The 143,807-nt window shown below is 29.8% G+C and overlaps 16 protein-coding genes, 1 long non-coding RNA gene and 1 pseudogene across 29 annotated transcripts; 10 read left to right on the plus strand and 8 right to left on the minus strand.

The window, feature by feature from the left end:
* Positions 1-6,204: 6,204 nt before the first annotated feature.
* Positions 6,205-11,519, plus strand: LOC107605621 (uncharacterized). The gene is made up of 13 exons (XM_016307557.3): positions 6,205-6,629; positions 7,255-7,426; positions 7,807-7,887; positions 8,694-8,788; positions 8,867-8,982; positions 9,089-9,199; positions 9,317-9,426; positions 9,509-9,818; positions 9,924-10,001; positions 10,082-10,132; positions 10,256-10,345; positions 10,664-10,741; positions 11,185-11,519. The coding sequence occupies exons 1-13, from the start codon at positions 6,620-6,622 to the stop codon at positions 11,233-11,235; spliced, it is 1,353 nt and encodes a 450-aa protein (XP_016163043.1). The 5' UTR covers positions 6,205-6,619; the 3' UTR covers positions 11,236-11,519.
* Positions 11,520-20,131: 8,612 nt separating this feature from the next.
* LOC107605623 (protein NPGR1) lies at positions 20,132-26,093 on the plus strand. Of its 7 annotated transcripts, none has more exons than XM_088491851.1 (7): positions 21,003-21,257; positions 21,342-22,516; positions 22,649-22,959; positions 23,238-23,496; positions 23,709-24,949; positions 25,303-25,450; positions 25,641-26,093. In XM_088491851.1, the coding sequence occupies exons 3-7, from the start codon at positions 22,759-22,761 to the stop codon at positions 25,949-25,951; spliced, it is 2,160 nt and encodes a 719-aa protein (XP_088347977.1). In that variant the 5' UTR covers positions 21,003-21,257; positions 21,342-22,516; positions 22,649-22,758; the 3' UTR covers positions 25,952-26,093. The 7 variants fall into 7 exon arrangements, with proteins under 7 accessions (XP_088347980.1, XP_088347977.1, XP_020960970.1 ...); XM_021105311.2 differs by having other exon boundaries at positions 21,342-22,245; XM_088491852.1 differs by having other exon boundaries at positions 21,342-22,063.
* A 188-nt stretch (positions 26,094-26,281) lies between these two features.
* LOC110263647 (uncharacterized) lies at positions 26,282-28,522 on the minus strand. Its single transcript, XM_021105313.2, has 4 exons — positions 28,187-28,522; positions 27,433-27,538; positions 27,125-27,185; positions 26,282-26,561 (listed from the first exon to the last, which is right to left on the minus strand). Exons 1-3 carry the CDS (start codon positions 28,300-28,302, stop codon positions 27,171-27,173), a joined length of 237 nt encoding a protein of 78 aa, XP_020960972.1. The 5' UTR covers positions 28,303-28,522; the 3' UTR covers positions 26,282-26,561; positions 27,125-27,170.
* Positions 28,523-29,082: 560 nt separating this feature from the next.
* Positions 29,083-30,090, plus strand: LOC148563137 (uncharacterized). Its single transcript, XM_088491191.1, has one exon. The coding sequence runs from the start codon at positions 29,083-29,085 to the stop codon at positions 30,088-30,090; it is 1,008 nt and encodes a 335-aa protein (XP_088347317.1).
* Positions 30,091-38,672: 8,582 nt separating this feature from the next.
* On the plus strand, positions 38,673-40,379 carry LOC107648571 (uncharacterized). 2 transcript variants are annotated; one of them, XM_016352385.3, is made up of 4 exons: positions 38,673-38,961; positions 39,069-39,200; positions 39,323-39,506; positions 39,949-40,379. In XM_016352385.3, exons 2-4 carry the CDS (start codon positions 39,099-39,101, stop codon positions 39,972-39,974), a joined length of 312 nt encoding a protein of 103 aa, XP_016207871.2. In that variant the 5' UTR covers positions 38,673-38,961; positions 39,069-39,098; the 3' UTR covers positions 39,975-40,379. The 2 variants fall into 2 exon arrangements, with proteins under 2 accessions (XP_016207871.2, XP_020960974.1); XM_021105315.2 differs by having other exon boundaries at positions 39,073-39,200.
* Positions 40,380-41,691: 1,312 nt separating this feature from the next.
* LOC107647754 (mitogen-activated protein kinase kinase kinase 20-like) lies at positions 41,692-42,573 on the plus strand (annotated as a pseudogene).
* Positions 42,574-44,366: 1,793 nt separating this feature from the next.
* LOC107648572 (uncharacterized) lies at positions 44,367-46,464 on the minus strand. The gene is made up of 2 exons (XM_016352386.3): positions 45,905-46,464; positions 44,367-45,515 (listed from the first exon to the last, which is right to left on the minus strand). Exon 2 carries the CDS (start codon positions 45,508-45,510, stop codon positions 45,016-45,018), a length of 495 nt encoding a protein of 164 aa, XP_016207872.1. The 5' UTR covers positions 45,511-45,515; positions 45,905-46,464; the 3' UTR covers positions 44,367-45,015.
* Positions 46,465-55,352: 8,888 nt separating this feature from the next.
* Positions 55,353-56,589, minus strand: LOC148563138 (vacuolar-sorting protein BRO1-like). Of its 2 annotated transcripts, none has more exons than XM_088492083.1 (2): positions 55,723-56,589; positions 55,353-55,603 (listed from the first exon to the last, which is right to left on the minus strand). In XM_088492083.1, the coding sequence occupies exon 1, from the start codon at positions 56,321-56,323 to the stop codon at positions 55,754-55,756; it is 570 nt and encodes a 189-aa protein (XP_088348209.1). In that variant the 5' UTR covers positions 56,324-56,589; the 3' UTR covers positions 55,353-55,603; positions 55,723-55,753. The 2 variants fall into 2 exon arrangements, 1 of the variants encoding a protein (XP_088348209.1); XR_015886219.1 differs by having other exon boundaries at positions 55,368-55,603; positions 55,692-56,589.
* An 11,787-nt stretch (positions 56,590-68,376) lies between these two features.
* On the minus strand, positions 68,377-70,040 carry LOC148563139 (3-oxo-Delta(4,5)-steroid 5-beta-reductase-like). Its single transcript, XM_088491751.1, has 2 exons — positions 69,895-70,040; positions 68,377-69,747 (listed from the first exon to the last, which is right to left on the minus strand). Exons 1-2 carry the CDS (start codon positions 69,934-69,936, stop codon positions 68,614-68,616), a joined length of 1,176 nt encoding a protein of 391 aa, XP_088347877.1. The 5' UTR covers positions 69,937-70,040; the 3' UTR covers positions 68,377-68,613.
* Positions 70,041-75,384: 5,344 nt separating this feature from the next.
* Positions 75,385-100,444, minus strand: LOC107647759 ((S)-8-oxocitronellyl enol synthase CYC2-like). 2 transcript variants are annotated; one of them, XR_015886108.1, is made up of 4 exons: positions 100,274-100,444; positions 99,600-100,131; positions 75,662-76,414; positions 75,385-75,481 (listed from the first exon to the last, which is right to left on the minus strand). XR_015886108.1 is itself a non-coding variant. In XM_016351807.2 (2 exons), exons 1-2 carry the CDS (start codon positions 100,313-100,315, stop codon positions 99,592-99,594), a joined length of 582 nt encoding a protein of 193 aa, XP_016207293.1. In that variant the 5' UTR covers positions 100,316-100,403. The 2 variants fall into 2 exon arrangements, 1 of the variants encoding a protein (XP_016207293.1); XM_016351807.2 differs by lacking the exons at positions 75,385-75,481; positions 75,662-76,414 and having other exon boundaries at positions 99,592-100,131; positions 100,274-100,403.
* On the plus strand, positions 76,837-82,741 carry LOC107647757 (replication protein A 70 kDa DNA-binding subunit D). The gene is made up of 14 exons (XM_088491750.1): positions 76,837-77,146; positions 77,340-77,469; positions 78,552-78,638; positions 78,805-78,949; positions 79,043-79,310; positions 79,890-79,986; positions 80,086-80,213; positions 80,309-80,393; positions 80,497-80,629; positions 80,750-80,907; positions 81,670-81,793; positions 81,896-82,078; positions 82,181-82,246; positions 82,360-82,741. The coding sequence occupies exons 4-14, from the start codon at positions 78,911-78,913 to the stop codon at positions 82,507-82,509; spliced, it is 1,431 nt and encodes a 476-aa protein (XP_088347876.1). The 5' UTR covers positions 76,837-77,146; positions 77,340-77,469; positions 78,552-78,638; positions 78,805-78,910; the 3' UTR covers positions 82,510-82,741.
* Positions 83,416-89,193, plus strand: LOC107614946 (replication protein A 70 kDa DNA-binding subunit D-like). 2 transcript variants are annotated; one of them, XM_021111525.2, is made up of 10 exons: positions 83,416-83,718; positions 83,951-84,076; positions 84,895-85,051; positions 86,841-87,108; positions 87,220-87,316; positions 87,406-87,527; positions 88,101-88,185; positions 88,275-88,389; positions 88,466-88,620; positions 89,013-89,193. In XM_021111525.2, the coding sequence occupies exons 3-10, from the start codon at positions 84,902-84,904 to the stop codon at positions 89,191-89,193; spliced, it is 1,173 nt and encodes a 390-aa protein (XP_020967184.2). In that variant the 5' UTR covers positions 83,416-83,718; positions 83,951-84,076; positions 84,895-84,901. The 2 variants fall into 2 exon arrangements, with proteins under 2 accessions (XP_020967184.2, XP_088347878.1); XM_088491752.1 differs by lacking the exon at positions 83,416-83,718 and having other exon boundaries at positions 83,949-84,076; positions 84,897-85,051.
* Positions 89,224-89,697, plus strand: LOC148563140 (uncharacterized). Its single transcript, XR_015886109.1, has 2 exons — positions 89,224-89,439; positions 89,550-89,697. It is a non-coding gene; the product is annotated as an uncharacterized LOC148563140 (long non-coding RNA).
* Positions 92,617-99,370, plus strand: LOC148563141 (uncharacterized). The gene is made up of 12 exons (XM_088489692.1): positions 92,617-92,731; positions 93,409-93,498; positions 93,921-94,023; positions 94,115-94,287; positions 94,399-94,476; positions 94,580-95,018; positions 95,102-95,794; positions 95,837-96,030; positions 96,109-96,680; positions 96,765-96,999; positions 97,287-97,613; positions 97,704-99,370. The coding sequence occupies exons 1-12, from the start codon at positions 92,617-92,619 to the stop codon at positions 99,368-99,370; spliced, it is 4,686 nt and encodes a 1,561-aa protein (XP_088345818.1).
* An 8,155-nt stretch (positions 100,445-108,599) lies between the features above and the next one.
* Positions 108,600-111,290, minus strand: LOC107605624 (uncharacterized). The gene is made up of 3 exons (XM_016307563.3): positions 110,595-111,290; positions 109,830-110,177; positions 108,600-109,518 (listed from the first exon to the last, which is right to left on the minus strand). The coding sequence occupies exons 1-3, from the start codon at positions 111,042-111,044 to the stop codon at positions 108,898-108,900; spliced, it is 1,419 nt and encodes a 472-aa protein (XP_016163049.1). The 5' UTR covers positions 111,045-111,290; the 3' UTR covers positions 108,600-108,897.
* An 18,039-nt stretch (positions 111,291-129,329) lies between these two features.
* On the plus strand, positions 129,330-130,277 carry LOC148563142 (peamaclein-like). The gene is made up of 2 exons (XM_088489360.1): positions 129,330-129,582; positions 129,747-130,277. The coding sequence occupies exons 1-2, from the start codon at positions 129,501-129,503 to the stop codon at positions 129,929-129,931; spliced, it is 267 nt and encodes an 88-aa protein (XP_088345486.1). The 5' UTR covers positions 129,330-129,500; the 3' UTR covers positions 129,932-130,277.
* A 1,264-nt stretch (positions 130,278-131,541) lies between these two features.
* LOC110263648 (E3 ubiquitin-protein ligase APD1-like) lies at positions 131,542-135,115 on the minus strand. Of its 3 annotated transcripts, XM_021105318.2 has the most exons (8): positions 134,906-135,015; positions 134,532-134,755; positions 134,026-134,122; positions 133,837-133,914; positions 133,285-133,505; positions 133,114-133,201; positions 132,214-132,559; positions 131,542-131,678 (listed from the first exon to the last, which is right to left on the minus strand). In XM_021105318.2, exons 2-8 carry the CDS (start codon positions 134,682-134,684, stop codon positions 131,600-131,602), a joined length of 1,062 nt encoding a protein of 353 aa, XP_020960977.1. In that variant the 5' UTR covers positions 134,685-134,755; positions 134,906-135,015; the 3' UTR covers positions 131,542-131,599. The 3 variants fall into 3 exon arrangements, with proteins under 3 accessions (XP_020960977.1, XP_088345488.1, XP_088345487.1); XM_088489362.1 differs by having other exon boundaries at positions 133,837-134,122; positions 134,910-135,115; XM_088489361.1 differs by lacking the exon at positions 133,837-133,914.
* Positions 135,116-136,555: 1,440 nt separating this feature from the next.
* LOC110263649 (pumilio homolog 12-like) lies at positions 136,556-140,158 on the minus strand. The gene is made up of 5 exons (XM_021105319.2): positions 139,446-140,158; positions 138,660-138,822; positions 138,348-138,511; positions 137,199-137,457; positions 136,556-136,672 (listed from the first exon to the last, which is right to left on the minus strand). Exons 1-5 carry the CDS (start codon positions 140,156-140,158, stop codon positions 136,556-136,558), a joined length of 1,416 nt encoding a protein of 471 aa, XP_020960978.1.
* Positions 140,159-143,807: the final 3,649 nt, after the last annotated feature.

Raw genomic sequence — 143,807 nt, forward strand, 5'->3', positions numbered from 1 at the left:
ATTAAATATGTAAAAATCTAAAACCTATATTATCGACAAGGTAGCCGTCGATTTTATTAAAAGTTCATCGACAGCACAACAAGCCGTCAATTTTATTAGTTTTTTAAAAAATCGACACGCTTTAAAGCGACGGCAAAGCCGTCGATTTGGCTGTCGATTTTAACGGTATTTCTTGTAGTGTATAGGAATATCTTTCATTGAATATTTATAGTTTTATCGAATTTTCAATTAGGTTCCTGTACCTTTTTTTTCTTTTCAATTGAGTCCCTAAGGGTATACAAGTAATTTCACAATTTACTAACAGTTTTTTGTCGTTTGACGTTAACAAGGACTAAATTGAAAAAAAAAATAATATATAGGGATCCAATTGAAAAGAAAAAAAGTATAGGGACCTAATTGAAAATTCGGTAAAACTATAGGGACCTGCAGAGTAATTAAACCTAAAAGTAAAGTGGACGGGACTATTATGTCTGACAGATAAAAATATTGGGGATTGATTTGTATATTAATTTTTCTTGAGGACTAAAATGTTCGCTTTTAAATTTCTTGTGGACTGATTTAGATAATTACTCTGCCGAAAAATAAATTAAAAAATAATTTGTCTATCGAAATAAAACTTTAGGGATTGATCTGTGTATTAATTTTTTTTAGAGACTAAAATGTCCCCTTTTAAAATCTTTTAGGATTGATTTGAATAATTTTTATAAAGGGTTTCAATTTTTTCAGTTAAATAATTCACAGTCAACCCTAAATTAACTTTTTCTTTTCACTTTTGCAAAAATTATATATGAATAAATGAATTTAATTTTAATATATTATAAGTATAAAATAAGTTTATACGTACATCTAATCATATAATGTTACATCAATAAAAATAATTATTTTTTATATTGATTGTATAAATAATAATAAAAAAACAAGTGTAAATATATGATTGTGTAAAATATTTTACACTATAAATATATTAAATTAAACTCGATCTAAATAAATACCCAAAGAAATATAGAAAAAAACAAACAAATTTATGCACGTGCTATGGAAAGATTTTGTGGTGGGTCCTGACTCCTGAGCCTAGATAAACCTATGCCTTGTTACTGGGCCTGGGCCTCGTAAAGGACCATCTTCAATACCTGACGAGCTAAACCTAACTACATTATCACCATCATCCTTGATTCATTCTCTCCAAAAAAAAAGAAAAAAAGAAAAAAAAGAAACCTTGATTCATTGACTAATAAAAGTTTTATAATTCACAAATAATCTCCAAAGGGATGTTCCACTAGATTCAAAAATGGTGAGAAGTTGAAAAAGCAACTAAAAGACATTTAAGCCTAAATGGTTAAAAAACTCTCTTAAATTTTATTTATTGATGGAATTAGTTATCTAAATTTTTGTTATAAATATTTGCCAGCCTCAATTACTACTGTTTGATAAAATTATTTATTTTAAATAATCAAATTAAATATCGTATAGTAAGTTCATGTAATTATTTTTATTTACTACAATATCCATATAATTCAAGTCCTACTCTATATAAATAAGCATATTATATTAAGAGGGGTGTTAGAGAGCTAACAAATTTTATAATTTGTAACCATCAATTAGCTATTATTAATATTTTTAATAATATGAGATTACATATAATAATATAAAATTATTTGTTTTTTTTTTTTTGTTAGTTAAGTACTCACCAAATTTTAATAAAATTGTTGATTTTATAGACTTTTTCATATATCAATTACATTATTATTGTTGAAAGTTGTTGAAACGAGCAATGGTCCTAACCCCTATTCTTTTACATTATACTGCACTAAACTTTATAAAAAGAAGGCTAAGTTATTGTCCCCCTAAATGGTGGGGGCTTTGTTCATTTAACTACGAAACTTGTTAATTAGGTAACTCACAGTCTACTACTCTAGCAATTGTACTGTATTCTTATCAAGGTTATAAAAATCGAATCTGTTATCAAACCACTTTAACTATTGATTTATTGATTTACTAATTTAATCGCTTTAACTATGGTTTAATCAAAATAACCATTTTATATCTACCCATATTATTATTATTATAATTTATTACAACAAAGTGATGATAAGAAAAATAAAACTATAGCCAATGAGTAATAGTTCAAATGGCATAGTTTTTTCATACTCAATTAAGAAGTTGCGAGCTCGAGTCTCCTATCTTTAGTAAAAAATAAATAAATAAATAAAACTATATATGAACATTCACATGCATTTTGTTCCTAGGCCGCAAGCAATGCAAGACCAATTCAAATTAGGCTTTTTTTTTTCTTTTTCCAATTTATTTTCAGAAAGCTATTAGGTATAGATTGATCATTGATCATTGATGTATGTGTTACATACTCATAATGTGAATATTATAATTACCTAAAACAAAATAGCAGTGTGCATATTTAATTACCTAATTCCAATAGATGACAGGTTCTCCAAAGTTGAAAGAATGAAACCATAGAACAAGTTATTAGAAATATTAAGATATTGTAAATTTTGATCGTAGCGTATCCATTTTGAAATTGACTCATGAAAAATTTTATTGAAAATTGTTAGAGGAATGGATCACCAGTTCTTTTTTAGGTTTAATTATTCTGTTGGTCTTTATAGTTTTGTAAAATTTTTAATTAATTTTTTATATATTTTTTTTTAATTGGGTCCCTGCACCAATTTTTTTTCAATTAAGTCTCTTTCAATAGTAATTAGCTTAATTTTATAGGGACCCAACTAAAAAAAAATTGGTACAGGGACCTAAATAAAAGAAAAAAAAAGTGTATGGACCTAATTAAAAAAAATTTGGTGCAAGAATTCAATTAAAAAATATATATATAAGGACCTAATTAAAAATTTTGTAAAATTATAGAAACTAACAGAGTAATTAAACCTATTTTTTATTAGTTAATTAAACTTTAGGCAATATAGAAACAAGAATCAAACAAACCAACATGTAATTAGTCATGGTTTATACCTTAATACTCTCAGCATACAAGGTGGATTAACAAATTAAAAAACATTCGGTAAAATCCTTAAATTTGTTGTTATATAGTAGTGTAGACATCAAATTTTAGTGGTCGTTTTGTATGAAAATTCATAAGTTCAAGTTTATGTATAAAATAAATAATTAAGATCTGAAATTCTGAATCCATACTTTTTCTTTCTTTAAATTAAATATTATTTTTTGTTAGTGTTATGTTATCGATAAATTAATATATTAGAAATTAAAATAATAATCTACTCTTGAATTTTATTTTGAAACAATAAATAGAAGGATTGGCCATACGTTATATGCAAGCTTATTCAACATACATTTCATGATTTCTCATGGCACTTCTCAAGTGACGAAAATAGAATACAACTTACCTTAAAAGAAAAAAAAAAATACTTGTATTTGTAGAAAGATGATACAACAACGGGAAGATTCAAAGGGTAAAGAAAATATATACTTCGAGTCCAATGGAAATCCTTCTAGCTACAAATTCCGGGTCACAAATCACCATGGGTTGTTAGTTAGTAAAATACATATATAATAATGCATTATGAATATCGGTGATTACTCGTACAAAAATGTTTTCATATAATTAAAAATAATAGCAACAGTTAGATAATTTAAAATATAATATTAAAATTAATAACAAAAATTAGCCTTTAGCATAAAATATATTAAAAATAAATAAAAAATATATGTATTTGTACATAAATATATTAGTTGGTATTTTTTTTTTGTTTCAAAAGATAGAAATATTCGAATTTGAGAAATCATTGTAAGATAGGTTAAGATAGCCGAGAAAAGTCAAAAGATTCCTGTTTTGAGGAATTTCTCCATAAAACATATTGTTGGATAGATCAAGAGATTCCAACTTCTTCATACCCCGGTAAATTGATTATAAGATTGAATCTGAATTAGCCTAAATAAACAAGTTATTAGTTGAAAGATCAATGATTTTCGTGATTGTATTGACTCTGTAATCATAATCATGACCTTTTGTAAACGAATCAACTGTGTCATAATCAAACATTCCAATTCCTTCAAGGCCATAGTAATTTTCTGCAATCATTTTAGTGACATTGTAGGTAGATCTTGGCATTTATAAAGTAATTTTTGTGAGTTTTTTATTTATAAAAAATAGTAGTATTAATGATTGGTATAATTTTAAAATTAAATTACAGTTTTTTAAGAAACTATTTAAAAGTTTATAAAAAAGTTAAAAAAAAAATGATTTCTCTCGTAATATTACTATTTTTTTATCATATTTTTATAAAATAAATACTTTTAGAACTAAAAATTCAAATACAAAATAATTTATTTATAAACTATTTTTAATATAGCTATTTATTGTTTAAATTATTTTTTTAAAAGGAATTTAATTAAGTTTTTTATCCAAACTGAACCTAAATTATCTTATCTTGTAACTAGGGGTGGAAAAAGACCAGGCGGTCTATCAGGGGCCTGCAGCCTGGCCTGTTATAAAATAGGCACAGGCTCAGGCTGTTTTATAAAAGCTTTATTATATTAATAGGTCAGGCCCAGGCTCACTAATTAGCCTGGCCTGGCCTATCAGGCTTGTTTGGACTTTTTAATACATAATTACATATATAAATAATTTTTTTATTATTAACAAAATTATGAGATATTTTAAATTTATTATATTTAATTATAAATAGTTTTGTATATTTTAAATACTTTAAAGTTTAAAAATTCTTATAAATATTAAATATGACATTTTACATATAAATATGTTTATTAAAAAATATTTTTTTAAATAATATTTTTATTTTTGTAAAAAAAAATTAGCAAGCCTTTTAATAGGCTTCAGGCCAAGCCAAACTAAATAACAGGCTAGGCTTAATATTTTGAAAAAAGCCTATAGCAAGCTACAGGCCAAGCTCAGGCCAATCAACTACATGACAGACCAGACCTATTAAGAGCAAAGCCTGACCTGACCTGACCTGTTTTCACCCCTGAGTTCCTCAAGCTATCAATATTTTAGTGAACATATTACTAAATTCCTAAACATGTATTTCTCTCAAAATAATCTAAAAACTCTTGAGAGATAGACAACTAAAGAATAAAACCTAATGAATTTCAATGATAAGTTTTAATAAATCTTGCATAAATAATAAAAAATTCATATAACTTTTCATAGTCATTAACGAATCTTTTAATAACTTTTCACCGTAATTATTCACCCTATATTTTCTCCTTATATTTCTATATAAATTTTATTCTCTTGCTTGATCCTATTTTAGTACTACTTCTAGAAGTAGATAAGTTTTATGGTCAAATTACCTAAGTGATTTTTTCAAATTGAATATGGGCCTACTAATAATTTGTTAGGCCAATTACAGATAAAGGACATTGTTTACCGTGCATTGATAATTTGCCTCGCATTTTTTGTGTACTAACAATTCGTACCAATAAAAATTGATTTCGTTATCGGCAAATTCATTAAAATAATAAAAATAACGCAGAGTAAAAAAAAATCATAAAATTAAAAATAGAATAAATTACCATTTATACCAATAAAAGATACAGATGCTGATAAATGTACCCATATAAGAATAAAACGACAATTATAACTACAAAAATGGCTTCCGTGTGCTAAGAGTATCCGGATATTAGTTACAAAATTGGTCCATTAAGATATTTTTGGCACACGAAAATTATCTTCCATGGATACAATTATCGTTTTATTCTTATATAAATATATTTGACAGCGTTTATATCTTTCATAGATACAAATAGTAATTTATTCTTAAAAATAAAAAAGTAAATTGGTCCTTAACAATTCCTTTAAATATCTGTATTAAGAAAATCACGTCAAAAAATACGGACCACAAAATTATCCATCCTACCAAAAATTTCAGCCGAAATATATTCAATTAACATTATATTTTTAAATGTAAATTCAATTCAAATTCAATTGATTTTTACTCTTATTTCCACTGCACCTTACCGAATATCCAAAAGAATCTTAATCCAATCTACACCCGTGCAATCAAGATAACTGAATCAATTTATGACATGATTCTAAAATCTAAATAACTCCCACACACAAAGTCACAAACTTCAAAGGTGCCGACAAAAAAATAAAAAAGAAAAGAAAAGAAAAAAACCGAGGCTAGAATTCACCGAAAAATCAACGGTCTCAAATCTGCCACGTAAGTATTCACGGAATCAGCATCAGCATAATTTGCAATCACACACATTACCGAATATTCCACGCCAGCCACTTTCTTTGAACTACACTCTCTCTCTGCATTGCGATTTCTTCAAAATCCTGAATATATTTTTTCTTTCCTTCCCCTTATTTTCCGTGTGTTTCTCTTATTTCCCTTTCTTTCACGCACCCTCTCTATCGATTTTGAATTTTAATGGCTTGTTATTACTCATCGCAGCTCAACCTAGCTTCGAACTTCTTCTTGCTGCTGTTGTTTTCTGTTTTCTCCCCAAATTCTGCACAGTTGAATTCCATAGAAAACGAAATTCTCAAATCAGCTTCCTTTCAGATTCCGATTATCAAGCCTTGTACCTGCTTTTGACGAACATATCCCAAACACACACAGCTCAAAGTAGAGAAGAAAAGAGGGAAAAGCCGTTGACACGAAAAATGGGAAAGCGTACCTACTTTAACCTTATATCTTTTTTTTTTAAATTATTTTTTGGTTTTTCAGGGGATAAATAATCTTTTTCTATAAATAGATAGTTTTTTTTTTGGAATAAGGTGCTAACTTTTATAATTAATGATTTGAATTTTTAGTGTTTTACATTATCATCCAACAAAAGTGTAGAAGGATATCTGTTTATGATGAGTAACGACATGTGTTACGATAGCTTTTTAAGTCTTCATGATTTGTCAAATTCCTAAATTGGAAATTTTGATTAGCTGACGTAGAAGGTATTCTCAAATAGGGATAAAGAAAATATCTTCTAAACCAATCAAAACCTTAGATTTTTCTTTATTAATGAATAAATGTACGTGATTATTCATGTAGACTATCTTTTGAGTTTTGACCAATGAGAGAATTGCAAAATAAAATGTAAGGGACTAGGAACATAAATTTTGTAAAGATAACGACTATTATGACTGGTGCATGCAATTTAAGCTAGTAATGTGAAGGTTCATTGCTATGTTAATTGTAGTGAATTTAATGTGTTATGTTGAATGTTGCATATTGAGTTCTACCTAAAATGTTTGGTGGGAGAATTGAGTGCTGTTTGTTGTTTGGTTTTGTTTTGGGATAGGTAATTCTCAAAAGAAGAATGCTGCAATATTGTTGGACAGTGATGATGAGGGTAGTGTGAGTTCATCATCGAGTGCCCGAACTGACAAAATGTCGGTGACAGGGAACGAAGAGGTGCACGTTGATCAGGAGACTCTGCTCGAACAAGCTCTTGATGCATTAGATGAGAAAAGGTAGTTAGTTATTTCACTTGCAATCATAATTTAGAAGAGTTTTTAACATTGAAATTTGCAACCATAAATTATATGAATGTGTATGATAATAAGTCTAAATGCATGTTAGAAGAAAGAAGTGGTTTAGCATGAAAATTTGCAATGGTAAAGAACATGAACTAAGTTCATATTTGGTTATGCTTATCTTGGAGGAAAGTAGTTGTTTCAATTTTGTAGGTAGCTCTCTTAGTAAGGTTTTTAGTTTAAGCTGTTTTGAACCTGTAATAAGCTTCTATCGTATGCTAAATATATTCACAGTTTTAGCTTATTCTATTTAAACCACCTTCATTTTGAGCCTAAGGGTCTTCTATTTTATGTCTTCTCTTTTCTTCTTGATAAAGGGGTTCTACAAGAGAGAAAGCTTTGTCAGTGATCATTGAGACATTTAATAGCAATGTGCAGCATCAGTTTGTGGAGAAGAAGTAAGCATCTGTCTAACAGTTTTTCTCATTATACAATTATTTGATTATGTTTCCTTCTGTAATTTACCTAATATATGTTTCTAAAGGGACATAATGATAATCATTATAGCTATATCTGCTTTTTATCAGACATCTCTATATATAAGCCACGGTCTGCCCATGTTTGCTGCATGGTTCTTCTTTGTTTCTTAGTGTATAGATTTGAGTTGAATGTCTGTAGTTTGGTTGTGTTGAAAATGGAAATTATCTTAGGGCCCTCGCGATTGTATGTTCAAATTCCCCACTAGCTACTTGCAATTGTCCAAAATTTTCCATCGCCTAAATAATTCTTTTAGTTCAAGTAATTTCATATTACATAAGTTGCAGTTTATTTGAGGTAAAATTCAGAAATTGAAGTAAAATATAAATATTTCTCATATTTATATGAATCATTCAAACGATTTGAAGTCGATCCTTAATTTTTGTGTTCAGAACTTATCTGTTGTAATTGTGTTAGTACATACAATTGAACCAAGTTACCATTCAATTAAGTTACATATATATTTTTTTTGTCTTCCTAGCACTTATGCCTGCACTACTATGCTGTCTTGTTGACTCTGTTTCTAAAACCATGTCTACTCTTCCTGTTTATGCGATTTATCTTCTTTTGTATTTGTTATTTCTCTAAAAATGATGATTGCTATTTGAGGTATTAATGTCAGATATTATTCTTGTCAAATAATGAGATGATATATGTTACTCATATTTATTGATCTATCAAACTATGATAGTTAGGAGTATAATCTTGAAGTGCTTTCCTTTTTCAGATTTGCTACCTTATTACATTCTTGTCTTGCTTCAATAAAAAAAGGATCCAAAAAGGCATCTGCAAAGGAGATAGCATTGGCATCTCATGCAATCGGTAACAACTTGATTTAACTCACATATGCTTGATATATTACGTTTCATTTGATTAATATTTAATCTAATTCTTTTGTAGGCCTTTTGGCCATTACTGTTGGTTGTGGTGATAATGCACGAGAAATATTTGAGGAATCAGTTAATACTCTGGATGAGTATCTCACATCTAAGTCAAACGCTACAAAAATTCCGCCTGTAAGTAGGAGTTTGTATTTTTTGGAATGTCTTGTATTCAAAATTTTCCTCTGGTTCTTCAGAGGCTCTTATTCTCAATTTCCTCTGCTAAATGCTATATATGTAGTTTCTGGAATGTTTGGCTATAATCACCTTTGTTGGTGGGAATGATGAAGAGGAAACTCAGAGATCAATGGACATATTGTGGAGAGTGATTCATCCCAAATTAGGTTCCAATGTAAGCATCTGTTTCAAATGTACTAATCAAGCTCGAGTGTAATATTTTTCCGACAATAACCGTGTTATCTTGACATTTCCATGATAAATTCACTGTTTCTTCTATTTTATTATTTAGGTAGTTGCGGCCAAACCTTCTGCTCCATTAATAACTGCCGTGGTATCTGCATGGTCCTTTCTCCTCTCTACCTTGAGTGAATTGAAACTGAATTCAAAATTTTGGCAAAGGTAAGCAATCCTGTTTCTGTGTTTACTCTTTGATTTGTGGTATTGACTAGGATCTAATTAAATGTTTCTAATGTTGATGCAGTTCCATATCTTATTTATCTAGTCTTCTAGAAAAGGAAGATCGGTCGGTACGCATTGCTGCTGGCGAAGCACTGGCTCTAATTTTCGATATTGGCAGCATACAGAAATTTTCTGCTGCATCTAATAGCACAGGTGATATGATGCAAGAAGAGAGTAAAGTGCAGGAAAGTTACATACATTTACAAGGATTGAAAGGGAAGGTAAAAAATCAAGTCGAGAACCTTTCTGTTGAGGCTGGGGGAAAAGGTTCTGCTAAGAAAGATCTTAATACTCAAAGGAACTTGTTCCGAGATATCTTGGACTTTTTTGAGGTGCTTTATTTTTCTCTCAATATTTGTTTGAATAATTATTTTCTAAGAATGTAGATATTGACATAACTTCTTTATTGACATTACTTTAATACTTTGTGATACTAGTATGGTGACTCTCCTGAAATTTCAATGAAGATTGGCGGTGATTCACTGCAGACATCATCTTGGTCCCAAATGATACAGGTTTTTACTTGCATTCATCATTACTTTTCTTTGAAAAATTCTTTTTACGTATTAGCAAGCTGACATTCAGATATTTGCAGTTGAACTATCTCAAGCACTTTTTAGGGGGAGGATTCATCAAGCATATGCAGGTTGGTGTTTACTCATGGCAACTTTCTTTCTTTTGGCAAGTTCCTAATAGTTCCAAAAAGCTTACAACTCCAGAGGTTTACTTATCCCATCCCTTTTCTTTGTCTTCTACCTTGGAAATTTAGGAAAATGAGTTCCTTCATGATGTTTTTAATTTCACCCCGAAGAGAAGATATCTTGGTGGCAATGAACCCCGAATGTCCAGTGGTGAAAAGGTTAGTTTGTTTTTAATCCCAATGAGTTTTTGGGATTTGGATCATCGCATGTTTAAAAACAAAAATGTTTTTTTTTTCATGTTCATATCTCTACCATTGATTGTTTATCCTTTTTCACTTCTTATTTTCTTGAGTAATCAAATCATTAGTGGAAATGTGAATATGACAAGTTCTTGTTTATTTTGAACAATAATGGATCTAAATCCGAGGTTTTTTTTTTTTTTGTTATATCAAATGTCCTCTCTAATCTTTGGCTACTTCCGAGTTTGCGTCGTACTTACCATTATTCACTGATCTGCATCATTCTCCCACTTATAGAGAATGTTCAAGTCTCCAAATTCCGTTCAGAACAAAGCAAGGACTCAATTGCTTAATAAACAACGATTGTTATCTGAGGTAACCTTTCTTAACATAGAGATCATCAACTCTTACTTTCCTGTTTAAAATGCATGGTTACAAGTTGATTACTCTTAGGTTACCTTCCTCACAGGTTGGCTTATTTTTCGCCACCAATTCATCTCCATCTTCGTTTTTGTCCTCATTCCATTGTTCTTTTAAATTATATTGCAACAAAATCGTCACGATGGGGATCTCAATCTAAACATGTCAAACCAATATTCACTTTCTACCCTTTGTTAATAAAAATTGGTCATAGTTACAAAAGCTAGCTATTTGTGTTGGCAATGACTTAATGCACCAAGTTCAAGATGATCCAATGCTATAAGATTTGATTGCAGTTGGTGGTGTATACTTACATCATAATATAATCCTTGTTCACTTTATGATTATGTTGTCAAATTAAAATATTGTTGGGTTAATTCATTTTTTTTTATCAACAGGGTAGAAACTTAGGTCATTATGCAGCTAATGCAGGTGATGATGAAGCATGAGCTTTGGATTGGAGTGGAACTACTTATTTGCTGGGATGATGTTCACTTGAGAATTTGTTCACTAATCTTATACTTCATCATTTTCTGCTATTATTGTTATTTTGACTTAATGGCTAGGAATCTGATTTTTGCATGTTGTCCCAGCATGACAGAATATTTGCTTGTTATGTACATAGGTGGCCCCAAATATTTATGCCTTCTCTACATTGTGGTGGCCTATGTGATCAAGAATGCAACATTATATAGAAACTAGAAATTAATGTATAATTCTTGTTCTCATTTTATGTTTTCTCTTCATTTTCTCCATTTTCTCTTCCACTTTCTTTCTTTCTTTCTAGACCTATTTTCTCTTGAACCAAATAGGGGTGTACATGGGCCGGGCCACACCGGGTTTGACTTAACACAGACCCGACCCGAAATATGACCGGGCCTAATTTTTAGATCCTAACTCGATCCTAAACCCGATGAAACCTACGCACTTTCGGGCCGGGTAAAAACCAAGTCTTTATCATGTAAAAATCATCTAATCTCTAACCAATTATTTCACAATTCACATAGTAAAATTCACTTAAAAAATATAACAAGAACCAACCCTTCTCTAAAATTAAAGCATAACTATAATCAATACTAATATTGTTTATAACACCAAATATTTAAATCAATACAAATAACACAATATTATGCATTAGTCTAAAATTTTATGCATTTTAAACATAAAACATTAACTTATAATCTTATAATGACTAATAACACAAAATATTAAGGTTTACAATATTTAAATTTCACATAAGAATAGCCATCATCCATCACTAATAACACAAAATATTAATTGTGTATGATGACTGGGCTATTGGATCGAGTTCGGGTGACCCGAGCTATGACCCGAATCTAACTCGAAATAATGACCGAGTCTATTTTTGAGATCCCTACTTAACCCTAAACCCGATAAAATCACTAAATTAATCCCTAAAGTGTTCGGGGCTGGACCGGGTCTTCGGATCGGGCCAAATCATGTACACCCCTAAAACCAAAGATAGTATATAGAGAGAAGAAATTGTGTATCTACTAAGTATTAACACCAATTTAAAGTTTATATAGCTCTTCTTTAAGCATGTTTTCATGATAGAACCCACCTTTCCTTAATTTCATATTATACTAGACAAATTTCAATGTGCTGTTAAGTAAAACATTTTATATTGATAATTAACAACATACTTTAAACAATATATATCTACGCTAAACATTATTACGTACTGTGAAATAAGAGGAAATGGACTAGTATTATTTGAAATAATCCAAAGTGGAGAATGATTGATGTAAGTGGAGGGTGCGTGGAAGCTGTAAAAGGAAGATTAAAAGGATAGTGACATGAAATGAGAATAAGAGTACGTGAAAGTTACAATGGACTCAAAAATTAAGGTGGCGACAAAGTAAACTTACACACACTGCTACTTTCTAAGTACTTGTCATCCATCTCACTAGATTCTCCCTTGAAATCACTCATATCATCCTTGAAGGTGTTTTTATACTCATGAGTTTAACATATTATTTCTAAGAGTACTGCTACACATACAAGTTTTTTTTGGCATACAAGTCATATAAGTCACTTGGACATGCAAGTTATACAAGTCACTTGTATAATGTGCGTGTAAAATCACGTTGTTCCTCTTTGTATTCCGCGTTCTTCCTCTTCATTCTTTGCGTTTCTCCTTCTTTTTCTTTGCGTATTTTATTTTTATCGTCGTTTTTTTTATTACTGTTGTTATTGCTATATTTTTTCCCTCCTCCTCTTTCTATTGATTTTGCAATATTATGTATTTTTTTTCTTTATTTGATTTTTTTCTCGCAAGAAGAATTATGAGAATATGAAATAAGAAGATGAAGAAGAAGCAGCAGAAGATGAGGAAAAGGAAGAGTTTTGAATTATGCAGAATTTATTAGCACATATACACCGAAAATTTTTAAACAATACACTCGAATATCTTCGTGTTACACCCAAATATCTTTGTATTACACCCAAATTTGCTGCAAATACAGAAAAATGTTTTATTTAATACTGCATTTTTTTCTTTTTTTTATTTATTTCTTTTAGTTGAAGAATGTAAGTTCATCCTCTTTCAAATAATTTTGCAGTATTATGCGTTTCTTTTTCTTCTTTCTTTGATTTTTTTTGTTTTTATTGTTGTTAAAAGAGTAAAACAAGAAGAAATTTGAGAAGATAAAAAAAAAGATGAATAAGAAAAAAAAAGAAAATGATGATAATGATGATGAAAAAGAAGAAGAAGAAGCGGTAGAAGATGAGGAGGAGGGAGAAGAAGAGTCTTGAATTATGCAGAACTTATCAGTACACATACACCAAAAATTCTTAAACAATACACTCAAATATCTTCGTGTTATACCCAAATTTGCTGCAAATACAGACAAATATTTTCTTTAATGCATAACTTTTACATTACATTCAATTCAAACCATCAACGATAAAACATTATTCACCTACAAAATCATAAACTACCAACGAAAAAATTAGCTAGAATCGAACCACACCTCAGCCACTTAATTGGATTCAAAACAATAATCAATTTCGTTCTGATTCAATTGACAATCTGAACTTGAATTATTCATTATCTTTAACAACGAGATAATTGATGATGGAGGAGAAGGAGAAAAAGGAAGGAGGAGAAGAAATTTCAATAAAAAAGAGGAGGAGGAGGAGGAGGAAAAAGAGGTGTTGGTAACGACGATAACAAAAGAGAAGAAGAAGCGTGCAGTAACGGCACGAAAAAGAACGTGCGCACGTGAATATAAATTACTTGTATAATCTTGTATCAAAAAATGACTTATATGTGGAGAATAATTGTATTTTTAAAGTCAATTTTATGTTGTTTATTATTTGATATTTAATTTTTATAGTAAATTTTAAATATTTAAAAACTATTTATTTTTATATTTTTAAATTAAATACTAATTCTTAATTTTTTTGACAAGTTGTACACTCTTTTTTAGGCACACTATAGCAATCGTCTATTTTTAAACATATTTATATAAAAATGGTTATAGTTTTATCAAATTTATAATCAAATTTTCAGTTTAGAAGCTTTTAATTATTTTTTTTTACATCGTTTTGAATGTTATAATTAAATTTTTTTGTTTTAAAAATATTAAAATTAATAGAATACTTAAAAAATAAGAGGAAGTTTAATTTTAGAAATTTAACTCTCAAGTATAGTATCTTTAATTTAAGAATAAAATATTTAATTAATTTTAATAATTTTTTATATGATAATGACTTAATTACGATATTCACAATATTATAAGAACTTAATTAAATACTTTTAAAATATAAAAAAATTTAATTATAAATTTGATGAAACTATAAACACTATCGGAAAAAAATAATGTTGAGCTATATAAAGATTGGTAAGATCTATGAATAGATAGTGTATTTTGAAAAAACATGTGTAATTTACACTTATCTATTTGTAGCTAAAGTGCTAAACGTAATTCTTTTTATCCTTGACTTTACCATTACCTACATCATAGGCACCACTTTACAAAGTTATAAGGATCTCTGTGCATGGCATGTGCTCTTTTGAAAACTTTTTGGGCCATGATCGATGGTTTCTTTATCTCAGCCACTTCCTTTTGAAAATTGCTCTTCACTTAAAAATGATTAAAAAAATAAAACTCTTACGAGAAACAATTTTGAGATCCTAAACAAACTAAACTAGGTAATATGAGAGAAATTAGTATAAATAATAATTAAATATCCGAGATGAAAACAATAACATAAATGATACGATACACTATCAAAGAATAAGGCCATCCAATGTGTAGGGGAAAGAACAGGAAAATGTAATTGTTGATGAGACCGATGTGAAGGAAAGTAATTATCAAATCAATTTGGATTTGTCGAATAGTCAGCTCACTCGCGTGCTTAAGTTAGTGTCGAGAATTCGAATTTCGCCTTGTGTAAGCAGTAATTATTGGCCAGTGACAGACCCTTAAATGTAACTTAGATCCGCAACGAATTAATCTTTGATCTGTCGAATTAAAAATTATTGCAGACAATTAAAAAAAATAATTATTATCACAGGTATGACATAAGCCTTTCGTCACAGTTTTTAATGAAACTATTGACTTTAATTTTTGCCGTCCTTATTAATTTTCTGAAGGATTCAAAACTTCAAATACCATGCTGTTAAAAAAAATTGAATTTAAATTTTCTGAATTTTAAATTTTATTTTAAATAATAAAGTGTAATTTCTTATCATTTATTTTATAGGTGAGACTGAAAGAAAATATGAGAGAAAAATTATTCAAAAATGAGAGATCACATTTTATCTCTAAAGTAAAAAATCAAAATTTAGATAATCCAAATTTAAAAAAATTAATGAAAAGTAACAAAAAAATTTATACCATAAAAAATATAAAAAAGGTGTAAACATTATAAATATTTTTTCTTTTATATTAACAATCTCATTCGTTCAATTCTACAATGAAAAGAAAATCTTATTTTTTTAGAAACTAATATGTAAATTTTTATCAAATTTAAGAAATGTAGAAAGATTGTTCATGTCTTTGGAACAAATTTAAAGTCCGTTACCAACTTCAAAAATTAGCTTAGTGATTTCCTCCTCTTTATTTTTACCTTTGTAAGTAATGTAAAAGTTTTAGAAAATATTCTTAAATATTGTATGATGTATATGTTTTTTTTTTCATGTTGATATTTATCCCATAAAACATAAATAATATAATATAATATAATATTTATTCTGTGATTAAAAATTTAGTGATGTATAAATTTTTTCCATGAAAAACAATAAAGCTTCTCAAACTGTATTACTCGTATTTAAAATTTTAATATTCTTTCTTTAACTGTAAATTTCAACATTATTATTCTCTTCTAATTTTAGAGCAAGCATATTTAAATAAATAAACAATAAATTAAAAAATACTTGTGTTAAAAAATTGATTATTAAATTAATTACTATATATATTTATATATATTATTTAATTTATTTTTAATATATATATTTTATATAAATAATTAATTTAAAATTGATTTTTTATGTTCACATAACATGATCGCAGTAAATTACTAAATTGGGCCAGCTGTATTTATTTGACCAATATCCTTCGTTCTTCATTTCTTCTATATGAGTTGGGACCATATCTAACCATTCAACCACCATCTTTAAATATTAGGCCTATTTAAACTAAAATCTTAAATACCACGTGCTAAAACTTGATCAACGAAAATTTGTAAAAAATTGTATATGAATGTCATAGTTAAATCCATAAATGGTATATATGATAATGTAAGATTTTTTGACGTGGAATATTTCACAATGTAGGCTAAGAAAAGACACCTTAAAAAGAGCTCACATTCTAGATGGATGCTACAAAATATTTTACCCTATTTATAACATATCACAGTATAAAATTATGTAGGTTGCACTAGTGTAAAGATTCATTATATACAGATTTTGTACATATATATTTTATAATTAAAATTAGTGATACGTGTTCTTTTTTCTTCTATTAAACTAAATTCTAATGTAAATGCGAAGGCTGTAATTATAGTATAGTACAAATATTTGCACATTGTTAAATGTTAATTCCTAACTCCTTTTAAAAATAGTTGATGCCGTTAAAATTGTTACTAATTACACTTTCTTTTTCTTAATAGCTGGACGCACCAAATTTTTCAAGTAATACAACGATTATGACTTTCTTCGTTTGGACTATCGACTCAAGTTTATTTTCTTTTTTCTTTTCCTAATGTAATATACTATTAGATAAAACAATCTATAGCTATATGACGGTAAAATAATATATATATATATATATATATATATATATATATATATATATATATTCTCATTACAAAATGTTTTGTTTTAGTAAACCAATTATTTTTTCATTTAGTTAGTATGTTGTTTAGAAAACGGAAAGATAATTTAAATAGTAATTTTGGAATGTTGATTATATTATTTGTGGATAAATTTGTGATTATTACAAGATTTATCTATTATAGTAAACTTAGAATATTCGTAGATTTAGAATTTATTTGGGTGAGTTTATAAAAAAAATTAATTATCTTTATTCAAAAAATTATTTTAAAAAATAAAAATAATTTTATGTTTAAATATTTTATATAAAAAATATTTTTATTTATTAATTATATTTAAATATAATAATATAAAAATATTTTTTATATATTATTATGTGAAAAATATTTTTTAAAGTAAAGTAATTTTAAATTGTATAATTTTTTAGTTGAATAACGGAAGAAAAACACAAAAATATTGTTAAAAGGCACAAAAAAATTTAGTTCATTCCATAATACATAAATTATTTTTAATTATGCAGATTGTTTAGTTGAATAATACCAAAAAAAATCTATAAATTTTAATAAAAATACAAAATAATTAGTTAAAAAATATAAAAAAATTAGTTGAATAATACAAAAGTATAATTTAAGTAACACAAAAATTATAATCATAAGTTTTTAATTTAAGTTGTACATATGATATAAGACATTGTATAAGATATATTTTACATTATATTAAAGAATTATTATGACAACTACGATATTTTTTAGAAAGAACGGATAAAACCAACAAAATAAAAAATTATTATATTTATTGAAAATTTTAAATTTTTTCTATACTATGTATGTATATGTAATTTCAGATTTAACTCAATAAAATAAAATTTAAAAAAGACATTCTCGTTCCAATGTGTGTATTCTATAAGTGATTGTCGTTACAATTTAAATTTTGTACATATCTATGAAACTATTATTAAATTTAAATATAAAAAATATTTAATTATTATAAAATTTATTTAAAAGTCTTAATTAATTTAAATCTATATTTTTTAAAATTTAATTTAATTATCTTTAATAAAATAATTTTTAAAAATAAAATTAATTTTTATCCTCACAACTTTATTAAAACTGTGCATCAATTGTTACTGCTTCATATAAAGAGTATTAGATTGTTAATAATTAATGAGATCAAAAATTATTTATATATTTTATGATTTATAATTTCAGTTATGAATGATAGTATCAATAAAAAAAACACTTATTATTTAACTAATAACTTTTGTATTTGTACTTTAATAAGATCGTAAGATTTTTGTTGATGTAGTATTTTAAATTTGAATGACATTTTAAGATTTATATTAAACTATAATTATATTTTAGTATATTTATTTATATTTTATTAAATTATATAATTATAAAACAGTTATTTTAGTTTAATCATAGTTAAACCAATTAGTCTAATGAACTAATAAATCAATAATTAAAACGGTTTGATAATTGATATGATTTTCAGAAACTTTTTTTTAAGACTAGCTAATGTAATAGGTTAGTTGATTAATTAGGGTGTTAAAAACTTATAGTCCAATTTAATTCAATATGATCTAATTTAAATTTAATTATAAAATATATCAAAATTAAAAACAATTTGTATTGGACTTAAATTAAATTTTAGGTTTAACTTTTAAAATTTATTTAATCTAATTCAAATAAATTATTTTTTTTGTTTTTATAGTTAAATTTATATCTCACTTATAATATATTCTTGTTTTATGAAGTAATCCTATTAAATTTTTAAAAAAATTAAAAAAAAATATAAAAATAAAAGATAGATAACTATTATTTAAAAAAATATTTTTTATAAATTATATATATCCTAGATATAGTGCTAGAAATTTTATTATAATTATATTTCAGGTACAATGTACTCAATTTATACACGAACTTTTAAACTATATTTTAATTGTAGCATTTTAATAGTTGACTATTTTTGTTGTTTATATTTTTTATCTGTAATATTGAATATTCAAAATAAATATTTTCCATTAATATTATAAAAATTGAGTGCCTTAGTGTATTTTCATCATAGTTTAAATTAGTTATAAATTTTCTTACTAAAAATAATAGCTATTGCCTATGGGTATGATATTAAAATTCAAATTCAACTTGAAAAAAAAATATAAAGTATAAAGTATAAACTAAAGAAAGGTCAACAAACGGTGGTAGTACAATTCTGTTATTTATCTAGTGTAATTGTCTCTTATTTCTACCTTAATAAAATAACAAATCTGTTATATACATTGCAAAAAATTTAATTAACATTTTCTCTTTCTTATGTCATTCCTCTAGCAGACACAACACGCGTCAATAATTTTGTGACTCAAATGAAATATCTGTATATTTAAATCTGTACTCTATAATTTACCAATTATGTATTGTGCAAATAAATAAAAAAATAATAGTAATAATTCAAAAGTTACTATCTTTCGGTTGATCACAAAGAGTGCGAATTTTAATTTATTATACTTTATAGCTAAACTAGAGAGGTTTGTCATAATCATATCCGCTAATCTCGTTTAAAATATGGATTACTGAGTCCATATTCAAAAAGTAAGATTTACCACCTATTTAATTCGTGACTTTTTTGACAAAAAAAAATGTAAGGATCAGGGGATCATAAATACAAACTTTGCTAAGCTTAATTTGTGTTAGTATTTATTTTTTGTCTTCTTTATAATATCCAGTCATGATTACTGATTAAAGTACTCTTGTAAATGAATTTATTAAAATAAAAAATTTAAAATTTTTCTATTAATAGTAATTTTAGCCATATTAACTAAACCTATTACAAATTTGTTTGTTATTTCTTAATCAATGTCTAAGAATTTTTTTTTTTTTATTAAATCTTAACAAATACAGGCGAAGTTTTTCTGCTATAATAATTACTAATGATAGTACTATTCAACAACTATAAGGAAAAGGGATAAGATTTGATTAAGTTGGTAGTAAAGTCAGTGCTTCTGACAAAAGCTAGAAAAAGTAAGCAACATTTAAGGGGACAAAAATTAATGGAGACAAGTTGTTGATGAAGTCAGGTCTCTTCCTTCCTCTTCTGTTCTTCCCTTTCTCCATTCTTTTTTCTAACACCACACTACAGGATACACACATCCATTTCTTTGTTCTTTAGATTTTGATTTTTATTTTTAACAAAAATATGAGTAACTAATTAATTATCTTTGTAAAATTTGATTTTGTATTTGGTGGAAACTCAGGTGCAGTCGACTTCACATAAAGTTGATATCTGATAGCTGTTAGATGAAAATTTAATCACATCAATCAAATCATTTAATGGCTCTCAGGTATCAACTTCACGTGAAGTCGACTTCACTTAAATTTTTACCTTGTATTTTATTATGTATTAATTTAGAATTTTACCAAAATATGAATTATATTCTTGTTAGGATATATTTAAGATATTATACATCAATATATATCAAAATATATTTCATTAATTCTATGTCTATTTAATTTGATATTATTTTAATTTTGGCACTACGATTGAATTGTATCATTTACCTTAAAATAACTATTTTTTATTGTATACCCATACATATAATAGCATCTAAATATTGTATTACTTTTGAATTATTATCATGAATTCAAATAATTTTAGATGAAAACATTTCACAACTAACAAATTTCTTTTGGAGAGATATTTAAAATTGAAATGATGAAATTTCACTTTATTTAATATTTATAGATAAATTCCATTCCATGTGACAAAATCTAGCTTCATAAAAAATGAAAGTTTTTAGCTTTCAGTTTCACACACTGTTCAAACAAAGACACTTTCTAAAAATAAATAAATCACTCAAAATAATTATAAATTGTACCCCGTTTTTTCATTTTTGGAAGAATTGATAATTAAATATTTGTCACTCTATTTTTTATTTTTCACATTTTCCCCTCCCCTTTTAACGTATTACGGAATAGAAGAGAGTCACTGCTAGGGTTTCTCCTGCACTCAACATCATCACCGCCGCTACTACCGCCGCTACCACCGCACCACGCTTCCTTCGTCTAAACTCCGAGCCGCTGCTTCTCCGTCGCAACACGCTTTCGCTTCCGCCGCCGATTTCGGATCCACCACTTCGTTGTGTTTCGTCGTCGACGGTGTTCCACTTCCTTTAAGGTTTCATTTTATTTTTATTTTATTTTACTTTATTGCCTATTCTATGAACATTTTGTGTGACTTTGGATGCTTTTACTCTGGTAGGATTCCACAATAAATTTGAGAATCTATGCACAGTTTCTGAATGTTTCTAGACGTTTGGTCTGTTAATTTTTGGACTTGAAAGTGTGGTGCGGCGGCGGTAGAAGGAGCGGTGACGGTGATGAGTGTAGGTGGCGGCAGTAGCTGCTGGGGGTGAGATGGAAAACATCAATGGCAATTCTCTTCGAAAGGATGGTTAAAAGGGAAGGAGAAATTTTGTAAAACTAGAAAATATAAAGGGACAAATGTATAATTACAAATTCTCCCAAAAACAAAATAACGGGGTTCAATTTGTAATTATTTTTAGAGTGATTAACCTTTAATTTCCACTCTAAATCCTGTTTTGTAATTTTTTTATAAAAATTCTTAAATTTGTAATGCAAAAACATCACTACTCCAATGAATACAACAGATCAAGACAAAGAAAAAGAACAACTTTGTTTAAACTTGAATCCAACTCAAAAGAATCTACCAACATCTTTCATGACACACTACACCACATGACATTTGTCACTCATATTAACATATTCCATCACCAAACATTCTGCAACCCAAAAGAGAGTAGAGAAACTAAACCAATTTTTAAATCCAAAATTATTAGTGTCAGATCTCAGATACCAATTTTCATATACTAATTTTTTGTTGTCTACTTGGATCTCCTCATTATTAAGGCCAAAGTTTCCAACTTACTTTTTTCAAGGTGCTGGATCTTATGAACCAATAAGGTCTAAGAACTAATTTTCCATTTTTAAAATGTACCAACATTAGAAAAACAAGCACAAAGTTCAAAAATAGAAGAGTAGCTTTCATGGGTTAAAACTAGTAGCTGCAGTAGTAGTAGAACACTTACACAGTTACACTTACACTTCTGAAAAGAAAGTTTAAAGTCTTTGGAATCTGAGCTATGGTAAGTTCAAAGCTATGTTGTTCATTACTGCTTGTCTAGCCTTTTTTCATCACCCTCATCCACATGCAATTTCATGTTCTTTCATGTTATATCTGGAAACACCTTTTCTCATGACATTCATCATTGCCTTTGAAGAGTATCTGTCATATCTTTGTCCCTCCATCTTTTCACCTTCCCTTTTTCTTCCATTAATGGAACTTGGTTTGTTTGTTTTTTTCCAATGAATTTTTGTTGGGGTTTTGGTTTTATTATGCTTACATACACGAAGAAGGTACCCATCGTTCTTTGCGTCATGTGTGGTTTTGCTCATTGTGTACTATAATTTGTGGCATTCTTCATTATGCTAATTTAGTTTTGTATTGAAAAATTTGCAATAATTGTGGTGAATTGTGTTGATTTGAAGGTTTTGGAGTGCTTTCTCTGGAACTGAAACTGGTTTCTGTGAAGTCCAATATCAAGCAGAACATCTGCACTTTCTTTTTTCTATCATTTTAGTTTCTTTTTGGAAGGAAGATGTTGTGTGCTTGCTCAGGGGAGCAATTCAAATTCGAGGAGGCGCCGCCGCAGTCACCGGAGTCACTGGCAACAAGAGATTTCTCTGCCAGTGGACTTTCTTCATCAAGGACTGGGGGTGATTGGGATTCTAAATTTGATCAGAACCAAGTTGAAGAAGCTGAATCAACTCTTAAAGAAGCTCTTTCTTTGAACTATGAGGTATGAATCATTAATGTCTTTCTTTCTCTCTGAAATTATTTGGTGAATTAGAAAGTTAAGTGAGGTACCAAATTCCTAATTAAGTGATGAAACTTATATAGTTGAGAAAATAACCTTTAAAAAAAAATCACTCTGGAAAAGTGAGAATCTTCCCTTAATAATATTAACTTAGTGGAGTCGGTATTGTCTGATTCATGTAGCCAACCCTGTTTAATGTGACAACGCTCAGTTGTTTGCTTTTGTTGTTGTTGTTGTCATTGTTTTTCGATGAATTTCAGGAAGCTCGGGCTTTGCTGGGGAGGCTTGAATATCAAAGAGGGAACTTTGATGCTGCCCTTCAAGTTTTTCAGGGCATTGAAATCAAGGCCTTGACACCAAGGATGATAAGAGCCATTGCTGAAAGAACTAGGCCAAAAAAACAACGTTCTAGAGCTGATAATGTGGTCCCTAATGTGATGTCAATGCATTCAGTAAGCCTTCTTGTTGAGGCAATCTTGCTTAAATCCAAGTCCTTAGAGGAACTCGGGCGATACACCGGTACCGTTTACAACACTCATAATCATATCTTAGAGCTTTTGATTATGTACAAATATTTTCAATCAGATACTTATAGTTTAAACAATTATAATCCAGTTCTACAAATTAGCATAGATAAATTACGAGTTCCAAAATGCAATTCATTATGCATGAGTGTTTTGGCAGTTACAGGTATCAAATTTTAACACTACTGCTACTTTGTTATTCACCAGAGGCTGCAAACACGTGCAGCATAATTCTGGATACGGTTGAGTCTGCTCTTTCTAATGGAATGCCAGATGGCATCGCCGAAGAGTGTAAGTTGCAAGACATGTTCCACAGAGCAATTGAACTGCTTCCAACTCTATGGATCAAGGCAGGTAATTTAGACGAAGCTGTCACGGCTTATCGCCGTGCTTTGATCAAGCCGTGGAATATGGAGCCAGGAAAGTTGGCCAGTATGCAAAAAGATTTGGCCACCACACTACTCTATTGTGGTGCTGAAGTAGACCTGCCGCCGCAATTACAAGCGAGGTCTCCAGTGACACCAAAGAGTAACATCGAAGAAGCAATACTTTTGCTATTAGTACTGATGGCAAAGATGGTGGTTCAGGAAATACAATGGGACAGTGAAACAGCAGATCATCTTACATTCGCACTTTCTGTTACCGGAATGTTTGAATCATTGGCTGATTATGTGGAGCAGATCCTTCCTGGTATCTATGATCGAGCCGAGAGATGGTACTTTCTTGCTCTTTGTTACAGTGCAGCTGGTCAGGATGAAGTGGCCTTGAACTTATTGAGGAAGTCTTGTGGTAGTTCTGAAGCAAATTGCAGACCCCATTTCCCTTCATTTTTGTTTGGTGCTAAACTGTATTCCCGGTATCCAAACCATGCTCTTGAAGGCATTAAGTTTTCCCGCGAAGCTATCGATCTAGCAAGGCTTCAAAATAAGCATTTTTTGGGTCAGGGCAAAAAATTTCTGGGTGTTTGCTCCGGCACTGCGGCTAGAAGATCTGTGCTGGATTCTGAAAGAACTATATTTCAAAGAGAGTCTTTGAACTTTCTAAATGAGGCTGCTCTAAGTCAAAATGATGATCCTGAAGTGATATTCAACCTTGGACTTGAAAATGCAATTCAAAGGAATCTTGATGCAGCTTTCGACAATATAATGATGTACTCAGATATGACTGTTGGTAGCTCGAAAAGAGGTTGGCAACTGTTAGCGCTCATAGTATCTGCACAACAGCGGTTTAAGGATTCAGAAACAATAGTTGATTTTGCGTTAGAAGATACTGAAAAGATTGACCAGTTAGAACTTCTGAGATTGAAAGCAGTACTCCAAATTGCGCAGGAGAAACCGAAGCAGGCAGTAGAGACCTACAGAATCTTGCTAGCACTGATCCAGGCTAAAAAGGAGCCTTGGCATCAAGATAAGAACAACTTTGATCAAGCAGAAACATTCAAACATGAGGTGTGTAATAATTTTACTGAATGGAGCAACACTATAAGAACACTATAATATTTATCTTAAGATATGTCTTCCAAATTTTCAATTTCGATAGCGTCTCAGCCTGTATCTTAAGTTGTAAATATATCTTAATCGTTGGGATACTTGGTTGACACTAATCTTGAGAAGGTTTTAATAAATACAAGCTCATACAGAGATTAGTTAATGAAGTTTTAAAGCCATTAACGAATACCCCTCTATCTATTTTCCCGTAAAACTTTAATTTACCATCTTATGCTTATAGGGAAAGATTGTGAATTTATTTGAGGATTGCTTGTCTAATGTTATAGATTAAGATCTGAATTCATGCTTTGCAGGCACTTCAAGAAAGGAAGTTGGAAATGGAAGCATGGCAGGATTTGGCAACAATATATGCAGACTTTAGTTCATTTCTTGATGCAAAAGCTTGTCTTGACAAAGCTCAGTTAATAGAATTTTTCTCTCCCAGAAGTTGGCACATTACTGGTATGGAGAACTTGACACCTTTGTTCATGTTTTCAATGATCAATTATTGTGCATTTCGACGAATTTTTCAATGATTTGGCATTTTTCTAAATTTCTATTGGTTGACGGTGTAAAATTACTTTACATTATTAGTGCAGAGAAATTAAATCCATTAACTAATCACTAATCTGAAATTACATGGCTGTGACAGGAATGTTATTTGAAGCACAATCATTATACCAGGAGGCCTTTGTTTCATTCTCAATCTCATTGTCAATAGAACCTGATTACATTCCAAGTATTATTTCATCTGCGGAATTGATGATCAAACTTGGTATGCAATCACTTCCAATTGCAAGAAGCTTTTTGATGAATGCATTGAGAATAGAACCAACAAACCATGATGCTTGGTTCAACCTTGGATTGGTTTCTAAAATGGAAGGTTCATTACAACAAGCAGCAGATTTCTTTCAAGCTGCATATGAACTCAAGCTTTCAGCTCCAGTGCAAAAATTTGAGTAATATTAGAACTTTAGGTAACTGTATGATATATGATCAATGTTGCATTGTTAATCATTTGATTAGAGTTCAAATGTCTAGATAATCTAGCTAGTTATCTATAGAATTACTTCATTCTATTGCAAAATCCTCAAGTTAAAGCTCATCTGATAGCAAGTTCGAAGTAATGCCGATTTAAGTAAAATAACATCTCAAGGCTGCCCTTCACATAGTAACACTCATTTAAGTAAAATAACATTATTTGAAATTTTGAATAGTGAATGGATGATATCGACATTAAGTGCGATAATAGCTATATACAAGAACAATTATGTTATATGCACACACAAAAAATCTAAACTGGTTGAGTTGAACTCTCTCCCTTTTCCATTTTTCTTTTTCAAACATTGTTGAGTTGAACTACAGAGAGAAAATAAAGTTGCTACCAAATATCTAGCATTTTTTTAAAGGGTATCAAACTATTCTTAACTAATTAACAACATAATCTTTACAATCAAAGACTATTTAACAACAACTTGGCACTAATGATACGCTTGCAGCACACACAATTTGTTCATCTTCGCAGAAAGCGAAGCTCGTGCTGCATAGAACCTCGCTGGACCCATTGCTAATACTGCAACACAGTAAATAAAAAAAATAAGACACAAGATAACCTAAATAACAGACACAATTCCTTAGGAAAAGTCCTAAGACAACATGAAGAAACCATAAAAAGTAAATTTAATCTAACTTCATTGGTTTGTTTATGTAAATTTGTTGTCAGCCAAGGAAAAAAAAGTGCTTTTGTTTACCAATGAGTTATAACTCAAATGGTATAGTCTCTCCATACTTACTTAGAGGTCGCAAGTTTGAGCCTCACTCCTAACCTTGGAAAAAAAAGTGCTTTTGTTTGCTTTCTACAGGTCTCCTTTTTTTGTAATTGATTTACTCCAAGAGAACTTAGGCCAAAAGCTCAAAACAATCCAAGCCATGTATACCTTTGAACATCCTAACTGAGAATTTTTTTCTATATAACGGGAATAACTTATATCATCTACTGTGTATGCAGTCATACAAGTACATATATTGTCTCAAGACAAGTTCTTTCATTAGAAAATGAGTTCAATATCACAAAACTTGCCCTTAAAAAAGCATTAAAAAAGAAGGGGGCCCAAAATTATCTGATAGATCACTCACCTTACACACAATTGAAAGGTTGACTCTAATATCAAATTCCCTAACCTCAACCCATCTGCCACTGATCCACAAATGAAAGAGTCAAAACACAATATTAGTGAGGTTCTAAATTTTAATACAATGAGTATGGTATGATCAAAATTCAATTGCAGATTGCTAAACAAAAGGCAAGGGAAATAAAGCAGAATATCACAATATAACAATTTTGAAGACAAGAACAACATAAAAGTTGCATCAACTCTTAATCAAGAAGGGAATTTATCTCTGGAGTTGTACTGTAACTGTTTAGCAGATTGTAAAACTATTACCTTTAGGACTGGTTCGCCTTTGTTTGCGTTTGCTGCTTGCTTTGCCATTCCTTGTTGCTGTGCACGAGCAGCTCGTCCTGCTGCAGAATTCTCAAATTGCGCTTGCCTGCAATTCCGATCAATACATGAAGTTACTCCATAGTTTGTCGTACTATTATTAACTAATAAAAAACCACAACAACAGAATTGAAATTCCATTTTTTTTTATGCTTCATTTTGTTTACCAATTACTCCCTGCATTCCCTTTCCCTTTTCTCTGTCACTATTATGTTTTGGTACATCATTGGATCAATTTATCTCAATTCAAATCTTATCCAAGCATTCAAGATTGTACAAAGAAAAAAAGTGACAGAGAGAGATAACTTTTATCCATAATTCCCTACTAATATCCCATTTGTTTTGGCCATTTCATATTCTCCTATTTCATAACTTTTATCCCTAATTCCTATTTCAACAATAAAAGTGAATTTGTACTGGTTATTGTGAATTTGTGATAATGAAATGTATCTATGAAATCCAAGCATGAGAAGAAGTAATCAGCTCAACAAAACAACCAATCAATTGGGGTTTATCAAAACACAAAAAGGGGCAATTCCAAATGGATACGTATTTGATTCACAATTTCCACAGGAAATATATTAATAACCAAAAGACTCCAAATTAAACCTCAAATCCAATGAATTATTAAGATGATACCAATGAAATTGCAAAAGCATAACATAAAATAAATAAATTAATTAAATAAAAGGATGACCTTTTCTCAGCGGCTTCAGCAGCTTTGGCACGAGCTTCTTCAGACGCTAATCTCTCTTCTTCTTTTGTCATTCGTTTATCATTTCCACCATTGAAGCAACTACAGAACATACCCATCTCTTTTCTCTGTTTCCTTTTCTTTTTCTCTCCCTTTTTTCTTGTGTGAGCTGTGCTATGCTGTATTCTTCTTCTTCTTCTTCTTCGACCCTTTTTTGGTGGTTTTAAGTTTTAACAACTAACTAACCTTCAACCTTCAACCTTAGTTGTTGTGGAAGCAATGTCCTAAAACAAGGAAACGAGGATATACTTGTGTTTAACTGTTTATTCCGCGTTAAGATTGCGTCATCAGTTTTTATTTCATTCTGACACCTATTCATTTGTTTGTTTTGTTTGTTATTTACCTTATTCTTCTGCTTTTATCAATCGTGGTAGTTATAAAATTATTAATTACATATATTTATGAGTGAACTAACAACTTCATCCTTTTTTTTCTCATAATGACAAAATGATTCATTTTGGTTTCTGTTTTCTATTTTCAATTATTTAGGAATTTATTTGTTTTTATTTTTTAAATAATATTTTTTTAAATTATTTTTTTATTATATTAATTTTTTTTAATATTTTATTAAATATATAGTATAATAAGTACAAATTAATTAATAAATTATTTAAATTTAAAAATATTATTTATTATAAAATTAAATAAATATTTTTAAATATATAAATAATATATATTAAAATAGAGGTAATATATTAATAATAATAACGCTATGATATAATATTAATATTATGATCTAGATAATTTTATAATAAAATAAAAATTAATAAACACATTATTTGATATATAGTAGAAGAAACCCTAGCAGAGAAAGAGTACGTACTCCGTACTCAGAGAGAATGAGAGAAGGAGAGAGCGGGAACGAGTGTTTGAGGGCGAAACACAGTGAGCATGGCGGCCATGCCGTCGGAAGAGATAAGGGGGAGAGTGTGGGTGGGGGTGCATCCGGTGTCAAGGAGGGTTTTTCACGAGGGAGTTTTTCAAATCCTACAAAGATCTCCTTTAGAGATAAAGTTATTGGTCCAGAGAAATCGAAGGCGTTTGCACTTGCAGGATCTCTATCTGGGGATAGTATAGCCACGGTGGTGGGCAAGCAGGGCGATTCCCAACCTCCATGTGTAAACTTCACTGAAGAAGCCAAGCTTTGTTTGGCAGAGCCTTATCGAGAAGCTTTAGTGATTAAGGTTCTTGATAAAAATTATAGTTACACAGCTCTTTCACACAAGCTTCGGATGGTTTGGCGCATCAAAGGTGGCTTTGATCTGCTTGATGTGGGGTTTGGGTACTTCATGGTAAAATTCGATGCATGTGAAGATCGTGAGAAGGTCATGCTTGGTGGTCCGTGGTTGATTGAGGGGCACTATGTTGCTGTAAAACCGTGGGATATAGATTTTCGGCCATGTGAGCAATCCTTCGGGTCTACGCTTGTATGGGTTCGGATTTCGGGGCTCCCAATCTGGTGCTATCAGGAACAGGCCATGATGCGTATTGCTTCTGCAATAGGAGTTCCCATCAAAGTGGACTTAGCCACTAAATTGGCTGAGAGAGGACGATATGCCCGAGTATGTGTTCAAATAAATTTAGGACTGCCAGTGATCAAGCATATCATTGTGGAAGGCGTAACTCATGTAGTGGAGTATGAAAGTTTAAATTTAATTTGTAACTCTTGTGCACGTTATGGTCACGATATGGCACAGTGCTTGGGTAGAGACTCTAGGGAAGGAAAGAGTGTTGATTCCGATGCCACCAAGCCACGGGACGGTACAAAGGCAGTGCCACATCCTGAGACCAAAAGTCATAATTTAAATGAAGTAGAACCTAATGTGGTAGGTGGCGTTACTGGCTAGAATCCTGCATCGAATTTGCAAGAAGATTTGGAGGCTAATAATTTGGAAAGAAATAATGTTGAGGAGGCTTGCATGCATGATGAACCAGGCTGGGAGCAAGTTGTGAGGAAAGGTAAAACCAAGCTGGGTCAGAAGCAATCTAACAAGGTCCAAAGAGGCATTCAATCCAGAATCGATTCGGGTAGAGTAATCAGGCCCACCATTCACTTCTCTCACACGAATGGATCAAGCTCCTATCGTGCTAGGGTCGGGTCACGAGTCAAGGTCGGACACAGCGCTTCCCGTGTTGGTGAGACGTCGATCTCCTCAACCCGACACACCCCAGTGCCTTGCGGGTCCTCTCTCCGGAAACGACCAAGGCCGGGGTCCCTACAGAGCTCGCCAGTTGAGAAGAATGGAGGCACGGTGGTGGAAGCATCGTCATGTCTTCCTGCAACCGTGAAGGAGGGTGTTACCGTGGCGGTTCCATTGGAGAAGGAAGGCGCATTGCCGGCTGTTACTGCGTCGGTAGGCGGGATTAAGGAGATATTCCAGGGAGATCCGGCAAACCTGAAGGTCACGGGAGTCACTTCCGCTGGGCAAGCCTCGGTTTGAGGTTGGTGAAGCACTTTGATTTCCTTGTTTTATATTTTTATATTTTATATTATGGATAGTTTAAATATAATAGCTTGGAATATTAGGGGTGCTTCTAATAAGTTAGCCCGGGTGAATTGTAAAGAGCTGGTTAGGAAATTTAAACCTGTAATTTTTATTGTGGTTGAAACTCACTGTCCTTTTCAACACTTGAAAATGTTCTGGGAAAGACTTGGTTATCACCCTATTGGTATAGTGGAGGCGTCAGGACACAAGGGGGGTATTTGGTTCCTTTCTGCAATACAGGGTGTTCACTGCAAATGGGTTGATGCTTTCGATCAGTGTGTTACAGTTGAGGTTCAGGTAAATAATGTGATTTGGAGGTGCAGTGGTATCTATGGTAGTCCTCAATTTAATACCAGAGTTTTGCTATGGGATTATCTTGTTACTCAATCTTCGTCTTTCTGCGGGCCATGGATTGCTCTTGGTGATTTTAATGAAGTACTATTCTCTCATGAATCTAAGGGTTGCCTCTTCTCGAGTCATCATGCAGATCGGCTTGCTGCCTCTCTAGGGGATAGTAATCTGTTTGACTTGAAGACTATTGGAAGACAATTTTCTTGGTACAGAAGGGTTAAAAATGGTGTTGAGGTGGCGAAAAAACTTGACCGGGTTTGTATCAATAGTGGCTGGCTATCTCTATTTCCAGAGGCTTACGCAGAAATTTTAAATAGGCTTCAATCTGATCATTGTCCTATCCTAGTACGCTGTACAGGTCGTCCCCAACCGAAAAAGAATAGACCTTTTCGGTTTATCGCAGCTTGGGCAACTCATCCGGGGTACAGAAATATTGTGAACCAGTCATGGCAGGCTGGCTACAGAGAGATGCACGGCAAGCTTTCAGAAGTGCAGAAGAACTCTTTGGAGTTTAATTCTAAAGTGTTCGGCAATATTTTCGTTAGGAAATGCAAATTGGAGAGACAGATTAATTTCCTTCAGAAGCGACTTGAAGTAATGGAAGATTTGTCTATGCGGCAAAAAGAAAAACAGCTGATTGAGGAATTTAATAACACGCTTGTGCAGGAGGAACTTCTATGGTTTCAAAAATCCAGAGAGCAGTGGGTAAAATTTGGGGATAGAAATACCAAGTTCTTTCATGTCCAGACTCTTGTGCGGAGAAAGCATAATAAGATTCATGGTCTCTTTCTTCAAGATGGGGTGTGGGAAACGGACCCGGATGTCCTTAGAAGGGAAGCTGAATCCTTCTATAAACGCCTATTCTGCCAGTCGGAGGATGTAGACTTAGGTTGTCTTGGTGATGTGCCACTGCCTTCCCTGAATGATGAAGCCTGTTGTAGCCTCACAGCGCCAGTTACTCTAGAAGAAGTTAAGTCGGCTGTTTTCAGTATGCATTCTTTTAAGGCGCCGGGCCCTGATGGGTTTCAGGCTTTCTTCTTTAAAGAATACTGGAAGATTGTTGGTTTTGATGTTTGGACTATGGTTCGTCATGCGTTCTCTGGTTTGGATATGGATCCAAGGATGATGGAAACTCTTGTGGTTCTTATTCCGAAGGTAGAAAACCCGGTTTCCATGAAGGATTTCCGACCAATTAGTCTCTGTAATGTGGTTTACAAAGTTATAACGAAGGTCCTGGTCAATAGACTTCGTCCCCATCTCAAAGAGATTATTGGGCCCCTTCAAGGAGGGTTTATCCCGGGGAGAGGAACCCCTGACAACATCATTGTAGCACAAGAGGTTCTCCATTTCATGAAGAAGACAAAGTCAAAGAAAGGCACCCTGGCCTTTAAGATTGATTTGGAGAAAGCGTACGATAGAGTGGATTGGGGATTTCTGAAACAAACCCTGGTGAGTTTTGGCTTTCCTCCTCCGACAGTCAATCTGATTATGCGTTGTGTCACTGCTTCCTCACTGTCTATCCTCTGGAATGGGGATAGATTAAATAGCTTTACTCCGAGCAGGGGTCTTAGGCAAGGAGATCCTATATCACCGTATCTGTTTGTGTTGTGTATGGAGAGATTGTCCTGTTCTATTAATCAGCAAGTTGATAAGGGCGTGTGGAAGCCAGTTGCGGTTTCTAGAGGGGGTCCAAGAATTTCTCATTTGATGTTTGCCGATGATTTGCTTCTTTTCTGTAAAGCTGAAAAACAGCAAGTTCAAACTGTAATGGTAGCTTTGGAAAATTTCTGCAGAGCCTCTGGGATGAAGGTTAATGTGGAAAAATCTAAAGCGCTATGCTCCAAGAATGTTTCAGCGACAAGAAAAGAGATTTTCACTGGAGTCTCTTCCATCAGATTCGTTCAGAACTTGGGCAAGTATTTAGGGGTGAACCTTAATCACTCTCGGGTAACACGCGCAACTTTCAACGATGTTTTGGACAAGATTCGGGGAAGGCTAGCCAGCTGGAAAGGAAGATTGCTTAATAAGGCAGGCAGACTCTGTTTGCTCAACTCGGTAGTGACTGCGATTCCTACTTATCGCATGCAAGTATCTCTCTTCCCTAAAGGGGTAACTAATAAGATAGAATCCATGATGCGAAACTTTCTATGGAAGGGTCAAGCTGATGGTAGAGGCCTGAATCTAGTTAACTGGAAAGTGTTGGTCACTCCTAAGAAGTTTGGAGGTCTGGGAATTAGAGATCCCTTTTGTGCCAATATTGCTCTTCTTGGAAAACTAGTTTGGCAACTTTTTCACCATCCCAACAAGCTATGGGTTCAACTGTTGACGGAGAAATACCATTCTTCTAAGGATGATTGTTTTAGTCGGTCTCGAGGAAGTGGATCTTATGTTTGGAAGAGTATATGTCGAGCTTGGGATATCCTAAAGGAAGGTTTTAGTTGGTGCATTGGGGATTTGGAACAGAACTTTTGGTTTTCTAAATGGAGAAGAGAGGGGCGACTGTGTCAGGAGATGGATTATGTTCACATTTCTGATTCGGATCTCAGGATCTTGGACCTTTGGTCATCTGGACAGTGGAACCTTGAGAATATCTATTCTCCTCTGAATCAGTCTCTGCAGAGCAACATTAATTCTTACAACCCAGATGTTCAAGCTGGTTCAGAGGTCGGTTGGTGTTGGACTGGTGCGGCCTCAAAGGTTTATGATGCTCATAGTGGTTATTTATGGCTCAGTAAGAAGATGTTTAGTTGGGAGGATAGGGGTAATTGGCTTTGGCTTTGGCGTCAACATGTTCCGGAAAAGCACAAATTTTTGGCCTGGCTATGTCTTCGGGAGGCTCTTCCTACTGCTGCATTTCGTTTTAGAAGGGGCATTTCGCACACGGATAGCTGTCCACGATGTTTCTCAAGTCAGGAGTCGGTTTTACATTGTATTCGGGATTGTCCAAAAGCCCAACTTGTTTGGCAAGCTTTAGGGATCTCCGATCAACCAGTGGATTTGATGAGTTGGTTCTTACATAATAGCAAACAGCGCCCCTTTAGATTCTTTTCTGGTCTCTGGTGGATTTGGTGTTCGAGAAACAACGAGATCTTTCATCCTCACGAGCATTGGACCACAGATAAGGTGATTGGTATGGCTTTGTCCTTAGAAAAGGAGCTCCGAAATATTTTTGAGTTGCAACGACTATCTATCCCCTCAACCATTAGTGGCTCTTGGATTCCCCCCTCAGTGGGTACCTTTAAGATTAATTGTGATGCTAGCTATCCTGGCAGTGGTGCTCGAGTTGGTTTTGCTTGTGTTAGCAGAGATTGGAAGGGAAGGTGGCAACGAGGCTGTCTGGGAACAATTGAGAGTCGTAGCATTTTGCAAGGAGAGTTGTTTGCTATTTGGAGAGGCTTTCTTTTAGCATGGGACTCGGGACAAAGAGACATTATATGTGAGACAGACTGTGTGGAGGCTTTTACTATTGTCAATAATTTACAAGATTGCTCTGGGTTTACTGATCCTTTGGTGTTAAAAATCCGAGATATCATGTCTTGGAAATGGCGTGCTGATCTTCGGTTGATCTTGAGAGATGCAAATACAGTAGCAGACATCATGACAAAGACTGCAATGAGGACTATTTCTCCCCAAGTGGAGCTTCCATTGCCTTGGAAGGAGTTTGAGAGTAGTATTCAGCGGGACTGCCTTTCTTAAGCAGTTTCTTGTTTTTTTTTCTTTCTTAGTTTTTGTTTATTTTTCTTTTAAGTCACCAAAAAAAAAATTTGATATATAGTAAAAAAATTTGAGTAATAACAATTTTTTTAAATTAAATTAATAATTCTATTTGATATCTTTGCGTTAAAATATATTATTAATAGGCTACTAATACTAAATGAAATAATATATATATATATATATATATATATATATATATATTATGAAAACCATTTATAAACTCAACAAGCTCAAAATATTAATAATATTATTAATCTATTAATTTAGTTTAAAGTGATAAAAAAATTAAATTTGTTATTACTTAAAAAAATTTACTATATATCAAATAACGTGTTTATTAATTTTTATTTTATTATAAAAATTATCTAAATCATAATATTAATAATATATCATAGGTTATTATTATTAATGTATTAACTGAATTTTAATATTTATTATTTATATATATTTAAAAATTATATTTGAAAATTATAATATTCATAATAAATGATATTTTTAAATTTGAATAATTTATTAATTAATTTGTATTTATTAATTATTATACTATATATTCAATAATTTATTAAAAAATATTAATATAATGAATAAAAAAATTAAAAAGATATTGTTTAAAGAATAGGGACAAATAAATCACTAACCAATTTGAATTTAGAGAGAACTAGAATGAGACATAGTAAATTAATGATAGTATATAATAAATATTAAAAATGGCTATATTTTGTAGAATTAAATTAAATATGTGTAAACTAAAGTTAAATTTAAAAGGTGTTTTGTTTAAAATAATTTGTAGTACAAAAGATTTGGATGTTGGAGTTGTACAAAGTGATATTTTTATTTGGTTGTTTGATTTTTGTATTTGTTTTAGTTGATGGACTTAGTCTTCTTATGTGGCACTTGTCCTCCTTTTTCTGTATTGGTTATTGTTAGAGTTGTTGCTCTTTGATCCCAAACAATGTCTCAAGTGATGCAAATTCAAAAGTGTTGGAAAATGTTGAAAATTGAATCTTTAATTTCTTTCACAATAATTGTGAGTAAAAAATTTTCTTTCATTGTACTTTTAATTTGTCTATACAAATCATTTGCATCTTCTATTTTTAAATTTTTTATAGTGTAGACTTTTTCTTCTTATAACAAATGTTTGAATTTGTTCATCATATTTATCTTCACAATTACATGAAGAGATGTTTTCTGTAGTGTTAGTAAATCATAGTTAATAATTAATTAAAAAAATTGATTACATTTATTTTTTTTAAGTTATTAGAAAATGAACCATGAATAGCATATTGAAAAAAACATAATTTTAACGATATTAAAATACAATTATATATAAAGTATTATAAAATAATATAAAAAGAAGTAAAGTATCATTTTTGTTCCCAATGTTGGGAGTAAGTTTTAAAGTTGTTCCTAACATTTCAATCATCCTATTTAAGTCCCCAACGTTTCAAAATTGACTTAATGTTGTCTTATCGTTAGGGATCCATTAACAGAATTGACGGCAGGACAAAATTGAGACGATTTTGAAACGTTAGAAGTTTAAATAGGGCGAAAACGTTGGGGACAAAAATGATACATAGAAATCAATTTTAGTTTTATCCTTCAATAATATCAATTTTTTACTGTACATAATATTCAATTATTTTTTAATCACATCTAAGTAAATTATACCTAATCATATTACTTTCATTCTAAATAAATTTATTTTTTTTTATAATTTTACACTTAAAATTAAAATTATAAGTTAATATAAAAATATAAAAAAATTTATTCAAAATGAAAGTTATGTGATTAAGTGTAATTTACTTAGATGTAATTAAAACATAATTGAATATTATGTACAGTAAAAAATTGATATTATTGATGGATAAAATTAAAATTTATTTCTATGTATCATTTTTGTCCCCAACGTTTTCGTTCTAATTAAGTCCCTAACGTTTCAAAATCGTCTCAATTTTGTCTTGCTGTCAAGTCTGTTAACGGATTCCTAATTGTAGGACAACATTGAACCAAGAAAAAGTCTAGGGGGCCAGCAACTTTTGTATTTTGTGGCCAACACTTAACCATCAAAAGAAAAGTGAGTGATCTCTTACTATTAGATGTAATCTCACACCATTAAAAACACTATTGATGACCAACTGATGGTTACAAAACACAAAAATTGCTGGTCCCCTAACACTCCTCTTGAGCCAATTTTTAAAATGTTAGGGACTTAAATAGGACTATTAAAATTTTAGGACAACTTTGAGATTTATCCCAAACGTTGGAGACAAAAATGATACTTTACTCATATAAAAAGTATAAAAAGAAAAAATAATTAAAGTATTTTTTTCATAAATTCAATTTAAAAATACAATAAATATGTTTTGTTTCTACCTTTTCAACTAATATAATTCTTTCTAAGTAAAAGACTTTTCTTCATCTCTGGGTGTTAATGTTTTCCATAGACGAACTACGTAAACTTTGATAAACTTTGATAAACCAATTATCTGTTTGTTTGGTGATATTGTCCAAAGAATGATGCTCTATAGAGTAAGTTTGAGATGTTGTAGTGTGAAAATAATTTTTTTGTGCTAAATTTGATGTTATTTGAAGAAGCAGTGATAAGAGACTTATATAAGTAGTTCAAATAGTATGGAATTTGAATATTTGTAACGTAAGATTTATTATGATTGATAGATTATTATGACATTTGTAATATGTATGTTTATTACATTTAATGAGTTATTTATAGAAATTAATAAATTAATTATTGGGTTATAAATTTATTGAATTGTTTATAACGGTAAAATATAATAAATATAGGGATATAGATTCTTGTAAGTTACAAATTTGGTTAAACACTATTAATTTCTAATTATTGTTATTGGTAATTTTGCAGTCTAATTTACATATATTTTTATTACTTGTATATTTTTTTGTATATTTTATTTTTTTGCTGATTTGAAAATAATAATTGATTTGGCAAAAACTGAGTGGTTGATTCTAAAATTTTGTCAGTAAACAATGTTGCTAACATGGTATTAACAGGAGGAGAAAGATATCTTAAAAGTAATGAGTAAACTTACCTATCTACTTTTATATATTAAGAATAGATAGATTAAATTCCTTTTAATTTTTGAACCTGACATGTTAGAATTGACAAAAAAACACCTAAGAGACCACGTTGTGTCACGAAAGCAGAGCTGCGTTTGTTTTTGGAGATGTGACGGAAGAGCTGCGTTTGTTTTTGGAGATGTGACAGAACATGACAGTGAGGACAGAGACAATAGAATAGAGATATTAAAAATTATTCTTTGTATATTGTGTTTGGATATGTTGTACAAAGTGCAGTATTATGTTTGAATATATATAGACAAGATTAAAATATTATATAAAATGACTAAAATAGTTATACAATTCTAAATTTTTTACATCAAATACAAACTAATTTAATAGAAAATAAGAATATACAGAAAATTATAAGAAGAATTAGTCTATATAAAAATAGTATTGAAGTAATAATGATAACATAAAAAGGTTCTATAAAAAAGAGAAAGTATCTAAAAAAAAGAAAGTAGAAATAGAAAAAAAAAAGTGAGAAGAAGAGAGTACTTTTCTTAGAATAACAATGTAAAAAAAATTTAAATTAAGAAAAATAAGAAGGAATAATAATAAAATAATAAAAAATATATACCAACAAAAATAGAAAAAATTTTCATTTAAAAAAATAAAAAGCTCCTTATTCACCTTTTAAAATTCTGTATCTATTATTGTCTTGGAGATAATGTATTTAATGTCTATGTCTTTATTTTTGAACACTTTTTAAGTATTTGTTGTCTACATTGTTATTCTAAAAAATAGACAAAAAACTGAGTTGATAGTTCACTCTTTCATTTGTTGCTAAAAGAGTAAAAGGTTCTCCTTTTCTTTTATATTTTGTCCCTTCGTATTTCCCAATTTACCCTCTTTGTCTACCTTCCTCCAGCTTGTGTCATGTTGAATCCTAGCCTTGCATTGGAAATCATGGAGTTCGTGGGCGCCAAGGTCAGGAAAACTCCTTTTCATGCCAGATCTGCCTATTCTCCGCCTCATAGATTTGTTCGAGCATGGTGGCGATGACGATAGCTAGTGTTGATTCCTCGGCGCCTGGGTAACCGCTATTCAGTGCTAGTTCAGCCGCTTCGGGTGAGTTGTTTCTTTTCCCCTTTTATTTTTAGTTTTTTCTCCCTTTTTGTAAAAAATATTTTGGTCTATTGATTGGGCTCGTCTATTGTGTTGTCTTTATGCCTAAGGTAGCAAGTTTATCGGCATTTCTTAGTTGGATGGGATCCGTACCTGTGTTGAAGTGGCCTAGGAATGGTTATAGAAAGCTGAATCATAAAGAATCCGATAATGCACTACTTCCAATGGCCGAATTGAAAAAGGTTTGTTCTTAACCTGATCTTGCTGTTTTGCTGATATGGAAACATACTTCAGTAGCACTTTTATTTAAGAAAGAAAATTTATACATTAATACTCTAATTCCTTCTTTATCTAATTGAAAAAGGGCAACAAGGCATCCTTCGAAAAAAGTCAGAGTTGTCTTGAAAGTTCTGATGAATCTTATGACAAGCAACTTTATGGATGGTATGGTGCCATTCAGAGACAGATTCGAAGATCTCAATACCAAATGCGATACAGTCAACCAGTTCGAATAACAGTTTCCATTGTTGTTCTCCTTTGCTTGATTGGTAAGTTGTTTGTATCTCTGTGCAACCGTGTGTTCCACATTCATATAGACACAAGTGTACTTGCATGTCCTTCAATTTCTTAGTGATAAAAAGCTTCTTGCAACTTTGGAATTTAAGTAATTTGATAATTGAATGGCCTTCTTGCTTAGAAGTTGGGTTTACTATATAATCTCTAGGTTATAGTTGATTCCTTAGTTAGAAAAGGTTGCACATGTTGCCATCACTTCCTGCTTATTCTTTCCCTCTTTTGTTGAGTTGACTTTGTTGCTCATTATTGGGGAGTTTCCAAATATCATATAGTAAACCATGGCTCATGAGAATTTGAATTTGAATAACTTGTTACTTTTTAGCACCATGTTTGTTCAGCATCTCTTACCAATTACCATAGACTCTCTTGGTATTTTGTATGTAATGTAGCTTACACTTATCGTTATCTCTGCAGTTTTAATTGCGATTCGCGCTATGTAGAAGGAAGAAGGCTTAGACACACGTGATGATATCAGTTTGTAGCTGGCAAGAGCATGAGGAATGACAAGCTTTTGCTTCAAGCTAATTTAACATTTCAAATGCTTTGGGATTTAATATTTATAGCCAACCATAGCATTTACTCAGTTATTCATTTGTTGCTAAAAAGTTCTCCTTTTCTTCTTCTTCTTTTTTTTTCCCCTTCCTATTTTAAAATTGTTCATCAAGAGCTCTCTCTTGTAGTGGTATCACAAGTCATAAGATGCATGAGATGGAGATGAAAGAGGGAATGGACATGTTAGACCTTCTTGATGAGCTTTGGTTTTGTACCGACTCCTTTTATAACATGTACATATTCAAGATGATGTTTTATTACTCTTTTCACTCAATTGTAAATTTTGTATTAATCAAGAACTCTTTGCAAAATTAGCATCTAGAGCTAACATATTAACCCAGCATTGAAAGCAAGAGTTTCCAAATTATATGAGGTTGATCACAAAATTACATCTCTTCGTATTTTAAAAGAGAAAAATGATAGAACCAATATTCATTGCCATGTTAGGTGCTTGTTGATGTTAATGGAACCCAACCATAAACTTTAAACTCTCCTCAAATTCTGTGAGCATTTCAATGCAATCATCGGATAGAAACATTTAAACCAATATGTATCTCCTAGAATTCTTAATATTTGCAAAAAAAAATGGAAAAAAAACTATGATAGGCACCATTAATGAATACTTTTATATAAATAAAAAATCTTTATTTCTAAAAGCACAAAGGAGCATTATTTATCAAGATATTTTTTACGGATAATACATGCAGTTTGTCTAATAGTTTTTCAGTTATGTTTATTTGGTTTTAAAAATTAAAATATTAACCATAATTTTATGAGTATAATAAAACAAATACGTTTATTTTTATTAAATTAAATTAAATCGTTAATTTAAATTATATCTATTTAAATTTTTGAATAATTAATTAGACTTGATAAGTAGATGGATAAATAGATTTGAGAATGAAATATTGGAAATTAAAATACTAGTCATAATTAATCATATGGATATAGCAAAATGAGTATATTTATTTTTATTAAATTAAATTAAATCATTAATTTAAATTATATCTATTTGAATTTTTGGATAATTAAACTAGACTAGATATTTGGTTGACTTTTAAAATTTAAAAAAAAAATTATGGAGATCATAGTAGACATAAATATCATGAAACAGAGGCAAAGATTCGAAAATTAAATTTTCTCTATTTCATAACCTTTTTTACTAACAAAATCTGGGTTCAAAACTCTGATAAGATATATTTCACTTTTTATTTGGGTTTAAAATTAAAATTGATTAAAAACTGTTATAAGATAGAGATATTTCAAGTTTTTAATTTATTTTTTGATTTAAATTATTTCTACTGACACTGTCTTTATATTTTCTATTATATATGCAAATCAACTATTATCTTTCCTTTAATAAGATAAACGCGTAACTCAGTTCAAGTGCTACAAATAATTAATACAAATAGCCACAAGCTATAACGAACATAGTAATCCTTAATTATTGAAGACAAAGCTGAGTTGAGAATCCACAAAAAGAGCCAAAAAAACTAGCCAACTGCAGGTATGCAAAAAATTTGTATATTCATAAATAAAATTATTTGATCACTGTATGCATGTAACCTTTGATGTTGATTCAGGAGTAAGAAAAATCAATCCAAGATGAGTGATTTACAATGGAAGAAGCTGGAGGTCTTAGGAGCTGGTTCTTATGGCACTGTTTATCTTGCCATTCTTGTTGATGAACAAAAACGGTTTCACAGCTTCATTGCTGTAAAAAGCTCCATTCCCAGGTTGGCATTCTCACTGGAGAAAGAAGAACAGATTTTTAAATCACTTTGGGAAGGTGAGAACGGTGGTTGCCAAGAAATTATTGAATGCTTTGGAACTGAGACCACGGTAGAGCACAGACGTCAATTCTACAATCTTTTCTTGGAGTATGCTCTTTACGGTTCTTCTTTGGCTGACTTGATCCACAAGAAACCTCTCCCCTAGACCGAGGTGAGTGTCTATGCACGCATGATTGTTAAAGGGCTTTCACATATTCATCGCAAAGGAATCGTCCACTGTGACCTCAAGCCGGAGAGCATTCTTGTGTTTCCTTCATTGGATAAAGAAATTGCAAACTATCAATTGAAGATTGCAGATTTTGGATTATTGAAAACCAAAGAGGAGAAAGCAGATGTTGAGTTGTGGAAGTCCAAGCCGAGAGGTACGCCATCATACTTGTCGCCGGAAGCATTTTCCGGTCATATTGATGCTCCGATGGATATATGGGCACTTGGTTGCATAGTGATTGAAATGCTCACTGGATTGCCTGCCTGGGGTAAGAGCCCTTTGCTTATTGAGGAGTTGAGGTACTTGGTTGAGCATCATGAACTATCACCCAAGAAGCCGCAGGGAATCGGTTTTTTCTGTCATGATTTTCTGGAAAAGTGTTTTATGAAGGATCCTAGCAAGAGGTGGACTGTTGACAGGCTTTTTGATCATCCTTTCCTTTATATCACCCTGTTTCATTCATATTATCTTGCAACTTGGCTATGATTGTTTTTCTTTATTAGTTTAGAGCTATTATGATGACATTATAAGATTGAATGGTTTGGTTTATTGTGTCCCCTGTCCAAAGACCTGATGGCTATGCCGTAGGATTTCTTGGGTCAGGCCGTCTTCTTCTCCTTGATGGCTTTGCCCAAAAGGAGTTGGAGTCGGGCGGTGTTAAAAAATAGAAAAGCTGTACAAAATATTGGTACATAATGAGTCTGTTTCTTAACATTTATAGTTTGTAAGATTTAATAAACTATTTTAATAACAGTAATTTAGTTTGCTATTTGTGCTTCGAATGTTATCAGTTCTTTCAATTTTCTTTTTCTTTCTTTCTTTTATAATATGCTTTCTTTTATAATCTTGCTTTTCAGTATATGATCAAATAATTTAATTAGATAGAAAAATGTCAACCCGTGTTAGGATCAAATTTACTGGTCAAATTTCTTATTAATTGCACCAATTCGATATTGATTTCCTCAACCATGAAAATTTAGTTGGTTGATCTATTAAAGGTGCTTGATCCATTCATGGTTGCTGTTGGATGAAACATGTGTTAAGTTCAGTGGCAAAAGAACTCGAAGTTTATGCCTATTCGGGTATTCGGAATATAGCAGTTTATGTATGTTTGGAATTCATGGAACCCCTCTCACGGTTTACATAGTTTACTAAAAAGTTGTATTTTGGTATCCATTTTGTAAAAGTTGTATTTTAGTAAATTTTAAAACTCAATTATTTTATTTTGGTAAATTGCCCAATAATTTATTAACTAGAATCCAGATTTTAAGTAGTATTTTCTAATTGATTTTGAACCCATTCATCATAATCTTAAAGCATCTGCAGAAGTAGCAGTGGCACGAGTTTGTCCACCAAAGCTTGCATCATTCTGCACTCAACCACACTAATGTATCATAATTTATGAATAAAAGTTGTTGATTGAAACGGGTAGAATAATATATAATGACAAGAGGACAAAACTAACATTTTGTTGTTGGTTTTCAGAGAAAATAATCAAAATATTCACTTGATCTGTACAAAAATTTGATGAGTTTTGCATTGAATTAGTAGCAACATTGCCAAACCACTATCATAAGCAAGTATAATTTTCAAGGAGATATATAATCTTGAGAATTATTAATTCACAAGTTCGGTCGAAAGTTCAAACTATAGAAGTAACTTCTGTTTGACCTTGATATGTGAAGCCTAGCTCTTTCAACAAGAATTAATCTACAATCAATAAATGATAAAAACAAATTCTTGAAAGCAAATGAATAAATAAATCAAAGTCAGAAAGAAATGAGCAAATTTTGTTGGAAGAAATTAGCAATCTCTACCATTCTATGATTGACAAAAATAGAAATCGAGTTAATTTGGTTGGAATTGATTTTTGGGACCATCCGAAAGCATGACAAGAGAGTAACATATGGAAAATAACCTAAAGGGGTTAAACCAAGATTATTTGCTAAAGCCTAAAAACACTCATAAATTTCCATATGGCATATGCAATGTTTTGATCCTTAAGAACTAAACGTATGGCATATGCAATGTTTTGTGGCTAATTTCTTATTTACTGGAAGATAAATTGATAGATGTTAGGTGATTTATAGTTTTTTAACTAAAATTATTGACCGTTTAATATTTAAATAACGATTGGGTATACTGAAAATATCTCATATGAAGCAAAGATACATCTCTTTACCATTAAAATTTGGCGCAATGCATATTCACTAAGTTTAACAGTTGATTCAATAATTTAGTTTACATAAGTGGTACTTGTATTCCAGAGAGAACAAGACGCAAAATCTAACATAAAATTGCATTCCAACAGAATTGATGCATGGCCTCATGCATCTACTCATACAAGTCACTTTAATTTTACACCTTGCAGTGAGTGTCATATTTAAAATTTCAAAAATAAAGCTAATACATAATCAACGAAATTATCCTATTGTAGCGTGAAGTGTTTGCAGTTTGCCTATGCAATCAGCGTTGCACCTGAGTGCTTGCCAACAAAACAAACTTGGGGTTCACTACCATTCTTGTTCCATGATGTTACCATGTGATATCTCCTTTGCTTCATCGACGCAACATTGGATGTGTTGGACGTTTGCATCCAAATTCCATAGCATAGGTAACTTGTGGTACACTATCCTTCTTAGGATTTACAATGATACAAGCCCATTAACAACAGCTGCTACTTCCAGCCCAATACAAGAAGCTGAAAGCGATGAGAAAGCAATTGGGCCAGAGAAACCGTTAGCTGGGCAGAGAAATTAATGGGCTTGTATCATGCAATCTCTCCATTGACAACTCGATTATTAGGGTGAACAAGCAAAAAGTCAATACCCAGAAGACACACTTGCTCCATGATGTTCCTGTGTGCTCTCTCCTTTGCTTCAAGGATGGAACATCTCAGATGTTTGACCTCTGCCTCCAACGGCTCAATTATCCCCTTTGAGGCTTTGATGTTGTTTTCTCCTTCCTTAACTGAGCCTTCTCCTTATCAGCCTCCTTCAGCTTGTTTTTCAGATTACTAATCTTGGCGGTTAAAGTAACATTCAATTCCTCTAAGGCAGCTCTCTCGTTTTCCTTTGACTCAAGGCGGATCTCTAATTCCTTAACTCGGCCTTCTAGCACCATCTGAGATTTGGAGGTGATAGGTGGCTCCAAGTTGCGGCACATATCTTGGGCTTGAAAGGGTTTGGAGTACACATTGGACTCCTCAATGTCGGGGATCAGCACACCATTTTCAACTGGCTTCCCTTTGCCATCCATCATTTTTTGCATTTTTTTCGGAGGTGAAAGTCCTAGATCAGCACCCATGTCCACAAATGAAGATTTCTTTGAAGTTGGAGGTGGAAAGACACCGCAGGCACCTGCAATATTCCCAGTCTTGGGTGGAAGGCAGAGTTTGTCCACTGCAACACCTCTTGATGCCATGTTAGCTGCAATAAAGGAGAAAGAAACTCAAGTCAGAAAACAAAGTATATTTTATTGGCTACATTGTGCATAGTAATCAAAATTCTACAAGCAGGATAGTGGCCTTGGCAGATGATTAAGATTTAAGAGCATAACACTCTTCTTCAGCAGTCAGCACCAAAGAGGCAGAGTAAAAGAGGACATTATATATTTTATTTTATTTTTTTCTTAAAAAAAAGTAAATATTGGTAAATTGAAACATAAATTTGTCAATATTTTATTTAACTAGATTTCACTCCATTCTTGAGTTTTTCTTCCTAGATTTTTTTCCCCCTCTCTTACTAAGATATAGTATTATGGATGTGGTTTAGAAAATTGATATATGCAAAATTGACAAATCACAGAGAGAACTCACCTGGACTTGCACAAACATTGGTTCTTTTTCCATCAACTTTCACATTTTCAACACGGTTGGGGAACGCAAAACTTGGGGATGTTACTGGTGATTGTACTCTCTTTGGTCCTCTACCAAATACCAATATTGTCCGATTGAACAACTTGCGGATTGGCTTTCGAACTGGCTGAACTAATCATGTCTTCAACTTTAATGTACAACTCTATACCTCATAGCTCACGACTTGAGACATGGAAATCAAACATCAAGTGAATGTCTTGGTCAGAGGTGAGCCAAATAACCTAACTGTCAGATAATTGGGGGACTATTATACCATGCAACTTATATGCCATATGAGATATCTTCTTTCTTCCAAGTTCACCCATGTTCGCCAATATCAGATTCTTCAACTCAAGTAGAGACTCTTGATGATCAGTATCAACATTCATCAAAAAAGGATTCCAACTTTGAAAGGTTGCACCACCTACAGTGTCTTTTATATATCCGTTGGGTTGAACAACTACAAACGTGTCTGAACAAGCCATCTGTAACTCGAGATCTTTTCCAACTTTAGATGATTGAAATCTTTACTAGTAGCTAATCACATAAATGTTTCATTTTACAAATTAATCCAGCTATTATTGAAATCTTTACTAGTAGCTAATCACACAAGAATTTCTATGGGGGTGAGTAACTCGCAAAAGGTTTTTGGCATGAAATTATTTTTCACCTTAACAGGTGCTTAAACCTAGTGTCATTGTGTCATTGCTTAATGCTTGGCACACAAGTTCATAATATATTTGGTCCTAGTTATGGTATCTTTTGCTTGGTTTAGTAAGGTTTGCAATTTCCATGCATTAATTAAACAAATAAATCAGAAATAGACACAATAGATTGTGTTAATAAAGACAAGTATATAACATAGCGTGTGAAAGAGTAGTGACCACTTTTATATAAATTTTAGATAGAAAAGACCCACCGTGCAATTTGTACATTGAGGGCCATAAATATTGTTCTAAAATTTTTCCTCCATCAAGGGTTTATTCTGTCTAAGTCTATTTCTATATTGTTTTTCTTGTTCTATCATTCTCATATTGAAAATGACTAATAAATGAGTTAAAATATAGATCACTATTTACAAAGACATGCTTTTTAGATTTTGTGCATTTCAGTCGGAAAAAAAAATCTCAATCCTGGGAAAACTAAGAGCAGAATAATTGCCAATAGAATCATTTTACAAAATTTTTTAATAATTTAATTTTGATTGTCTAATAGTATGAATTAGTTATCAAAATCGAACCGAATAATTCGGTTCGACCGAAAAACTGGTGAATCAGATCTTTAATCGATTCGGGTTAAATATCTGACCGTTTTTGTTATTGATCACAGTATGCTAATAATTATATATATACTAAAAAGTAATACTTTTGTTTACCAAGCACTTATTATCCTAAAAAAACTAATAATTATATCATATTAAAGCAATTATATTGTAAAACATTATTTTTATTCTTCAATAATAATATTGTATTTATTTGTTTTTATAATTTAATTTTAATACATTGATATTATAAAATATTTTACACAGTTATTCTATTATATCTCTTCTTTTAAATAATTATTTATGCAATTAATATATAAGATAATTATTTTTATTGACGTATCGTTATTAATATACTTATGAAGACATATATTTTAAATTTTAATTTTGATCTTAATTTATTTTTATAATTTTATAATTTTATTTAATTATGACCGGGTCAACTGGATAAATCAGTGACCCATCGGTTGAACCAGTAATCCAGTGACTCAATCGTATGACCGGGTTAATTACTGGTTCAGTTCTAATAACTATGGTATGAAATATTTTTCACAAATCACAGTCATCTAATTTTATCTTTTTTTTTTAAGATTAAAATACTCTAAAGTGAGAAAATTAGTAAAGTTATAAAATGAAGAGTTAATCACTCTTAAATTAAGATAGTAGGATGTTCATTTCATGAAGTTACAAAATCAATGTCGATTAACTCCTTACTACTTTACCCCTTTATTAACTTCTTTACTTTAGAGAATTTAAATTTATTTTTTAATGACCATTTATGTAAAAAATAGTTATTTTTACTAAGGTAAATAGATAATATAAAAATCAAATCCTTTTAAAAATACTAAAGGAAGAAATAAATGCCCGTTTCAATATATAAAAAAAACTACTTCCTCTTTTGTTAGTGTCTAATTTTATTTTCTTAATATAATTTTTTTATATGTTAATTATTTTCTTTTAACAAAATATCATAAAATAATCTTATGGTTTAATTTATAAGATTTAAACCGGCTTACAAATGAGGTGGCGAAAAAACTTGACCGGGTTTGTATCAATAGTGGCTGGCTATCTCTATTTCCAGAGGCTTACGCAGAAATTTTAAATAGGCTTCAATCTGATCATTGTCCTATCCTAGTACGCTGTACAGGTCGTCCCCAACCGAAAAAGAATAGACCTTTTCGGTTTATCGCAGCTTGGGCAACTCATCCGGGGTACAGAAATATTGTGAACCAGTCATGGCAGGCTGGCTACAGAGAGATGCACGGCAAGCTTTCAGAAGTGCAGAAGAACTCTTTGGAGTTTAATTCTAAAGTGTTCGGCAATATTTTCGTTAGGAAATGCAAATTGGAGAGACAGATTAATTTCCTTCAGAAGCGACTTGAAGTAATGGAAGATTTGTCTATGCGGAAAAAAGAAAAACAGCTGATTGAGGAATTTAATAACACGCTTGTGCAGGAGGAACTTCTATGGTTTCAAAAATCCAGAGAGCAGTGGGTAAAATTTGGGGATAGAAATACCAAGTTCTTTCATGTCCAGACTCTTGTGCGGAGAAAGCATAATAAGATTCATGGTCTCTTTCTTCAAGATGGGGTGTGGGAAACGGACCCGGATGTCCTTAGAAGGGAAGCTGAATCCTTCTATAAACGCCTATTCTGCCAGTCGGAGGATGTAGACTTAGGTTGTCTTGGTGATGTGCCACTGCCTTCCCTGAATGATGAAGCCTGTTGTAGCCTCACAGCGCCAGTTACTCTGGAAGAAGTTAAGTCGGCTGTTTTCAGTATGCATTCTTTTAAGGCGCCGGGCCCTGATGGGTTTCAGGCTTTCTTCTTTAAAGAATACTGGAAGATTGTTGGTTTTGATGTTTGGACTATGGTTCGTCATGCGTTTTCTGGTTTGGATATGGATCCAAGGATGATGGAAACTCTTGTGGTTCTTATTCCGAAGGTAGAAAACCCGGTTTCCATGAAGGATTTCCGACCAATTAGTCTCTGTAATGTGGTTTACAAAGTTATAACGAAGGTCCTGGTCAATAGACTTCGTCCCCATCTCAAAGAGATTATTGGGCCCCTTCAAGGAGGGTTTATCCCGGGGAGAGGAACCCCTGACAACATCATGTAGCACAAGAGGTTCTCCATTTCATGAAGAAGACAAAGTCAAAGAAAGGCACCCTGGCCTTTAAGATTGATTTGGAGAAAGCGTACGATAGAGTGGATTGGGGATTTCTGAAACAAACCCTGGTGAGTTTTGGCTTTCCTCCTCCGACAGTCAATCTGATTATGCATTGTGTCACTGCTTCCTCACTGTCTATCCTCTGGAATGGGGATAGATTAAATAGCTTTACTCCGAGCAGGGGTCTTAGGCAAGGAGATCCTATATCACCGTATCTGTTTGTGTTGTGTATGGAGAGATTGTCCTGTTCTATTAATCAGCAAGTTGATAAGGGCGTGTGGAAGCCAGTTGCGGTTTCTAGAGGGGGTCCAAGAATTTCTCATTTGATGTTTGCCGATGATTTGCTTCTTTTCTGTAAAGCTGAAAAACAGCAAGTTCAAACTGTAATGGTAGCTTTGGAAAATTTCTGCAGAGCCTCTAGGATGAAGGTTAATGTGGAAAAATCTAAAGCGCTATGCTCCAAGAATGTTTCAGCGACAAGAAAAGAGATTTTCACTGGAGTCTCCTCCATCAGATTCGTTCAGAACTTGGGCAAGTATTTAGGGGTGAACCTTAATCACTCTCGGGTGACACGCGCAACTTTCAACGATGTTTTGGACAAGATTCGGGGAAGGCTAGCCAGCTGGAAAGGAAGATTGCTTAATAAGGCAGGCAGACTCTGTTTGCTCAACTCGGTAGTGACTGCGATTCCTACTTATCGCATGCAAGTATCTCTCTTCCCTAAAGGGGTAACTAATAAGATAGAATCCATGATGCGAAACTTTCTATGGAAGGGTCAAGCTGATGGTAGAGGCCTGAATCTAGTTAACTGGAAAGTGTTGGTCACTCCTAAGAAGTTTGGAGGTCTGGGAATTAGAGATCCCTTTTGTGCCAATATTGCTCTTCTTGGAAAACTAGTTTGGCAACTTTTTCACCATCCCAACAAGCTATGGGTTCAACTGTTGACGGAGAAATACCATTCTTCTAAGGATGATTGTTTTAGTCGGTCTCGAGGAAGTGGATCTTATGTTTGGAAGAGTATATGTCGAGCTTGGGATATCCTAAAGGAAGGTTTTAGTTGGTGCATTGGGGATTTGGAACAAAACTTTTGGTTTTCTAAATGGAGAAGAGAGGGGCGACTGTGTCAGGAGAAGGATTATGTTCACATTTCTGATTCGGATCTCAGGATCTTGGACCTTTGGTCATCTGGACAGTGGAACCTTGAGAATATCTATTCTCCTCTGAATCAGTCTCTGCAGAGCAACATTAATTCTTACAACCCAGATGTTCAAGCTGGTTCAGAGGTCGGTTGGTGTTGGACTGGTGCGGCCTCAAAGGTTTATGATGCTCATAGTGGTTATTTATGGCTCAGTAAGAAGATGTTTAGTTGGGAGGATAGGGGTAATTGGCTTTGGCTTTGGCGTCAACATGTTCTGGAAAAGCACAAATTTTTGGCCTGGCTATGTCTTCGGGAGGCTCTTCCTACTGCTGCATTTCGTTTTAAAAGGGGCATTTCGCACACGGATAGCTGTCCACGATGTTTCTCAAATCAGGAGTCGGTTTTACATTGTATTCGGGATTGTCCAAAAGCCCAACTTGTTTGGCAAGCTTTAGGGATCTCCGATCAACCAGTGGATTTGATGAGTTGGTTCTTACATAATAGCAAACAGCGCCCCTTTAGATTCTTTTCTGGTCTCTGGTGGATTTGGTGTTCGAGAAACAACGAGATCTTTCATCCTCACGAGCATTGGACCACAGATAAGGTGATTGGTATGGCTTTGTCCTTAGAAAAGGAGCTCCGAAATATTTTTGAGTTGCAACGACTATCTATCCCCTCAACCATTAGTGGCTCTTGGATTCCCCCCTCAGTGGGTACCTTTAAGATTAATTGTGATGCTAGCTATCCTGGCAGTGGTGCTCGAGTTGGTTTTGCTTGTGTTAGCAGAGATTGGAAGGGAAGGTGGCAACGAGGCTGTCTGGGAACAATTGAGAGTCGTAGCATTTTGCAAGGAGAGTTGTTTGCTATTTGGAGAGGCTTTCTTTTAGCATGGGACTCGGGACAAAGAGACATTATATGTGAGACAGACTGTGTGGAGGCTTTTACTATTGTCAATAATTTACAAGATTGCTCTGGGTTTACTGATCCTTTGGTGTTAAAAATCCGAGATATCATGTCTTGGAAATGGCGTGCTGATCTTCGGTTGATCTTGAGAGATGCAAATACAGTAGCAGACATCATGGCAAAGACTGCAATGAGGACTATTTCTCCCCAAGTGGAGCTTCCGTTGCCTTGGAAGGAGTTTGAGAGTAGTATTCAGCGGGACTGCCTTTCTTAAGCAGTTTCTTGTTTTTTTTTTCTTTCTTAGTTTTTATTTATTTTTCTTTTAAGTCACCAAAAAAAAAACCGGCTTACAAATTGGTATAAACTCCAACGCTTGAAGATAACATTAATAACAAAACTTTTCAATACAACTACTACAAAATCTAATAAACATATGAAAGTTAGAAAATGTAAAAAAAAAAGAAAAAAGAAAAAAAAAAGAAAAGTATAGAATCATTTGACTTTGTTAGATGGAGAATGACTATAAAAAAATTTTCTCCTATCAATTTTGGTGACTATTCAGTATTCACATATAATTATTTTTATATGAAGATAATAGTTAAAAATAATAAAATAATTTGATATGTTTTTACTAAACTATTATCTAATAATTTTTAACTATCATATTCATATAAAAATAAATGCACGTGATTTTTGCCATCAATTTTTCACTCTTTAATTTGAATGAATGAAGGTCTCGGTGTTTTGCCAAATTGGCTAATTTTTGTGAAACTTTCATGCATGATGCATATAAGGGAGAAGATTAATAATTTAAGGCCTCCACATAGTTTTCTGTGCACATAAGATACCCTCATTGTCTTGAGCAAAGGTCATTCTTATCTCCCATTGCATGCTTCTAAGTATTTCTTCCAATGGATTAAGAATTTCAACTTTGTCACGTATGATACTCCATCCTCCAGGCCTTGACACTCGGTCCATCTCAACAACAATAGATTGAGGTTGCTTGCACCTGCATCATTAGAATTCGCACAACTTTATCGACAAGTGCACTGAGTCGTTCAAGTAATATCTCAGGTAAATGATGATTGATTCCATGAAAATTGTTGGATTGAACAAGCAATCGTCATCTTACTGGACTTAATCAGGCAAAATAGAAAAAAAGTGGTTGTTGTAAGCGCATAAAACAAAGAAATAAAGAAAGCAGTAAAGAATCGGTATAAAACAGTAATGAGAAAACAGTTAAGACTTTGGAGATGCTTATCTTTTTGGATTAATATTTTTTGCTGACTATTGTCACAACGAATGATTCATTATTATGACAAAACCGTAAGTGATTAAACCCCAATTCCTTGGACCCTTTTAATCTCCTCTAATTCTCATCAAAAGCCAGGGTCAGTGGTCATTCGAATCGAACGAGGGTGAAACTCAACGCAATTCAATCTCTCTTGATCCTACTTAAAATGTCACAGACAAGGTCAGATCTTTCGGATCGGAGAATGAAGCTTAGTATTCTAGCCTTAGCGCCATAGTAACTTCAATCACCCAAAGCTAACCGGATTTTATGTCACTTATCTAATTAGCCCAGGCAATTTACAGTTTAGGAGATGTATTTTCAAGCTGTAGTTCAATGTTATCTGGTCAGGGACTCGCAAGAACTCATGCAAAAAAGGATTCATACTTCCGTTCCACTTCAGATTCATTTAGATGAAGAACAACAATACATTATAGAATGGAATCAAACATATATTATAATAGAAAAGTAATAGTATTAATTCATGGGAATAAGCAGAGCTCCTAACCTTAACCAGGAGGTTTAGTTACTCATATTTTATAGAGAAAACAAAGAAGATCTGAAAATAAAATTCAGTCTCTCTAAACCTTAGTGATATCCTCTTTAAATAGGAGATGCTAACCCTAAAAGATGTTAATTTAAATTTAAAAAGTACAAAGATAGGACTAGATAAGCTAAAGAGTGCTAAAATCCACTTTGGGTCTACTTTGGATGTGCTTTGTATGCCTGGCGTTTAACTTAGGTTTCTGGCGTGGAACGCCCATTAGGGGGTGAGCGTGCTGTTTCCTTGCTCCTCTTTGGGCGTTGAACTCCAGATGTGGACGTTCAACACCAATTTTGGACAGTGATTCTGGAAAAGAAGTATAAACTATTATATATTGCTAAAAAGTTCTGGAAGTTAACTTTCCAACGCCATTGAGACCGCGTCAATTGGACCTCTATAGCTCAAAATATGCTCGTTGAAATGTACGGAGGTTAGGATTGACAGCATCTGCTATCATTTCTTCGTCTCTAAACAAGATTCTGCCAAATTAAAAAAAGATGTGTATAATGTATACAATTTTAAAATTCAATCAACTTTTTGTATTTTGGTAAACGAATTTGGGTTTATCTCTTCTAATATAAATAGATAAATTTTATATAGAAAATAACCACTAGATTATAAATTTTTATTTATGAATTTTGAAAATAATTTAAAGATAATCAATCACATTTTTACTTCAGAGAAGTCAAATCAAACAAACTTAATCCCGTGTCTAAAAGAAAATTATATATAGAAAATAAAAAAGAGATAGAAATTCATGCTAAATATGTCCTGATATAAATTATTTTGCTTTATTAGTAACATGGTAATTTGCCTGATTTAATAATTAGTTTGAGTTTAACAACTACAATTACTTAAAAGTATTGTTGTACTTGCTTTGGAGGAAGTTGATGAGGCCTTTGAGTGCAATGTTTACATTGTCACTCTTCATCACCTCTCCTGCAACCTCAGCAGGTGTTGCATTAACGTTGTCCAACAAATTTTGTATGTCATCAAACATAGGATGATGATGATGATGATTCTGAATTCTTTGGTAGTTAGGTACAAAAAGTTATTTTGCAAATTCTGCTATTCTTTCACTTCTAAAGTTTTAACTGAAAAAAAAGTTTCACATCTTGCTCAAAAGATGGTGATTTTTTTATTTTTTAATCATTACTTAAAAAAAAATTTGTTGTGTAGGTATAATTGCTGAAATAATTGAATTTTGCCAATTATTTTACAAATCTAAGAAAAAAAAAAGATGGAGTTGTTAATGACCCTTAGTGCAAACCTTTTAATATTGAAGAATTTATTTTCTACTTCTGTTTATCAAATTTTTAATATTTGTTAGAGTACACTTTAAATAGAATAAGTTTGTTTCAATAAAATATAAATTGTTATATCCATATAAATTATTCAATTTAAAATATTCTAAAACAAAAATAAACAAACAGAAAGCTAATCATAATTTATTAAGTAGATAAATTTTCTTTTAATGTTAGATATGTTTATATATAATTGAATCTAACTCATCATTTAGTTTAGTTGTATAGGTTAATATTTTTCCATTTTTATTCTAGTGATCGATTTACATTCTAACAATTTATTCATCAAAAAATAAGAATGATTCTAAATAAAAATATTATTTGCTTGTTTAAAATTACTAGGCCTTTATGGAAATCGAAAACTCTGAATAATAAGAAGAATCAAGAAAAAGTATAGGTAACCAACAAGATTTTTAAACAATGTGTAAACAACGTGAATTAATAGGGTTAAAAGAGTAAATTTAATTAGTAGCATTAAATTAAGGTGTAGTGTATTTTTATTTGATTGGTGGTTGTTCATGTTGTTCAAAATTTTCATTGTTCCCCTAGTACTTCCCTAAGATCAATTTACCAGTAATACCCAAAAAAAAAAGGTTCAATTTACCAATATGCAACAATAACTAGCAATAGCTACGAGATCAGATCACGGGCATACAAATCACAACATATTGGTGATGAATAAGAAGGAATATATTCATGCATCAACAAACAAAATCACGAGGATAATAGTTCACAAAAAAGTTCTAGCATCAAGCCATCAACCAACAAAGTTCTACCATCCAATTTAAAAAAGTAAATAAGTTAATTCCTAAAGTTTTTCTCTACAGTAATGTTCTACAAGCTCATGTTCTCCAACGCCAAATTTGGTGCCTCTAAGGTTGTATTGGCCACAAGATTTCCATCCTTAATCTTGACAAGGCTAACCTCAGAGAGAAGGTCCAAGCATGGTGCTTCACATACCCCTTCGAGCAGGTAGTGAGCATTACAATACCCTAAAAGAAATTTTTTAGTGACATAACTCGACGGATCATTAGTTGAAGCCTGCATCATCTAAATCAAACAATTTAAGAAATCAAGATTGACATCAATCAATTGTACTAAGAAAAGATCAACTGAAAAGGTAGATGATCATACATACAGGATATCCAGATAATGGGGGAAAACGAAACTTCACTTTCAAGCCTTGAAACTGATTTCTTATCATATCGATGTAGTGTTGTGACAAGTCAATGGTGCATTGCAAGACTCAAACGTGGACAGTAGAGAGAACCAACTTGAAGCATCATTTAAGGCGTCCGTGGCAAGGCGACGGCCATGAATGGGGGTGAGATCGCAGGAGAGAGCAAGGCGGGTGCAGAGGGCTCCCAGGTTGAAGAGAACAGAGGCCTTCTCCAAATGGATGTTATGCTGAGAAGAGTGCTGTTGAGGGTTAATGGCATTGTACCAAACAAAGATAGGTGGGTTGGGTGAGGCATCCATGGGGAAGAAAGGTTCAATCATGCAAAGGCATTTGAAATAAAGGATGAGGCGGTCACGGCGAAAGGGTAGAGAAAGCTCATCACGCAGCATCTCATTGCGCAATTTGTGTAGCATTTCGAGAAGGCCTTCTACGCTCTTTGCCAGGCTCTCAGAGAATTTGAGGACAAAGTAACTGCGGAGGGACTCATAGAGATTCAAGGGCTCACTCTTCTTCAAAGGAGGGAATCCAAGAATATCCGGCAAGGACGAAGATGAGAAGATTGCCGAATTTGTTGGATAAGGAGGAGGCATGTCTCATGGGCAAGCCACCAGCTTTCGATCCTTCATAATCTTGAAGATTCAAGGGCTCACTCTTCTTCAAAGGAGGGAATCCAAGAATATCCGGCAAGGACGAAGATGAGAGGATTGCCGAATTTGTTGGATAAGGAGGAGGCATGTCTCATGGGCAAGCCACCAGCTTTCGATCCTTCATAATCTTGAAGATTCAAGGGCTCACTCTTCTTCAAAGGAGGGAATCCAAGAATATCCGGCAAGGACGAAGATGAGAGGATTGCCGAATTTGTTGGATAAGGAGGAGGCATGTCTCATGGGCAAGCCACCAGCTTTCGATCCTTCATAATCTTGAAATGATTGTACTCCAAAAAAATGAGGTCAGCAAACGACCATCCTTTGTAGCACGACGTTGTAGAGGAGCACGGATTATACTTCCAAGATCCTGCCATTCCCAATGTTGAGGATCTGCCTCCCAACCCATTGGATGACCACGATGGTGAGCATGTATATGCGGATGCAGATGCTGATGATGATGATGCTGATGCGGGTTCGGGTTCAGCGGAGTCTGAAGTGATAGATTCAGGCTTCCGTTCTATCCTTCATGTAAATTTGAAAACTTTTTGAATGTAAGAGAATAAAAAAATTTATGCAATTCTGTATTCTAATGTCACTTAGTATTTTTATTTTATTGGTCTGTGAAATTTAATTTTGTATTCTAATGTGACTTAGTATTCTTGTTATATCTATTATTAACAGTAACATGAACTGCAAATCACCCAAATGCCCTTATTAGAAGCATTCATAATTGGAAGTCAAGGAATTGAGAGACTTTTTTTGTATATACTTATAGAGATGGCAATATATGTGCAGTGCAGATTGTTTAGCAGGAAAGAGTTTAGATTCAGAAGTTAGTCTTTACTTTTAGGACACTATTCTTAGAGAGATTGTGAGCATTTTAGCTGACGATGAAAAAGGAATTTTTTTTACCCTGCTTAGTTTGTAATTAGGTCTATTTCTTGGACTTATGCCACGTCTTAATACTAAAAAAAATTCTGCATTTTGCATCATTTCAATGCATTATCAACATAAAAGTGTATATTATGTTTAGTTATTTACATTCATATGTGTTGTTACTTGTTAATGATCTCTAGAGAACTTTGTCCTATGTTTTTAACATCTTATTTGAATCACAACACTTAATAGGACTTAAATTTATTTTATTTGAATTTGAATCTTAATTTGAGTTTGTGAAATTAGATTTAAATATGTGCTGCTTTTGAATTGTGTAACACATATTAATAAAACTGAAAGAGTACATAAATAGTACATAAAGAATGTATAAAAAATACATAAATAATATATAAAGAGCACATAAAAAATACAAAAAATATGTAAAAAAAATAATAATAAATAAATATATTCTTTTATATATGTGTATACCATTTTTAATGTGTGTCTTTATCTCAAAAAATCAGCAGACGACCATCCTTTGTGGCACGACATTGCAAAGCGGCACGGATTATACTTCCAAGATCCTGCCATCCCCATGTTGAGGATCTGCCTCCCAACCCATTGGATGACCACGATGGTGAGCATGCGGATGCGGATGCTGATGAAGATGCTGATGCCGAGGCGGATGTTGCTGACGCCTGACGATGCTGATGCGGATGCGGGTTTGGATAGATTCAGGCTTCTGTCCTGTCCTTCAAGTAAATTTGGAAACTTTTTGAATATAAGAGAATTAAAAAAATTTTGCATTGAAAATAATGGCGTATTCTGTATTCTAATATCACTTAGTATTCTTATTCTATTGGTCCGTGAAATTTAATTCTGTATTCTAATGTGACTTAAATTTATCTTATTTGAATTTGAATTTTAAGTTGAGTTTGTGAAATTAGATTGAAATATGTGCTGTTTTTGAATTGTATAGCACATGTTAATAAAACTGAAAGAGTACATAAAAAATGCATAAAGAATGCATAAAGAGTATACAAATAGTACATAAAGAACACATAAAGAATACAAAAAATGTATAAAAAAATAATAATAAATAAATACATTCTTTTATATATGTATATACCATCTTTTATGTGTGTCTTGATTTCAAAAAAAATCAGCAGACGACCATCCCTTATGGCACGACATTGCAAACGGTACGAATTATACTTCCAAGATCCTGCCATCCCCAATGTTGAAGATCTGCCTCCCAACCCATTGGATGACCATGATGGTGAGCATGTGCATGCGGATGCTGATGCTGTTGATGCTGATGCGGATGCGGATGCTGCTTATGATGCTGATGCTGATGCGTATGCGGGTTTGGATGCGGAGTCCGAAGTGATAGATTCAAACTTCCGTTCTGTCCTTCAAGTAAATTTGAAAACTTTTTGAATGTAAGAGAATAAAAAAAATTTTGCATTGAAAATAATGGCGTATTCTGTATTCTAATGTCACTTAGTATTCTTATTCTATTGGTCCGTGAAATTTAATTCTTTATTCTAATGTGACTTAAATTTATTTTATTTGAATTTGAGTTTGTGAAATTAGATTGAAATATGTGCTGTTTTTGAATTGTATAGCACATGTTAATAAAATTGAAAGAGTACATAAAAAGTGCATAAAGAATACATAAAGAGTACATAAAGAATACAAAAAGTGTATAAAAAAAATAATAATAAATAAATACATTCTTTTAGACATGTGTATACTATTTTTTTATTTGTGTCTTGATCTCAAATATTGGAACAATTAATTCATAAAATTAAAAAAATTTAATTAGTTCTTTGATTATGGATGCTGCACATTCATGGATTTAGCATACTTACCATAAAGTTTTGGAAAAGTATATGAAACCAAGAGGTTACCAACCAAAAACTAAACAAAACCACATTAATTTATATTAATAATTAATTAATTTTAAATTTTTTAAATTTAAAATTTAAAAAATTTAAAATTGATTAAGTAAACCTAATTAAAACTTATAAAAATCTTCATCTTCTCTCTCACATTAATCTACATACCTCCAACAACCACACACACCCCTTTCTCTCACCATCAGGCCCTCCCCACCGTGATCTACTCCTGACATCTGGCTCGTCGATTTCACCACCGTCAACAAAAACCGCTTCCTTTCCGTAAACCAGATGTGTTACCAGAACTGCCGTTGGACGCATCCTTGGGTCCAGTCATTGGAATCCTTAACCTTGAATCCTTGCATGCAATAGCAAGTTCTGCCATTAACGGGATGATAAACATTAAGCGCACAAGCTATTTGCTCCGCAGAGGCCATGAACGCTACAAGCTGCGTTAATGGCTTGCCATGTTACCTCCCACATCTTACGATTCTGGTTGAAGTTGTATATACGCGGGTTTCCATCAGGATCCATGACCAGTTTCCATCACAATGTTATTCTCTACGTTTTGGGATATTAGATGTTGTTTTGATGATTAAAGAGACTGCAAATTACACACTTAATTTTAGCTAAAAGAAATATGGAGTTATATTTTAGCAAAAATAATCAAATATCTATAAAATTTTAAAAAAATTATGAAATTCTTAAAGAAATAGAGACATTCATATTTATAATACAAAAAAATCAAAAAAATATATAAAAGAACATTTATTTAGTATGAAAAAGAAACATTCTGATACTTAGCAGAAGAAACATCCATATATATTAATTAGTTTTGGACTAATACCCTTTTGATTTTCTAGCATTGTTGTAAAGTTTTTTGTTTGTCATTTTTTTTATACAATTCTATATGGATTCATTCTTTTAACAAATTTATTTTTTTTGCGTGGATTGAATTATAATGATTAATTCTAATATTAACGGATCAAGAATTTTTGGCACATGAATTTGTTGCACATAATAATGTATAATAAATACATTGTTAATTACTATGACAGTAGTCGCAGGTCAAAGGAAACTCTATTACTATGTTCATCTTGAGAATATCCTATTGACAAATATGCGGTAATTATAACCATTAGAAATTCTCAAAGTGAGTCAGTTCAATGGTCATATCTCTATATGCACCATCTATATATATATAATTTAATAAATGAGATCTATTAATCTTCATCCAATGAAGACCATTATATATATATTGATCTTTCCGGATTATTAATGTCCTTTTTAATAATCCTATGACCAAGAATAATTTAGATTAAATTATAAAATATTTATCTCTCAATATTATGATGACTATCACAATGATAAATCTCTAAATTTAATCAAGGACCTTATTATATTAACATTTTAATATAATAACAATAATAAATTATTTAATACGTAATTGATTGGATTGTGATCATACTACTTATTCCCAACATATATAATAAGTGTCAGTCTTTTTTCCATTTTCTAAAATTATTAGATGCAAAAAAATTTTTATTACGGAAAAACCACACACAGGCACGCACGCAGATATAAATGGCAAATCTATAATTAGGAGTTCGAGACAAAAGCATATATAGTTGATGGTTCAGTTCATAAATATATTAATTTTATTTGGTATATAATTTTATTATTATGTATGATTATATAAAACAATTATTTACTTCATTTGTGATCTTTTTAAGCATTATTTTAACACACACATATATAAATGGCAAATCTATAATTAGGAGTTTGAGACAAAAGCATAGTTGATGGTTCAATTCATAAATATATTAATTTTATTATTATCTATGATTATATAAAAAAAATTATTTACTTCATTTGTGATCTTTTTAAGCATTATTTTAACATTAATTAAATTTTATATGGTATACAATTTTATTAAGTTACCTATAAAGTGATCAACCTTATTGAAATTGTCATTATATTTTCAGAAATAAATAAAAATATATTTTTCTCCAAATAAAAAATTGTCATTATTAAGTTACCTATTATTTACTGAATATTTTATTTTTCTGATCATATTTTATTAAGAAAAAAGTATAGAAAAATAATTTTTAATTAATTAATATTAATTAATTTTTTAAAAAATTATAATTTAAAAAATTAACTAATATTAATTGAAAATTTTGATTCTCTAATATTACTCTTTATTAATTCACCAAAATATATAACAAACAAGTGAAAAGTTACATGAAAATGTTTATCTACTTAATATACTAAAATTGGGTTTTTCCCCAATTTATGATGGTGAGGTGTCACTTTTTCGTTAATCCATTTTCCCTCCAAAATGATTACACTATTCGCTCTTCTAAATTTATTTTAAAAAAATATATTTAATTAATATAATTATATTATAATTAGTATTTAATGAATGATATATAATTATACTAATTTAAGAAACTGTCTTTATTATAATTATATCAAATCAATATTATATGATATGATAATAATATGCTAATGGCATGAGTTATTTTAATCATAATAAAATTCTTTTCAATGCACGGATTATTCTTCAGTTATTCTATACTTATAAATCTTTTTAATAATAATAATAATAATAATAATAATAATAATAATAATAATCTACTTAATCTATTAAAATTAAATTTTTTTTCTAACTAATGAAAATAAAGTGTCATTTCCTGATGAGTTTTTTTTCTCCAAAATAAAAATATTATTCTTTAATATATTTACATTTATTATTTATCAATTTCTTTTATTTTTATTTATCACATTTGTTAATGATTTTTTTTAATTATTATTATTTAATTTACTTATTTTAGATATTAATTATTAATAAGTCTTCACAATTATTTTTCAACTATTAGTATTATTAGTATATTAGTATATTTTTAGAAATATTAGAAGTGAGATGTATGTCAATTTCTTATGAACTTTTTTCTTTCCAAAATAAAAACGCTACTTTCAATATATTTATATTTATTATCTTCTCAATCTATTTTAAGAAAATATCTTTTTTATAATTATATAAAAATTAATATTTAATACATTATTATAGTAATTGTCAATCATTAAATATTTTTAATCATTCTAATTATTATATTAATTTATATAATTCTACTTCTCCATCATTATGCAAGTTGATATACATGTTGATACAAGTTGATACTAATTATTACATTAATTGTATAATATTAATTGTCGATCATTAATATTTTTAATTATTATTTTTCAATTATTATTTTTAATCAAGCATAATTAGTAACAAATTGATACATACATTAATGGTGACAAATTGATATTGATATTAATTAATTAATTAATAATAATAATAATAATAATAATAATAATAATAATAATAATAATAAAGGTCTAAACAACACATGCACACGTTATATTTTTAAAAAGCAAAACATATTTTTAAAAAGATTAAGATATCAATAATTAAAAAAAAACATAATTCTATAATTCTAATTGCCATAAATATGATACTAACGTTGCTAGTGGTAAATTGATATTGATATCAATAATTAATTTCTATAATTATTTTTGTACTACTAACCTAGGTTATATATAGTGTTTCTTTTGCGATTTGTGAGTCTAAATCTAATCGGCAAAGCATTCTTTTTTTTCTAATTTGTTATTCTTCTTTGATTGAGCAATTGTTTTCAAGGAGTTTTGTAGGTCAAGTTCAAGTCTCATTCCCTCCATGCTTTCTACATTTATCCGAAAATATTCGAAGTGGAGTATCTAATAAGATTGAATTTTCTCAATTTAGCTTCAATTTTGGAAAATTCGTTCAAATTTGAAGATGCAATTTCAAAGATTGGTACTATATTTAAATTTTCTTCTCTTAAACTTTTGTATTAAAATAATTTTATAACATACTGTGATTTTTTCAGAAACTATCGGCCTTCTGGTGCATCAATGCAATGTCATTGAGGAAAATAAAGGTCAATTTAGTTTGACAATTTTAACAAAAAAAAAATGGTCTGAATTTGTACGAATTCTAAATGTTCGATCTTATGATGTTATTTCAATTGGTTGTCGTTACTAGAATGACTCTAATCTATACGTATCTAAGGATTAGAATAGCTTAAATATTATTTAAATAATTTAGTTCTAAAATTAGTATTTGATTAAATTAGTTTTAGAGAAATTTAAATTGTTACCTCAATTTATATATTATGACTATTCTTTTTTGGATATGTTATTTTTTTATTTTTTTAATATGAAATTTTTTTTTAAGTTTATTTTTTTCTTGGATATAAGTATCACTTTTTTTGTATTTCAGATTAGGAATGCAATTATTAAGAAAAATATAAGTCATTAATATACTAAAGTGATTAAAAATTTAATTATATTGTGTGGACACAAGATTGATTAATTAAGATTAAAGTATGGAAAAAGAAAAAGAGTCACAATACGTGATTTTGCTTTTCTTGCTCATGTATAAAAATACGCAAAAAAAAAAAAAAATTAAAACATCACCATTTAAAATAAAAATAATTAATCATCATGCGTATGAAAGGGGATTGAGAAATATGCATGGATAGAAAAAATAAAAAATTATTGCACGGTTGTAGAATAAAAAATAATCATATATATAAGGAAATAATCATAACAAAAAAAATTAATATATGTGATATAAATATTTTTATGTATAATTAATATATATGTATACATAAATAAGAAAATATTTAGAATTATTTAACAAAATTAATATATACGTATACATAAATAAAAAAATTACTATAAAAGAATTACTATAATTTATGAAGATTACACATACGATGACATTAATAATAAAGAATAAAAAAACTTATCAACTGATTGTAGACTCAAAAAAAATTACTATTAAAAAATAAATAATATATACGATTTAAATATATCTACGTACAATTAATATATGTGTATAAACTAAATAATAAAATATTTAAAATTATTTAATAAAATAAATATATTCTAAGAATAAAAAAATTATAACTAAACAATTAATATATACATATAAATAAATAAATAAATAAATTATTATTATTTATGAAGATTATTATGCGTATGATGATATTAATGGAATAACAAAATCATTGAATGATTGTAGGCTCAAAATAAAATATTCATAATCAGAAAATCAAAAAATAATTAGCATAGGTGACTTAATATATATGTATACTTAAATAATAAAAAATTTAAAATTATTTAAACAAAATAAATAAATATATCCTACCAATAAAAAAAACTATTGACTAAACGATTAATATATACAGCTAGCATAAACAAAAAATCCTTAAATAAAAAAGAAATAATACGTTTTTTATTTTGGGAATAAAACGTAAATAATTATAATATAATGATTTATTTAATTATTAATATTTATAATTATTATTTTAATCATAAATTAAAAAAAAGAGAGAAGATTAACAAAAATAATTAATGATTATATTAGAGTTGTTACACTTAACACCAGATTAAGAAAAAACGAATCCATAACATATTACTTTTTTATTAATCAAATTATTATAATTCAAAGTAATTTTAATTAAATAATTTAAAATTATAATTTTAACCTTATCACGTGCATGGTACAAGTTATTGAACAATTTATTATCATATGCATGGCACGAATTATTAAATAATTTCTCATATGTTTTTTTTCTCCAAAATAAATACACTATTTTTACCTATAATTATTATTCTTTATCAATTCTTTTATTTAAACACTATTATTATTTATTAATTATTTTTTTTATTTTTCACATTTATTAAAAATTCCTTTTCAATATTTTAAGTATTAATTATTGTTATTTAATTAACTTATTTTTTGGTATTTAATTATTAAAATTTTAGGTATTAATTATACTCCAATTACGATATTAAGATTTTGAACATGAGGTCAATTTAATTTTGGACAATACCAAAAACAAATATATATATATATATATATAATATTTTAAGTATTAATTATTTTTATTTATTAACTTATTTTAGGTATTTAATTATTAAAATATTAGATATTAATTATTCCATGTTTTCGGGAGCAAATATTTATATGATATTAAGTTAGGAGAGTAGATTTTAATTTTACATAAAATAATATAATAGATATAGTGTATAAATAAATTTACTTAACAAATATAATTATTCATATAGTGATATTTTACTATGATAATATATCTTTTTTATCTATTCTCTCTCTTTATATATATATATATATATATATATATCTTTTAACTCATTATTTTTCTGTCACATGACATATTCATAATTATTATATTTCAAATTTTGAATTTTCTTGATCTAATATTACGTGTAGAAATGACAAGCAAAAAAGCATGAGGAAAAACATAAAAATATTTCAAACATAATTACTGCTAATCCTTTTTTTCTTTAGTTTTTAAATATATTATTTATTTTATTTATTTAAAGTATTAACTAAATTTATTATAACTGTAATACAATTATCTTTAAACTATTAGTATTATTATTATATTTTTTAAAATATTGACATATTATTAATATATATAATAAGTAATAGTGAATTTTTTTATAATTTTGATATAGTCTTTATTCTATTTTTCTTTTCTTTTTCATATCTAATGGCTACTATCTACTATCATATCAATAGTATCACCTATAGTAAATTATACGAAGAAAAAATATAGAAAATAAAGACCAAAATTATAAGGCTATAGAAAGTCCCATCCAAGTTTGACAAGAACAAGATGGCTTACATCGAAATAGTTCTTTTACTAAATTAGTTGATTCTTTTACTAAATTTTTTCAAGTAATGCTAAGTTCAATTTATAAATAGAATTTAATTTTGATATACTGACAGTGTAAAATATTTTACACAGTTGTGCAATCACATCCGTTTTTTTGGATGACCATTCACGCATTCAATGTAAAAAATTATTTTTACTGATGTGTCATTATATAATTGGATGCATGTGTAAAACTACTTTACATTGTCAGTGCATCAAAATTAAATTCTTAAAAATATTTGTAATTCTTATTTTAAGTTAATTTTATAAGTACGTCATTCCACAAGTCAAAGACAATTCTTTTTAATAGCTTTGTAGAAGCTAATAGCTTTTATATTGAATTTATTTTGTAGTACGATAAAATTTATTGTTCAATCAAGAACTATTTGACAAAAATATTTGAGAATGAATTGGTATAAAGGAAGGTTCATGTCTATACAAATAATAGCATATTTATAAATATTAATAATGAAAATAGTCTCACTAATGTAAATGATCAATACAATAATTATATGAAAAAATAACTAATTACATAATTGCATAATTTTCAATATTCTATATAGTTGAATCTAATGGACAAATAAAAAAAATATATCTATATGATAATATCCTAATATTTTAGCATATTATAAATTATATTATAAATTTATATATTATATTATAATTTTAAGTCAACTCCTTAATCACATTATAACACAAACCATCTAAAAAGATACATCAAATTAACGAATATTACATGGATCACAACATACACTCTAAATTGTCACGATATTTCAAATAAAAAGAGCATCAATACAGAGAAATCAATGAATATAACTAAATTAAAGAGCAACAAAGAGACAAAAAAAAAATAATAATAAAAAGAATCAATAAAAGAATTAACATATAAACCACATACACGAACAATGTATATATTAATTGTGAATCACAAAAAAAAGACTATATATATATATATATATATATATGTAAATCACATACACAAACAATGTATATATTAATTGTGAATCACAAAAAAAGACTATATATATATATTACAAAACAAAATTATAGTAAGATTATTTAAAAATAACGTAAAGATGACACATTTTTTTGTTAATCAGAAGCTAAAAGAAAAAAAAAGTATGTGCCTAATAATAAGCAATTAAAATAAACAAAATTAAAAAAAATAAAATGTATAAATAAAGATAAAAAATAAAAATTAAATAAATTATAAAAATTGTACCTTAAATACGATAGACAAAAAGAGAGGAAGAGATGGAGGGAGAGAGAGAAAAGAGAGTGAATGAATAAAAAATATTTGATCTTATATAAATAGATGATATTGAAAAAAATAAACTAATTAAATTAATTCATATATTTTGTTACCATATTTATTATTTATTAAATAATTTGATATTTACTCCAATCAAATCAAATAATTAATATAATTAACTAAATTAATTAATTAATTATAATTAATCAATTCTTATAAATTATAATAAATGGTGAGATTTGAATGTCTAATCAAATTAATTAATTGATATAATTAATTAATTATAATTGATTTGCTTTAACGAATTAAATGAAATAAATAAGGAAACACCTCAAGAACATGCCAGAGTTTCATCATTAAGTGTAAAAATCTAATTTTAATATAATAGAATAATAATAAACAGAATAGATAGATAATAAAAATATTTTCTTAAATTATTATAATTATGCATCATTCGTTAAATATTAATTGTAATATTGTAATATAATTATAAGATATTTTTTTAAAATAAATTTATTTAAAAAAATATAAATTGATTATTAATAACCGGTGTCATTATCATATAATTATCGTATTATTATTATTATTATTATTATTATTATTATTATTATTATTATTATTATTATTATTATTATTATTATTATTATTAAAAATATTTTCGATTGATAATTGAAAAGTAGTTTAATAATGCATTAAATATTGATTTTATATAACTATAATAAAGATATTTTTCTAAATTAGTATAATTATTTATTATTACTTAAATACTAATTATAGTATAATTATAATAAAGATATTTTTATAAAATAAATTTAGAAGAAAAAATAGTGCATTTATTTTGACGGAAAAATAGATTCATGAGGAATCGACACCTCACTTTCATTAGTTGGGAGAAAACCCAATTTTAATATATTAAGTAGAAGTAGATATCAGTATATTAATAGTGAAGTAGAGAAAAAAATGTAATATCATATTAATTTTTTAAAAATTATAATTATAATTTATTATTGAAATGATAATTTAAATATTTTAAATGGAATAATTTTATTTAAAAATTTTATAATTTAAACATAATTTTTATACACTTAATAATTACATTTTAATTAATATACTTAATATCATATTTAAAAAAAATAAACAATACAAATCATATTATTTATTTATTAATTAAATTATTATAATTTAAATTAATTTTAATAAAATAATTTAAAATTATAATTTCAATGTTATCACGTACATGGACGGGTTATTACAATTGTTAGCATAATAATTAAGCAAAAGCCATCCCATCAGACTTCAATCCCTTACTTATTTTACAACTAACACAGACAGATTTATTTTTGAATAGGCACATTTATTTTACATCACGTAAGTGGGCCATGACTAGATTCGTGTTGGTGCCAAGTATCATCGTTGCTCTTATTATATTCATGGCACAATTTTGTAAGCTTTGGTCCTTTCTATCCAATTTATAAATGATTTATTGGAGTCTCTAAATCCCAAGAAGCCATGCTCTTTGGCTTTGTTCATGTTATCCAACACACCCTCCATTCCCAATATAATATCCGCAAACCACCAATCACCAACATCTTCAAGCTTAGTAGCTTGCAACTTATTCTTCTTCACAATCTCATCCCAAACACCACCTTTGTCTTTCATCAATTCCGACAACCTCAAACTCGAACCCTCAACAAACCCATACTCTTCAATCCCAAACTTCTCTGCCAATACCTTCCACAAATGCTTCCATCTAAACACGTCACCGTTACTAACGTTAAACGCTTCGTTTCTCGCACGTGCGTCCACTGCACCCCACACGTGCTGCTCCGCAATCAAATTGGCATCTGAAGCCGCTGAGTAACACTCCCATGCAGCTTTGGTTCCTGGAAATCTTAACGGAACGCCTTCGTGTCTACAAATAGCTGCGTAAACACAAAGAGTTCCGATAAGATTCATCAGGCTATACGGTGAAAATCCAAAGATAACATTGGGCCTATTTATAAACCATGTCAGGCCTTTTTTCTTTTGGGCCATCTCAAACAGTATGTCCTCTTGGGTGTAGTAAAAGTTTGGTGCATTGACACGTGGCAAGTCCTCAGTGAAAGGGGGCTCGTTTGGCTTGACCTTTCCGAAAAGCTCAAACGGCCCTAGATAGTGTTTGGTTCCTGTTTGGAGAGACACGTGGCGGAGATGGGGAGCGTTTGGAATTAGAGCGTTGAGGACGTTGCGGAACATGGACCCGTTGACTTCAATATTTTGGGCCTCAGTGGACTTGCTGGTCCATGAGACATAAAATATGTGAGTGACGTCAGTTAGCGGTGAGAGCTTTAATGCGACGTCGTTTGTGTTCGAGATGTCGCATTGAACATAGTGGACAGGGTGGTTGGTGTTCCACGGTGGTCGATTACGCCGCGCTACGCCGTAAACCTTCCATGGACCACCTGGTGTGTTTTGGAGAGAGAGAATTTCGGCTAGACTATTGCCTACTATGCCCGTCACGCCTATAATCAATGCCACATTTTTCAAGTTTTGTGATGATTCATCTATTTCATTGGATATATTCTGCATGCAAAAACCAAAATATGAATTTATGTTAGAGATATAGTTAAATACTTAAATCATTAAAGCAATTTTAATGTTTAGGAAAATAAAACAAAGAACATATAACAAAGGAAAACAACATATTAATGTCATTTAATTTGAACTTACCTTGGCAGCAGCGCCAGTAGATCTTTCCCCCCACCAGCTCATTTTATTTTAATTTTGGAGATCAAGATTTAATTAAATTAAGGGTAAGAAAAGATGGCTTTGGTTTTTAGCAAGTGGTGGCAACTTTGATTCTTTGATATTTACATTCATGATTCATTCAGATATATATAGTATTAGGATTTAGAAGAAACGATGGCAAAATAATATTAATATATAGTAACATAATCTTGGTTTGAATTGTTTTATTTGATGACAAGTGCCATGACATACATACATACGACTAAGTTGATAACTTCACATTAATGATTGACCATAGTCCATAGTAAATTAGTAAGTAGTGGGGATGGAGAAATTGTACACGGAACCTATCTAAAGAATAGAGAACGTCCTAGAACATAATTTTTTTTTAAACGCAAACACCTCAACACAAATAGTAGTGGAGTAATAGGAGTCACCCAATCTAAAAACTAGGGGTGCATAGATCCGGTCCGGTCCGAAAGTCCGGCTCGATCTCGAACATTTTAGAAGTTAATTTGGTGTGATTTTATCGGGTTTAGAACCGGATAAGGGTCTTAAAAATAGACCCGGTCATTATTTCGGGTCGGGTCTGAGTCATAGCTCGGGTCACCCGAAGTCGACCCGGTGGCCCGGTCATCATACACAATTAATATTTTGTGTTATTAGTGATGGATCATGACTATTCTTATGTGGAATTTAAGTATTGTAAACCTTAATATTTTATGTTTTATGTTTAGAATTCATAAGACTTTAGACTAATGCATAATATTGTGTTATTTGTATTGATTTAAATATTTGGTATTATTAGACAATATTAGTATTGATTGTGGTTATGCTTTAATTTTAAAGAAGGGTTGGTTCTTGTTATATTTTTCTAAGTGAATTTTACCATGTTAAATAATGGTTGGAGTCTTGAAAATTTGGATATTTTTACATGCTAGCTTACAAGAAGGTATCAACGTAATGTAATATTAACGGCTCGGTTTTCACCCGGTATAATTGTGGCCCGAAAGTGTATTGGTTTCATCGGGTCTAGGGTCGGGTTCGGGTCGGGTCTGGGTGACATCAAACCCGGCTTCACCCGGCCCATGTGCACCCCTACTGAAAACAAACAAATTTAAAAAAAAAACAAACACAAAACCGTTTTCATGTCATCTCCGGCATAGCCATCAACAACTAAAAGGATTTCCACCGCTCCACTCGCTCGTACTATTTGAAGATATATTGATAATTTTTTTAACTCCTTTACTTGTATGCTGAAAAATCAGTCTATTCCTTTCTAACCATAAATTCTAGACGATTACGAAAAAGCACTTCAGCCGGTGATTATTCTTTATTTTTTGTATTTCTAATAATCATTTTTATCACAACATTAAATAAAAATCTAAAATGTTACAAAAATAATTATTGAACTATTATTCACATACAACTAATCAGTTTCCGTAAAAACTAAAAATTAAATATAATTTCTTTTACCAAATATTGTTATTTAATAACTAATTTATAGTATAAATACTCTTTTGCTTATATAGCTCTTTGCATTAATTAATAATTAAAAATAAAAAATGATCAATAAAACTATACTAAGATACTAGCATGTGAGAATAATAAATATATTGAATTAAAAAATTTTCTTTTAAGTTGGAAAAGGTTACAAAAAGTTTCTTTAAAATAAAATGTATTATGAGCCATTTTCTTTTTGGATCAATGACTGTTCATTTTCTGACGAGAAGAGAAGGACCACTTCTCTACAAATTTGGGCTAGATAAAATTAAATGATACCATTTCCAAAGTAATGGACAGTTTTCAAAGTCCAGCCCATAGAAACAATAGAAAAAAACCAGCTCTTATTTAGAGTGTATTTCAATTTATTTTGGATTTCTTTAGTTGGGATAATTTTTGTTTAAATTACCTGTATTTTGAAATGGCCATTTCTATTGTGCTCGAGTTAGTATCTAAATTTTGTCAAATAATATATATTTAATTTTTTTATTAATCAAGTCCAATTAAATTGGTCTATTATAATAAAATTAGTTATAGTTAGTATTATTTCAAATCTTATTGTTTAACTTAGTTAGACTTGGTTCATAAAAAGACTTGAATATATAATATTATTCAATTTTATCTAACTTATTTTTTATAGTAAATTTTAAATTTTTAAAAATTGTTTTTTATATATTTTAAATTAAATATTAAATTTTAACTTTTTTTGATAACTTAAATATCACCTTTCAAACATCATAGCACCTTTTAAAATTTATCTATTAGAATTTAGAAGGAGAACATATATTTGTTTTCCTTCAAATGACAGAGATAAAAGCAAAAGGTAACTTCCTAAACCACCAACACCCCACCCCCCAATAAATAAATATGGTAGACTAAAGAGTTAGGCTAAAAATAAATGGTGAATGGTCCAAACAAGTATACAATGAGAGTAAATAATTAAAATCATTTTTAAAAGATTGTTTATTTTTTTAAATTAATTTAAAAAATTTAACTAAATTCGTCTTTAAAAAATTTTAAATTAATCACGTTGGTTCTTCTGTTATTTTTTTATTTGTAACATAAAAAGTTGACTAACGTAGTATATTAAGTGACAAAAATTAAGTCTTTAAAAATTAAGTCTTTGAGGTAGCGTTTGGTGGAGAGATAGAGATGAAAAGATTGAGACTGAGAGACATAGACTGAGAGATAGAGATTGAAATAAATCTCAGTATTATGTTTGGTGCAAATTGGGAGAGAAAAATTGAAACAAGAATGAAATTCTAATTTAATTTGTACAATGGGTAAAATTGAAATTAATTAATTGAAATGAAGATATTTTAAGTATAAAATATTATTAAAGTTTCAGTCTCCATCTCTAAAAATTTTAGTCTTTGTGTTCCCACTTTTTGGAAGTACTGAAATACTGAAATTTTGAGGACAGAGACACAAATTTTAATACCAATAAATATGATACTGAGTCTCAGTCTCCCCACTCTATCTCATTACCTCAAAACAAACGCTACCTAAAAGATTACAAAAATTTTGTTTAAAATAAAATGTATTATGAGCCATTTTCTTTTTAGATCAAGGACTTTTCCATTTTTTTTTACGAGAAAAGAAGGTCCCTTTTCAACAAATTTGAAATTTGGGCTGGATGAAATGATACCATTTCCAAAGTAATGGACATTTTTCAAAGTCCAGCTCTAGAATCCATAAAAAATACCTCTTATTTAGGGTGTAGTTCAATTTATTTTGGGTATGTTTAGTTGGGATAATTTTTGTTTAAATTATGGATGAATGCGGATCGAATCGAATCGGATATGACTAAAATTTCGATCTGATTTATACTAAAATAATTGAATCGGATTCAATATCCACAGTTTTTAAGTTCTAATCCAATTTGCAGATTAGATTGGATATAACTGCAAAATACAAAAATATATTTTAAAGCTTATTTTTATTAAAAAATATCAATAATATCCTTTTTTCTACTCTTTTAAATATGTTTACTTTTAAAATAATATTAAATATATTTTTTTAAATAATAAAATTAAGGGTCAAGTATTTTTTTTTGTTCTTAAGATTTTGGACCAAAATCAAAATCGTTTTCGACCTTTTTTTGTATTAAAATCATTCTCAACGTCACAAAAAATTATAAAATCATCATTTTCACTTTTAAAAAACAAATTTACCCTTACAAAATATAAATTTTAAAATTAATCTTGTGTATATATCGCTCGGGGGTGTGAGGAGGGCAATCTGGCCGTCCCTCTTCTTCATCCCTTCTTCTCTTCCTCGGGTCATCCAACCTGTTCGCCAAGTATCTATCAAGTTGACCCTATCTGGTCAACTTCTCTATGACATTTTTTAAATCGTAGCATTCGTTGGTGGAGTGACCATAGAGTTTATGATACTCATAGTATTCTGTCCGACTTTCTGCTTTCTTATGCTTAATCGGACGGGGGGTGGAAGTTTCTTTGTATGGCATATCCCTCTGTACACATCCACTAAGGAAACCCTAAGGGGAGTATAGTTGTGATATTTTCGAGGTTTCTCTATACTTTGCTCCTCCTTTTTCCTAGGTTCCCTTTCTTTATCCCGAGGTTGATAGGGCAGGTTAGGTCGTGAAGGAGGTACTCTGAGTCGGAAATTTTTCTCCATGTTGATGTATTTCTCTGCTCTTTTCTCTACTTCGTTTAAGGAAGTCGGGTATCTTTTGGATATTGATTGAGAGAAAGGTCCTTCTCTGAGGCCGTTGACCAAACCTATAATTATGGCTTCAGTTGGTAGACTCTGAATCTCCAAGCAAGCTTTATTGAACCTTTCTATGTAGTCACGAAGGATTTTTTCGACCTCTTGCTTTACTCCTAGCAAGCTTGGGGCGTGCTTCGTTTTGTCCTTTCGGTTGGAAAATTGTGTCATGAATTTCCTTGCCATGTCGTCAAAGCTAGTGAGCGACTTAGGGGGCAAGTTATCAAACCACTTCATTGCAGCCTTGGTCAAGGTGGTTGGAAAGGCTTTACATCGAGTGGTGTCAGAAGCATCGGCTAGGTACATTCTGCTTTTGAAATTACTGAGTTGATGCCTTGGGTCGGTTGTTCCATCGTAGAGATCTATGTCGGGTATTTTAAAGTTCCTAGGAACTTTGGCCCTCATGATCTCTTATGTGAACGGATCTTCTTCTCCCAAAGAACTTTCTTCCCGATCCGGCTCATTGGTCTTATTTCGGAGATCGGCTTCCAGTTTACGGAGCTTTTCTTCTAGCTCTCTTCGCCGTCTCATCTCTCTTCGCAACTCTCGTTCATCTTCCTTTTGTTGCTCAGCCTCGTGTTCGAGCTGCTCGAGTCGATCTCCTTGGCCTTGCGCTAGGTCTAGGATCTCTGTTGTATGAAGGAGGTCCTCACCTTCAGGATGATGAATTTTAGATTGGATCCTTCTCTGATGAGGATTTTTCGGGATCCCTTCTCCGTGAGGGCCTCGGTGTTGTCCCGAGGTTCCTTCCCTGTGAGGCCCTTGCTGTTGTGGTGAAGGAGGAAGCGCGAGTGGAGGGTCTTGTGGTTGAGTTTCTTGCTTGAATTCAGATGTTGTATGGTCGTCTTCACGTTCATTACTGATGTTTTGTTGAATATTTTATTTTCCTGATCATATTTTATTAAGAAAAAAATATAGAAAAATAAATTTTAATTAGTTAGTATTAATTAAATTTTGTAAAGATTTAGAATTTAAAATTTATACTTTAAAATTTAGAAATTCTTTACATAATTTTAAGCAATGTATGGATGAGTAATATTACTGGCGTTTTGCTGAATATTTTATTTTTCTGGCCATATTTTATTAAAAAAAAATATAGAAAAATAATTTTTAATTATTCAATGTTAATTTTTTATTTTAAAATTTAAAATTTATAATTAAAATTTTTTAATTTAGAATTTAAAATTAAAAAAATAAAATAATTTAAAAATTAACTAATATTAATTGAAAAAATTCATTCTCTAATATTACTCTTTATTAATTCACCAAAATATATAACAAACAATTGAAAAGTTACATGAAAATGTTTATTAGCATAATAATTAGGAAAAGTCTAAGAGACCAACAATTTTATTGAATTTTGGCCAGCATGTAACCAGCAGAGAAATGTGAGTCATTGGATAAAATCTCACACCAATCTCACACCATTAGATCATCATTAATGGCTATTTGATGGCTACTAATCACAAAAGTTGCTGAACCCCTAGCATTGCTCTAATAATTAAGCAAAAGCCATCCCATCAGACTTCAATCCCTTACTTATTTTACAACTAACACAGACACATTTAGTTTTTGTATAGGCACATTTATTTTACATCACGTAAGTGTGCCAAGGCTAGATTCGTGTTGGTGCCAAGTATTATTGTTACTCTTGTTATATTCATGGCACAATTTTGTAAGCTTTGGTCCTTTCTATCCAATTTATAAATGATTTCTTGGAGTCTCTAAATCCCAAAAAGCCATGCTCTTTGGCTTTGTTCATGTTATCCAAAACAGCCTCCATTCCTAATATAATATCCGCAAACCACCAATCACCAACATCTTCCAGCTTAGTAGCTTGCAACTTATTCTTCTTCACAATCTCATCCCAAACACCACCTTTGTCTTTCATCAATTCCGACAACCTCAAACTCGAACCCTCAACAAACCCATGCTCCTCAATCCCAAACTTCTCTGCCAACACCTTCCACAAATGCTTCCACCTAAACACGTCACCGTTACTAACGTTAAACGCTTCGTTTCTCGCACGTGCGTCCACTGCACCCCACACGTGCTGCTCCGCAATCAAATTGGCATCTGAAGCCGCTGAGTAACACTCCCATGCAGCTTTGGTTCCTGGAAATCTTAAGGGAACGCCTTCGTGTTTACAAATAGCTGCGTAAACACAAAGGGTTCCGATAAAATTCATCTGGCTATACGGTGAAAATCCAAAGATAACTCGTGGCCTATTTATAAACCATGTTAGGCCTTTTTTCTTTTGGGCCATCTATTCTATTATATAAAAATCGGATGTCTGCACTTAATGATGAAGCTGACGTGGCATGCTTCTGAGAGTGTTTCCCGATTTAATTTATTTGATTTGATTTGATTTAATTATATATTTAAATATTATAATTAATATAATTTAGATAATTTATTATCATTTATATTATTTAATTAATTATACTACATTAATTATAATTCATTCTATTAGTGAATTAATCTTTTTATTTATAAAGTCTAAAGTAAAATAAAAGTTTAAAATAAAATAAATAAATTTTTATTTATTCTAATTAAATTGGTTTATCTACTACATATCAATTAACATTAATTTATAATACATTAATTTATAATCCTCTGACTTAAATACATTAATTGGACCGGACCGGTATACATTCGGTTTGCCTAATGCGATGTCGTTTTGTGGGGGGGAGGAATAACGCGTTAGTGCGTTACTGATTGCTGGTCTTCCTCTTCTCTTTTCTTACTTTCAGTCATTTCTTCATTCAAAGAAAACAAAAAGGAAAAACCCTAGCTAGCCTCCACCGCCGCCGAACGGAGTGACTGGTTGCCGCCGTCCGTGGCTGTCCGAGGAGTCTTTCTTATGTACTGTCGGTGTTTTCCAAGTCAGATCCCCTATTTGATGTCTTCTTCATCACTCGGCGCCCATACTGGGTCTGATTCTTCCTGTTGCTCGTGGTCGCTTTGTCGCCGTCGTCTCGGCGTCATTATCTCGAAGGTCAGTGGCTTTGGTGTGCACCTGTTCTTCGATTTTCATTTTTATTCTCTGAATTTCTGTTCTGAAATCAACAATTTATTGAATGATTATAGGGTTTTGCGTTTTGCTGAAATCTTTGAACGATTATTTGATTTATGAGTTCTGGCTCTGTTGTACTGATGCTGCTTTGTGTGTTTTGTGTTTTGTGTTTTAGATTACACGGAACAAAAAAAACCAATTACTTGGAACACTTGCACACAAACATGCCCAGTCCTAACAGCAGCTTCCCAATGAATCCTTGGTTGGGTCCTTCCCCTGTTCTCAGAACCTTGGCTGTAATCATGGTAAGTCTCTAAACTAATTAATCAATGTATGTAATTTAAAACCCTAATCCCAAATTGCATGCGACCCATATGTAACTAATTTTATCATACAATTGATCCTATTTTTAATACGTCTTTTCACTTAATTTTTTTTGTTTTGTCTAAATCTTATATATTTTTTTTTATTTGTCTTATGTTGCAATATTTTTTTTGGAGTCAATAAAAATCAATTCCTCAGATTTTAAATTATAGAAAATATGATACTATCCTCTCAACACAATCTTTGGTCATATATGGAAGGTACTGATAACAAATCTTTTGGGAATTATATCAGATTAGGAAACAAAAAATTGGTGCTATATATCAAATTTAATTCTCACAACGCCTTTAGTCTGTACCTCTTGAAATTAAAATAGCTTATGATTCCAAATTTTCTATATCAAATACAAATTACTTTAATAAAAAATGAGAGTACGTAGGAGTACAGACGGAACTTGAAAAAAATATTTGAAGAGGCAAAAAAATTTAATAAAAAAATATATTAGTATTTATATTAAAATAAAATTTATAAATATAATTATTTTATTTTTAAATTTATTATTAATATGTAGGAATACATATGGTTAAGATTAACAAAAAAAATAAATCTAAGTTTAATTAAAAAAAATTTTGTGTAGGTTAATAAGCCAAATTAATTTTAAATAAAAAATTAATTTTAAAAAAAATCATTTTTACATTACTAATATATAATATATTTTATTCAGAATTTTCTACTTAATATAATTTAAAAAAAATTTATTTTTACATTACTTATTCAGTTTTAGTATATTAAGTAGAAAATTCATTTTTACATTACTAATGTATGTAAATATGGTGATTTCCTCTTCAGCATATATTGCTTCTTATTTTGATTTTTCAGAATTAAACTCCAGTTTGCCATGTAAATGGAACACATTAAATGTTGGCCGTTGATTTCTAACCTAATTTTGAATTTTATTTTATTTATTGATTTATTGATTTATTGATTTATTGATTTATTGATTTTATTGATATGATTCAGATTCTTTAATCCTGAATAGTCTAAACACTTTCCCTTTTTTTAGCTGGATTTTGATAGGAACGTAAAGATTCTTGCAATCCTTACCAATACTGGGGCTGAACAGTGCTGTGACTCTATAAATTTGGCATAGGTGATCACCACATTTGTTCTTTATCTATACTGAAATTCAGTTTATTTAAGTAATTTTGTAGTGGCAGGTAGCAATGGCAGCTAGGTGAGACTGTTTACTGCCATGTGGATTGTTTCACAATAAGTTTTTTTTATCTTTCACTAAATATGAGGTCTTTGATTTTTAGGTATGATCTCATCAAGTGTATCAATGCTGGTCCAGCGCATAAGGTGTGGAAGCTCAAAGTACGTGTCATTAGACTTTGGACCGTTTCTCAATTTGCAAGATCTGGGATGAAGGCACCTATTGAGATGGTTGTCCTTGATGAAGAGGTAAAATTTTCTCTTTTCATTTCAGATTTATTTTGGTAATGACTAAGCAATAAACCTCATTTATTTATGACTCTATAAAATTAATGCATTCAGGGAGATACAATTCAATGCACTGTAAAAGACATATTTGTTCCTATCTTCGAGGGCTTACTCGCTGAGGGCAACGTGTACGTGGTCACTAATTTTGGAGTTGCTTTGAATACCATCAAGTTCAAGCCTACTAGACACGAATTTAGGATCCATTTCAAGAGGGACACGATTGTGCGTCCGGTACAAGATTCTTCAGTTCCATTGAACGGATTTAATTTTGTTCCGTTCAAAACAATTCAATCAGAGTCTAAAGAAGATAGTTATTTAGTTGGTAAGTACTTTGTTAGATTAACATTGATGCATGTGTTGTTTAATTCTTTAAAGTCTAATTTTTTAATCCTATATATTGTTTTGCACCATTTGCTGTCTTTTTTTATTATGAGCATATAGTGGACAGATATGGATTCAATTGATGGTTGTTGCTATTCCTCTCAAGTCTCAACTATTGTAGATTCATATAATATTAATCTAAAATTTGTTTCATTGAGATATTATATTAAGGAAGAATTTTTTTATTATTTCCTTTCTGTAACAAATATTCCCTTGCTGTAATTTTATATTAAGAAATAATATAATTTGTAACTCAGTTAAATATTGTTTCATTTGAATTTTGTTTAATAAAAATATTTATATAATTTTGTGTATTATCTTTATAATGTCCTATAATTTTGTTTCTTCAGGAACTTCGATTTCTAGGCCCTAACTATTTATTAACAGTTTTTATTATTTTTATTTTTAAGAGAATTAAAGGGATCTGATTTCAACATGAATAAAATGCGTTGATTCCAAAGAGAAAAATTTGGGCATATAGAGTTTTGTTAATCAATAGATTGGTGCTTTTATTTTGTAGATGTGATAGGTCAGCTTGCTTCTAAGGGTAACTTGGTCGAATTCACACGGGACGGGAAGCCGTCAAGTTATATCACCATAGAACTTGATGATCTTGAGTAATACTTAATATCTTTTTGATAGTGGCTTTTGTTTTAAAATCTTATTTTGAAATTTTGTGTCTCTCTTTAATCTACAAGAATTGCTATTTCTTATAGGGGTGGACAGAAACTAAGGGTAACGTTGTGGCAGTCTTTTGCTTTTGAATTGCTCAAATATCTAGAGGAACACCCGTGTCTTACCTATGTGGTTATTCTCCAAATGGGCAAGATGAAATTTTATAGTGGTTTGTTTATTTGTTTATTTTACTGGTATTTAAATGCATGTTTTCTGTCATCATATGTTTATGGTATTTTCTTTGTTTTGTTATGTCTTTTGTAGGGGTCATGGGTGTATCTAACACAAACTACAATTCAAAACTGTTTATCAATGTTGAGTTTCCAGCTGCCAGGGATTTCTTTGCGAGGTATAGTGTATAGATCAGTATTGTGGTCAGCAGATTATTTATACAATGCTTTTGATTATTAAACTATTGACAAATTTCATAATTTCTGATTTAAAAATGCAAGGGTGAACAAATTGGATCCTATTGACGGACAAGGCATAATGCCGCTGGTCTGTGGTCAACCTGTTTCAGATGAGGAGGATTTTTTGCGTCTGTCAGTTTACAAAACAATTGCAGAGATAAAGGAGCATAATCAGGTAAAATTCTTTCTTTATTAGTTTTCCTTTTTTATTGTATTTTTTTATTGTATTAGTTCTAATGTTTGTTGGATCATAATCTCAATTGATGTGTTGTACCCTCCCATCCATCGATTTTAGGATGCTGTATTTGTTACAGCCGGGACGATTAAAGAAGTTGAGACTGAATTTGGTTGGTGGTACAAAGGATGTAAGAAGTGTCGTCGTGGCTTGAAGGAACTTGATAAAAAATATTTTTGTCCCAATTGCATTAGAGACTACGGGTTCTATGAGCCAAGGTATGACTCACGATACTTCTTTAACATTCACACATTATATACTCTTTGTCCTCGAAGATAATGGTGTAATCTATGCATTTGTATTATTTGCTCATACACTATTAAATTATTATTATTCTAATAGGTATTTTTATAACATTTTTTATGAATTATATATAATAAGGATTATTTTAAACTATTCTCACTTGTGGGATGGAGACTCTTGGATAATTCCCCTTTCTGAGTTTTCAGATCGAATATAGAATCTTATGTGTTGTTTTTGAGTTTGATGTGAAGTTTTACACTGTTCATGATTATTATTTTTTTCTTGATTACATGTTGTAAAATTCTACTTGATTAGTAATTTTTTTTTTAAATAAAAGGCACTGCTCATAATTTTTGCTTTTGTTATGGTCAGTCGGTGATAATTGTGTGAATGTGGGGTTGGAGATTTAGATTAACTATTATTGAAATCACATTGCAAAGTTACTTTTGTGGCTTGCTATTTCTGTGTTTTTGGATTCTGATTCACAAGGGAAATATAAAAAAATTTATTGGCTACTGGTTTATTTAGCTTTGATTTGTTCACGGGGTCACTTGCTTTTAGATTTTTTTAATTCCATTTGATACGTTTTATTCTTCCTTGTGGGATGGAGACTCTTGGGTAAGCTATTAAAAAATTATTTGCATCCAATTCAGTAATAGCATAGTATAGACACTGATTATTGGTAAGATTTATGTAGTGTGTTGTTCTTGGACTGTATATTTTTTGGTGAATAATAGGTACATCATCCACATAAGGGTGATAGACCACACCGATGCTGCCTCTTTTGTTTTGTTCGATGGAGAAGCTGCAAAGTTTCTTGGAGTTTCTGCTAAGGACCTTAGGCAGTCTTGTGTGACTAAGGTTTGATGTCATATTCATTTTTTTGTGTTAATAGTCTGGACTATACCTTAATTTTTATTACTTATGAGAGCATGAATGAAGTTTTTTTCCCTAACTGTGAAGGGTGTTGAGAAAAATTCCTGTCCCGAAGAGATTAATAAGCTTAGGGATATTAAGTTCATCTTCAAAGTGCAACTCAAGATGAGGAATCTGAACTCTTATGAACCATATGTGATTCATGTGCTGAGAATGACTAATGAGAATTCTCTGGTCTCTGCCTTCTTGGATAAATACAATCCCGACACTGTAATCCCCTCTGTCTAATAACTTTTTCTTTTGTTTTTGTATTAGAAAAACAGATCAACCAGATTTTGATGATATCTTTTTATTGAATCAATTGTTTTGTAGGGCCTTTTGTCCCATGAAAATTCTGAACTATTGAATTTGTCTACTGGTCCATACAACACTTCTAAGGTTTGTGTCAAATGATTTCCAATTTAAATTGTTACAGTGATGTTATTAATTTTTACATAGTAACTAAAATATTATTATTCTTATATTTATTGGTACATGATGGCATATCCCAGGCTTGTGAGAGTGAGCCAACTCCATCTCCTGCAGTTGATGAGAAACATAATTCTAAGATTCTCGGAGCTAAGAAACATATTGAAGAGATTGGAGAGGAGTCAGTTTCATCCAAATCTAAGAAAGGGAAGTGGGTTGTGGGGGAGGACTAAATCAACACGCCTCTACACAGTTCGATTTAAAATATAGGAGAATAATTTATTTAAACTATTATTTGAATGAACTATGGTTGTTTGAGAGTTATTAGGATCTACAATATATGAGCAGTTTATTTTTCAAAGTTTTTGTGTTGACATTAATTTATCTCTTATAACTTGATACAAGAGTTGTTTCGTATATTTGTTTATTTAATCCAAGATTTTGAGTGTGTTTTCTTTTAATAAATAGTTATTGTTATTATTAGTATATAAATAATTATATAAAAAAATGAAAGTCCGTTGAAGAAATAAGTGTAATATTGGTGGTGGTGATAATATGTTGGCAATTGCAAGGAGAGTTGAGTGAGATTCAACTATGCACAACATGTTTGGTTTTGGAATATCTTGAACCTTGCATTGGAATCCCCTCTCTCATGGATATGATTATTACTTTGAGAACTTGAGAATAAATCATGCATTAGTGAAATTATTTGCTCATTCATCATTATTATTATCATTATCATATACTTCTTCAGTTTTAAAATAGGTATGGCTTTTATTTTAATTTAAAATGCATATTTTAATTTTTTAATGAATCTAAAAGTTAAAATTAAAACAACAATTATTTTAAAATAGACAGAATCTATTCAATGAACAGAAATAAGAACTTTTTTTAATCAATTTTTTCGTTTATCAAAATAAGTGTAGAGAATCTGATCAATCACAAGTAGTCTCTTTATAAATTAGAATGAATAGAGAAAACAAAAGAAAATAAAAAGGGAATTAGAATAAATAAAGAAAACAGAAAGGGAATTAGAATAAATAAAGAAAACAAAAGAAAACAAGAACACGTTAGCTGGTCTCCCTCCTCTCTTTTGTTACTTTTATAAATTAGAATAGATAAATAAAACAAAAGAAAACAAAAAGGGAATAACACTTACTGCATGCTGGTCTCCCTCCTCTCTTTTGTTACCTTTATTCATTCTTTCATTCAAAGATAACAAGAAGAGAAAACCCTAGCTAGCCTCCACTGCCGCCAAACGGAGTGACCGGTTGCCGCCGTCCGTGGCTGTCCGAAGAGTTTCTCTTTGTACTGTCGGTGTTTTTCCAAGTCAGATCCCCTATTTGATGTCTTCTTCATCACTCGGCGCCCATCCTCCGTCGGATTCTTCCTGCTGCTCGCGGTCGTCTTGTCGCCGTCGTCTCGGCGTCATTATCTCAAAGGTCAGTGGCTTTGGTGTGCACCTATTCTTCGATTTTCATTTTATTCTCTGGATCTCTCTTCTAAAATCAACAAATTATTGAATGATTATAGGATTTTGTTTTGTTGAATCGTTGAATGATTATTTGATTTTGGGGTTCTGGATCTGTTGTACTGCTGCTGCTTTGTGTTTTTGTAAAATTTGTAGATTATTATTTGATTATTCAGCTCACCGTTGTATGTTTTGTGTTTTAGATTATAGAGAAAAAAACCAATAACTTGAAACACTTGCACACAAACATGCCCAGTCCTAACAACAGCTTCCCGATGGATCCTTTCTTGGGTCCTTTCCCTGTTCTCAGAACCTTGGTTGTAACCATGGTAAGTCTCTGAACTAATTCATTAATATATGTAATTTAAAACCCTAATCCCAAATTGCATGCGACCCATATATAATTAAATTTATCATACAATTGATTCCTCTTTTAATACGTCTTTTCACGTAATTTTTTTATTTTGTTTAAATCTTATATATTATTTTTTTATTTGTCTTATGTTGCAATATTTTTTTTGGATTCAATAAAAATCAATACCTCAAATTTTAAATTATAGAAAATATGATACTATGTTATAAAATTATTTTTCTAATAATTTAAGCTCATAAAAAAGGCATATGATTTGGATAAAAGAATCTTAAATTTGCTACATATGATACATGGTTTAGAAAACAACAATAAAATGATGAGATTTTTTTCGAAATAAAATAATACAATATCTTTCTTTATATGTATTACTGTACACGTATATATTATTGATTTTTCTGATACATATATGGGTATTATTATATACGTATATATATATATATATATATTTTTTTTTTCTTAAAGGAAGACATGAATTCAGCTGTTATTTTCATTTCTTTTTTTACTCAATTTACTTTTAATTAACAGTATTTATGATATAGAATAAGAGCTGTATTTTCAATTCAAATCTTTTTTTATTTTTTAAATTATCAAGACAGATTTTTTCTTCTTTTGGATTATGGAAGAAATATGATTTTGGATGCAGTCTAATTTTAAAGTGATTTACCCAAAAAATATACCTCTTCTTAGTTGCTATAAAAGCCTAGGAAGTATGGTCTTATGCTGTTATCATACATACTTGCTATAATTTACGTTTGCTCTTATTTTTTTATCTAGAGAAAAAATGGATAGACAATATGATTTGTTAGAGATGATTGCACCGCCAAAAGAGAGCTGGAAGATTCATGTCAGAGTAATCAGACTCTGGTCTTTACCAAAATTCAAAGACCCCAAGTCCAGTAGCTCTATTGAAATGGTATTGATGGATGAGCAGGTACTTCTAATTTATTTATCCATACAATTATTTCTCTATTTTTATACACATAGTCCCACATTTGTATGTTTCTCACTCATAATTATTACAATTTCAATCTCAACAATTTTAAGGTTTTCTTGTGACCATTCAATTAAAAACTGAACAAGAATAAAACCCAATTATATATTTCTTTGCAAGAAAAGCAAGAAAATTTTTTATAAAAGAATATTTTACAGTAAAAAAAGATTTAAATTTTAACTCTGTTAAATATTGTTTCATTTAAATTTTGTTTCATAAGAAAATTTATATAATTTTAATTATTATCCTTATAATGTCCTATAATAATTAAATAATGCTTTAAAAATTAATGTGTCTTATTTTGGTTTAAATTCTGCATTAAAGAATTTTATTAAGGAAATATAATTTTATAAGCCAAAATAATTTATCAATATGATTGTATTACATAATATGTTTATATTTAGTGTATTTCATTTGAATTGGCTGATGCGTCATTTTTTGTTATAGGTATAGGACTAAAAAAAATTGTATTATTTAGTAAAATTTTTCTTCAATTTGTTATTGGCTCTGTTTTGTTTTTTTTTAATTATCTATGTTTTTTGGTACATGCTAATGACATTGAAAGTACTTTCTTTTTATTTTGATACAAGTCAAACATGACTCTAATATATAATTAGATAATTATGGGTATTGTTAGCATATAATATATATATATATATTATTTTAGATGTTATTTTTTTTATTAAAATTTATTGAATACTTTTAGAATACAGGTTTTTTGACTATATGATTATATCTGCTATTTCTGTAATTGACTAAAAGAACAAGAAAGTAATTGACTAATTGACCTGTATATCAAACAATAGTCATTGGCGTTCAGCGACCTTACTCCTCAAGTTATTATTATTTGGGTGGGGATCAATCATCGTATTTTAAAGAAGATACAATCATTTAAGCTTCTTGGTGGTGTTTTTTTTTTTAAAATGTTCAACGTGGATTCCAAAATACCAGTACACTTAACACTTTTTTTTTCTTCCAATTTTATAATTTAGTATTAACTCGAAGGATAGCGATTTTACCAACTTCTAATTAATAGAGTCACTTATTTATTATATGCTATTTTCAACTTATTCTTAATGAAAAAAATTTTATGAAAGATAAAATAATCAAATAAAAAGGTTTCATTATCAATTTTAAGAATAATAAAATTTCAATATTCGATTATATTCTCATGTAGCATTATTTTAAGATTCTAATACTGAACTATTAATTTTATTAAAGGTGACTTATGTTTAATTGTCTTGATTTTTAATAAAATTAATTAAATAAATTATATAATTTTGTGGAATTATTCCAATTATATTATTACTTAAAAAAATTTTTTTCTCTGTTGATAAAAACTCTCTTCTTTCTCCTGGTAACACACAGTTAGATGATGTGGGAGAGTTGCTGCCGTTGTCTCTACTTTGACAACAGTGACTCTCCACTCTCCCTCCCCCCCCCCTTAAGATCGAGATTTAGAGAAAAATTTTGATTCATGAAGTTGTTTAGAGATCAGAAAAATATTCAAAAATAAGAGTGGTTCACGAAGAAGATGGCACAAGTTTTAAACAATCATGACATGGGACCGATATATATTAATTCTAGGCCATAACTATTTATTAACAGTATTTTATATTTTTATTTTTAATATATATGAAGCAACTTTATCTTCAATATGATGAAGTCATGCCACAATGAGATCCTGTAGAAAGTGAATAATAAAATTTTTTTCTTTGTGAAAAAATAGGGAACAACTATGCATGCTTCTGTAGGTGAAGATTTGATATCTGTGTTCGAGTCATTGATATCGGAAGGAACTGTGTATGTTTTTACATACTTTGGAGTTAACAACAACTGTGGGTTGTATCGCACAACATCGCATCAATTTCGGTTATTTTTTCAAGATAGAACTACTATCTTACCCTCTTTCTGTGATGCAATACCGTTATATGGTATTAAGTTAGTTCCTTTTAGGGAAATTATGGGATACTCTCCTCATCATCCTTTTTTGGTTGGTAAGTGTATAATTTATGGCAAGTACACAAGTTGATTTTTTTTTTAATTATGACAAAATATCACTAAAAGGTGTGATTTGGGTACATTTTTCTGTTTGATATTTATTTAAGACGTTGCTGGAGTTATGGCCGGCGTGGAGGGTGAGAGGAAATACATGAACGATGGTAAACTTATTAACATGATGGTCATTCATATTGAGAATGATGGGTGCGTTTTTTCCAACAATCCTTACTCACCACTTAATATGTTTAAATAAGTAATCTTTTATTTTCTAAATAATTTGCATTTCTATACAGTTTACGGCTTAATATTGTTGTTCTTGGAGAGATGGTGGACCGGATCAAGGATTTTCTAGCATCGGGCGATCAACAACTGCCAATAGTTATTTTTCAATTTGTAAGAGTAAAAAATGCTGGAGGTACGTGAGTATTTAATTACTATCAAATGATTATATTCTTATTGTAACTATTTCTACTAATTATTGAGATGCAAAATGGGTGGCTCATGAAAGGTTGTCATTAGAAGGAAGATTATGCCATCAATATTTTCATATAGTAAAAACAGTTGAGATAAGTAGAGATTTTTTTAAATATCATTGGAAATTCTCTTTTTTGTTTTTAATTTCTAAAATTTAATTGGTTGAAGTGATACAAACTATTATTATATAAAATTGGATAAACGAGGTATCAGCAGTTTTTTTTTCTTCGTTGATTGTAAATCCTATGTTGAATTACTCGAGAATTAATTAATCAATATATAATTTTAAACTATATTTCTGTTATTATATAATACTTTTTATTATTTTATATTTGCATTGAATATTTTTTTTATATGTCATTGCTAAAATAAAAAATTTTAATAATTAATTAGGTTCACGGTAGGTTATAGTTATTTTTTTAAATCTAAGTACACTTTTGGTTACCTTCCATTCGATAATTCTTCTGTCATGTATAATTGTACAACTCATTTAAACAATGATTGTTATATATAGGTACCAATATTGTGCAGAACATTATGTATGGTACTAGACTCTTGATAAATCCAGATATTCCTGAGGCTTTGATGCTTCGAAAAAGGTATTGTAACAATATTGTGAATTATTTATGGTTGTGCATATTGGCTGTATTTTTGTGGCATCGTGATTGATAAGTAGTGTGTACTATAGAGAGATCTCGCAGTACCTGTCTGTGGTTTCTGGCAAATCAGCATATCTTGATGAAGATGAAGTTTTATATTCTATTGGGAGGAAGACAATAAAGGAGTTACGTGCTGCTGCGGATGTGAGTGCTTTATATAAAACTAATTTTTTTCGTTTGGTTAATTTTTTTTTAAAACTTTCAAACTGTTCCTATATAGGTTGGATTCTATGTTGTTCGGGCCACTGTTCTTGATGTTGAACCCGTTCCAAGTTGGTGGTATAAATCATGTGTTTGCAGCGTGAAGGCAGAAGCTAATGCGGATGAATACTTCTGCGATGGCTGTAATAGGGACGTGAATAATGTGGTTGACAGGTATTACTCTAATTAGATTTATTTGTGCAATCTTTTCATAAAAATGCAATATAGTTAACTAATTGATTATGTTGATTTTTAATGATTTAGCAATATCTGGCTTAATACTAATATTTATTAAAAACAAAAACTGCTTTGGTCGATGGAAATCTGGTTTAGCCACAAAAAAAAGCTGGCAAACAAAGATAAAGTGCACAGAAAAAAATTCATATAACTACAACACTTTTATACCAAAGTCTCCTTTGCTAGGCTAAAATCTAGAAAACTGATAAATCTAAAAAAAATTGTGTTTGAGCATCTAAATTATGTTGAATATCATTTTTATGATTTTGTTGTAACTAAAGGGTGATAGGCCAGGTGTTAATTGATGTTTTTGAATTAAAAAAAAACAGGTATAAATTGAATTTGTTGGTTTTTGATGGTACTGGTACAACGAACTTTGTTGTATTCGATAAAGAGGTCGCAGCACTATTTGGACGAACCTGTACTGAGATGGTGAAAGAGTTGAATGTACGTGAAACCAATTTCGTTGAACACGTTATGATTGTCAATAAGATATGTTTGTTTATTTAGAACGATATAAATGTAAAATTTTTGGTGTAGGAAAAAGGGAAAGCAAGCAAAGATCCTACTGGTTTTAATGAGTTTTTCCTTGATAAGGAGTTTCTATTCAAGGTCGAAGTAGAAACTACTGGATGGTGCGATTCTTATGATGTATCGGTGATACGTTCTGATTCTTCCAATTTACCGAGGTGGAGGGACACTCAAGGCCCGGTAAAATCTGGTGTACCCCGTGCTGGTCCTATTAACCCTATGCATGTATGATTTCTTCTTTATTTTTTGTTAATTTTTAGACTATGTATATTAAGGCTTAATTTGCCAAATATGAGATGCTGTTTATTTATTTTTTTCATTGTTTTTTTATGTAGCCTCGAGGTGAAGATGGATGTTCTGTTTGTGATGAGTCACCTGATCCAATTGTGAAAAATTTGTCTGTTATTAAAAAACCTGTTGTGAGGGTATTCATTTAGTCTTCACTTATATGGCCTCTTTTATATTTTGGAATTTATTTTTTGGTTAAAATCTTAATTATACTTTTTTGTTTTATTTTGTTTGAAGCGTCTGTTGGATGAGTTCAACATGTCTGGTGCTCCTTCCATTAAAAAGTAGCTGCTGTGAAACATGAGGTTTTTCATGTAATGGAGATAAAGGAGCATGTTTTAAAGGTTTGGTGGAGTCTTGGCTATGACTAATGTTTATTGAGAAAATAGATACTATTCAAATTTTAAAATATTTTATATTAAATAATTGTTGTTTTGTTTTATTTAATTATCTATGTTTTTTGGGACATGCTAATGACATTGAAAATACTTTCTTTTTATTTTGATACAAGTCAAACATGACTCTAATATATAATTAGATAATTATGGGTATTGTTAGCGTGTCTATATATATATATATATATATATATATATATATATATATATATATATATATATATATATATATATATATATATTATTTTAGATGTTATTTTTTTTATTAAAATTTATTGAATACTTTTAGAATACAGATTTTTTGACTATATGATTATATCTGCTATTTTTGTAATTGACTAAAAAGAACAAGAAAGTAATTGACTAATTGACCTGTATATCAAACAATAGTCATTGACATTCAGCGACCTTACTCCTCAAGTTATTATTATTTGGGTGGGGATCAATCATCGTATTTTAAAGAAGATACAATCATTTAAGCTTCTTGGTGGTGTTTTTTTTTTTTTTTTTTAAATGTTCAACATGGATTCTAAAATTCCACTACACTTAACACTTTTTTTTCTTCCAATTTTATAATTTAGAATTAACTCGAAGGATAGCGATTTTACCAACTTCTAATTAATAGAGTCACTTATTTATTATATGCTATTTTCAACTTATTCTTAGAAAAAAATTTTATGAAAAATAAAATAATGTAATAATTTTATGAAAAATAAAATAATGAAATAAAAAGGTTTCATTATCAATTTTAAGAATAATAAAATTTCAATATTCGATTATATTCTCATGTAGCATTATTTTAAGATTCTAATACTGAACTATTAATTTTATATTAGGTGACTTATGTTTAATTGTCTTGATTTTTAATAAAATTAATTAAATAAATTATATAATTTTGTAGAATTATTCCAATTATATTATTACTTAAAATTTTTTTTTCTCTCTGTTGATAAAAACTCTCTTCTTTCTCCTGGTAACACACGGTTAGATGATGTGGGAGAGTTGCTGCCCGTTGTCTCTACTTTGACAACAGTGACCTTCCACTCTCCCTCCTCTCCCCCCGCTTAAAATCGAGATTTAGAGAAAAATTTTGATTCATGAAGTTGTTTAGAGATCAGAAAAATATTCAGAAATAGGAGTGGTTCACGAAGAAAATGGCACAAATTTTAAGCAATTATGACATGGGACCGATATATATTAATTATATTCTAAATTCTTCAACCTAAACTCAAAATCCGCAAATAAAAATTAGTATATGAATTTTTTCGAAATAAAATAATAACATTAATAAAAAGTGCTTTTAATTTATTATTAGTTAATCATTGAACGTATAATTATCAAATAAAACATATTATTAAATGAGAGAAATTACTGAATGAGAGTGATTGTTAGGGTGTTGGTGTTGTATGCTGTTGTGACTCATTAAAGTATGTTATATTATATTTATGACTCCGTAAATAGAAACTTTTTATTTCGTTCAAAAAAGAAAACTATTAATTTAAAATAGAATAATATCTTTGATTCTTTCCAACAAATTATAACATATACACATTAATATTTTAGCCCAGCCCAAAATACAATAGCTCTATATAAGAACTCTACAATTACATATAATCTTTCATATTCAATATTTGATTATTAGATATCCTTTTGAAGGTGTTACTTTTGCACATTGCACCACATCTTTATGTAAGTTTTATTTATTTTTTTTCATTTCAAATAAATTTTTTAAGTGTTGATTAGTCTTCTATTGATTAGTGTTTTGGTTTTATTTTGTTCAACTTCTTTACAATTTTATTTTTTTTACTGTTCACATGTTATAAACTTATTAGTTTAGTAATTGAAAAGAATTAATATAATATAGCTTAATTGTTAAATATTTGAAAAAAAAAAAGACTATTATACACTCTCTAAAAATACTGTTACTACACAATACACTATGTTTTATGTAATTTTTATATGTTTTATGTAAGTTTCATTTTCTTTTATCAGATAGGTTAAAGTTTGTTAATTTGGATACTAATTTTTATTATTCACTCAATGTAATTATCCAAAATTATATATTTTATTATTTATAAAATAAATTTAAAAATTACACGGAGAACATGCAATACCACCTTTTAAAAGTATATTATTATTATTATTATTATTATTATTATTGTTGTTGTTGTTGTTGTTGTTATTATTATTATTATTATTATTGAAGCATATCACAAAGTTGTATTTAATTTTTAATACGTAATCTAATTTTTAATATTTAAATTTTAAATGACTAAAATTATTCTGTGTTGAATATTTTTGTCTTTAACTAATTTTTGTGTTATATGTTGATTAAAAAATGTGATTTATTGAATACTTCTAAATTCAAATTTAAAAATTGTCGTGCAGGAGTGTATATTTTCAATCAATTATTTAATAATATATAATATTATATATATATATATATATATATATATATATATATATATCCATTTTAATTAGATTATTAATTTGTGAATTAAAAGTCACTGTTAATATATTTTTACATATTTAAAAATTAAGTTTTTTATTTTTTAAGTAAAAATTGATACCTCATAAATTAATCAATAAATAATCAGTATTGTAAGTTAATGGATATTCAAAATTTAATTTCAAAATAAGTATTAAAATTTAAAAATTTGTATTCGTAGCTCATTGTTGCGGAAGAAGTACATTGTAGATAAGTGACTTAACAACGATAATGTATCCCACTCCAATCACACAATCGAAGATTGCAAGATTAAGACGAAAGATAATTTTGGCAAGAAAACGAAAAAGACTTGATGATAATGAGTCTGCTTTCTTTGGTGCTTCTGGTAGGTGTTCTTCTAAAACTTCTTTAATTTCTATTTTTTATGGGAATTACAGTTTAAACTATTATTATTGTTGAGAATATTAGCGAAGTAGTTTGTACTATACATAATTTTTTTAAATATTTTAGTTTAGTGATTTAAAAACTAAAAATAACTATTCATCTTTATAATTTTTTTTAAACTCATATTTAATAAGCTATAAATTACATAAAAACTATGCAATCTTCAAATCTTCATATACTATTTAGGTTAATTAATTATTTAATATTATTTAAAATATACTCTATCATAGTTTAAAATAATATACTATTTATCCTAAATTAATACATAAAACTCTATATTAATTGGGAAAATATAAAATTTGATGCTTTTGTGTATATCTATTTAACTCGATTTAAATAAATTGAAATTTTAAAATTATATTTAAATTTAGAGTTTTATTTGTTATTTAAATTGCATTGTATTTATTTTTAACTGATGACTGGTTATATTTTGAATAATATGATATGAATACTCATTGATTTAGTTTAATAATTTAAAAAATAATTCAATAAAGCTAAACCAATACAAAAAAAATTTTAACTACGAAAGTATACTACTAAAATTATATAAAATCAAATACGAGATTAGTTAATTGAATAATTATTATTTGTGTTTCATTTATTTTTTTGACTTAACAGTGTCGAAGAACAACAATAATACAAATTTTGACGTACATAAAAATGTGCATCATATTACTACAAGTCAAAGAACAGTGTGTCGAGAAATTGGTACCTCATCTAATATTCTCAGTTTACAATCCAGTAAAGATAAATGTGACATTTTTTTCACTGTAATTGACTCATATTTATCTAAATTTAATTTATATCGGTTTAATGATGAAAATTTTCTATATATTTCTCATTACTCATTCATAGGGAAGCAACTATCTATGCATGGTATACACTGTGCCTCGCATGGAATTTTTGGACAGGAAAATACTCCTCCTAATTATGTAAGACCTTCTACATCAGAGATAAGATCTAAATCTTTAACTCTACAGACGGATCCTTCATTGACAAGAACTCCACTGTCCGTGTTAACAAATAGTACGTATAGTGAATGATTGCCAAATGATTCATACACCAATATTTAACAAAAATTATACTTCATCGGAAATCATTTATATAACATAGATTTATTACAATTCTAGCATACTCCAGTGTACAAGGACCCGTCAATAATCTAACTGAAGTCGTTTCACAAAATCAGCTTCCATCACACTCCGGTTTCCACCGATCGTGCCTAACAGAAAGGTAATTTAGAAAAGATAGTCGTCATTATTATATTCTTTTTTTTCTATAGTTTCTATGGTTTATTTGAATGAAATTTAACTTTTTTGAAAAGAAGTTCTACTATGATTGGGGTGCAAAAAGGACAATCTTCCTCTGTTGTTGCTTCGGTGGCTATTAATTTGGCACAACTTTATGAAGATGTAAATTTATCGACTGTTAAAACACATCTACCAAGTGCTGACACACACAGTGGCCAACGTGTTGACCCTTTAGTTGATGATGAAGGTAATTTCTCACTATATCAAGAATTTAAGTTTGTAGTTTACAAGATATATGAATTATTAGTAATAATCAAAATGATTATGTTTGCATTTTTTATAATTTTTTTTACTGTAGTTTTGAATGGTTATGATGATTCAATGTTGGATGTGGATATGGAAGATAATTTTATACCGTCCTCAGAAATCTTAGACGGTATGTAAAATTTTTATCTGTATGCTTATTTGCATCTGTGTACATCATGGACTAAATTGTATCGGTATGACAACTGAGTAGCTAAAGAGAGTTCATTCGACAGATGTATGGGATATAGGAAATCCTATTTATCAATGTCAACACTGTAAAGCATGGATGTGGTCTGGAGAAAGGCTTGCTAAATCCAAACAGTCACCCCAACCAAAGTTTTCATTATGTTGTATGGAAGGAAAGATTGAGCTTCCTCTACTTTCTGTGCCTCCTGATGAGCTCATTCAGCTTCATACTGGAGGAGATCAAAGAAGTATTCATTTCCTAAAAAATATAAGGACATTTAATTCAATGTTTTGTTTTACATCAATGGCTGGAAAAATTGACCGTGGGGTGAACAATGGGACTGCTCCTCCAATTTTTAAGCTTGGGGGTCAAAACTACCATAGCATTGGTAGCTTACTTCCTCCTGATAGTTTGCGACCAACATTTGCCCAGCTATATATCTATGACACAGAAAATGAGATTGATAATCGAATAGGCACACTTCGGTAATTTTCATGCAATCAGTCAAATTTTTTAGTTATTTCTTATCTGTTAGAGAAAATAACATAAATTTTATTTTTTTTCGCAGTTCCAATGAAGCTATAAATGAGCGAGATAGGGAAATTGTGGCAATATTAAGAAACATGCTAGATAGATATAATAGTTTGGCAAAGAGTTTTCGCTATGCAAGAGATAGATACCAACAGGAAAATTGCACAAACATAAAGCTTAAGTTGATTAGTAAAAGGACTACAGATGGCAGGACATACAACTTGCCATCTGCATCTGAAGTGGCTGCATTGATTGTTGGCGATGTCGAACAACTTAGTAATGATAGAGATATTATTATAGAGAGTCAATCTAGAAAGCTCCAGCGGATTGATGTTTTTCATCCATCTTATTTAGCCTTGCAATATCCATTGTTGTTTCCGTATGGGGAGGATGGATTTCGTTTGGGTATTGCAACATCAGATTCTATCTCCGCTAGACCTACAAAGAAAAACAAAACAATCACTTTGCGACAATTCTTTGCTTTTCGACTACAGAAAAGGACGGGTGAATCTCCGTTAATTCTGAGATCAAAGAGATTATTCCAACAGTTTCTGGTAGATGCCTACACAATGGTGGAATCAGAGAGGTTAAAATTCTTTAGGTGTAAACAACCACAGTTGAGGGTTGATAAATACAAATGTCTGCATGAAAGTCTTATAAACGGGGATGTAGATGCTGCAAGGCTTGGGAAAAGAATAATACTTCCCAGTACTTTTACCGGTGGACCTAGGTATATGATGAATAATTGTAAAGATGCGTTTGCAATTTGCAGATATGCAGGATATCCTAGCTATTTTATCACCATGACCTGTAACCCTGAATGGGATGAGATAAGAAGAGAAGTGACTTCCATTGGATTGAAGGCAGAAGACCGTCCTGATATATTGTGTCGAGTTTTCAAGATCAAGCTTGATGGTTTGATAGATGACCTCAAAGAGGGAAAAATCTTTGGCAAAATTTTGGGATGTAAGTCTGTGTTTATGCAACGCTTTATTAAAATCCTATGTTGTAATGCTTTGCTCATTTGTCTTTTTCAATTTTCAGACGTTTGTACTGTAGAGTTTCAAAAGAGAGGGCTTCCGCATGCACATATCCTTTTATTCATGAGTAACGAGTTCAAGCCACAAACACCAGATGACATAGACAAACATATAACAGCTGAGATTCCTGATGAAAATGAAAGGCCAAATCTACATAGAGCTGTTCAAAATTACATGGTACATGGTCCATGTGGTCCATACAACAAGAATTCACCTTGCATGAAGAATGGATCCTGTTCAAAGTTCTATCCTAAAGAGTTTAGACAGCGAACACTCATTGATGAGGCCGGATTTCCCAAATATAGGCGTACTGATAACGGTCGAACAGTGAAGAAAAGGGAATGTGTACTAGACAATAAGTTCATTGTTCCGTATAATCCAGAATTGTTGCTCAAGTTCGGGTGCCACATAAATGTGGAATACACATGCCAAACAAGTTCTATTAAGTATCTGTTTAAGTATGTACACAAGGGTAATGACCGCGTAACAGCTACTCTATACAATGCTGGTGATCCGTCAGAAGCCACACAAGTTGTTGACGAAATTAGGAATTACTACGATTGTAGGTATATTTCGGCATGTGAGGCAGTCTGGCGTCTATTTGGATACGAAATCCAAGAGAAAGAACCATTTGTGATTAGACTTCCATTCCATTTGGAGGATGAGCAACCTGTGGTTTATGGTGAAACTTCTAATGTGAATGATATCGTCGAAAGAGCAATATCTCATAGGTCCATGTTTTTGGGATGGATGGAAGCGAACATGTCATATCCTTATGCTCGAAGTCTGACTTATGCTGAGTTTCCAACCAAGTTTGTTTGGAAGGACGATTCTTCAAAGTGGTTTCCTCGAAAGAAAGGCTTCGCAATTGGAAGGTTGACTCATGTACCTGCAGGTAATGACGAGTTTACATTCAATTTTGATCTTACTTATTTAAGGATTTAAATTTAAAATCTTAACAGCCTGTGCCCCATATCCATTTTATTCAATTTATCTACACTAGAAAATAAATGTTCATATAACTTTCAACAGTTATAATTTGTAGATTATATGATTTTTTATTTTTCAATATTTTTTAGAAAAATTATTCTTAAGCGGATGTGAAGCTACATAATAATTAAAATAGCGTAGCTTAATCCATTTAACAACTTAAAAGTGGGATTTTAACTAAGTTTTTTGCAGCAAATACCGAAGAATATTACCAACGACTTCTCTTGAATACTCAAAGAGGATGTACGAGTTTTCGAGATATAAGAACAGTTGGAGGAATAATTTATGCTACGTATAGAGATGCATGCTTCGCCCTTGGACTCTTGCAAGATGACAAAGAATTCATTGATGCAATTAAGGAAGCAAGCTCATGGGCCTCAGGATCATATGTTAGGAGGTTATTTGTCATTCTATTAACATCCAACAATATCTCAAGACCAGAACATGTTTGGGATAGATGTTGGCATGAACTCTCAGATGATATTTTGTATCAACAGAGAGTCGTGATGAACATGAGTGGTGAGTTTCTATTAATTACAATGATAAAAGTTCTTTCTTATTGATCATTTTTAGTTTGATTGAATTTTTATGGTATCGTATAATATGCAGAGTTAACAATGTCAGATGATGAGATTAAGCAGTTGTGCTTAATGGATATAGACAAGATCTTACATTCCTATGGTAAGACCTTGAAAGACTATCCTCCTATGCCTTTAGCAACTGAAGTTGATAATTCTTTGTTAACCGAAAGGGTTATAAGGGAAGAGCTAAACTTTAACAGGGATGATTTAAAGAAAAATGCCTCAGATATGTTAGCCATCGCAACACCTGAGCAGAGATATGCATTCGATAAAATTGTTACAGCTGTGTATTGTGATGAAGGGGGTTTTTTCTTTGTGTATGGTCATGGAGGTACTGGAAAAACATTTCTCTGGAACCTTATGTCTGCTGAGATTCGCTCAAGGGGTGATGTAGTGTTAAACGTTGCTTCGAGTGGTATTGCATCTTTACTTCTTCCCAATGGAAGAACGGCACACTCAAGGTTCAAAATACCGCTGAATATAACTGAGGATTCTGTATGTAACATCAAACCTGGTTCCCCTCAAGCAATGTTACTGTTGAAAGCCAAACTTATAATTTGGGATGAGGCCCCAATGGTTAGTAGGTACTGCTATGAAGCGCTTGACAAATGCTTGGGTGACATCATGAGGTGTTCTCCAACATATAACAAAGATTTGCCCTTTGGAGGAAAAGTAGTTGTACTAGGTGGAGACTTTAGACAAATTCTTCCTGTCATTCCACGAGGATCGAGACAAGATATCGTTCATTCAACAGTGAATTCGTCTTACCTTTGGAAGTTTTGCCAGGTGCTCAAACTAACAAAAAACATGAGACTCTCTGTAGGGACGACTGCTTCAGATCAAGACGAGACAGAGCAATTTGGTGAGTGGTTATTGAAAGTTGGTGATGGTCTAATAGGTGACAATATGGATGGTGAATCTGAGATATGTCTTCCAGGAGATATTGTTATTCCTTCTTCGGACCAGGCATTTGATGAGTTAGTTCATTTTTCTTATCCAAATATTCTGGAAAACATATCCTCAAAGGATTTTTTCAAAACAAGAACTATACTGGCTCCCACACTAGACATCGTTGAAGAGGTCAACAACCATCTGATGGCTATCATTCCTGGAGGAGAAAAATTATATCTTAGTTCGGATTCCATATGTATGGATGAAGGGAATATGGAGAGTCAACTAGATCTCTATGGTCCTGAATTACTGAATAGCATAAATTGCTCTGGTTTACCTCCACATAAATTAATACTCAAGGTTGGTGTTCCGGTGATGTTACTGAGGAATATTGACCAATCCAGTGGTCTTTGTAATGGTACAAGGCTACAAGTTAGGAAGCTTGGAAATCATGTCATAGAATGCGAAGTCTTAACGGGTAATAATGTTGGTCATATTGCTTTGATTCCAAGAATGAATATGGTACCAACAAATGAAACTGTCCCAGTTAGATTCCAACGAAGACAGTTTCCCATAATAGTATCGTTTGCCATGACAATTAATAAGTCTCAGGGACAAACTTTATCTCATGTTGGATTGTACTTGCCCAGACCAGTTTTTACACATGGCCAACTATATGTGGCACTTTCAAGAGTTAAGAGTAAGAGAGGTTTAAAAGTTTTACTTATGAATCACGTAGGAATGTCTGCAAATTCAACTATCAATGTTGTTTATAGAGAAGTCTTTGAAAAAATAGTATTCTAATGTAAATATTTTAATTTTATTTTAAATTCTGTATCAGTGTATAATTATTTTACTTTAAAATATATAAAATAATTATTACTTCCTTTTTAAGTTAAACTTTGATTTTGATAATAATTTTATAAATATCTTAAAATAATAATTATTTCGTATTTTTGTTTTAAGTATCGAAGCATATAAATTTTTTTCTTACTTTTATAAATTTTCCCGTGCTGAGCACGGGTTTATACACTAGTTTCAAACAATATGTCCTCTAGGGTGTAGTAAAAGTTTGGTGCATTGACACGTGGCAAGTCTTCAGTGAAAGGTGGCTCGTTGGCCTTGATCTTTCCGAAAAGCTCAAAGGGCCCTACATAGTGTTTGACTCCTGTTTGGAGAGACACGTGGCGGAGATTGGGAGCCTTTGGAATTAGAGCGTTGAGGACGTTGCGGAACATGGACCCGTTGACTTCAATATTTTGGGCCTCAGTGGACTTGCTGGTCCATGAGACATAAAATATGTGAGTGACGTCAGTTAGCGGTGAGAGCTTCAACGCGACGTCGTTTGGGTTCGAGATGTCGCATTGAACATAGTGGACAGGGTGGTTGGTGTTCCATGCCGGTCGATCACGCCGCGCTACGCCGTAAACCTTCCATGGACCACCTGGTGTGTTTTGGAGAGAGAGAATTTCGGCTAGACTATTGCCTACTATGCCCGTCACGCCTATAATCAATGCCACATTTTGCGAGTTTTGTGATGATTCATCTATTTCATTAGATATATTCTGCATGACCAAAATATGAATGTATGTTAGAGATATCGTTAAATACTTAAATCATTAAAGCAATTTTAATGTTTGGGAAAATAAAACAAAGAACATATAACAAAGGAAAACAACACATTAATGTCATTTAATTTGAACTTACCTTGGCAGCAGCTCCAGTAGATCTTTCCCACCACCAGCTCATATTATTTTATTTTTGGAGATCAAGATTTAATTAAGGGTAAGAAAAGATGGCTTCGGTTTTAAGCAAGTGGTGGCAACTTTGATTCTTTGATATTTACATTCATGATTCATTCAGATATATATATATATATATATATATATAGTACTAGGATTTAGAAGAAACGATGGCAAAATAATATTAATTTTTGAGAAATGTTAGGGCCAGTAATTTTTGTGATTTGTAGCCATCAAATAGCCATCAATGATGGTTTTAATGGTGTGAGATTGGGGTGAGATTTCATCTAATGATTCACTTTTCTTTACTGGTTACATGTTGGTCAAAATTTAACAAAGTTGCTGCCCCTAGACTTTTCCTTAATATTTTTTTGAATGAAAATAAGCTCAATACACTAACATGGAGCAACAAAAGAAATACATAAAACAATTCATAAAACCCCTGTTACTTCCGGCAACGCCATCAACCACCAAAGAAATTATTGTTGGTCCATTCGTTGTAGCTCAGAACCGTCTTCTTGATGACAAACTCCACACTTGTTTCCTGATTATTAAAGATTCTAACATTGCGTTCCACCAAAATGTTCCAAATCACTGCAAAGAACCCTGGCAACCATTTTTTCTGATCTTGTTTCCGCTTATACCTACTGGTCTACCGCTCAAATAATTCCCTTATTGTACCCACACCTCCCCAAACGACCTCAACCAACTGCACCACACCTGCCACGTTAGCTCACAGAGAAGAAACAGATGCTCCACCGACTCTATCTCCTTCTTACAAAAAGCACAGATATTATCATTGGATCTAATGACGCCTAGCTTACTCAATCTCTTCTTAGTATTCACTCTACCAATAAGCACAAACCACCCAAACAGTTCAATTCTCGGCGGGCAAAATAATATTAATATATAGTAACATAATCTTGGTTTGAATTGTTTTATTTTATTTGATGACAAGTGCCATGACATACATACATACGACTAAGTTGATAACTTCACATTAATGATTGACCATAGTCCATAGTAAATTAGTAAGGAGTGGGGATGGAGAAATTGTACACGGAACCTATCTAAAGAACGGTTCAACTAGGTATTCTTTAAATATGGTACAATTTTCAGCCTTTTCTTACAGTAATTCAAAAAAAATAAAACTAATACATCTAAAAATTGTAAATAGATTTAGTGTTTTTAAGAATTAAATTTATATTTAAAATTCAAATTAAATCAAACTAACATTTAAAATTTAAATCTTAAATTTCTGTTTTAAATTTAATATATTTAATATAATAATATTTTATAATTTAAATACACATCTAAAATTCAAATTACTCAAAATTTAAAATTTAACTTTTAAAATTCTAAAGGTTTTTTACTTTTTAAAATTATGATTAAGTTCTATTTAGTAGTGTATTAATGATCGAAAGATATTATTTTTGTTGCATAGCTTTCATAGTCAATTAGCTTGCTGGGTTGGTTGCATGGGATGGTTACACTGAAATTAAAAGAAATACATCTATTTGTTGGGATGAGAATAAAGATAAGAACTTGTACAAGTAATTAGCGTGGATTATTACGTGTACTTAATTAGTTTGAGTAAAGAAGCAAAAAGTAATCTAGAGTTTATAAGAGAAGATGTAGTTGGTATAATCATAAAAAATTGTGTTTTTATTTTTCAATTATAACACATCTAATAGTATGATATTATATACAAAATATTCTTAAAACACATCTAAAATGATAAAAATATAGATTTTAGATATAAACGTTTTCAAAATTGTTAAATTCTAGTTTTTAAATAAAAACAGTACATAATACAATTAATCTTTTGATTTTTGATTCAATAAAATGCATCTAATATTTATTATTTAAATTATTGATTGGATTTTTTCGTTACTTTTCAATGGTAACACATCTAATAGTATGATATTATATACAAAATATTTTAAAACACACCTAAAATCGTAAAAATCTATGATGTGTTATAATCGAAAAATAACAACACAATTTTAAATTAATTGTTGATTATAATAATTTTGAAAACTAATAAGTATCGAAAAAATTCAACTAATAATTTAAATAATAAATATTATATTTATTTGATCGAATAAAAAATCAAAAGATTAATTGTATTATTAACGTTCAAATTTAAATATTTAAAGTTAGCCTGATTTTGGATGTGTTTTAAAATTATTTTAAATAAAATATCATACTATCATATGTGTTATAATTGATAAATAACAACAGAATTTTTATGACCATATCAACTACATCTTCTTTCTTAAATACATGTGTGAAAAATAACGATACCTTTCACCAATGCAAAATGAGAGAGTGCTTCAGCTGGAAGGTGGTGATAGTCTTCACCAATGAAAACGAGATAGAGAATTCAGAGCTGACAGCGTCCTTTTTGGTTTGGGATTCACTAATGCGTGTGAATGTCCCGTAGAATAAGGAATTTAAAAAACTGTATCTGTTACGTGAAGTTACGAAAGTAAAGTAAAGTCACCGTAACCACCAATGAAGTGGGTGAGTTTTTAAATTTAAATTTAAATTTAAATCTAATTATAAATATGTATCTATAAAATAGGAATATGCTACACTAAAAAAATAATTAAATATTATTTAAATTTAATTAAAGGCGGATTAAAGGCTGATTAATATTGTACAACTAGCATTTTCCTCTAAAGAATAGAGAACATCCTAGAACATAATCATTCTTTATTTTTGGTATTTCTAATAATCATCTTTATCACAACATTAAATAAAAATCTAAAATGTTAAAAAAATAATTATTGAACTATTATTCACTACAACTAATCAGTTTCCGTAAAAAAGAAAAACTAAAAATTAAATATAATTTTTTTACCAAATATTGTTATTTAATAACTAATTTATAGTATAAATACTCTTTTGCTTATATAGCTCTTTGCATTAATTAAAAATTAAAAATAGAAAAATGTTCAATAAAACTAGACTAAGATACTAGCATGTAGCATGTGAGAATAATAAATATATTGGATTAACAAATTTTCTTTTAAGTTGGAAAAGGTTATAAAAAGTTTCTTTAAAATAAAATGTATTATGAGCCATTTTCTTTTTGGATCAAGGACTTTTCATTTTCTGACGAGAAGAGAAGGACCACTTTTCTACAAATTTGGCTAGATAAAATGATACCATTTCCAAAGTAATGGACATTTTTCAAAGTCCAGCCCATAGAAACCATAGAAAAAAACCAGCTCTTATTTAGGGTGTATTTCAATTCATTTTGGATCTCTTTAGTTGGGATAATTTTTGTTTAAATTACCTGTATTTTGAAATGGCCATTTCTATTGTGCTTGAGTTAGTGTCTAAATTTTATCAAATAATGTTATATATTTAATTTTTTTTATTAATCAAGTCCAATCAGATTGGTCTACTATAATAAAAATTAGTTATGATTAGTATTATTCTAAATTTTATTGTGTAATTTAGTTAAGAGAAAATATAGGGAGCCAATGACCTAAGTGTACAATGTGTACAACGAAGGTTTAGAAAATATTAGAGATATGATTATTAGTGTTACATTGTCCTGTCAGGTTACGCTTTTGAGATGAGTGGTTACAGGACATGGTATTAGAGTTCCAGATCTGGAAGGTCAAGAGTTCGAATTTTGGTGAACCCAAAATTAGTTTTTTATAACATGAGATGTTTATTATCCCTGGTATCCGGATGGTTATTCTGCATAGTATAGGTGATGTTCATTTTATTCATAAACTAAAGATTTAGCCCATTGTACACATTGTACACTTAGACCATTGGCTCCCTAGCACTACTCTTTAGTTAAACTTAGTTTATAAAAAGACTTGGATATATAATATTATTTAATTTTATCTAACTTACTTTTTGTAATAAGTTTTAAATTTTTAAAAATTATTTTTTATATATTTTAAATTAAATATTAAATTTTAACTTTTTTTGATAACTTAAATATCACCTTTCAAACACCATAATAATCACCTTTTAAAATTTATCTATTAGAATTTAGAAGGAGAACAAATATTTGTTTTCCTTCAAATGACAGAGATAAAAGCAAAAAGTAACTTCCTAAACCACCAACAACCTACCCCCCAATAAATAAATATGGTAGACTAAAGAGTTAGGCTAAAAATAAATGGTAAATGGTCCAAACAAGTATACAATGAGAGAAATAATTAAATTCATTTTTAAATTAATCTTTTAAAAATTTTAAAATTTTTTTTTTTTGGATGAATTGGACAATCCCCAATCATAGGTATAAATATACACTCATTTATACTAAGGGTTCCTTTTTTAACTTGGTACATACACTAAGGTTCGAATCCAGATGTAGTATATTAAGAGACACATGATTTACCATCTGAACTAAGCCTCAGCTGCAAGATTTTAAGTTAATCACGTTGATTCTTCTGTTTTTTTTTTTTTATTCATGACGTAAAAAATTTACTAACGTAGTATATTAAGTGACAAAAATTAAGTTGGAAAAGATTACAAAAAGTTTGTTTAAAATAAAATGTATTATGAGCCATTTTCTTTTTGGATCAACGACTTTTCCATTTTTTTGACAACAAAAGAAGGTCCACTTTTCTACAAATTTGAAATTTGGACTGGATGAAATGATACCATTTCCAAAGTAATGGACAATGATACCATTTCCAAAGTAATGGACATTTTTCAAAGTCCAGCAGCTCTAGAAACCATAAAAATACCTCTTATTTAGGGTGTAGTTCAATTTATTTTGGGTATGTTTAGTTGGGATAATTTTTGTTTAAATTAGGGATGAATACACTAACGCAAGTTGGTATAGATAGATGAGAGTTTGTGTCCTTTAACCATTTCTTCTGGATTCGATACTCATTAAAAATTTGAATCCGATCCGACCTGCATATTTGCAGATTGGATTGGATATCAAAAGTTGTTAATTACTTCATCCACCCACCACCATATGTACCGAATCACCAACACCTCTACCTTCATCTCTCACTACCAGACACAAACAGAATAAACAGGAAAACAACAAATAGAACAAACAGGGGGTAAAAAAAGGAAAACAACAAATAGAACACAAACAGAGGGTTTAGGACTGATGAAAGATGTGGTTGGGCGCGAGGAAGAGACGGACTACCTTCGCGTGGTTGTTGACGTCGTCTTCTGCGGTGAGGAGATACCCTCAATTGCTTCGTCGGGAGGAACGGACGGCATAGGGTCAGGGGTCGAGAGCTTTGGTTGCGCGGAGTAACAACGGCGCTCGAAACTCCATTCGTGAGGTCGTGGTCGTCGTCACCAGCAAAGAGGTCTGGAGAACGTGCAGCACTCGGTTGACGGCGCTCGAGACTCCCTTCGTGGTGGCTGTGGTCGTCGTTGTCGGCGAGTTGACAGGCGGCGGTTTGCTACGGATGGAAGTTCGTCGGCATCGGTTGGGAGGCTGGCAGCGCAACTACGTGGGTGTCTTTTTAGGGATAGATGAGAGAGATGAGAGAAGGAGAATGTGGTTTAATTTTATAATTTATTTTTTGTATTTTTTAATTTTAAAATTTATTTTTTGTAAGGGTAAATTTGTCTTTTTAGGGTAAAAAGGATGATTTTATAACGTTTTGTGACGTTGAGAATGATTTTAATACAAAAAAAGGTCGGAAACAATTTTGATTTTGATCCTAAACCTTAAGGACGAGTATTTAACCCTAAAATTAAAATAATAAAACGTATATAATAATTATTAGTTAAAATAAAACATAAAAAAATATTTATTTATTTATTTATTTATTTTTGTGGATTCACAGATACGTGGATCAGATACATAAATTTCACAATCTGATTCTATTAGTGTGCAGATAAAATCCAATCTTATTAGTATGCGAATCAGAGATATATAAATCAAATCTGATCCATAAATACTCTTAGTTTAAATCACCTATATTTTGAAATTTACCTATTAGAATTTAGAAGGACAACATATATTGGCTAAAAAATTTTGATATGGAAGTAAAATGAATGATATACTTTAACATGGTAATTGCTGGTGTTTTTTAAAATTGTGGGAGTACACAAATCGGACCCTGCGATTTGTGTTTAAAAGTTGAAAATAATTCAGAGTACACAAATCGGAGGGTCCGATTTGTGTTAAAAGAATTAAAAAAACTCAAAATACACAACTCGGACCATGCGAATTCTTTGGTCATGAAATTTTGCTTCACAAATCGGATGGTCCGATTTGCAGCTGATAGAATTTGAAACCTGAAACGTGGAATTCGGACCCTCCGTTTTCTTGTTCTGAGTAATTCACAACTCGCAGGGTCCGAATTCTGCTTCCTCTAATCCCACAACGAGGTAAAGCACCCCTCCTCTCCATACGCGAGTCTAACACGTTCTTAGCTTCCATATTCAAATTAATTAGTGACATATATTTGTTTTCCTTCTAAAGACTGAGATAAAAGCTAAAAGTAACTTCCCTTCCCCCTCCCCCAATCAAATAAATATGGTAGACTAAAGACAAATGGTGAATGGTCCAAACAAATCTATATAATGAAAGTAAATGGTTAATTCGATTTTAAAATATCATTAGTTTTTTAAATTTGTCCTCAAATATTTTTTTTATTAAATTCGTCTTTTAAAAATTTTAAATTAATCACATTAGTCTTTTTATTATTTCTTTTGTTGATGATGTCAAAGTTTACTAATATAACATATTAAGTGACACCACAACATACACTTAAGAATCTTAATTAAGTATTAACATGATAAATTTATGAAATTAAAACCTAATTGAAGAAAGAACTTGAAACATTAAAATCTCTCAATTTAAAATTAATTTGATCTAATTTCATAAATTTATTATATTAACAGTCAATTAAGACTACTAGATATATGTTATAGTATTACTTAATATGCCACATAAACAAATTCTGACAATGTTATAAACCAAAATGACAAAAAGATTAATATAACTGACTAAATTTATGAAAGACGAATTTAATTAGATCTTTCAAAAACTAATTAGAATATTTCAAAAACTAATAAGAAGAGTCCCAATATACTCCAACTCTTCAAAGCTGTAAAAATCTATGGCAAAGAAATGATTGGGAAGTGACTCTATCTCTGAGAAACCGTTGACAAAGTAAACGCGTTTGGCATTGGCAATTGGCAACGATTATTACCATTATTGGCTTTACAACGTTTGGAGCTGTGTGCTTCGTCAGAGGGGTGCCCCATCACAAATTATTACCTTGTTTGAAAATTGAAGACTCAAGCAATCATCAAGAAAAAGACAAAGCAAACACCACCTTTTTCGCTTTGGTTCCCTTCTTCACCAAATATTTAGGTCGCCATTCATTTTCTCACCTAAAATTCATTTCTTGCCAAGTAATATGGGATAATATTTATATTAATTACCAATAATCTTCTAAGAACTACACTATATAATTTAAAAGATATTAATTCTTTTTTTTTGACAACCTAATTACTAAATTACCAGTAATCTTATTAAAATCCTCAGATATTAACTTGTTTGGTAAAAGAGTAGTGATTGTTAATCCCTTAAAAGTTAAGTATGTTTGGTCATATGTACAGAACTTTATGCTATAAAAGTTATTTTGATCATATGGGGAAAATATAAAAGGCAAAATAAATAAATACATGAAACTCTTTATGACTTTAAAACAGTCCTATTTCCACCCAAAAAGAAAAAAGGGGAAAAAATTCACATCATCAACAAATTCAAAGATACTGTACAGTGATCTATGAACATTGGAAGCACGTTCACAAGCATTCATGATTTCATGTTTTGGTGCTATCAGTGGCAAAAAGGATAGAGACTAATCATAGTGTCAAAACTGCAACACAAAAGCCCCTTAAGTTACATGATTTAAAACATCAACTTTCTTTTCTCCCAAATAAAAACACCAAGAAACAAATAGTTCAAATAATGTAAGGGATCCTAACAACTGTTACAATTGCAATTGTTGCATCTAACAACATTGTGGTACATTGTCAAAATATATGAAGTCCTTAACGGCATAGAGCATAGATCATTTCCTAAGAATAACATTAACTTCTACCAGCTCTAGCTAATTGGTTTTTTAAATTCATAGGATAAAAATCAACATTAGACACATTTAATAGTTCTTCTGAAATTGCCTTAGGGATACACTAACAATATGCTATTCTAGCCTTGAAACTCATGCAAAACTGTGTCAGTGATTAAATCTAGGTTATAACTGTGATCTTCAAGCATCGTGTTTCAACGCTTTCACAGAAAAAAAAATGAAAAAAGAAAAGAGTTACTCTAAAAGCAATTGCAGCTTATAAAATTATCAGCAGATTCTCAGGTTCATACTTATGGGAAAACAAGTGGGTAAAAAAACAGACCTTGATGCTCATAATCATCCACCATAAACCCATAGTATTAAAGTTTTTGCCCTTTTCGGATCCGTCCGGTCATTTCCTATTTACAATTTTAGATGAGGCAATGATCAACAGCAGAAAACCCTCGAACAACCCCGCCGCAATCTTACCGGTTCACCTGCAGCGATTTGTCAGCCATTAGAAACCTAGGCTAATCCGGAAACAACTTCTTCGCTAAACATCCACTGTCCAGTTAATGTTATTATTCACATTGCTTCCATGTGATTTTTGTATTTGAGATACTTTGGCATGGTATGTGGCCGCTGCAGTCTTTGCTCTCTGGCCTTGAGGGAGCTCGCAGGCTTCACTCAGAGAAGCGAATCTTAGCTCTGAAGGAGGAATGAAACAGTCCACTGAAAGGCCGGGCACATTGAATGCGACTTCCTCAATTGTCCATACTTCTTCCATCTTAGTTTTAGTGTGACTCATTGCTGTTTCTCCAAATCTGAAAAGCGTCACTACCGAACGACCCGAGTGAGCAATCATAATCCCCTCAACAGGCCTATAATCATCAAGGAATGAATTTATTGTGGTCTCCCAATATACAGCGTCGCCTCCGTTGTTTTGAATGCGAGTCAGATGGGAGTCTTCCAAGTGAACAAGAAGTCCTGTTTTCTGGCTGAAGTACCCGAATAAAACATGCCTTATGATCTCTGCTGGACCTTCACTCCTGGATTTTAATGTCGAGGGATCAGCACAAAGCTTGAGGATGAAACAGTCCTCATCGTTAATCTTCTTCTCCCCAATGCATCTTGCATTAACAAACATGCTTGCGGTTGTTCTTGGGTCAAGGCCCTGAAAACAGACAAAACTCTGAATTATAGGGTGCCCTTGGATAAACTTGGAATAAGTACTTCTGTGAAAATATTCAGAAGTGACTCTTAAGAAGAGTATAGTTTTAACAAACAACTCATAATGATCTCCAAAAACAAGGAGAAAAACTTATTTTCCAACTCTGATTTTGTTGCAAATCTCATCCAAGTAGAACATGGAATTAGAAAGCAATTTCATTTGTCAAAGAAAGTACTTTTTTTTTTCAAAGGAACACAAAAAAATACATCCATAGACTAGAGCAAGACCCTATTGAATAGAGCAGGTAACTTAACCTGAAGCGCCCGTCGCAAAGGCCTCACTGGTCCTTTTGCCGCATGTGCACCTAGCCAGGGTGTGTGCCGCCACACAAGTTTCCCATTGCAACCAGCATGAACCTTGCTGCCACCCAGAGCAAGCTCAACATACCACATGTCTGGATTCATCTGCCACAAGACAAAGCCACCAGATTCTGTGGCTTTAGAGGAATTGCGACTGCGCATAACCTTCTGAGCCGTCTCAAACTCGGAGGCTACCATCCTGACCTTTCCCATGGCATACGCATTGTTGATGGAATTCTGAAGCTTTTGCCCCCCTGAAGCAGCAATGTACTGCTGCAATATGTATTGCGCCGAAGAAGTCTCCTGTAACAGCAACACACAAATTAGAATCATGTCATACTTCAACCACCTAACTAAAATGGAGGAATAGAAAACATCATAAGATCAAATGACCCTCTTCCCTCTCCAATTCTGTCTCTCCTCCACACAGGCACACATCAAATGACACAAAATTACACCACAATGCTTTGCTTTCAATTTCCTAATTATACTCAAGCCTTAGTTTCCTTTGTAGCACAAATACTGAATTCTGTGTACTGTAAAATGTTGTAATTCTCTGTTTTGAAGAACTGAGAAAAGAACATAACAGCAAAAAATAATAATAAAATATGTATCAACTCGAAAAACCTTGTTGATCTGTCCATATAACATGAAAATTTTGTGTGATCGTGAAAGTGGAGTTGAGTTAGTTACGAGTTAGTTATAGAGAGAGAAACTAACAATGGGAATGTCCTTAATGCTGAGGTGAGGGAAAGGGTCGGTGGTGCAAACATGAACCGGAGCGAGTGGCGCACCCAACACCCCAAGCAACAACCTCAGATCGGAGCTCTTACACGCGCCGCCGTGAGAAGACGAGGAAGCGGACGCCGAAACCGACTGAGTCCTCATCCAATGTCCCCAGCGTCCCTCTCCTCCTCGGGAATATTCGCGGGAATCGGTGGCGTCGGGGCCTTCTTTCAAAGGCGAGAGGGCTTCGAGGGGTCTGAGGGTTCCCGATCTGGAGAGGGAGATGTCGGAGGGGGGAGCGTGGTGGTGCTTGGTGGTTCGACGGCGGCGGAGGAGAGAGGAGATAGGAGATGAGGCCCGAATGGGGCTCTTGGAGCGTGAAGACCTTGTCCTTGCTGGGGATAGGCCCCGAACTGCTGAAAAGAAGCCCTGTTTTTTCTCCATTATTACAATACTGCCACTCGCCACTCACGGCAGTGGAAGTGAAGAAAGGGAAGAGAAGCGTAGCTGCTTGTTGAGTTGAGAAGGAAGTGTTTGTTTTGTGTCAATCTCAATTGGGAAAACTCCGGATATTCGTTCTTTCTTAAGTTGGCGTCGGAACACTTGATAAATCATTCTTCAAAAATACCCCACTACACTACTACTTAACTCTTTTCATTACTCACTCAATATTGTTATTTTTTTAAGTTAGACAGTAGAAACTCAATTGCCCCTCACTTTTGTATGAAGATGATATTTAAAAATTTAAAATTTATTAAATTATTTATCGATTTTTAACTATTAATTTTACATCAAATTATAAAATTTATTGTCTTTAAAAATTCATTCTTAAAAAATATCGTACTATTTAATTCTTTTTGATTATTCAGTAGATATTGTTTTTTTAGTAAAAATTTATACGTAGTTAATTTTATATAAAATTAATAGTTAAAAATTATTAGATAATAATTTAGTTAAACTTATTAAATTATTTAATAATTTACAACTATTAATTTTAAATTAAATTAATTTCATATTAAGTTAACTGGATTTGAGTTTTTTTTAATAAATTATTTTTATGGTGAATACCATCATTTTTTTTAATCCAAAAGAGGTTTTGAGTTGATAAATCTTTCTTTTAGTTGGTAAAAAGAGTTAAATTAAAAATTAGAAAATTTATTGATAGTAAATTAATGGAATACATTATCATTGTACCCATAAAAGATACAGACGCTGACAAATGTACCTATATAAAATAAAACGACAATTGTAATTACGGAATGTAACCTCCGTGTGCATTGGTTACTTAATTATTATTATTTTTTTTTTACCAAAGATATGAGACTCGAACTCGCAACTTCTTAATTGAGTATGGGAAGACTATGCCATTTGAGCTATTACTCATTGGCTAATTATCATTTTATTAGGGTACTCTTAGCACACAAAAGCTATCTTCCATAGTTATAATTATCATTTTATTTTTATATGAGTATATTTATCAGCATCTATATCTTTTAAAGTGGTAATTTATTCTAAATTAATGACTTGCAACAACAATTTTTTTTTGTTATGCTTATACAAGAAGGTGAATCAATGAGAAAAACTATGTGAAGTAGACAGAAAATATATTTATGAGAAAATAATTCAAGAATATATTTGTTTATTTAAAAAAAGATTTGGTTATTGACCTTGAATGTTATATAAATTAATGTTTTTTAATAATTAATTCTCATTAACGCACATGATATCAAGGAGATATTGTTATTTTCTTAATTGATAATAGTATAATCTTTTAAGAAAAATAAAGTATAAAATAAATCTGTGAGATATTTTTTGAGTGTTACACATACAAGTCATTTGGTTTATAAATCATATAAGTGGGAGAAACTTAACAAAAAACACGCTGACCCATATACGATTTTCATGGCGTGCTTCGCCTCATTCTCCTCCTCCTCTTCTTTCTTCTTCTTCTCCTTTTTCTTCTCCTACTCTTCTTCTTCTTCCTCCATGAAAACGAGTTTCTTGCTAAATTTGATCTCCTTCGTGTGTTCTCTCTTTACCTTTTCATTCGTTGTTTTATCTGCGTTTATCATTGATATTCTTGCTTCGTTTTTTTTCGATTTTCATGGTTTCTGAAAATCAAGTTTTGAAATCGTTTTGAAGATAATGGAATTTTAGGAATACACCCAAACGATTACAGAAATACACCCAAACGGTTACAGAAATACACCCAAACAGTTACAGGAATTCACCCGAACGATTATAGAAATACACCTAAAGAATTACAGAAATACACCAAAAGAATTTAAAAAATACACCCAAAATTCATTGAAGTACACCTTATGCATAATTCAAAACTCTTCATTTTTCTCCTCCTCATCTTCTGCTGCTTCTTCTTCTTTATTTTCTTATTTCATATTCTCATAATTCTTTTTTGGAGGAAAAAATCAAACAAAGAGGAAAAAAATACATAATGTTGCAAAATAAAAAGAAGAACGAGGAGAAACACGACGATGAAGATGAAACACTTAAAAAACGAAGAAGAAGAAAAAGAAGAGACATAAAAAAAGAAAAATAAAAAGAAATAAATGACTTATATGACTTGTATAGGAAAATGTTTGTATGCGGAAAATTTCTGTTTTGTAAATACGGGTTAAGACAAAAACAAATTTAGAAAATAAATTTACAAGATCCAAAACCATTGTAGATTTAGTAACAAGTCAAGATTTTGGTACCTATTTGGCTATCTCAGCATTAAGAGTTTATTTTTTTTTTTTTTTTTACAAAAATGATATGCATATGTCAAAAATCAATCAATAAATAAATTATTATATATTTATATATAAATAAAAATATTATTTAATTTATTTTTAATATATATATATATATATATATATTTTTAATATACATTTTATATGTATAATTGATTTGATAGTTTATTTTGATGTATCAATAATATTTTTTTTTTACTATAAAATTATTTATAGTGCCTAATTAACACTTAAAATATATTTATATAATATTATTCACGTGTGTCTCGCTTTTTTCGTGATTAATTGGAGAGGGACAGTGAAGAGTATATTAGATTGGGCATAAGAATAAAGAAAACTTGCCAAATACTATACTACTATATTACGATTGGGCATGTAGTACTAATCTTGATCCTCAAACAACGAATCGTTATCTTTTGTGATTTATGATCTTAATCATGATTTGTGATGTTAACCACATCTACTGGTGCTCATTTCTCAAAGAATATATATACACACACAAAAGAAGATAAAAATTTTATTTTTTATACTATAAAAAAATTATACAAAAAGAAAGTAGTGTACATATTATTTTTCTTTCTCATAACGTATAGTATTTAATTATTTATTGACAGATATGTTGTGTGTGAATAAATGTCTTGTAATCAATTTCAATAAATTTTTTAAAGGGTTATTTTGGAAAAAAAAATTCTAAAAATAACATAAGATGATGAAACTTACACATAAATTTTTAGGGGAAAAAATAAAGGGTAAAGTATTAAAATTATCTTTTATATGTTTGGATGTAATCCTATTTTAATCCTTAAAATTTAAAGTGTTCTATTTAAATTCAAAGAAGTTTCATTTGATTTCAATGTAGTCTCACTCTGAGGTCAAAATTAAATAATTAATAGAATGTCTTATGTGACAGTAGTGCAAGAACAATATCGATAATCTAGATAACAAGTACAGATTCTAGAAGCACAAAATCAACAATAGATACATCAATATATTTATTTATCATTTTCCTTAGTTCTATAGAAAATATTTCATTTAAATTGTAAGGAGAATGATAAATAGATGTATTACATCTAGGGCTGACAATGGATAGGATAGGGTATAGTTTGGACCCTACTCTAACCCTACTCGCAGGTTAAAAATTTTATTAAAACTCTATCCTACCCTACCCGCGGGTTAAAGATCTCTCAACCCTAACCCTACTCGCACCCTAAAATTCTAAACTTTACCCTACCCTACCCACAAGAATACCCGAACCCTACCCTTAATGATTTAACTTTAATCTCAGGCGGGACTATATTAAAACTAAATAATTTTTTTTTGAATTCAAATAGGACACTTTAAATTTAAAAAATTAAAACAGGATTACGTCCAATTTAGTACTTTATTATATATATATATAAAAGAAGACGAAAAAAAATAGCAACAAGTCACACACATACACATATATATCTATATAAAAGAATTATCCGTTTACACCAAATACAAAATCAAGCTTACCAAAATTTGGAAAAATAATCAATATATTTATAGTCTAATATCCTTGTTTTATTTATTTTTAAATTATAATATACATAAAAATAAAGTACTAAGATGACATATCAAATTAATTCTATCTCTTATGAAATTTTGTCAAATTATTCCATATAATAAAATGTGAAATTCAATAATTGAATTGATGAAATTCATCACGTATAAAAATTTATTCGATATATAATATAAATCAACAGGACTTATATAAATGGATTCAATATATAATATATTTATATGTGTAACACAATAATTTTTCTTATTTTTATTAGTAAAAATAACATAGTTTATATTTCGAAATATTTCTAAATTTTAATTTCCGAATTGTTAAAGTTTTAGAGCTTAATATGTTTTTTTACTAATTAAATTGAGCATGATAAAATTTTAGTCGGTGATTAATTAGGTTGTAATATAATTGAGTTAAGAAGTTTAAAATACTAATTTATTTTAATTAAGCGCAAGTTAAGTAAAATCTACTACTAGCCTATATATCTTGCTAATGAATATCCTAACCAAGCATATCGTTTTTTTTTTTTTTTTTTTTTTACCAAAAATAGGAGACTCGAACCCACAACCTCTTAATTGAGTATGTGGAGACTATGTCATTTGAGCTATTACTCATTGGCTTTTTATTTGGAAAGATATGGTTAACAGATGAGTAATAGGCTAATAGCTCAAATGACATAGTCTCCCCATACTCAATTAAAAAGTTGTGGGTTCGAGTCTTATATCTTTAGTTAAAAAAAAAAGAAAAACATATCGTTGGCAGTGGTTAAAACTTTATAAAGAAATAAGATTTAATGAGAATGATAATAAGAGAAAATGGCTTTTTTTTTTGAGAAGTCTAAATGATATTTTTATTTTTAAAATATATATCTTTTTTTTTATAAAAATTAAATAACATACACGTTAGTTCATTTGATTGAAATACTCTTTAATAATTATTATAATTATATATATATTAATAATAATAATACAAAATATATATTTATTATTAATATAATAAATTTAATTTATTTTTAATATTTTAACTTGTTACAAAATATTTTTTTTTACCAAAGATAAGAAGACTCGAACTTACGATTTCTTAGGTGACTATGGAGAGACTATGTCATTTGAGCTATTACTTATTAGCAACTTGTTATAAAATATTTAAATTTTTTTATATATTTCATTATCAGTGATAAAATATTAAAACAAATAAAACTTATTACTTTAGCTATATTATTATTATTATTATTATTATTATTATTATTATTATTATTATTATTATTATTATAAAATATTTTAACTTTTTACGAAAACATTTAATCTAAAACTTTTATATATTTCATGATTAATGATAAAAAATTTAAAAAAATAAAATACATTATAATAATAAACGTATTTTATATTATTGTTTCTACTACCATAATAATGTTAATAATAATATGAAATATATATTACTACTAATATAATAAATTTTAATTATTTAATATTTTTTATTAAACATGATATATATAAAAATTTTTGAATTAAATATTTTTATAACAAGTTAAAATATTAAAAAATAAATAAAAACTATTACAATAATAATAAGCATATATTTTATATTATTATTTCTTTTTTTAAAATAATTGTTTCTTCTCTTTTCTTGCAAAGTTTTATTTTTTTCTTTTTATATAATTTTTTATTTTTTGCAGTTTTATTTAATAATTTTTTTTACTCAAATTTCATGTCAAAATTTCATGCAATATATATTTTAGGTAAATATTTATATATAAAAATAAATTTCACTAATTTATATATATGTTTATTAAATAATATTTTAATTAAATAAACTAAAATATATATTATTTAACTCTTACAAAAAAATATATATTTTAAAAATAAAAAAAGAAGAAAATGTCTTTTAAACATTTTGCAGGGGACGGGATTAGAGTGCCATCTTTTCTTGTGATAATAAATTGAGTAATGTTATATATTCAAATTTTTTATGAACTAAATTTAACTAAATTAAAATAATAAGATTTAGAATAATTTGAGTTATAATTTATTTTATTATTAGATTAATTTAAATAAATTTGATTAATAAAAAAATTAAATGTGTAATATTATTCTAATAAATTATATTCCCTTCATCACCCTCTGCATAAGGTGCATAATCATTTTGGGATACTTTAATTAGTGCATATCCGTTACATGATGAGAGACATCTTCATAAAACATACCGACCTAGGCATGCGCCTCAAAATTACATGCATTATCACTTGATAATTTTTTTTCCTTTATTTATTTAAAGTACAAAATATTTAAAAAACAGAGTTTAATAAAATTAAATTTCCAACACGAATATCAAAGATCTTTTTTTCCTCCTTTTCATCATGGAAAAGTCTACGTTACCAACATCCTATCTGCCAACTCCTGCCAATTCTTATTTATAATTGTGTTTTATGGAAGTATGTTCGTGGATGTGTCTAATAATTAATATATTTTAAATACATATATAAAGAGACACATCCAGAAAATATATCTATAAAAACACTTTTATTAAATACAACTATAAAAAATACATTTTTATTAGACACATCCACAAACACACTTCCATGAAACACAATTATAAATAAGAGTTGGCAGAAGTTGGCAGATATGCTGTTGGTAACGTAGCGGAACCGTTTCATCATATGTGCCTCTATAGTACCTCTCTGAAATTGAAGCTCTCCACACATATATGTAACAAGAGACTTAATTAATATCATACCATAATTGAATACATGCATTATTTAGTGGGTACTAGCTACATAGGTCATTGAAAACATGGTTCACCAAACAAATATATCAATCATGAAGTAAGGTATGAATGAAGGAACGACAAAGGCAAGTGTTTATTCAATGTATATGTGCTGGAAACTAGATATATATAAACATTGAACACTAGTGCGGTACAATATTATAAATATATAGTGTACTACTTTAATGTTCATGAACATTGGGTATTGTTTCCAAGTAACTAGTATTATATATGGATATAGTCTAAATTTAATTAGGTTTAAATTTAAGATTAATTTACTCTTTTAACCTTATTAATTCACATTATTCATATATTATTCAAAAATATTAGTGGTTATTTATACTTTTTCTATATCATAAAAAACATTAATTTAAATCTTACATATATCATTATTGTTACTCAATATAAGAGTTTGACTTGTGTCGAGTAGTTATTTATAAAAACTCAGAAACTAATTTAATAAATATTTATTTCAAAAGTATAGTCTAACTCTTTTAATAATTAATAGTATATATAATAACACACAGTTATTCAATTTCAGAAACTAATTAGAACTTGCTTCGATAATATGGAAATCCAGCTGCTTAAAAGTGAATTTGGTTTAATAGTTTGATTTGAAAATACACTTATGGTTGTTTTTATTAAGATATATAAAGTACACTTATTAAATATACTAAAACTAAAGAAAACTTAAATTCAGACGACTTATCAATAAAATAAAAGTGTTGATACACAATTATAGTTATTGATAAAAAATATTAATTAATTTAATATTTTACAAAGTATAATTAAATTTATTATGCAATAACGTATGATACAAGATAATCATTTATCCTCTAATTTGAAAAAAAAAATGCCAGGGTATTAATACACCATTTATGTTTATATATATAAAAACAATATAATATTATATGTGTATATGTTTATTTTTCTGGATAAATTGTGTATCCCCTCTTTATTTATTATGCACTATAATTTAATTTACAATTAAATTAAAAGTCAAAATACTCCGAATTTGATTGCTTTATTTCCAATCAAGCCGCATGGAAGTCAAGCAACTATCACCAATAATCTACCAACTACTTTGGGATTTCATTGTTAATGAGGATAGTTAGGTCGCTCACCTATGACGAAGAAAAGAGAAAAGGACAAATAAGTCTTTAATCTTTTGATCTGTAGATATTTAAAAATTTGAAAATATATATAAGTTTTTGACTTTTTTAAAATTTAGACATATTGATCCCTCATGTTTATTTGGATCTGTCAAACTTATCGAAAAAATCAAATGTGACTCCTGTTGTGCTGACCTGGTTGATAAGAATACATACGTGAGAAAAATTTTAAAATTGGACAAATTAGACTCAGAAATCGATATGTTCAGGTTTTAAAGGGGTCAAAGATTTAAATGTATTTTTAAATCTTTAGAAATTTAAATGTCCGCGAACAAAATTTTCCCATCTCTTTATTGTTCTTTTCTTTTCTTTTTTGGCTCTTCATTAACATATACTGGTAATTCAAATTACTATGGCATATGGGATCATTTCTTTATAAATTAGTTAATTAATTGTGATAACTAACAACTTGCATGCATGCAAGCTAATTAAGCGCCAAGAGGAAATGAAAATTGAACAATGAACAACCCAATTCCACCAATGAGAAAACAAACTTGGGTGCATCAAAGGTCAATTCCATTCTTGTCAAAAAGGAGCAACTCTGTTATATATGCATCTTGATGTGTAGATGTGATTAGTCTACTAGAATATAATATTTAATATATCACTTCATTAAATAATTAAGTTAAAAGAAATAGAATATTATTAGACTGTATTTGGTTTTAAAGATAGAATTAAAATATTAGGATAAAAAATATTATATAAAAAAGCATAAAAATTAGTATTTTTATATTTAATTTAATAATAAATTAAACATAGATAAAATAAATTATAAAAATTTTAAATTATTTTCAATTTTTTCTCATAAATATTTATGAAATAATAATAATAAATTGATAAAAATAATACAAAAAATACAAAAAAATAAATTATATCTGTTGTTAATATTTTTATAAAAAATAATACAAAATATATTAATTTAATATTTTAAAACATAACGTGTATTTCTATATTTTACCTATTAAATATAATTTTGTATTTTTATATTTACATTAATAAAAATCTTTTTTGTATATTAAAATAAATTATTAAAATAAATGATTATATATTTATATAATTTAATTTATTTTTAATATATATTTTATATTTTTATATGTATTATATGTTAATAATTAATTTTAATGTACATCTGACGTTGTTAGGAATGTCCATGGATCAGATCGTATCCGCAGATCCGCGGTAAATATTCGCATCCGATCCGAAAATTGCGGATACGATACGATCCGCAAATTGATCGGATCGGATCGGATCCGATCCACACCTTTTGCAGATCGGATCACGGATATCTGCTCTACATCCGCATATCCGATCCGCAGATCCGCACTATAATAATTAAAAAAATAAATATATATATGTTTGGTATTATATTTACTTGTTTGTATGTTTTAGTTAGTAATTATTATTCATATATTGTATTATTTTATTTTTATTATTTAGAGAGAGTTTGATTAAAAATATTTTAGGAATAAATAAATTTAAAAGTATGAAAGAAATATTTTTATCGAATTCTTTTACATAGAAATATGATTAAAAAGAGAATGTTTAATTGTGCGGATATATCCGATATCCGATCCGATCCGCAAATGTGCGGATCGGATCGGATCGAATCCGGCACTAAAAAGTGCGGATATCATATCCGATCCGATCCGATAGAAATTGTGCAGATCAGATCGAATTTTTGCCCATATCCGATCCGATTCGATCCGCGGACACCCCCTAGACGTTGTAACTTGTAAGGGTAATATCTGGTATTTATAAAGGAACGCAATGTTGGAAAACAAAAGATTGGAAGATTGTGTGAATGTATTGTAGTGGAATACATTGAGTGGGTAGGGCCTAAAGGTAGGGTAAGTTGAGGTCATACATGCTTACTTTTGACCAAACCAAACCAAGGTCACAAAAGGACATGTCACTACTTACCAAAACTTTTATAATTTTCCCTTTTTCAATGCACTTCTCTTAATCACGTCGCTCATCACGGACATTGCCTTACCCTATTCAAATCTCATTCACTTCCTCTCACATTATCTATAACCATGTATCAATTATATTATATTTTTTATTTATTTTATTTTCTTATATTCAAGTTGATTTCTATCTCAATGCAACTAATAAACATCAACTAACATTCAAACGGCTAAAGTATTAAATTGATTTTTTATATTTGGAACTAATTTTATTTTAATTTTTAAAATTTAGAGTATTGTATTTGAATAGAAAAATATATTTAGTTTTAATACAGTCTTATTGTGATACTAATATTAAATAATTAACGTAACTATTTTACCAAATTTTAATGTCCTTTTTAAAATAAGAAGTATAAATTTGAGAGACACAAGATCAGTAACAAATGCATCACCACAAATCATTGTCCTTAGTTCAAGCACATTAAAAATATTGTTGAGAATTCATTTTTTGTGGGAAAATTCGTCGGTGGCGACGAAAACAAAGCCATCATTACTTCTACCGCAAAGAATTATCCTCAGTAATCGAAGAGTTTGGTTGTATAAATTTTTTATCTCGAAAAACTAAATTTTGTTAATTATTTAATATTAAAATTAAATAAATTTTTTTCAGATTAAAATATAACATTTAAACCTTAGAAACTAAAATAATATTAGGCCTAAACATAAAGAATCGATTTAATAGATAAATTTTAGAATTATTTCAAATTTAAAACTCCTTTTATTTATGATTGTTGAATCAATACATGTTCTGTGTGTTTGTGCACTGTGGCACGCACTCTCATTTATTTCACCCCAAAAATGCCTAAATTGAGTTAATGGCATTGGATTCATCACTTCATTATTACATGTTATAGAATAACTAAATTTTCATTCATGTTATGGTGCTCAGACAAATATATACACTCTGATTCTCTAAACTTTCTTAATAATTATTGGATTTAAGGTCTCTATAAATTGGTTTAACCCTATAACGTACGGACACTGACACGGACACGGGACACGACACGATACGGGACACGCCGACACGCGAATTTTAAAATTTTACATGGCACAGGGACATGCATACATATAAAATATAAAGTATTTTTTAAATAAACCGTAATGATATTTTAATATTTTATTAATATTAAAATATAAATTAATTTTTAAAATTATTTTTAATGTCTTATTTTAATTATATCAAGTATTTAAAATATCTTTTGTTTTAATAAATAATAATATATACTATATCTAAATTTATTTTAAGAATATATATTAAGAATAAGACCGGACATGCTGACACGTGATGGTATTTAAGTATGTCCCAGTGTGTCCGAAAAATAATTTTTTATTTTTTATTGAGACACGGTTTGGACATTGCAGACACGCGTGTCGGATGAGTATCGATGAGTGTTGTGTCTGAAATGTGTTCGACACGCAGACACGATAATTCAGCAAAGTATTCATACGTTAACCTTATTCTATATATCTCAAGAACATGCTTCACATGGAAGTAGCCTAAATAAATAAATAAATAAATAAAGGTGCTTAACGGATGAAAGTTGCAAATCAAATAAAGTTTAAAATAGTAATTTATTGCGTATAAAAGGAAATAAGAAGATTTTGGTTTAATTTTTTTTTTTTCATTTTAGCCCTCAATAATTCTCACCAGTAATCATGCAATAAAAAATATTTATAAAATAACGTTTTGTTATTCAAAAGATTTGAACTCAAATTAACTCATTATTTAAAAGAATAATGTATTTACCATTTTGACTATTATAAATTTATAATACACATATATTGAATAAAAAAAACTCGATTGATAGGTATGTAACTTGAATAATAATTATGGTTAAATTATGATAAAAGGGAGAGCATTATAATGATGATTATCACTGTAACTAGAATTGATGGATTCATGCTACTCCATCTCATTTATTCACTTAGTTTAATTAATTTAGGGTTGTAACTTGTATAGTTACATTGTATTGATCATTGCTACTTTATTCAAACATTAAGTTCATAACCTATTACTGCTATTAACAATAATCTTTGCTGATTTGTCATATATATTGACCTAGCTATATAGGTGGGGGATGAATGACCTATTTAACATGGGAGAAATGATTTCATCTCCTAATAATTTCTCCAATATCCTTGTAATTATTATGAAGGAAGAATTATTGTTTCTTGTTAAATATTTAAGAGATTAATATTTTTTACTTTTTTTTTTCTTTTACTTGGTATATAAGAGAAGTATTCAGGATGATACTTAGAAGTTAGAACACTAGAGCTCCATTTATTTATAAGGACATAACATTGATATAGGATACTGAAACAGAAACACAGAGATATAAAATTATATTTAGTAGATAAAACATGGATAAAGATATTGTATCTAAAGATACTGAATTAGTGTATGGTGTGTTCATCCTGACAGAAAAGATACTGAGACACTAACGAGGGACACAATTTATTTTTTATTTTTTATTTATTATTCTTATTAATTTTTTATAATTATATTTTTTATTATTATATTTTTCTTCCTAAATTTTTTGAATGAAAAAAATGAGAATAAATTGAACGTTCACAATTTATTCTAGTTTATCACCAAATAAAATATAAGAACATTAATTTTTATAGATCTATCCTTTGTATTTTATTCTCAGGATCTTGTCTCCTCATGTTCTCAAAACCAAACGCAGCTTAGGATATATAATAACTCATTTCATATATAATAATTTAGTGTTCAATTAGGGTGTTAACTTTTTCTAATCAATATTAGTCAACATTTTGGGGAAAAAATGAAAATTTTAAATTTTAAATCTTAAATTATTCTAAATCCTAAACTCTAAATACTAAATTGTACAAAAGAGAAGAAAGTTAAAAAAATTAATTTTACAAAAGTATACTTGACTAATTAAAATTTAATTCCCTATACTGATTCAATATATTTTTTTTTGGTGATATACTCATTCAATAATTTTTTCTTTTGGTATTTACTGATTCAATAATTTAATTGTGTGCTCTTGTATTTATGGTATTTTTGTTTGGACATGGATGGATTTTGAAACATCATAATAGTTAGACACATCTTCACATCTTCACATATGTAACCCAAAAAAATAAATAAAAACTAAAAACAAAAACTTACTTATTTTCTTTCCCAAATTTATTATTCAGAATGGATTGATGTCTTAAAAAAAAGGCCCTATTCAATGAACACCCATATAACAAGCCCATCAAGGGTTTTCTTGGAACCAAAAGCATCATTGTTAAAAAAAAAATCATAGACTTATACAATTTTATGTTTTGGAATATAGATCCAAAAAGGCTAATCTATCATAAAGCCCAAGCCCATTACAATTAATATTGTAGTAATAGAGCCCAAAAACAGAAAAAGAGAAAGAATTCCCATTAAAAAATAAAAATAAACGCAAGTTGGCACAGATGGATGAGGGTCTGTGTCCCTTAACTATCTCTCCCGGGTTCGATACCCACTGAAGGATGGAAATGGAGCTTGCTTGTTTGGGAGGGTCGCCCACTTTGTGTGCCTCTGCAGTACCCAAGGGATTAGTCATTGGGTTTCCGGCCTGATAGATACCATGGTGCAAACCAAAAAAAAAAAAAAAGAAGAAAGAATCTTGTTGTTGTTATGAGCAATGAACAATTGAACATAGAGAGAGAGAGGTATGGGTGTTAAGTGTTAAGGGAAGAGGCATTAAGCAAAAAATAAGGGGAAGAGGACAATACCTAATATTATTGTGTTTGAAGCATATCCTTGTGAAGGAGGAGGTGCTATCAATCCACTCTGGCTTAATAATGAACTCCATAGCATAATTCTCTCACTCTCACCATGCAACTTCATTGGATCTCAAGTTGGGTCCTTCCGTACATCTCACTACTGTATGGTTCATAATCAATCATCATCTTAAAGCTCTTTTCACTTTTAGTATATGATGATACCTCAAATTGAATTAATACTTCAAATAACGATATATGTGAACAAAACAATCTGTAATGTATAATAAATAAAGTAACAAATAAATTTTTGAGAATTTACACTTCAAATAGATTAGTTTTTTTAAAAAAAAATTATCAATAAAGTTTTTTAGAATAAAAAAGTGAACAGATTAATTTAAATTAAAATTTTTTATTCTAATCATAATGACTAATTTAAAAATAGTGTGTTCACGTATACTATTTTAAAAGACTTTATTAGTATTTTATTTTAAAAACTAATATATCCAAAATATAAATCTTTAAGAATTTATTTGTGAGTTTATTCTAATTTGTATTAGTAAACACTATTAAATAGTATTTTTTCTATTGACTACTTCTCATAATTGACAAACTAGGCTTAAACGACTTTTTTTTGTCCACTAACAGTCTCTTCATACTCACTTAAAAGTTGCCAGTTCAAATATCATTCTTAACTTAAAAAAAAAAGATGAGTTTACTAGTAATAAATATAAAAAATTTAAATCTCAATTTATATATACGATTATTGATTGGTCAATTAAAAAAAAAAACTGAAAATAAAAGTTACTATCAGTGTTATAGCCATTATTACTAAAAATAGAAGAAATAAAGTTTATAACAATAGTAAAAAAAACTAAAAGAGTTAATAAAAATCAATCATATATTAATAGTAATTAACTAACAACAGAGTTTGAAGACAATATTTTATTGAAGCTTGAGATCCAATGTTGCGTTTTGAACAAGATAGTATTGGTAGTATCAGGACATGAGATATTGAACCCCAACTAACAAACCAGAAACAAAGTTGACTTAATTGCCCTTCAAATTTTATAAAATCAATCTTCACAAGGTTGCATTTGGGGATGGCACCGACACACATCACGTGAAATCTAACAAAAGCGACCATAGACACTATACAATATTACAATTACATACATTAACACTTTTCTTTCTTTCTTTTTTTTGTAAAAAAAAAAATCACTTTTCTCTTGATGACAATCCAGAGTCTTCTAAAGGTCAAATCCCAAGGTCTGAATTTCATGTTTCTCTGCCCTACCACTAAACTCACTTGCACTTTTTTTTTTTAATATTAGATTAACAATAGTGATTTTTTAAATTATGATCTACTGTGATATTTTTTTAAAATGTACGATGATTTAATGTATAGAGTACAAATTAGATCGTCTGATTTTTAAGAGGTACAGAAATTAGATTATCTAATTTTTAGATCAGAGCGTCTGATTTCTGTACTCGGACCGTCTGATTTGTGTTGAAAAAATTAAAAAAATTTAATAAAAATTCAGATGCAATTAATTTTATGCGAACTTGATAGTTAAAAGTTATTAAATTATTTGACTAATTTGACTAAAATTTTATCTAATAACTCTTAATTATTAACTTCACGTAAAATTAACTGTATCTAAATTTTCAGCTAATTAATGACTTGATAGCTAGTTAAAGACTTAATAAGCTCTAATTTTTTTTTTAATTTTTAATTTTATTACAATTTGTTTGTTTTGACTTATTAGCTTTTACTTTACTTGAACTTTAAGATTGTAAGTTGATATATATAATACCATTTCTTATTACTTTTAATGTAATTATTAAATAACCCAACAATGCATGGGAATATAATTTCAATTATATTAGATATATATTAAAATTTATAATTAAAATTAATTATTAATATAAAATATATATTGAATAAAAAATATATATTAAAAATAAATTAAATTAAATATAATAATAAATCAGTGATTAATTTTAAAATATATACATAGCATTTTGATGACCTAACCCTGTGCACCAGGTTAACTACTTATATTAACACATTAGGTTGATTATATTAATATTATTGAAGTTTTTATTATATAAGCTATGGTCCACTACTTCTATCTTGGAAGATTGGTTGCACTGACAGAAGGGAACTGCTCAATTTATTTAATTTACTGGTCCCATGCATAATCATAAAGGACTTGTCATCAAGTATTTGTATATTTTATGGTAACATATAATCATAAATCAATAAAAAATATATAAATAAAATGTAGTGTAATTTTTTAATTGCTCAAATTTAAGTTAAATTACCGCATCAAAATTATAATGCATTATCATAATTCATAAAATATAATTACTTAGCTTTACTTCACATGATGAAAATTCACCTTTTTCTTAACTTATTAGCCATAATGGAACAATTAAGTATATTTTCACAACATATATTGAACTGATTATTATTTTTCTTTTCTTTGCATTAATAATAATATGAATATAAAGACAGGGAACGAAATGCAAATTATTAATTTTAATTTTATTCCCAATAAGAAAAGACAAGTTTGTATAAATAATTAAATATAATTATTTTATATTCACTTTTAGTTTGCATAATTTCTTAATATATGGTCTATATATAATATATAATTAATATACCATTATATATAAAATTAGGAGAGTAAATAATGATAGCCTTGGTGGCATTATCCTTAGACCTATAAAAAACAAAAATTTTAGTTAGATTGGATTCTTATTATTCACAAGTTTTCATGAATATATATATATATATCAGGAATTAATTCTATGTGTCTGTATATATAAACCCTCAAGAAGTCATGACAAAACAATAACACAACAAAGATCATCTTAAACATTTTCAGATAATATATATAAAGAAAAGATAAAGAGAGAGAAATCTAGAAAGATCAAAACAAAAGAGTTTCGGTGCTGTTCATCCCAAGAAGTAACAACTCATCATACAATATACAATGAATATGGCAAATTGATATGCATTGCAAGGTGAGGTCCATTGAGAACAATTTTTGGATTTTTTTTTGTAGAAATATCACCTAATAAATATCATCCTACATTAATATGAGAATAATTTTGTAAAATTTAGCTTACTATTAACTTAATATTCTTATTTTAAACAATATATTTTAAAATTTTTTAAATTATGTAAGAATTTTTGCAACAAGTCCATTATATATAAGATGATATGATTTAATTTTGGTACTATGGGGACAAATGGTGATACTAAATATAGGGATTAATAAATTCAAAAGAAATGTGGCTTCAGAAACATACCAAAACCAAAACCAAAACCACTATCCAGCTGTATCTAGCTTGCACCTTATTAGATGCCAATGGAATTTACCTCTAACTCATCAATGATGGTTGTAATAAATATTACTACCATTTAGTTTATACTTCTAAACTTATGTTTAATGTAGGTAGAGTGGTTTTTTTAGGTACCCTTAAATTTGAAAAAGTTATACATATCTCTTGTAATAAAATGACATTAAACGAATAAAATGTGTTTTTTTTTTTTTTTTGGTATGATCTTGTTGTGTAAGAAAACACACAAATTACTTTGTTGAATGAAGAATCTATTTTGATAATATGTATAATTTTATTTTCTTACGGATCATAAAAATTACATCTAATCTAACGTAAGATGTACTTATCAAGTTCATCATAGTAAATTGGTTAAATAAAACAAACAATTTGCTCTGGTGCTATTTTGAAGATTTAAACATCTAATCTGACTTTAATTCAACTTATAAAACGCCAATTATATTCCTATTGGCCAAATCCTTAGCTTTACCTCAATGATATAATAGGTATTTTATCAAAAAGATTTAACTATTGGTAATTAACAAGTTGATCGAGTGATTAATTAACTCAGTTCAGTTGTTTATTTAAATAAATATTAAAATTTAAATTATAATAATTTATTAAATTTGATTTATATTGAGATATTTATTGGACTGAAAATTTAATGACTAATTCTTCAAATACAAAAATTAAATCTAAATGATTGTATTTATTTTTGAGAACAAGATAAAATAAAATATTAAGAATATAAAAAACAGACACAAAATTTAATATTTTTATATTATATTTAATAAAAAAGTATAATAAGTTATAAAAATATAATTGATTTTCATTTTTTTATTAAAAAATTTAAAATAAAAAATATAATAATAAAAAATATAATTATATTTTTTATTAATATTTTTGTATTATTTAAACATAAAATATATTAATTTAATGTCTCTAAATATTAATAAAATATCTCTATCTATATTTCATCTATCAAATATAATTTTATGTCTTTATATTTCTATCTCAATGTTCCATCCCTTTAAACAAATACTCCATCCTTTTAAACAAATACAAGCAAGGAGATGATTAAAATGTACAAACCTTCGCCCATCTATACTAACTTACATTGGTATAATAATTTATTAAAAAAAAATCTAGGGACAGCAACTTTGTTAAATTCTGGCAAGCATGTAACCAGTAAAGAAAAGTAAACCATTAGATGAAATGTCACACCAATCTCACACCATTAAAATTATCATTGATGACTATTTGATGGCTACAAATCACAAAAGTTACTGCCCTAGTATTCCTCATTTATTAATTAATAATAAATTCTTAAATATAAAACTCGAATTTCGAAAAGAATGAGAGTCAAAGAATTTAACTATCTATAGGGAACGGTATAATGTAACTTTTTGTATCTTCCATGTATTTCACCTACCCTTCACTCGGTGCTATATAAATAAGTGCACTCCCTACTTCACATTCCCACAATCCAACGACACATTATTATTCAGTGCCACTCTCATCTAATTAACTACTCCATATATATCTTACAATCACTCAAAAGAGTTCTTTCTTCATCTTCTTCACTTCCCCATTTTCTCAATTATTCAACAATATATAATAATCTCTCAAAGCCAAAGAACATGAAGCTATCTTTTGTAACTCTTCTTCTTGTGTGCCTTGTGCTCACCTCTTCTTTCTTTGAAGCCTCAATGGCTCGTCCAGGTATATATATTTATATTATTTAAAAGAAATTAAAATTAAATATTTCATTTCATTTGCTAGTTAATTAAAGTGGGTCATATACATAACATTTTATTCCAACCAATAATAAACACTTTTCTATGGTATATATATAATGAAATTTGAATTTATTTTATGTGATATAGTTTTGTGTGGGGCAAAGTGTGCAAGGAGGTGTTCAAAGGCAGGGATGAAGGACCGGTGTTTGAGATTCTGTGGGATATGTTGCAGCAAATGCAAGTGTGTACCTTCTGGAACCTATGGCAATAAACATGAGTGCCCTTGCTATAGGGACATGAGGAATTCTAAGGGCAAACCTAAGTGCCCTTAATTCAATTCATTCTTTCTTATTATAATATTATACCATCTTTCGTTTCTAGTTTTTTATTCTTAAATTATCGATCCATTTTAATTTCAAGAATTTCAACTAGAAACTTAATATGTTATAATTAATAAGCCATATGTTATAATTATTATTCCATTAAGGACCCTTATTATTAGCATATTATATATTAAATTTATTTTTCCTTTATTTTGTTTATGAAATTATGATGTGTATTATTATCAGTGATCTTTAATTTTTGGGTATATTTGTGTATGGGAATAAATGTGGGTCCTATATATTTTGGTAGTGTGTATGCATGTGAATTATTATTAATTATTATTTTGTCTTATTATTTGGCTTTGTTTAGTTAATAAAGGTAATATTTAATTATTTTATAAGAAATTTTACTTAAATTTTTATCTCTCTTTTTGTCACAATATTTCTTATATTTTCCTTTGTCCGTATCCACTATCCACTAAGAGTTTTATTATGAGATAGAAATCCTTGGGTTAGAATTTATAGAAGAAAAAGTAAGTGGTCCAATTAGTGAAGCATGTGGGAGCAAACAAATAATAATGCTTTGTTCGTACTTGGTAAATCAAAGAGGATCCAGATTTATTGATAGGGAAAATTGTATTGTACTGTGATAAATTAAAATTTATTTTCTGCCCTTTAAAGTGTACTATATATTTGATGTAGTCATATTTTTAAATCGTATAAATATTTTTTTATTTTTATTTTTTGGTCAGTGGTGGATATTGTAACGGTGAGGTAGGTAATAATAAGGAGTAGAGGAGAAAGAGAAATTGGGAAAATTGTAACGGTGAAAAAGAAATTTAAATTATTAATAGTAAGTTATTATTTTTATTTATAAAATTTATAATGTGACAAATTTATTTATAAACAAAAGAAATTAATTATATCCTCATGAAAGATAAATAAATTATTATTTTTACTTATAAAATTCATCTATAAATAAAATTAATGTCTTGGTGGTAATTTTGTAAATGGAAACCATTTTTAATATAAAATTAATTTTATTATTTATAGATAAATTTTATGGGTGTTTTAAATTTTTATGGATGAAAATAATCATTTATTTTTTTTTTATAAATATAACAATTTACATTGTTCAAACCCAAGACAAAATATATTAATCCATCGAAATAATGCTAGGTAATCAATAAATTTTTTTTGAATAAGATGAATAACCACCAATCAAATCAAAACACACTATATATACCTTCAAATTACCCTCTTAAATCTTAATATTAGAATAACCTACCATTCGTACACCTAGTAAAATGAACATTCGATATATTAATTGTTCACATTATTTAATATTTTCATTGTCTGTCTATAACTCACAACTTTAAATATATTGTCCAACACTTATTTTGCATTATACTCTCAAGGCAAAATAATAAAATAATAAAGACACATATATTATATCTTTCAAGAGGAAAAAAAAGTGATTTGAAAAAAAAAAATTTGATAGCGAAGAGAGCTCAAAATCGAAATCATAGCTAGTAACTCATTCCCTAGAAGCTTGATGGGAAATAAATAAAAAATAAAAAAAAGTAAGCTATATGGGAATAATTAAAGTGAATCATGGAGTAACACTACTAATCAATACACACATACATTATTAATATGATAACATTTTGACAAAGCCTAACTCATAAATAATCTTCGCACTTTGTGAATGAGCCTTCTGCACACAGGGCACACTTTGCTCTCTCCATCCACAATCCTGAAAAATTAAATATGGACTCTAAATAATTGAAAATCTACATTTTTTATTTTTATTTTTGAGACACGGATATGAAATTACAAGATACCACAATTTTTTTTTTAATTTAACATATAAAAGTTAGTAAAATAGTTAACGTAAAGTATTATAAAGACAATACAATGTACTTTATTAATTGCTTAATAGAATTTTACTTACTTAGGTATAAAAAACCGAAGAATTAGTATTAAAAAGAATATTAAATCTAAAAATATATTTAAATTATGAGACTTAATATGCATATAAAAATTTGATTTTTATGTAATGAAAGTGTAAAAAAAATTTACACAGATATCTAATCGTGTATTATTATGTCAGTAAAAATAACTAATTTTAAATTCACTAATTAAAAACTCATCTAAATGCACAAATTTCATTAGATGGTCGTATAAAATTCTTTATATTATCAGTATATTAAAATTGAACTTAGTATATAAATATATAATAGAAATTCTAGGGATTAATTTAATTATATAAAGTATGAATGCATATATACCTCTTTGCACAGGGAAAGCAAGTGGCAGAGTGGCCACAAGGAACAAAGAAGCAATTTCTTTGTTCATCATAGCAAATGACACACAATTTCTCATCATATAATTCCTCTGAGGAGCAACTAGAACCATCTTCTGATGATTCTTCTTCTTCATCATTTTTTGGATTTGGCTTCACATGATGATGATGCATCATTGGTTCAGTAATTTCTTGTGATGAAGAAACTAATACATTATTATTGTTGTTGCTTGTGTCAATTGTAACATTACTATTGTGATTATCATTATCATTTTGATTATCATAACCTCCAAGGCATCTCAGTATCATGAAGATAACAATTATACAAAGTCCTACAAATTTAAAACAGGGCAAGTAAACTCTTTAGTTTAGTATAAAACATTATCTATTAGGCATTCCATTCCACAATTAAAATATATAAATTTAAAATAATTAAACCTTTAATCTTGTTGGGCTAAATGCGTTTGCTTGATTTTCATGCTCCCCTAACCCTAGCCCTTTTAAACCTAACAAATTTCATCTTCCACAAGGGAAAAAAAAAAAAAAAAAAGAGAATAATATCATCTCTCAAAATTTTAAAATGACAATTTTGATCCTGGTTAATGTTAAAATGTATGTTGTCGAAATTGATTACAAAGATATGACAAATTTTGCAAATTACAACTGAATGGAGGGTTTATTAACAGTTTTTTCCAAAAAAAAATCATATATCAAAGACAATTTTGATATAAAAGTGTAAGGTTTTTGAGAATTGACCTATTTTAATTTTACCTTGTGGATTAAAATAAAAAAAATTCAACGAATTTTATTATGTACTAATAATTGGCACAAATTTTAATTCAACAATCTCCCATATCTCGAATACGAGATTTTAATTCAATTTTACCTAAAATAGCTATGTAGGCTATCACACGAGTAATGAACGAAACTTCAACAAACCATTCTCCGTCATTGTCGTCATCGTTATCATCTACCTGTAATCAATTCATCATAAAATTTTATAGACATGATCTACATTATATTAGGCTTTTTTAGTATAGTAGTATTAACATCTTACATTTTTTGGTGCAGTTAGAATGAGATAATATGTGTTGGGGAAGAGGAGGCTAAATGTGCATGATCCATTGATAGAAGAGTAGATGTTGTTGGCTTTGGTGGTATCATAAATCTTGGCAGAGACATTAACATTCAAGTTTAATACTATGTTCTTGTCATTCATGTTTAGAACTCCAATTTGGTACCTATCATCTTCCTCAATCATGTATTCAGCCTCATTACCTGTTAGCATTTGTAATATTATGATATTAATGACATATATATGTTACTCCATAAATTAAACCTGCCTATAATTAAGTAAGTAGAGATAATTAGTGTTAACGTTACAAGTGTGAAAAATGCATGAAATTAGTCTCACATAAAAATTAAATTAAATTAAATTTTTTTATTTTAAATTATAAAATTTTAATTTCTAACTTTAAACCTCAAACCCTCTAACAAAGAAGAATTAAACAAAAATTAGTTTTATAATAAAAAAATAATTAATATTAACTAATTAAAAATTAATTTCTAAGCTTATTTTTTTTTATTATGGCAAGATCAATATAATCACCATTGATTGTCTCACGAATGGCAAGTGTATCAAGGGAGAATGTTTGTTGAGGCACCATTTTTTCAAATCTCCTTTCTCCTATGATCACAACAATAAAACTTTCATGAAACAAAAGAAATAATATTAATCTCTTAAGAGGAAAAAAAAATAAAAATAAAAAGCACTTTGAAATTTCATCTGATATATAACCTTTAATCACCATCCCTTCAAGCTGATTCCTGCTACTTGCTTGTGCTTCCCACCTCATACGAATTCTAGAACCCTTATTTAACCACAAAGAAAATCCCTAAAAATGAAGAATTAAACATTATATTAATCAGTTAGTTTTTTCTTAATTAACACATATTTAACTTAGCATAATATCCATAGATTCAAATTTAATATCTTTTTAGTATAAAAATTATTTACGCAATCATATAAATATGTATTGACATATTAGTTGTTAGAATATAATTAGGATTAATTAGAATTATTTAGTATATCTGAATATTATTATAGAATATTACATCTTTATTATTATTACCTATAAATATCCTTTTATATTGTATCATTTCAGACAATTTAATTATACTCAATAATATACAAATCCTTCCTCCAATTTAGTCTCTTGTTTCTAATATCAGTGAAAAAAAATTAGACCTTTTGTATTACAAATTAAAATCTTAAATATGACAACATATAGCGACGCAATTTACCTTGCGAGTATTTCTGGGAACAACTAAGAATCTTGAAGTGGTCCAATTTGTTTGGGAAATTAACTCAGGCTTCTCATTAAAGGCATAAAGAACAAGATTGTTGTGATCATTTCTCACTTCAATTTTCTCCACAAGAACTGAACTTGTCTTCATCAAACGCGATGAACTCGGACCAAGAACCAAGCGAGAATTACCATAATACCCATATTGGATACTTGCCAAAACTGCATTAAAAAAAAAGAGAGGATGTTAGACAGAGTAGTGAATACATAGAATGCCAATGTATCAGGATCCTTTCATGTTATGTAACGTGAAAACACAACATGAAAGGATCCTGATTCGTCTCGAATATTAAAATTCGATGAAAATTTTACATGCCACAAAACCAAACGACTAAAGGAACAAGCATGCATGCCAAAGTTTGTTGCCATCTTTGAGAGTAGCCATGGTTTGAAGTGGAAAGAGACATCATCAACGGTGTTCTGTGCATGGCTTAATTAATTAATTAATTACTTTGTTGTTGACACTGAGAAAAAGAAGAGAGAAATTGATGGATAGAGTATGATGAAGTAAAAGAAGAGACGAATTGAAGAAGAAATGTAGGTGAAAATTAAAGGTTTAAGGCTTATTAATTTTCCATAGTGTAGTTGCTATTGGTTCATCTAATGGTCAACGCAATGCAATAGTCAAAGGTTTGGTTAGTTAGGGAATATTTGAATGGTAAGTATATTGTGTGACTGGTATTTGACGACAAAGCTATAATTCATCTACAATTTTATTCCATGCATACACAATACTAAAACATAAACACAAAATTAGGATATAGCTAGAAATATTTTTTGTTAAAAAAAAAAAAGGAAAATAGTATAGGGTGTGATTCACTTTTCTATCTAATCATTATATATGGATTTAGTAGTTTATAATGGGCGTTTCACTATCTGGATGAGGATATAGAAATAAAAATGTTTGATGAACACAAAAATCACATATTACATTAACTATTATGTATTTATATTATGTCTATTATGCGTGTATTTTTACATATATTTTTAATAAAATAATTAACCATTAAAAAAATTAAGCAGGTGTTCCGGTGTAGTTGATCGCCCTTGAGTATAAGTTGTCCAGTTTAAATCACATTTAAATAAAAATTTTATGATAATATAATTATAAAAACTCGCCCAGTCCCTACATTTAATAAAAATAATGTGCCCAATAATCCAAATTAATATTCACAACACACCCACCAATTCAACTTCTTCTATAGACTAAATTTTTTAAAGTGGTTTCCGATTTACAATTTTTAATATTTTAGTCTCTCAAATTTAAAATTATCTATATTGGTTCTTGAAGTTCAGTTCTGATATCATATTGATTTCTGAACTCTTTTTAGTACTAAATTAATAAATTAAGTGTTGAATTAACTTTAACTTGTCATGCTGTACACATGGCTAAACAGCGATGTTTCATTTTGACACTTAAACAAGACAAAAATAAAAAGAGAAAGAAGAGTTTATATAATATACAAATCATTATATTTCATTTCATTTCTAAAATAACCTCATTTTTACCTTATTTAAGAGCGAAAACAAAAATATGCTATTTAGCCATGTATCTAGTATGATAAGTCAAATATAGCTCAGCATTTCATTGGTTGACTCAAACGCTGAAAATGATCCAAAGACCAATATGATGCTTAGAATTGGATCTCGAAAACTAATATAGTAAATTTTGAATATGAAAGACTACAATAGTAAAACTCGTAAATCTCAAAGACCACAATGAAAATTTAGTTCCATCTCATCATACATAATAAAAGGATCTTTTGTATAGTCAAACCTCTACATACAATTAATTTCATGCAGCAAATTCTTCTCCCGCAACAAAGTGAACCCAAAAAAATTGGAAGAAAATACTTGAAACTAGGAAGAAAATAACACGACAACAAATAAAGAGGTGCAGCTCCTAAGAGTTATGTGTGATATTACAGAGTTTACATATCAAAACATAGTCATTTATGTCTACTAAACGTGACATAGGAATTTCCTCAATCTACCAAGTAGTTTCTTGCCATAATGGTTGCTACGCATCATTGGAGAATGTTGTTTAATCACCTTAAGCAGTTCCTCTTGTGTGCCACCCTGCTTAATTGTGCACAAATATTTAAAAAAAAAATGTAATTATAGCGCATATCATACTACTAGAAGCACATTTTTTCACATATCTTAGTGGATTCAATGTTTATTAAAGGTTTATGCAAATTTTTTTTATGGTAGAAGCTCTCGACCACAAAATAGAAGGTTTATAGCACAAAGTACTTATCAAGCAACAAACAGACAAAACAAAAGAAAAAATAAAAACAGAAAAAAATTCTCATCTTATATCTCTTCGACATTGTCATCAAGATCAAATTAAATTTAAAAAAGAAAATCACACTGTCATCACCACACTTAAATTTATTTTATTTATAACTAATAATAACAGAATAATACTCTTGCCTTGTTAGATAGTGCATGAATTGTAATAACTTTGACTAACTAAACTAGTTTTCAAAGTTTGATTATAATAAATTCTCACTAACCAACAATTTTACTTTATTTCAACAAGTTTCATGGGCTATTAAATAAAATAAACATTGTGTAATGTAAGAAAGATGCTGGCACTGACCTTGGAAACTATGACTGCAGAACTGATGACAAAATTAGCATATGGATCCACAAGAAGCATTGAGACATTTGGATAATGTAGCAACTCTAAGATAATGCTCCTTGAATGGCTTTCCCCTGAATCTTGGAAGAACTTCTCCACAACATTGCTACCATACTTGTTGCATGACATTGACACAAACTTGCCTTCTAGCTGTTTCATCAGACTCTTTGTCACTCTTGCTATTTTCAGTGACACTAAATGTTGCACCACATAGTTCCTGATTCCATATATATGCAAGAGATGTGTGGGAAGTAAGAACTTTGAAAGAGAATTTGGAGAGTTAAAAAATTTGAAGTTGCATTCAATTTGATCCTTAAAATTTTAATGGACTCAAATTGAACCCCGTAATTTATAATTGTAACTCACATTAACCCTTGAGCTAATCTCCGTTAACAACAACGTATTGATTTGGTATAATAACTTGTTATGATTTGGATTCCTCAACTAAGTTCCATGTGATCAAGATTTATTAGAACTCTACAAGCTTGATTGTTGTTCCCAAAGCCGCAAAATTTTTAAATTGAACTTGTTATTATGGTTTTCGTGAGGATGTTGAGGAGCCAATCAAGCTCCTAAAGATCTAGTAAGTCTTAGTCATATGAAACCTAGGCGAAGAGTTCAAATATTAGCAAATTAACGCGCAAAATCAGCACGCCATTTACGAAAATCAGTTAGAAGCTAACGTGAGTTATTATGGTAAATTTTGGGGACCAAATTAAGTCCATTATAATTTTAGGAGTCAATTTGAGTCCGACTTCAAATTTCGAGAATCAAATCGAGTATTAACTCGAATTCGGATGATGAAGATTACTTTCATATTTTACTTTATGGAAAAGTCTAGGGGCCAGCAATTTTATTGAATTTTGGCCAACATGTAACCAGCAGAGAAATGTGAGCCATTAGATGAAATCTCATACCAATCTCACACCATTATATCATCATTGATGGCTATTTGATGGCTACTAATCACAAAAATTGCTGCCCCCTAACATTGCTCTTACTTTATCATTAGTACACTTATTAATGTCCTATTTATATCACAATAAAAACGTTGTAGAATCTTTATGACATGAATCAAACACGTTTCATAACGAAGAAAACACAAACCCATAACAGTTTTCGGCGAGGAGTGGAGCATTTAGTATGATCCCAGCCATCAATAAATCTTTGGATTCACCGGGAGCATGGTCAACAAATTGCTGAATTACACAGCAACCACTTTTATCTGTTGCAATCTTGAAACAGTTGGTTGCTACAATGTTCAGCATATACTGCAAGGAAAAGCTCTATAATCAATAAACAATCACTTAAGCCAGAATGGAACACTCTGATTCTTTTCACACAAAGATTAACCAATCATATGATGAAAACCATGCAACCCCACTAATCAAAACAAATGAAGTGATTGAAGACATTTACCTTAGTATCTTCACTTGAGAAATGCTTGACACAGTGATCAACCACATGAAGACCATTCGTGTTAGTAGACAAAGCAACAACACTTGGTGTCAGCGCCGACATTATACATAATCTTTGTTCTTGGTTTGTTACATGCTCCAATAACTTCTGAACAGACCTAGTACTGCATTCAAGTTTGAAAAGAAAACAAAGCATCAATTAGAAAAACTTGCATTAAGTTTGTTTGTACCTGTGTGATATGAAAATCTTGGTTGGCTAATTGATACCGGAACTAACAAGTTAGTTGTCTAATTGTTCTTAAAACATTGGGAGATAGAAATTTGTTTACATGAAGAGAAAAATAAAAATATAAATAAGATATCTTTATTATCAAATTTGATTTAATTTTGTGAGATATCTCTCTAAATGTCTCTTATTAAAACATGATATCAATATAAATAAACAAGCATGTTAAAATACAAAATACAATAATAAAAACAAATTAAATAATATATATATACAAATATATGATAATTATTTTTGTTGTTATTTTTTGTGTATACATCATATGTATCTTTTGTCTCCAAATCCATTTTCAAAAACATGTCCATCAAAATATAGACATGAGAGTACATATATAGGGTTTGTTTACTAACACAAAAATGATAAAAGATACAATCATACACAAACACTCATTGTAAACATGTATTTTATGTTTCTCTAAAATGCTAAAACACAGATTTCTAATTTGAGACACTAGTAAGTCTAAAAAACAAGAATAGTGAATAGAGGAAAAGACATACATACCCATGAATGTCAAGGCAAAGATTCACAAACTTAAGGACATTCTTAGTCGCATTGAAAACAATGGTAGTGATTTGTTCCTCACTGCAAATCTCAACCAACTTCTGAAAAACGTAGTTCCCAAAAGAGTGCCCCATCAACTCAATCACATTATGATCAACAAGCTCTTGGAAAAAAACAAAAACCTCTTCCTTTGATGTTAACCCTTTCATGGTGTCCTGCAAAACCCTGCATCCACATTGAGTCTTAGCCAAATCCAGAATCTTCCCCCTCAAATAATTCACGGACGAACAAGGACGCTGAGACCAATAACTCTGTGGACTCCTAGTACCATTGAAATTCCGATGAACATTTCTTCTGCTATTATTAGCATTGATCATCAAAGACTCATTCATTGGAACTGTGTTAGAATGTTGCATCGATGGAGGCACCAAATAGGATGAAGGATTAGGAGAAACAAAAGGGTACTTGTATTCGTACCCTTCTTCTTCTTCATCGAAGGTTGACCGTTGACCAGAAAAATCAGGATTATTATTGTGGGGTGTTAATGAAACACGAGAAAAAGCCTCTTGAAGCTGAAGGGTATCAATATCAATAACCCGATGATTCTTGTAAAAGGGTATCTGGTTTTGCCCCTCAAAAGCATGATAACGATGATGATGAAGGCAGTGATCACGTTCACATAGATAGCAAGAAAAACAAGGGTGGTTGAACATGGTTGAAGAAGCAAGAGAAAAAGGGGTTTGAAGTTTGAAGGCTTGTTAGTGAAGGCAAGGTACATATATAGAAGGAGAGAAATTAGGAGGAAGGTGTGATATTCTTTTACTTAATGGTCATTTATGAATTTGATTCTATAATTAATAATAGTTAGAAGAGGGTGTGGTTGCAATGACTTTGATTCTGCTTTGTGCATGCAATATATGGCAAGTTTACATGGTCTGCCGAAACTACCTGGAAAAACAATGAGAGAGAACCAAAAAGATTATAACACAGTCAAAGCTTTATGCTGTACTTGCATTCAGATATTCATCGAGGGGGACATGCTTTTTAAGTTTTACTTCTTTTGTTGGGTTATACATAGCATCAAATAGAGTTTTTATATATATATATATAATACTTGTCAAATTATTTTATTTTAAGAAAAAGTAAACATCTAAGTCTAAACTCCTCTTCGATTTGACAAAGCAAATAATTTTATTCATAAAAATAATGATATTACATTTAAATGATATGAAATTGCAAAAATAGTTCTCATCGTGTTTTCTAACTAACCTTCTTAAGTATGAGCTATTGTTTTCTGTAGCTGAAAAACAATTATCTACCTTATGCAATTTTAAGAATAACATTTAGACTTTGTTTCCATATAGGAAAGATGAAAAGAAAGAAAATAAGAAGGAAAAAAATGAAAGGAGAGAAAATAGAAGAAAAAGTGAAATTATTTGTGTGCTGTTTGGACGAAGAGAAAATGAATAGAAAGAAAATATTTTTTTTGTTTTAATAAAAAAATTATAATAGTATAAAATTATATTAATATCTTTATAATAAAATAAAATATAAATATTTTTATTTATTTATATTTTATTATATTTATAAATATTATAAATTTATATATTTAATTTAAATTATTTATTTAATACATATATAATATTTAAATATAAATTTTTATTATAATAATATATTAAAACTAAATTTATATTAATAATTATTAATAATAATATAACTGTAGATAACATTATAAATACACAAAAATATATATTTTTTTATTTGTAATGGATGAATATTTTTTTTGGTAAGATCCACACACAAAAAATTTTCATTATTTCTATTTTCTTTGACATCTAAATAAACGAAAATAAAATTTTTTATTTATTTTTTTTTCCTTATTTTTTCTTAAACTAAACATAGTGAAATTATTTTTAGAACTTTAATAATTTGTTTTTATTATTAATTATTATATCAACATCATTGTTGATAATTGTTATTCGGAGAGAAATTATGAAGTTAATAAATCGAGTCATTTTGTTAGATTGACCGATGTTTCTTTCTTTAGTTTATCTATGTTTCTAAGTATTTTAGAATGAGAACTGCTAGTTATTTTTAAAAGGGTTATGCTATGTGTACACTAAAATCAGCTACCAAAATCAGCTATCAGTATAAAATATATGTTGGAATATAAATATACATTAAAAATAAATTAAACTACATATACATTTATACACAAATACATTGGTAGCTAATTTTAGTGATTGATTTTAGTGTACAAACTTTTTGAAATTACGTTCAATCGAGTTTTTTTTTCTGTGTCTTTTTCCTTTATTTTAACAAAAAAAATTTATTATTTATCTTTAAACTATTGGATCAAATAATTAAATTTAGTTATGGAACATCACTATTTCAGAATATCACTTATTTGCACAAAATAAGTAATATTTATGTATTTTTTTTCATTTATATCCGTAGAGAATATTTTATTATGTATTTAGCTTTTATAACTTACAATGAATACAAAATTTAATTTATACAATTTTATACATTTATTAAGATGTATATATTTTTGAATGTCATCAATCTATGTGTTATCTATAATATTGATTTTTTGACAATTATGTAAAATCTTTAAAAAAATTATAAAGTGGGGAAAGAGTATGGATAAGAAAGACGAAAAAGAAGATGATAAAAGGTCCAAAATATTCACAAAAAAGGTAAGTGCAAATATCACACTAGTTGTTACCAAAGCTGTGTTATGCAGATTCAGTTTTGTTTTTCTCTCTCTAGGCTGTGTCACCTATACATGTGGACTCATCCTTGACCATCGCTTTCACCTTCACCCCAACTCACTCTTGTGCTAGCAGAACAGTGAGTGCCCTTCCCCTCTTTTTTTTTTTTTTCAATAAATACCCCTGTCAATACCTTTCTCTTTAAAATAAATAAATAAAAAAATTAAATAAATAATTTTAATATTAATATTCATTAATTTTATTATCTCAATATAATAAAAATAATTTATATATATCTATTAATATATATAACAATGTATAAAGAGAGATAAATATTTTGTTACGCATTATGTATCTTAGATCGGCTAATTTTTTTTATATTGTATAAATATATGTGTAATACATTGTTATAAGAAGATTAAGTGTTTTTTTTTATATGGTGTTTTATTCAAATCGGACGGTCCGATTTGTTTGAAAAAAAAGTAAAGTACAAATCGGAGGGTCTGATTTGTTTGATAAAAAAAAAACTACAAATCGCATGGTCCGTTTTGTATTTTTAATTTTTTTTTATTTTTTGAAATTGAAATCGGACGGTCCGATTTCAACAGTAAAAATTTTTTTATTTTCAAAAACACAAATCGGACCATCCGATTTGTGATTGTTGATTTAAAAAATGAAACAAATCGGAGGGACCGATTTGTTCACACCATAACAATGAAAAACTCATCTTTTCTCCCATCATTGTGAGATGCACTCAGCTCTCTCCCACACAAAAAATAATAAGCGTCTTAGATCATGCCTCTTATTTATATTTGGTCAAGGTTTACTTTTTCAAGTTTTATTAATAGTGAGTCCAACCTTAAAAATTAAGTACTGTCCACTATTAATATTTGCAAGTCTGCTATGTATACAAGTTTTTTTGGCTTATAAGCTATACAAGTTGTTTCAAGTCCAAGAAAAAAACACGCGCACCACTCTTTTAGAATCAAGCGTCTAATGCACGTGCCTTAATCACCTTTCCACAACACGTTCACTCTTTCTCTTCTTCCTCAATCAAAATGCAAACCGTCAAGATTCAAGAGACATTCGAAACAAACTATAATTCTGCAGAAACGTTCCAACTCCTCGCAAAGAGTAGAAGAAATCAATAAGAAAAGATACAAATCTCTATAAAAAATTACCAGAAAAATCAAGAAACATTATTCAAGATACTGTTTTACTGTTCTTCTAGATTTTTCTTCTAGATTGTCTCTGTCATGTACCTCATCCTTAACCAGCAAAATATTAAAAGATTTCAAGAAGAAATATACTGTCTCCCCCTATTTTGGGTGTATTTCTTAAATTCTTTGGGTGTATTTATGTAATCGTTTGGCTGTATTTATGTAATCATTTGGGTGTATTTATAAAGTTCCATTATCTTCAAAACAATTTCAAAGCTTGATTTCAGAAACCATGAAAATCGAAAAAAAAAAACGAAGCAAAGAGAGAGCGCACGAAGGAGATCCAACAAATTTGGTAAGAAACTCGAAAAAAGAAACGAAATCTTTTGAAAAATAGAAGTTATTATTTGCGCGTTAATTGATTTAAAAGTCTGTTAAAGAGGCACGTAACATAAGCAGCGCGTTTAGTGGGTTTCGTTCTCTTCAAA

This window comes from Arachis ipaensis, chromosome B6 (genome assembly GCF_059453495.1).
Source record: "Arachis ipaensis isolate K30076 ecotype BB chromosome B6, ASM5945349v1, whole genome shotgun sequence".
Lineage (NCBI taxonomy): Eukaryota > Viridiplantae > Streptophyta > Magnoliopsida > Fabales > Fabaceae > Arachis > Arachis ipaensis.

Bases quoted from the DNA above. Each gene is read 5' to 3' on its own strand.
- LOC107605623 (XM_088491854.1), top strand. From the start codon at position 22,759: ATGTTGTGTGCTTGCTCAGGGGAGCAATTCAAATTCGAGGAGGCGCCG. The intron at 22,960-23,237 runs GTATGAATCATT...GATGAATTTCAG, and splicing joins CTCTTTCTTTGAACTATGAG to GAAGCTCGGGCTTTGCTGGG. The intron at 24,950-25,302 runs GTGTGTAATAAT...CATGCTTTGCAG, and splicing joins CAGAAACATTCAAACATGAG to GCACTTCAAGAAAGGAAGTT.
- LOC107647757 (XM_088491750.1), top strand. From the start codon at position 78,911: ATGAAGGCACCTATTGAGATGGTTGTCCTTGATGAAGAG. The intron at 79,311-79,889 runs GTAAGTACTTTG...TTTATTTTGTAG, and splicing joins AGAAGATAGTTATTTAGTTG to ATGTGATAGGTCAGCTTGCT. The intron at 80,630-80,749 runs GTAAAATTCTTT...CATCGATTTTAG, and splicing joins AGATAAAGGAGCATAATCAG to GATGCTGTATTTGTTACAGC.
- LOC148563139 (XM_088491751.1), bottom strand. From the start codon at position 69,936: ATGAGCTGGTGGGGGGAAAGATCTACTGGCGCTGCTGCCAAG. The intron at 69,748-69,894 runs GTAAGTTCAAAT...TTTTGCATGCAG, and splicing joins CTACTGGCGCTGCTGCCAAG to AATATATCCAATGAAATAGA.
- LOC110263648 (XM_088489362.1), bottom strand. From the start codon at position 135,021: ATGCACAGAACACCGTTGATGATGTCTCTTTCCACTTCAAACCATGGC. The intron at 133,506-133,836 runs GTGATTATATTG...AAATGCTAACAG, and splicing joins CATTCGTGAGACAATCAATG to GTAATGAGGCTGAATACATG. The intron at 133,202-133,284 runs GTAAGATGTTAA...AATTGATTACAG, and splicing joins TTCTAACTGCACCAAAAAAT to GTAGATGATAACGATGACGA.
- LOC107647759 (XM_016351807.2), bottom strand. From the start codon at position 100,315: ATGAGCTGGTGGTGGGAAAGATCTACTGGAGCTGCTGCCAAG. The intron at 100,132-100,273 runs GTAAGTTCAAAT...TTGGTCATGCAG, and splicing joins CTACTGGAGCTGCTGCCAAG to AATATATCTAATGAAATAGA.
- LOC110263649 (XM_021105319.2), bottom strand. From the start codon at position 140,158: ATGTTCAACCACCCTTGTTTTTCTTGCTATCTATGTGAACGTGATCAC. The intron at 138,512-138,659 runs GTAAATGTCTTC...TTTTCCTTGCAG, and splicing joins TCTCAAGTGAAGATACTAAG to TATATGCTGAACATTGTAGC. The intron at 137,458-138,347 runs GTTTGTGTTTTC...ATATGGAATCAG, and splicing joins CTCGCCGAAAACTGTTATGG to GAACTATGTGGTGCAACATT.
- LOC148563141 (XM_088489692.1), top strand. From the start codon at position 92,617: ATGTATCCCACTCCAATCACACAATCGAAGATTGCAAGATTAAGACGA. The intron at 92,732-93,408 runs GTAGGTGTTCTT...TTGACTTAACAG, and splicing joins TGCTTTCTTTGGTGCTTCTG to TGTCGAAGAACAACAATAAT. The intron at 94,024-94,114 runs GTAATTTAGAAA...TTTTTTGAAAAG, and splicing joins CGATCGTGCCTAACAGAAAG to AAGTTCTACTATGATTGGGG.
- LOC148563138 (XM_088492083.1), bottom strand. From the start codon at position 56,323: ATGCCTCCTCCTTATCCAACAAATTCGGCAATCTTCTCATCTTCGTCC.
- LOC107648572 (XM_016352386.3), bottom strand. From the start codon at position 45,510: ATGGCATCAAGAGGTGTTGCAGTGGACAAACTCTGCCTTCCACCCAAG.
- LOC148563142 (XM_088489360.1), top strand. From the start codon at position 129,501: ATGAAGCTATCTTTTGTAACTCTTCTTCTTGTGTGCCTTGTGCTCACC. The intron at 129,583-129,746 runs GTATATATATTT...TATGTGATATAG, and splicing joins AGCCTCAATGGCTCGTCCAG to TTTTGTGTGGGGCAAAGTGT.
- LOC110263647 (XM_021105313.2), bottom strand. From the start codon at position 28,302: ATGGGTATGTTCTGTAGTTGCTTCAATGGTGGAAATGATAAACGAATG. The intron at 27,539-28,186 runs GTCATCCTTTTA...TCGGAATTGCAG, and splicing joins GCTGAAGCCGCTGAGAAAAG to GCAAGCGCAATTTGAGAATT.
- LOC148563137 (XM_088491191.1), top strand. From the start codon at position 29,083: ATGAGAGAAGGAGAGAGCGGGAACGAGTGTTTGAGGGCGAAACACAGT.
- LOC107648571 (XM_016352385.3), top strand. From the start codon at position 39,099: ATGGGATCCGTACCTGTGTTGAAGTGGCCTAGGAATGGTTATAGAAAG. The intron at 39,201-39,322 runs GTTTGTTCTTAA...TAATTGAAAAAG, and splicing joins CAATGGCCGAATTGAAAAAG to GGCAACAAGGCATCCTTCGA. The intron at 39,507-39,948 runs GTAAGTTGTTTG...TTATCTCTGCAG, and splicing joins TGTTCTCCTTTGCTTGATTG to TTTTAATTGCGATTCGCGCT.
- LOC107605624 (XM_016307563.3), bottom strand. From the start codon at position 111,044: ATGGAGAAAAAACAGGGCTTCTTTTCAGCAGTTCGGGGCCTATCCCCA. The intron at 110,178-110,594 runs GTTAGTTTCTCT...TTGCTGTTACAG, and splicing joins GCATTAAGGACATTCCCATT to GAGACTTCTTCGGCGCAATA. The intron at 109,519-109,829 runs GTTAAGTTACCT...GTCTGTTTTCAG, and splicing joins CTTTGCGACGGGCGCTTCAG to GGCCTTGACCCAAGAACAAC.
- LOC107605621 (XM_016307557.3), top strand. The intron at 8,983-9,088 runs GTAAGTAGGAGT...CTATATATGTAG, and splicing joins ACGCTACAAAAATTCCGCCT to TTTCTGGAATGTTTGGCTAT. The intron at 10,346-10,663 runs GTTAGTTTGTTT...TCCCACTTATAG, and splicing joins GAATGTCCAGTGGTGAAAAG to AGAATGTTCAAGTCTCCAAA.
- LOC107614946 (XM_021111525.2), top strand. From the start codon at position 84,902: ATGGATAGACAATATGATTTGTTAGAGATGATTGCACCGCCAAAAGAG. The intron at 87,317-87,405 runs GTGCGTTTTTTC...ATTTCTATACAG, and splicing joins ATTCATATTGAGAATGATGG to TTTACGGCTTAATATTGTTG. The intron at 88,621-89,012 runs GTATTACTCTAA...AAAAAAAAACAG, and splicing joins GTGAATAATGTGGTTGACAG to GTATAAATTGAATTTGTTGG.